Raw genomic sequence first — 118,882 nt, forward strand, 5'->3', positions numbered from 1 at the left:
CTTGTCTGGGCTTTAAATGCAATGTAAAAATCTCAAATTCCAACCTTACAATTGCAGAATTTCCTCATGTGTGACTTTTCTGTTCCAGAGGGGCAGCAGGGTTTGGAGAGGCTCATGGAGAGCAGGTTGTGGTTTTCCTGGATTTTACCAGGATCAAATTATCTCCTGTTCCCTCTGTGCTGTTTTGAGGTGTTTTTTTGGGTTTTTTTTTTTTTTTGTCTGCTTTGTTTTTGTTTCCTCTCAACCAGCTTGAGAAAGAATGTGGGTTAGAAACAAAAGATGTCGAGGATTTAATTTAGCCAGACAAAAAATACTCTTTTCAAATGTTAAAACAGGCTGAAAGAGAGGTCTGAGGGCTGGTTTGAAAGGACAGGACTTTGTTCCCAGTGCTGTTCCCAGCAGTGATGGGAGACACTCGGATCCTGAGCTGATGGATCTGCCTCCTGACACTCCTGGCCTGCTAACCTGCTTTATTCTTTAGTTAATATATACATTTATATTCTATAATTCACTGGCCAGCTTGCAGTTACCTGGAGAAGAGCTTAAAAATTGAAACCAAAAATATGTGGGAATTTTTAACAGCAGTAGAGGAGTGCTATTTATTACTCGGGATCTTTGGAATTACTGAGATCGGGGGTGAATAATTCATAATCATTTTAACCCAAGCAAGAATTCCATTAAATATGAACAAGAGGAGGCTGGACACGTGGTAAAGGATTTCTCTTTCTCTTTTGACTGCAACCAATCCCTTTGGATCTGGTCACTGAAGACACCTGGCAATGAAATGGGTGTGTGAAAGAGGAGGAAACCAGATATTATGTTACTTAAAAGTCATTCATCATGTCACAGGAAGGCAGGAATCTGAACTGCTGCAATAAATAATCGCTGAAGGTGATCTCTGCACACAAAGGAGCTGTGACAGGGAGCCACTGCCAGCTGCTGAAATGTCCCTCTGACAGCAGGCCAGGAGCTGGGGCTGTGCTGGAGTGAAGGCCAGGGAGAACAGGACCAGGGAAATGATTTCCTGGGAGCCATCCCATGAGCTGCCCATAGAAATGAGCAGGTTGTGGTTTTCATGGATTTTACCAGGATCAAATCCAGGATCAAATGATCTCCTGTTCCCTCTGTATTGTTTTGGGGTGTTGGTTTTTTTTTTTTTTTTTTTTTTTTTTCTTTTCCTTGGTTTCTGTTTCCTCTCCACCAGCTTGAAAAAGAATGTGGGTTAGAAACAAAAGATTTTTCTGGAGGAAAGGAGGATTCTGGGTTCCAGTCTCAAGCCTGAGTTGCAAGGAGTGTTTGAAGAGCTCCATGTGTCCATCACAACACCCTGGCTCCAGCTACAAAGCTGTCATTTTGCGTTTGTCAGCAAAGAACAACATTTCTGTCTCTCTTTTAATTCCTTTTAATTTGGTTTTTCTGTGCTTTCTTCATGGAAAGGGTGGCCAGGCACTGGAAGGGGCTGCCCAGGGAGGTTTGGAGCCCCCATCTCTGGAGGTGTCCAAGGCAGGACTGGATGTGGCACCCAGTGCTCTGGGCTGGGGACAAGGTCAGGATTAGGTTGGACTCAATCTTGGATGTCTTTCCCAATTCTGCAATTCCCACTCCGTGCAAAGCAATTCCCTGAGTAATCCCCTTTCCACTGATGGTAGAAAGATCTCGTTGGGATTTTATTTTAGCTGGTGGCAACTTCCAGCTGTAATTGTGTGAGAGAGAACAGAGCTGTTCTGGTGGACAGGGTAACACCTTCTTGGCATGTCCAAGAGTCCAGGTGGACAAGGGATGTCCATGGCACATCCAGGAGTCCAGGCCAGCTCACTGAAAAGATCCTCCTTGTCCCTGTAACCAGACAGGGACTTTGGGATTTTCTGTCAGCAAAAGAAGGGATTGGGAGGGATAAAATGGATCTACCTGGAGAGTCTGAGTGACCACGAGCACCCTTTTGTTTTCCATTTCTTGTAACTCTAAGTGACACCCTCAGCTCTGCTCCAGCACATCCCTAAATGAATTAATGAGTTTTCCTCAGTGTGTCTGCCCCAAAGTCAGTAACACACATTTATATGCTTTTCATCTCTCTATTACATCACCTCATATTATATTAATTTCCCTATTTTCCTCTCCCTTTCCTGGAAGGTGCCCAAGATCTAAATTGAGTGGCTTGGCAGGGTTAACATTTATTTCCCAGAAGTTCATCCCTGGGATTTTTACCCTACAGCTTTGGTGCTGCTCAGTCCTGTAAGTGCTCCCATGCCCTCTGTTCCGAGTTCAAACACCCACAGCAACGTGTCCCCACGCCTCAGAGGCACCAGGGAATGAACGGGATAAATCCTGAGTGAATTTAATGAATATTTTCCCTGTTGAAGCAGTTGGAGGAATGGCTCAGAGCTCGGGGTGTAGATTTTCAGCAGCTGATGCTGAGTGAGGCTGGCGAGGTGCAGGTGGAGCAGCCTCTCCCCAGATCTGGTTACACCACGTCAGGACCCCGGGGAGGAAAAAGGCAGAATTCAATATCTGCATGTGAGAGTGGGGCCCTCACCCTCCACAAGAGTTTTATTCCAATTCCTTCGGGGTAATCTGTCCCCACCCTGAGCCCTGTCCCAGTGAGGTGGAGAGATCCCAAAGGCTGCAGCAGTGCAGGGAAGCTGCTAAAATTGCCTCTGTGAGTTGGAATCACATGAAAGATTCATGTGGAGTCTTAGCACCTGCTCCTCCTTTGTGGGATATCTGCACTGTTAATTTTTAAGCACGTCTTAGCCTGGGGAAGGGAGATCCTATAACCAAGGGGATATACATTATTAACCTTAAAGCTCCCAGCTCGAGGCAGCTCCTGCAGCCTCAGCCACGCTGGGTTCTGAAGGAGCAGCTGAGCACCCACCACCTGCTCCGTGGTGGCATCAAACTGGGATGGCTCCAGCTCAACACACCCAAAGGATGCCCTGCCCAATTTGGGTAGTTTGTAATTAACACAGAACGCTCACCCCGACCCCTCAAGGATCCCAGGTGCAACCTAATCTCGAGGAAGATACAGTTTCTAGTTCTTATCTTGGAAAAGTGGCCACTAAGTGGATGCAAGTGCCATAGGCCCAAGGCCCTGGTCCCAGTAAATAATTAAAGGCGCTCAATTGGGGTGAGGACGTCGTCCCTGCCCGGCTGCCCAGAGTTCTGAGGGACCTCACCCAGGTTCAAAGCCCCTGGTGAATGGTTTCCCTGGAATAATTGGTAACAGCAGCCGGGATGGACACCCAGGTAACTTAAATTATCGTGGCTCTAGGGGGAGATGCATTAACAGAGAGATTTGTTCCATGGGGCATTTCCTGCAGGGGGTCGGAACTGGAGGGTTTTTAAGGTCCCTTCCAAGCCAATCACTCTGGGATTTTAAGATTTCTATTATCTGTATTACTGTTTACTTGAGTGGTGCATTTCTATGGGTTAAATGATGGGATAATGATCTGAAAATTATACTTTTATAAAGCGCAAAACTGGTGCAATTCAGTCACAAATATCAGGACTCTTTTCCCAAACTTCCTGGTGCAGAAATACAGATTGAGTTTATCCTGGACAATGTGGGGTAAGAGCAATTTTTCTCCTCGATTCCTGTGTGCTCCTAAAGGCTCCCTTTCCTTCTCTGCTGGCTAATGGCATTTTTGGACTTCAACACAGAAATATCTCGGAAGCTGGGACTGGGATGACATCTCACTTGCATGGTAATGAAATCTTGACAGAGGAGATGACAGATGGAACTCCAGGATCAATCCAACAGGGTTTTTTTTCCAAGAAGATACTAAAATGGGAAGGTTTACAACAAATTATAATTAAGGTGCAGGTTTCTTGGTGTCTGCTGATGAGTTTCTCTCATCATGGATTTTAGGAAAACTTCCAGGGGAAATTCAGCAGTACTGCACCACTAACACGGGTGCAGCCTGGTTTCTTAAACAATCCAATTTAATTTTTCTAAATGCTCCCGAGGTTCTGGAGCTGGGCTCTTTGCACAGAGATCACAATTTTGGGGTGGTGCTCTGCAATCTGCATCAAATCCCATCACAAAACCTGGGCATGTTTTGCAGGACAAACATCCAGGTAACCTCGCCACTCTCTGTCCAGAGCTGCCTCCTAAAGAACTGGATGAGGCTGGAATTCCTGTGGTCTCCTCAGCAAACGTTCCACCTGCTGCAAAATAACCTGGTTAATCCTTGGTTTATTTATTGAGCATCCCTGTGGTGAGACCTGCTCAGAGGCAAGAGGCTCCCTGGGCATCTCCTGTCCTCCTGCTCCCCTGGAACAGCGTGGTCAGAGCTGGGGAGGGACACGGAGCCCAGGCTCAGCCCGGGAAGATCAGTCCTGCGGCAGCGCTGGGAGCTCCGAGTGTGCTGGAAAAGCTTCCCAGGGAGCTGCTCCCTGGGCTGGAGAGAGCAAGGAGGAGGGAGGCCCTGCAGCTGGGGGGGCTGGAGGGAAGCAAGGAGTGACTCTGAGGCACTGGGAGAGGAGCTGCAGCCAAGGTGGTCAGCTGGGAGCAGGAGCCAGGTGCCTCAGGGCAGATGGCAGAGCTGGATGCAGAGGCCAAGGAGAAGGAAGGAAATTATTCCCAGAGAGAAGGTGGCAGAGGCAGAGTGTGACAGGCTGAGGCAGAGAGAGAAATACAGTGACCGAAGGCAAGGGAGGATTTAATTTTTAATTAGCCACAATGAATTCCTTCCACATCTGAAGTCTGGTGAGAACACGGAGTGAAAGGTGGGTCTGCTTTGGTGGGTCCCATCAGAGAGGGAGGCAAAGGGGTCTCTCAGGGAGCTGAATTCCCGGGGGCTGAGCTCAGAGCTGCTGGGGGTGTCTGGCTGTGGGACAATCCTGGGGAATCCCTGGAGTTTTCCTTGTTGCAGCAGGGATGGGATCTTTACTCTGCCTGTGGTGCTCCTCTGTGCACGGTCTGGCCGAGTCAGAGGTGGTGCATCCCCCTGCTCAATGATCCAAAATTCAGCAGCAGAAGGGTCCATCCACTGGGATAAGGACTTGCCACTGAGGCTTGGAGCTGATAGAGGAACGAGGGAATTTCTTTTCACTCCTGGTTGCAGGAGGCTCAAAAACAATTCCCCTCCAGGAAAGCTTGGGTTTGGAGGGGCCTTTTCCCCCCTCAGATGGGACTCCCTGTCTGGCTGTTTACTGTATTAATGGCATGAGGCAGAATTCCAGCAAACAGGATGAGCACGTTCATTACTGGGATAATTTGGGATAATTACTGGGATAATTGTTCTGCTGTGGATCCGGGATGTGGGCACAGCACTGGCTGCAGGATCTGCCTTCTCCTTTCTCCCCACTTCCCTGCTTTCCTCCCACATCCTCTCATTGCTCCTCATCCAGCAGCAGGGAAATTCTCAGTCTGACTGCCAGGGTAATTTCCATTCCCTGTAAATAGTCCTCAGTGAGGAATTCTTCCAGGGAAGTCTCATAAAGGTGACACATCCCTTTCCTTCAAGGTGCTCCTGTGTTATTTTTAATAGGTAAAACATTTCCATCTAAATCACTGCAGTTATTTCTACTTCCTCAGATAACATTTAGCTGTAAGTATATATAAAAAAAGATAAATAATTCACAAAGAATTATGAAACTCTTTAAAAAAACTTGTTAATTTTAGGTACATTCAAATTCCAAGACGAGGAATAGCAACACTTTCTGATTCAAACATGCACCTAAATCCAATAAAATGTGGCTATTTTGACCCATTTTAACAGGTTTTCCCTGTTTCAGAGGATTACCTTTCCCTCTGTCAGGCATCCAGAAGCCATTCAGGAATCAGCTGAGTCCCCTCTGCCTCCACCTGCTCTGCCCTGCCCTTGATCCCACATGGGATGAGTAATTTTGTGCTTCAGAAGGTGTAGAGGGGACTAATTTTTCCTCTTTCCTTCTTGGCTTGCCTTAAGCTGCCTTTTTGTAGCAATGTGGAAAAGTGGGGTAAGTTCAGAGCTCTTCCTCAGGTTTTATGCTAATGAGCACTTTAAACTGGGAATTTCTGGATAGTGGCAAGCTGGGACCTGACTGGGAGCAGTGGTTGTCGTCCTTCTCCAAGGAACAGAGGCAGAAGAAGTTTTGGGGTGTTTTGGAGAGAATGTGGGGCCAGAGGAGGGAGGGAAGGAGCTGACTTTCACCTATATGAAAAAAAGGGAATTTTTTCTGATCAGTGGAGAAAGGGGCTGGCAACACCAGAGCCTGGGAACCTGTGACTGCCTGAGGAATCCTGATGCTTCCTTAACCCCAAACCCAGAGGAGCTGCCCTTAGGTGACCCTGATGGGTGGGTCCTGCCACACTTGGAATGCTGGAGTTGGTTCTTTTTTTAGAACCAACCTGGATGCTCTCAGAGGGGGTCACTGTGGCTCTTCATTTCCCTCCTCTGTCCCTGTGGCTGTAACAAGCCAAGAGCAGAGTGCTCCTTTTCCCTTCCCTTGATGATCCATCCTTGATGGATGATGATCCAACAACCAGGCACTTCCTATTCTCAAAAATAGTTCTGGTGCACTGCAAGTTACCTTGAGGGGTAGGAAAGGGGTGTATTTGAAGAGAAGAGAAATAATTTCCTTTACAGACACTCCTGTATTGAGACACTTTGCTGGTTGGAGCTGCAGGTCTGGTCTGGTGCCCCTCTCCTAGGTGGGGACCAGGGGCTCTAGTGTGGCTTCAGGTGGCATCCTTTAAATCCTGACTCCTGGATTTAAAAGCTTGTACCAAAGTGCTTTGTGTGCCAGGGGTCCAGGGAAAGGCAGATGAAGTTGTTTGCTGGAGGAGTTTAGAGGAGGTTTTTGCTCTTTATTCCCATCGTGGCTGCGTCTCCAGGCTCAGCTGAAATCCTGCCCTGCCAGTCAATCCTCAGCCAGACCATGAGCCCTTCCAGCCTCTTTGCTGCCCCTCTGGCTCCTCCCACCCAAAAACTGCAGCCCTGGCACTGCTGTGCCCTCAACCCTGACAGAGCAGAGCCAAAGCAAGGCCTGTCCTAAATCACAGAGAGCTTTGGGTGACCTTGGCTGCAGTTCCTGAATCAGACCTTGTGTTGCAGCCTCTGCAGGTCTGTGGTGTGTAGATGTTGTGGAAGCAACCCCTGACTTATAGGGGGCTCTTATGGAGTGATAAAAACTGGCTTTTGCTGTGGGAACTGGGGTTGTAATCTTGGTTTGGACTGGGATTTGTTGTGCCAGGTGTCATTTGTCTCATCTGCTCTCAGTTCTGATGCTGGCTCACACAGGCAGCTCCTTTCTGCTGCCTGGTGCCCAAAGGGTTTGGTCTTTAGGGGGTGTTGGAACACTCCTATGGGAGATGTGATCCCAGTCCCTGTTTTATCAGTGGCCTTCTTGCTGTGTCCATAAATGTGATTTTGGGGCCGTTTTCCTCTGGTTCTCTGTTCTGTCTTCAAGGTTTGCAAACACCCTGGAGGTGTGCTCAACTTGGAATACATGAATTTCCTGTGGTTAAATACTCCTCTCCCTGTACCTTAGGGCTGTCAGGTACTCCAGGACCATTCTTCTTTTTCCTAGAAATTGAATCAATCTGCCTTGCTGTATTCCCAGGATTTTTAACTCTGAATTTTAGTTTTTCAGCTGGAAATCCTGTGCTCTGTCTGCTGGGGAATGCTCTGGAGCATAAGGAGGTTAGCTATGGAGTTTATCAGTAACTGATGTTTTCTAATAAACCATCATGTTCTGCAATTAATAAGGATTCAGGATTCATTAAGGAGCTGTCTCTGGTCAGTAAATCCAAGCAGGAAGAGAACTCTGAAATTCAGATCTAAAAGCCAGCAACTGAGAGAATGAGCACTTCAATGTCTGTGCTCTGGCCTGACGGGATCTGAGCTGGGTTTTACCTGGTCCTAAATTTCCCAAGGGAGGTGGAATTGCTGCTGCTTTCCTCCTTCACCCAGCACGTCTGGGGTGCAGAGATCAGCACGGAGTTTTGGGCAGCATCTCTGTGCGTGTGAAACAAGCTGAGACAGCAAAAGTGCCCTCCCTATGAGGGAAAAAAAACCTCTAAAGAAATGTTTTATGCCCTAAGTCAGGTGCCTGAACGCTTGGCTGCCTGCTGTAACCTGGGAGCACTGACACAAACTGGGAATTCTGAAACATTTGCCCAACCTGGGCTGGGCTTGCTGGCACCCACCCAAAACGCGAGCTGCTGGCATTAACCTGACAGGCCATTGTTTTATTGAAGCTGACGTGGTGAATGGGGCTCTTTCTGCCCATATTCTTTACCTGTCTCGTTGTGTTAAAGTGGGGAGCGCCGGGGGCAGGTGGGCCCAGGCCCAGGCCCCGCTCGCAGGCCTCGGAGCGCCCGGCGCGGCCGACGGGGACCCCGTGGCACAAGAAAGAGTTGCTAAGAACAAATCTCTATTGTTCCCCGTCATCTTTAAATGAGTGTCAAAGTAGGCAGGGGGGCTTTGACCGTTAACCGCACAATTTAGCCGGCCCCTTGTGTCCGGCAGCCCCCTCCGCCTTGGAGCTCCTGGGATGAGAAAAGGCGGCCTCAGCCCCTTCTAAATGGGCCAACTCTTCTCCTTTGTGTGCAGACTGCCCAGTGTGAAATCCGCAGTGACGTTAAATGTTTTCTAATGAATAATTACTGAAAGGAAATGGAGGAATATATGTGTCATGGATTGTAGCGCGTTAAAATGTTTTCTTTTGGGCACAAAAATGTTGTCCTTCAGCAGCGCCGCGATTGTTTCAGGGAGCCTTTTGTGGGGGTTTGGATTCTCAATGGATTATCTGTGAGTGCTCGCTTTTCCAATAGGAATCAAAAGGGTCCTTTGGCAAACTAATGTTTTTCAAAATGGCAGCCATGAAGCCCATTTAGTATTTAAAGTTTGGGGTTTAAAGAAATGTTTGAACTCGGGAGATTTTCTCACTTTTTTTCTTTCTTTTGATTTATGAAAGTGAAGTGGTTCACCTCGACCTCTCCTCTATTGAGAAAGACAGACAGTCACCCTTTAACAAGTCTATAGCAGACCATGCCCTGGAGACAGACAAGAGGCCTTAAGAACTCTTGGCGTTTCCCTGGGCTGTTGATTAACCTTAAAACCCTCTTATTCTGTATTCTTTTGAAAAGAAATTAGGTTACAATGTGTAAATTTTTCCACAGTATAATTGTATTTATGAATTCTCCTGCCTGAGGAACGTGTACAGTAGTGCCAGACAGTCCAAGTGCCTCCCTGCACACACAAAATATCCCTTTTCCATGGCTGCTGCATTCCCAAGCATGGTCCATGTCCAGCATTCCAGTTCTGTTAGAAATTTAAATGAGGTTTCCAGAGATCTGTGAAAAATCTCAGTGAAATATCTAAAAATCATCTTGTTTTGTTGGCTTTGCAGTGATGGGACAAACGTAACTTGGTCCTATGGTGGAATCTGCTCTGCTTTAATCCCTTTTTTATGGGCTTCTCATTTATCTGAAAACTAAGCCGAGCAGATGAATTCTCAGGAGCCACACCGAGGTTTCCTCAGGAGGGGGAAAGTATCCCCACTGCCCTGGGCTGGCTGTTCTACCTGGGTGGGGATGTGTCACCCCAAGTCCTGCTGCCAAGATGTGACACTCTGAATTTCCTTTGGGGCCAATTGGATGAGTCCTGACTGCTCCTGGAGCAGACACGGGGCATCCCTACGGAGCGCTGGAGTCCTGACCTCGAGGTCACGGCCGGAGGAAGATCCAGGATTGCCGGGACGTGGCCGTGCTCCCCCGCTGACCCTGCCAAGTGCCTCTGGCAGAACATCTTCCTTTTCCATTCTCCGTGGTCACGGCCCCCTGGGCCAATTCCTCCAGAGAGCCGAGGGTGGAGCAGAGCTGAGGGGCTCCTTGTTGTGATCCCTGCAGCCCAGGGCTCTTAATGAGCGAATTCCTGGAGCACACGAGGGGAGCAGGATGGGTCAGGGAGCTGCTGCCTCTCTCAGGAAAGGAGTATTTCCAAAACAGAGCTCCCACGTTCCTGAGGGAATGTGTGTTAACAGTGCTGCTCCAAGCTCAGCTGTGCTGGGCAAGCCTGGCACTCTCTGTTTTGAATCTCGTGTCTATTTTGAATCTCATGTCTATTTTTTATCTCGTGTCTCCTTTGAACCAGATGACTCCAGGGATGTTCACTTACTGCACTTTCCCGTGGCACCACTTTTAAATGCTTTTATCTCAGGGCTGTAACTGCAGAGAACAGGCAAAAATGAAAAGTTTGGTGGTGTCAGAGAAATTTCCAGGACGCTGGAGCTGTGTCAGTGGGGCTTAGGTTGGATATCAGGGAAGGGTTCTTCCCCCAGAGGGTGCTGGGCATTGACCAGGTTGCCCAGGGAATGGGCACAGCCCTGAGGCTGCCAGAGCTCCAGGAGTGTTTGGACAGCGCTGCCAGGGATGCACAGCCTGGGATTGTTGGGATCTGTGCAGGGCCAGGAGTGGATGATGATCCCTGTGCTCTCTTCCAGCTCAGGATATTCCATAATTCTGTGATGTCGAGTGGAGACAAAGCTGAACAAACAGACCAAACCGGGCCTTACGATTTCTGTGCCCAGCCTTAGAAAAGGCTTGAAGTGTTGAAGGGGATGAAAACTGCCCGTTGCATATATAAAAAAAAAAAAAAAAAAAAAATCGATGGAAACTGCGACTTAAACTGGGTTTTGCAGTGACCTCTAGCGGGAGCCAAGCCGGGAGCTGTGGGAAGGGGCTGAGGAGTGATGGGATGTATTTTCTGCCCGGATTTGCCCAAATTGCCCATCAGGAAGGCCAGAGCCCATCGGGTCATCCCCAGAGTGAGCCGTGGGTGTTTTGGTGAGAGGCAGAACCTCCTGGAGCTGCTGCCGGCAGCTCCCGGGGCTCGGGTGCTGACAGCTCTTGGATAATTCATTAAAGAGGGAGGATGGCGCATCCCTGCCCCAGGAGGGAGCAGCACACAGCCCGACACACGATCCTGGGTGTCCGTGGGACTCAATTCCAGCCCCGGGAACTCCGTGGAAGCAGCACGGGCTGGACAAGGAGGTGAGGGGAGGGTGGAGGTAAAGCAGGACTCAGGTGTGACATAAAACCACCTCGGGATTTGCAGGGTGGTGGAAGGGAAATCCAACAGCTGGTTTGGGGTCTGGAGGATCCTTGAGGAGATTTTCTGCTGTTGTGGGTGGCACTGGTGGCCCCAATAAAGCTGAGTTTGTTGGGTTGAACCTTTTGGTGCAGTTCCCTGTGTGGGTGGGAGCTACGAGGCTTTCAAAGGTCCACGGGGTGAGCTGGTGCCCACCTGAGGCTCTCACCTGCATGGTTTGGGGTTTTTCAGTGCTTCCAAAATAGCTGTGGCCTCATAAGTGATCCTCCTCCCCCCTGCACCCTCATCTGTTCTGTTCTATGACATTAAACCAAAGAAACATCAATGGGGCATCAATTGAAAAATTAAATTTTGATCCTCCACTGAAGATAACTAATAATATTGCAAAGTTTCTTTGTGTTTTTTTTAAGTTGTTTTCTTGACAGATCTTGCTTCAAACTGGCACAAACTTTGCCAAAAAAACTGGCCTGTTCTGTCTGACTCTTTCTCAGGAGCTGCAGAGTTCAGGAATTTGTGCTGTGATCCCACAGAGTTCCTTGCAGTTTCCCTGTTGACAGACAAATCCCTGTGGGAAAAGCAAAACCCTTCATTGTAGTGAGGGAGAGGTTTTCTGATAAAGCTCGTGTCTTTAGGAGAGAAAGAAATCTCCTGGCCCCTGAGTGATGAGGGAAGGGAAATAATCCTTTAAAAGAGCAGTGTCTTGGCTGGGGTCACGTGCACTGATGAGTCCTGGGGCATCTCTTATTCAGGGAAGCAACAAAACTTGCAGTGCCTTCCAGAAATGGGTGGGGACAGGGCACTAAAGGGTGTTGGGGTCATAAAATTTTCAGCACCAGCAAGATACCGACAAAATCTGGGCAGAAAACAGCCCAGAAAAGAGCTGAGGAGTTTTGTCTGGTGGGGAGCAGTGTCATTTACTCATTAACATACACGTGAGAGAAGTGGGTTAAGGAAACCTGAGCAGGCAGATGCTGAGGGGGAGTCAAGCTAATCCCTTCCTGCTTCCCAGCTGGGAGAGAAAGGAAAAGTGGGTTTTCCTGAGAGCTCTGTCAGAAGCAAAATAATAAAAATAAAACTAATAAGAAGGTGGTATTATTATTATTATTATAATTATTATTATTATTATTATTATTATTATTTCTCTCTCCCCCCTCCATGTTCCTCCCTGAACTGGCAGTGGGGCCTGTCCAGGTGTTGGTTTGAGAAGCAAAAATCATCCTTTATTTTGTCTTCCAAACTAATGGAACCTGAGCTAAGGACAGGCACAACAAATGGATGAGAGTGGTCGCGTGCAGGGGAGGGGGGGAAAAAAGATATTAATAGTAAAAGGAAAAACTAGGGAACTTTCAGAGAGAAAAGAGAAGTGATCACAATCAGGTCATGCCCAGGCTAAGGAAAAATGAGGAATTCTGTATCCTGAGGCTTGGGACAGTCAGCAAAGCAAAAAAAGCCATTCCTTGTGTGTGAAGTGAGTGCAGGTCTGATTTATTTTTTTTTTTTATTTAAATATCCTGCTTTCAGGAGATCTTTCTCTCTGGAGTGTTGTGGTCCTGCTGCTGCTGGGCATAAATCTCAAAACTCAGCCCACACTTAAAGAGACAAACGCAAAGAACAGGCTGGACTAAAATGAGAATAACCCTAAAATTCCTGTTTAAGAACTGATTTTTTTCTGAGTTTGCCACAGTCATTAAGGATATTGTGTGGTTGGGTCCCTTGCTCTTCATTTTATGCACCCCTGCTCCCAAATCCACTGAACTCCAATGTCCCCCAGTGCCTGCAGGCTCATCCCAAAATCCTCCCTCCAGAGTCAGGGCTTGCCAGAACTCAGCAGGAACATTCAATTTTGTGCCTATTTCCAATCTGCAAAGCTTCTGCTTTGGAAAAATCAAAATTAAAATTAAAAAAAAAAAAAAAAAAAAAATGGGGGGCAGAACCCGACGTGGCCCTACACAAACAGAGCATCGCCGTCCTTTTAGTGCTTGGTGAAAACCTTACACACAACCACAACGTCCCCTTGAGCAGTGGAGCAGCAAAATGGGACAAGCCAATGTCCCCAAGGGCAGGCGGAGAGCAGCAAAGGTGCTGGGCTGGTGAGCACAGCCTGGAGCTGCTCTGGCTGCTCAGCAGTTCCTCCCCTGATTGTCCAAGCCTGGAACCCTCCAAGGGAGCTCACTCCAAGGCAATTTTCTCCAAGGTAAGCTGCTCCATCTGTACTGAATTCATTTCTGTCCATTTTATGCCTTAGGATAGGAATTTGTCTCTGAACTAGGTAATCCTGGTGTCTGTAAAAACACCTGAAAACCCAACTTTAGCACAGAATTACCACAAAATACGTGTGATGTAGACAAATCCATATGAATTGTGTAGACAAGACTGTTTTTTTTTAATTTGCTAGCGTGAAATTAGCAGCTTGGTTGAAGTAAATAAAAAGCACAGTTTCTTTTTATAGCCTGGGAATCGAGCTTGACCCTCAGCAGTGAGAATTTCTCAGATAAAGTCAATTTCTGCCATAAAGAATCAGAACTGGAGGATGCAAGAGGATTTGGTTGTGTCAGGGACAGCCTTTTTTGCCCCTCTCAGCCTTTGGAGAGGGATGGGGGATGCTGGGCAGGGTTTAACTGTCCCCAGGTCCTCTCTGATCAGTTTTATCAGCAGTGGCCGTGCCTCTCGCTGGCGTGTGGGGACATCTGCTGCCAGCACTGAAAGCTGACTTGGAGCTGCTGCTGGGAAGCACTGGGAATAACATTCTCGTGCAGAATGGTGCTGTGGGATTAATCTTTTTTGCCTACAAGTCAAACCCCTTGCAGCCTTTTCCAGGGATTCTCCATTTTCATGCCTAGATCTGTACAAAGTTTTTTTCTGGTGCCTTCCACAGTTTATTCCAACTTTGTGCCTGGAAAATTCTGGCTAGACTGAGTTATTGAGTGTTCAGATCCTGACTACATCTCCAGGGCTGGGTTTGTCTCAGTTTTTATGGAAACTGGGATCTTCCTTCCTGCTCACAGCAGCGAGTCTGGGACGTCTGGACTGGGAAGAGCTTGGATGGAATTGCCATCCTTGGACAAGCTGGAATAGTGATCTCTTGGAATTACCTGTGCAAGGCTGATGTTTGGGCCCTCTCTGCCCCCTCCTGCCCCTGCACCCCACAACCTTTGTGTTGCAGAAGGAAGAGGTGGACGAGAACGGCGACGCCAACATGGAAGGGGCTCTGATAGCCCGGGACAAGGTCGGGGTGCAGGACTTTGTCCTTCTGGATTCCCACACCAGCGAGGCTGCTTTCCTCAACAACCTTCGGAAGCGCTACCAGGAGAACCTCATCTATGTAAGTGTCCCTGAGGTGGCCTTGTGGCTGCTGAAATGTCCCTGAGGTGGCCTTGCTGGTCAGGTCCAGGAGGAAGAGCTGAGTATCCTCTGTGTATCTAACAAGGTGTTGGTAGTGCCCAGCAGAGCGATCACCCAGGAGTAATTTACCTACTTGAACTCATGAAAATAAATCTCAGCTGGCTCTGAGTTGCCTTGTAAAACTTTAAAGGATGTGCAGTAAATAGGAAGGGAATGGAAAAGGGAACACTGTGATTGAAGGAAGGCAGGACAAGGTTTGTCTGGGAAGGGCTGAGGATTTTATTTTGTGTTGTGTTAACTTTAGTAGGAAAAGGGTCCTGGAAGCCCCAAGGGATCCCAAATCCTTGCATTTAAATTGTCAGGCTCTGAGCTTGCTCTCATGGTTCAGCTTTGCTCGTAACAAAGGGATTTTGGAAGAAGTCTGGTATGAGTTTGGGAAGAGTTCTGCTTGGTTGGTCTGATTCTCTTATAACAAGCTCTGTACCAGCTTTGGCATTTGTTTGTGGATAATGTCCTGAGGTACTTGGCTCTTCCTTTGGGATTTTGGGGTGGAGCAGGTGTCCCTTGGCTCCTCCTTTGGGATTTTGGGGTGGAGCAGGTGTCCCTTGGCTCCTCCTTTGGGATTTTGGGGTGGAGCAGGTGTCCCACCGGGCTCTCTCTCCCTGCAGACCTACATTGGTTCTCTCCTCGTGTCTGTGAACCCCTACCAGGAGCTGGACATTTACACAGTGTCTCAGATGCAGCTTTATCGGGGCGTGAACTTCTTCGAGCTGCCCCCACACCTGTGAGTGTTCCCATGGCATCTCTGTGGGTATTCCTAATCTGGGATTTCCCTGAAATGCTGTACTGCCACCACGGGGGGTGTCCACAGTCACTAGGCCTGGTTTTTACTGTCAGGCCTTGAGTCAGGCTCAGGTTTTGAGCCCAACTTTTGCAGTGGGTGTCCCTGCCTAGAATGAGATGATCCCTTCCAACCCATTTTGGGATTCTATGACCCTGTCCAACACTTGTAAAATTAAACCAAGAGTAAAAACTCTTGGAAACCTTTGCTGTTCCTCCTCCCGTGCCATTCCTGATGGATCTTTCCCCTCCAAATGCCTCCTGTGCCTGCCCCAGCTATGCCATAGCTGACAACGCCTACAGGGTGATGTGCAATGAGTACAACAACCACTTCATCCTCATCTCTGGCGAGAGTGGGGCTGGCAAGACAGAGGCATCCAAGAAGATCCTGCAGTACTATGCAGTCACCTGTCCCACCACGGAGCAGCTCCAGACTGTCCGGGACCGGCTCCTGCTCTCCAACCCCGTCCTCGAGGTGAGAAACCAAAGGAAGGCCCAAAATGCACAGGGGTTGGAGTTGGTGGCCTCACTGCTCGAGGATTCCCTGCAAATCTGCAGCCCTGAGCAAGAATGGCCAATATTGGCACAGCCTCTGAAAGAGTATTTGGTATTTAGTATCATTTAACGTTCAAAAATTTAAATCTGGGGGTTTGATTTGAGGATGGCTGGAAGAAATACAAGAAAATACAAGAAAACTGCACCGTTCAGCAGTTCCTTGGGGCCTCAGTTATAGGTTAGATAAGAAAAACCAGTAATTGGTTTAGCTGAATTCCACTTTAAAGCTATGGAAATGCATTAGTTTGTATTTCTGTAATCCCACTAAATCCAATGGGACTTGGCTGAAGCAGCAAGTCTTGGTTACTTGGTCCCAGTGAGGTGAGAAGTGACTTTACCCCTCTGCTTACCCTCAGGCTTTTGGGAATGCAAAAACCCTGCGCAACGACAACTCCAGCAGATTTGGGAAGTACATGGATATCCAGTTTGATTTTAAGGTGAGAACAAACTCAGTGGAGCGCTGGGAAAAGGAGCTGTGTCTGAGAAACCTCCTGGGTGCTGAGCAGGCAGCCCAGGATTTATTCATTCTTACCCTGCACATTTCTGACCCTGCTTGTGCAGACCTTGCATTTTGCAGGTGAGGTCACTGGTTATCCATCCTGGAAACTTCCAGCCTTGCTGGCAATCCTGGCAAGTGCTCCACGGAAAGCTGATAGAGAGTTTTAAAGCTCAGGTTACTTTTACAGGACAGCAAATCCTTGTACTGTTGCTGGACACTCTTAAACAAAAGGTGGCAGATAAATGAGAGCAGAATTTGACTTTTCCTGAGCCTGTTCCTCATTCCTGGGAGTAAAGAAACAATCACAGGGGATTATTTATATTTATTTATTTTAGTTATTTAGATAATTTATATTATGTTTTTATTTATATGTTATATTTTTATATTTTTATTTATAGATTATATTTATTTATATTATTTATAGAATGTATTATTTATATTTATATTTTTGGTGTTGATCTGCTTTGCTCTGCCAGGGTGCTCCAGTGGGAGGGCACATCCTCAGCTACCTGATTGAGAAATCCCGAGTTGTCCACCAAAACCATGGAGAGAGGAATTTCCATATTTTCTACCAGCTGCTGGAGGGGGGAGACAAGGATCTGCTCTGCTGGCTCGGGCTGGAGCGCAACCCCCAGAAATACACGTACCTCATCCAGGTCAGTGGGAGCTGGAGCTGCTCTGTGGCTCCATCAGGAACTGTAGGGATGGAAAATGCAGCTTGGGCAGAAGGTATTCTTACCCTAAAAATAAAGGATGGCTGGAAGATCAAGCTCTGCACAGCTTCAGCCAATTTATGGTGATGCTCTCCACACTCAAGGGTTTGATTTATTTGCGGTTTCCAGTATAAACTGAGAGATTTGATCAAAGGAGCTGTGCTCAGGATTAATAACAGTGAAAAAACTCACTGAGACAACTAGAAATTAAAGCAGTGTGCCCAGAAGTATCTGTGTTTGCTGCCAATAAAAGTTCTTTACCAATTAATTGTATGAATTCATCTTTCTTTTGCTGCTTAGGGTCGATGTGCCAAAGTGTTTTCTATCAATGACAAGAATGACTGGAAAATAGTCCGGAAAGCTTTTTCCATCATTGACTTCACTGAAAAAGATATCGAGGTACTGCTTGTTAAAAGGGACTGAGCAAAGGGATTTCAGAGAGGGGGGCACTGCTCTTTTCCTGAAGTGATGGAACAGGACACACTTTGGGTGGTCAGGACCTGAAGGGGCTGACAAGAAACATGGAGAGGGACATTGGACAAGGGCCTGGAGTGACAGGACAAAGGGGAATGGCTTCCCACTGCCACAGACTAGGTTTGGATTCGATATTGGGAAGAAATTGGGTCCCTGGCAGAGGTTGCCCAGAGAAGCTGTGGCTGCCCCGTCCCTGGAATTGTCCATGGATGGATGGGGCTTGGAGCAACCTGGGATAGTAGAAGGTGTCCCTGCCCTGGCAGGGGTGGAACTAAATGATCTCTAAGTTCCTTTCCACCCCAGACCACTCTGGGATTCATGATTCTTGGGATTGAGGGAGCGGGTGGTGAAGCGCACGATGCCAGGGGTGGTACTGGATCCTCTGCTTCACCTCCTTCAGCCCGGCCAAAATTCTGTTAATTAATGGCAGGAAAGATCAGCAGCACCCCACAGGGCTGTGAGAAGCCATGTTCTAATGGAATATCTCCCATTATCAGCATCTCTTTGGAATCGTTGCCAGTGTCCTGCACCTTGGGAACATCCAGTTTGAGGAGGACAGCAATGGCCACGCCATCATCCGCGACGGCTCCCAGATCAAGTGGATTTCCAAGGTGCCTCAGAAATCCCAGTGCTAGGAGGAAAACCTGAACCTTGCTGGGGTTTTCTTATTGGTACAAAATATTTACTCCCAAAAGCACAAGGGCAACTCTAAATATGCCCAGCTCTTGTTGTAAATCACCTTGAGTTTTCTCCCTGAAATTTCCTTATTTCCTGTGGCTTCAAGATGGGGGTGGCTGGGGTTTGTGCCCTGCTGATCACACAGTGCTGCTTGTTTAAGCAGGGACCCGTGGCTGTGCTCTGAGTGCAGATATTTCTCTCCCTGCAGCTCCTGGGTGCTCACCTGTCCATCCTGCAGGAAGCTCTCACCCACAGGAAGATCGAAGCCAGATCCGAGGAGGTACCAGGGAGTTCTCTGTAGCCCCAGATTAATCTGGGAGACCCCCAGCTTGGGGGGTGGGTGAGGAGCCAGTTCTGAGTGTAAACCAGATCCCTCTTACTGTCCCTCTCCTCCACATCCCCTTCTTCCAGCCTGAGACAAAATATAAATATAAAACTAAACTAAAATATATTGGAGTTTTATTGCTGAACAAGGCAGGAGCTGTTCAAAAGCTGGAACAGGGAATTGTATTTGAGCCAAACAATTTCCCCTTGCCCAGTCCACGGTGCTTCCTGGGAAACTGGGCTGCACAAACAGAGAAAAACACTGGTAAAAACCACTCTTTGAACATTCTATATTTTTATTTTCATAATATAGAAGCAAAATGAGGTCAGAATATTTTCCCGCTTCGTCTAAATTAATACTCACCAAAACGTAGTGCCCCAAACCTGCTGGCAGGTGGGGATACACCAGGCTGAAGGAACACTGGTGGAAAATAAAGCTGTAGGGAAAATCAGGGAGTTCCAGAGTGGTTTGGCTTGGAAAGGACCTTAAAGATGATCCCATTCTAACGCCCTGCAGGAACAGCTGCAGTTCAGGGGTGGCTGTGCTGTGCTGTAGGACAATGTGGCTGCTTCTCCAGGCCACAGATGTGACCTGGCTGTGCAGAAGTTTGCTCTGATCCCCCGTGGTGTTCATCCTCTCTGGGATATCTTTATTTCCAGGTGCTCAGCCCACTGAATGTGGACCTGGCGTTCTACGCCCGGGACGCCGTGGCAAAGGCAATTTATGGAAGGACTTTCACTTGGCTGGTCAACAAAATCAATGGCTCTCTTGCCAACAAGGTTGGTTTCTTGTCTGGGGTCCTGAATGCTCCTAAAATGTTGAGCAGTTTCTCCAGAAAGGCCCCACAACCCTCATCACCAAATATCTGGGATGTTGGATAATTGCTGCTGGGACATCCCCCTACCCTGAGCTGGAAAACCCCTTAGCTGCTCCCTGTTAAACAGTTTTAGCAGTTCATTACCTGCCTTAAAGTGGCTTCTCCACTGAGATTTCTCTGAAAGAGAAAGTTTGAAATTCAGGTGAGAGCAGCCACCTGCAGGGAAGGAGCAATGGCAGAGCAGGGGTGTTTTTGACAGGACTCGACTCAGAAAACAGTTATTGGCCTGCTGGATATTTATGGCTTTGAAGTGCTGGACACAAACAGGTACGGGCTGTTCCTGGGATTTGGGGTGACCTGGGGCTACAGGACATTCCTGCATGAATTTTTGACTGTGCCCTCAGCCCAGCAGGGTAAGGTACAGGGCACTAGAACCTGGGTGCAGGGGTTTGCTGGACCCCAGGAAAAGCTTTGCCTTGGGCTGTGGTGTAACAGTGTGGGAACAAGAGTTGGGCGTTTTTGTGTGGGAATGGGGGGTTTGGTCCGTGTAAAAATGGGAAATTTGATCCCTGTGGAAATGGGGGTTTGGTCTCTGTATGGGAATGGGTGGTTTAGTCCGTGGGGGAAGAAGCAAAACTGCCCCTGGAACACATCAAACCTGCTGCTCATTTAACCTCCCTGAAGTTTTGAGCAGTTCTGCATTAATTACTGCAATGAGAAGCTGCAGCAGCTGCTGATTGAGATGACCCTGAAGGCAGAGCAGGAGGAATATGAACTGGAAGGCATTGAGGTAAATGATATTTCCCCCTCCTTTTCCCTTTGAACTGCCATTACACTGAATGCTTTTGATCACGAAAGTCATCCTGCTTTTTTAGATTGTTATTGTTCCCATGGGAAGTGTAGGATTTGCAGGGGTCTCTTTCTGTAGCCCTTTTGAAGTGCAATTTAGCCCAGATTTAATTGACATCATTTAAGGAAGAAGTAGGACCTTCCCCAAAACTCAGATGCTCAGCAGTGACAATGTCCCTTGAGAATAAGGGATTCCATTAGTGTAAAACATGGGAAGATGGAGAGGATTTATGTAGAGAACAAGAGGATGATGTGGGCTGCTGGAAGGAGGAGAACTCTGGAGTAGGATCATGGATCACTGTGCTGTCACCTTTTCCCTCAGTGGATCCTAATTCACACCACTCATTGCACTGGGATCTGAGACTGTATCTTATTTAAGTTCCAAAGAACTTTAAAAATTGCAAAGAAAAGGCCTTCATCTAAAACTGTTCTTCCTTTTTCCCTTTTCCAGTGGGAACCAATCCCGTATTTTAACAACAAAATAATCTGTGACTTGGTTGAGCAGAAGCACAAAGGAATAATCTCCATCCTGGTAAGAACAGAGTTTGTGCTAAATTAAAATGCAGGCTGGTGCCTTTGCTCTAATGGTTCTTAATCACATTTTCCCCTCTAATTATGGGATGGGTCTGTGTTACCCAGAACATAAACACAGATTCCTGTAGCAAACACCCAGAGGATGAGAGGCTTTGGGGGGACTTAAAGGTGGGGGATGTTCTGCTTCCCCTGCAACGGAGCTTTGGGTTTGTGGGACAAAGTTGTCCTAAATGTTGTTGAGGAGGGAATGTGAGCTCAGAGCAGCTCTGATCCAGTGCCTGCTGTTCCAGGATGAGGAGTGTTTACGGCCTGGGGAAGCGACTGATTTGAGCTTCTTGGAAAAGCTGGAAGAGAAAGTAGGAGATCATGCCCACTTCGTGACGTATGCATTTACCCTCTGTATCCTATCCCAGACCCTTCCCATCCCATATCCATGCCAGGGCTGGGGAGGGAACAATCTCTGCCTTGTCCCCAAGGGAATCCAAGAGCCCACCCAGTGTCTGATGTGGGAAATCTCCACTGGTGGATCCAGGGTGCTGGGAGGTGTGAGCAGGGCTCTGTCTCTTCACTGCTCTGATGCTGAGCTTTGAGTCTGTCATTCCACACCAAAGTTAGGGGCTCCTGGGCATTTGGCCCAGGATTTTAGCCCAGGAAGTTTAAATAGCTTTGGCCATAGATGGCTTTGGTCCCCAGGGACTCCAGGGAAAGCTGAAAATGTTGTGACAAGGAGCCAAATGCCTGAGACTGGGGGGGGATATGTAAATATTTACACCCATCTTGTTCTGTGTGAGCTTGGAGTACGAAGAGGAGAGAAAATGCTCGTGCTCCTCTCCCCCAGATGAGTGACATTTTGGTTCATACTCCATTTGGAGGGGGTTTGGATCCCATTTTGGTGGCAGCTGAGCGCGTTGGCGCCGGGGCTGTGCTGGCACTTCCCTGCAGAAGCTGCTGAAGGGCTGTGACAAGTCATCAATTGAGAGTCACAGTGCTGAGCTGTCACTGTTCCTGCAGCTCTGAACTCCACCACAGCCAAGTGGAAAATTTGTAGCCAACTTCCTTGTCACCACAATGTGCCGTAATGCTGTTCTGCCTGATTAAAAGCTTTAAATAGAAGTGCTGGAGCTACTTCCACGGGATCTGCTCTTGGAAGGAGCTTTGATACACGAACGTGCTGTTGTGACACTCAGCTCTGCTGTTTGTGACTGCTTACAAAGCTGAAACTTCAACTGTGAAGTTGCTCTTTTTTTTTTTTTTCTTGTTTGGTTCTTTTTTTTTTTTCCCCTCCAGGAATCCTTGCTTTCTAAAATGTTCCTGCTATTCTCAAACACTTGGATTCCTCCTTTGTATTTGGGTTCTTGCTCTAGGGCAAAATGTCTGAAATCTTTTCCCCCCTGGGTTCACTTCAGGGTTGAGGGAGCTGGTGGTTTTTTCCCCCCACATAAGCAGTAGAAATGTATTTAAATTGTTGTTATGGGAGGAAATCTTAATATTTCTGGAACGGGTGATCACTGCCAAATGGCAATGAGTAGATCCCAGCTATCCTGAGGAGTTTGTGGGAGCTGCCAGCAGGGAGAGATGATGTTTTGCTCAAGGGCCATAACTCCGCAGTCAGAGCCCCATCAATAGGATCAAACACCACATTTCCAGCTGTCCCCCAGCCGTGGCTGTCCCCAAGCTGAGGGAATCTCTTTGCTGCTCTTTCTCCTGGTGTTTTGTTGGGTTTTCCCCCGGCAGGCGCAAGCTGGCGGATCAGAAGACACGGAAATCCATCGACTGGGTGGATTTCCGCCTCCTCCACTACGCAGGAGAGGTCACCTACTGTGCTGTGGGTGAGTGAGAGCAGCCAGGCTGGAGCTCCTGAGCTCCTGAACTGCTGTGGGTGATGGTGACCTGAAGGGAAGAGGAATTATAAAATACCTGCCCTCTGCAGGCAGACCTGGAAGTCTTAAATGTGGCTGCAGTGAGAATTTTGAGGATGTGAATGTTCTGGTTTTCTTTTTTATTTCCTTTTAATTCAATTTTTCTTTTCAGGGTTTCTGGAGAAGAATAATGATCTGCTGTACAGAAACCTGAAGGAGGTAAGCACAAAAAAAGGGATGCTGTTCTTTTACATCACCTGCTTGGTGCAGAAGATTTATTTACTCTCTGTAGCAAACAAAAACATCCTTTTCTCTTTAGCACTGATCTTTAGGCATCTCTGTGCACGTTCTCAGGGCTGTGCTGCTCCCAGGAGGAGTAGAAGGGCTGCTCAATAGGACAGCTTTTATCTCCTCCTGATTTAGGTGCTGTGCAACTCCAAGAACAGCATCATCAGGGATTGTTTCCTCCTGTCAGAGCTGGACAACAGGAGGAGACCAGAGACTGTGAGTTCTGTCTTTAGTCTTAATTCTGAATATCAACTCAGCTCCCCAGGCCTTGGTTTAATCACTGATCCCTTCCTCAGTCCTCATGGTCATAAATTAAAACACAACATAAGCTAAACCACAACAAGTTCTGCCTCAGCCTGAGGAAGAGCTTTCCATGGAGGGTGGCAGAGCCCTGGGACAGCTGCACAGGGAGGGTCTGGAGTCATTCCAAACCCCCCTGGACACATTCCTGTGTCACCTGCTTTGAGTGACCCTGCCTTGGTAGGAGGCTGGACTGGGTGATCTCCAGAGGTCCCTTCCCACCCTATAAATTGTGGGATTCTGGGACTCCTGCACTTGGTGGATGTTTTTTGCTGCCATCCACCCCTGAGAGCCCCCTGGCAGAGGAACAGTGGTGCTGCTGAGACAGCAGCCAGCAAAGTGACATCCCATAGCACATCCCCCAAGGAGCAGGGGGCTCTGAAGGGCTGCCTGGTGTGTCCAGCTGCATGGCCAGGGCTCAAATGCTCCAGCTCAGCTCTGCCACAACTCCAAAGCTCCAAAAACTCCAGGCTACCAATGCACCATCAGCTTCTGCTTCCAGGCTTAAGCTGGATGCAGGGAGTCGATTTCCCTTCCTGCAGGGAAGAGTTCCAGAGCTCAGGAGGTCCTTTTGATGCTGTCTTAGGTTGCAACCCAGTTCAAGAACAGTCTGACGAGTCTGATTGAGATCCTGATGTCCAAGGAGCCCTCATACATCCGCTGCATCAAACCCAATGAGAACAAGGAGCCCGGTGAGGCTGGGGCTGAAGGCTCTGCTGAGTGCAAGGAATGGACAGAGGGATTTCTTTGGAGCAGGGTGCAGTGTGTGTATGTTGTGGATATGTGTTTGTGTTTAAACAGCCTGGTTAAGCTGGCAGCAAATTTGTCCCCGTGGGTAATTGGGGATTTGTTTCCTTCCTGATGTCCCCCAACACATGGGCACGTGGGTGAGCTTCCCCAGACAGAGCTGACCTGTGGAGGTGTGCTCTTGCTGCAGGGAAGTTTGATGATTTCCTGATCCGACACCAGGTGAAGTACCTGGGGCTGATGGAGCACCTGCGGGTGAGACGGGCCGGCTTCGCGTACCGGCGCAAGTACGAGCTCTTCCTGCAAAGGTGAGGGAGCTGCCTCCCCTCTGGCCAGGTAATCCTGCCCCCTGAGGGCTGCAGAGCAAGCAAAACTCCAACCCCAGTAGTGAGAGTTATCAGCAGAACCCCTTGTGCTTCAGAAATATCCTTTGCCTGTGTCCTGTCTGCATCAATTTGATCTGCGTTGGCATCTTCTGCCTTGAGTAAAGCAGAGGGAATTTCAGGGGTAGTTTCAGGAAGGGGCTCCTCAAATTTCAGGTCATTTGCATTGATGTGCTGCTGATGTTTCAGGTACAAATCTCTCTGTCCAGCTACCTGGCCACACTGGCATGGGCCAGCAGCAGAGGGTGTGGAGAGACTCATCAAACACATTGGTTACAAGCCTGAGGAGTACAAATTAGGAAGGTAAATTCCTTGCTCTGGCTGCTCAGTGTTTGCTGTCCTGGGTCCTCTGTCCTGTCTGTGACAGGAGCAAGGAGAGAGATAAAACCCCCAGATGCACAAATTTCCTCATTATTTTTACCTGTTTCCATGGGAGCTTGAATCCAGCCTCATTTCTTCCAGCTGTGGGTTAGAGCTCCAGCTTCTCCTGCTTCCCTGGGCAGCCCAAGGCAGCTCAGGCTTGGGTGGCATTACAGCTGTCTGGGGGGCTCTGAGCCTGCTCAGGGCAGCTGGAAGGATGGCTCACCATGGATAACTTGCTCCTGGTCTCTTTTTCAGAACCAAAATATTCATCCGTTTCCCAAAGACCCTGTTTGCCACGGAAGATGCCTTTGAGTACAGAAAGCACCTGCTGAGTAAGGTTCCAGTTCCCTTGGTCTGGGGCCTTCCTGGCTCTGGCTTGGGTGGGGCTTGGAGCAACCTGGGATGGTGGAAGGTGTCCCAACCCATGTCAGGGGGTGGAATGGGATGGGCTTTAAGGTCTCTCCCAACCCTGGTCTGCATAGCTCTCAGAATCCATGGAAAACTCAGTGAAGTTGCTCCAGGCTGGGGGGAAATCCCTGCTTGAGTCGTGGTTACGTGACTTCTTTGGAGCTCCTCAGTCCTATGAGTACCTCCCTGTCCATGCCCTGATGCACCAAGAGCCTTTCCCTTGGGATTGGGATCTCTTCTGTCTCATCCCAGGGGTGCCTGTTCCTTGGAAAGCGTAACTGAAGGGCGTGCTGCCTACGGGAGCTGCTTCTGGTCCCGTTGGCGTTGTGGCCCCTCTGTCCCCTGTGCCATGGAGGGCAGGAACTCGGCTCCTCACCACCCTGACCCTGCAGGTGCCAGTGATGTCTCTGCCTTCTTTCCAGTTTCAAGACTCCAGGCCAAATATAAAGGATTCCTCGGGAAAAGAGCGTACGAGAAGAAGAGGAAAGCAGGTATGGGCTCTGCAGTGGGGGGTTCTCTTGGGGCTGGGCTTTCCACAGGGGCTGGAGCCTTGGGAGGTCCCAAATCTGTGGTGCCGTGGGCAGAACTTGGTGCTGTTGGGATCAGAGGAGGTGGCAGGTGCACCCAGAGCATTCCCAGAGCTTTTCCAGAGGTTCCTTTAGTTCTGCTTGGACCCTCACACCACGAGCTGCTCTTGGCCTCAGCTGTGGGAGCAGCTGTGAGCAGCAGCAGCAGCAGCGCCTTCTGTCACACACTGGGGACATTCTGGGGTACCTGGGGGTTGATCCTCAGCTGCTGGGAGAAAAAAACCCTCTTATCACAGCAGGCTGATGTAAAGTGCAGGCTCAGAGCAGCTTTCTGGGCTGTGGGCAGGGACAGCAGGAGGCAGAGCAGGGACAAGGCCTGGCCTTGATGCTGAGCCCCACAGCACGGGTGGAACTTGATCCACCACGGAGAAGAAAACGTTCCAAACTCGCTGTTCCCACCAGCTAGTTTTTTAGAGCTGCAAAACAACCAGTTTTAACTTCTGCTGGGTGAATGTGAAGGCCAAGGCCCAGCTCTGATTCCCTCTTGCAGCAATCAAGCTGGAGGCCTGCTGGAGAGGAGCCCTGGCACGGAGGGCGGCCAAGAAGAGGACGTGGGCAGTGCAGACCATCAGGAAGTAACTGTCCCAACCATATTGCCCAACCACAGCATCCCAGAATGGGTTGGGTTGGAAGGGATCTTCAAGCCCATCCAGTCCCACCCCCTGCCAAGGGGACACCTTCCACTAGCCCAGGCTGCTCCAAGCCCTGTCCAACCTGGCCTTGGACACTTCCAGGGATCCAGGGGCAACCACAGCTTCTCTGGGAACCTGTGCCAGGGCCTCACCATCATCACAGGGAAAAATTTCCTCATCATTTTTTTCATGCCCCTCCATTCTCTTCATCCTCCCTCTCCACTGCCCTAAACCCAGCTCCTGAGCTGATTCCTTCTGAACTCCAAAGCGTTGTGGTTTGGCCAACAGAACTTGGTAAACACCAAGTTTGATATTTAGAATATTTTAAAGCTTGAGATTTCCATGGCTGACCCTCAGTGTTAACACCAGTGATCCTTAGGCTGTTGTGTTCATCTGTCCCTCCCCTCATTTCCATGGATTTCTGGAGGTCATGGGATATTTTCTGTAGGTTCATAAACGGCTTCATCAATCGGAAGAAACCCCTTTGCCCGGAGAACAGGGACTTTGTGAGGCTTTCACAGTACCACTACCTGATGAAGCTCCGAGACCACCTCCCAAAAAATGTCTTGGACAAGAGCTGGCTCCAGCCTCCCTCCATCCTGGAAGAGGTGAGGGGTTCTAGAGGCTTTGGGAGAGGTGGAAGTGGGCCCTGTTTGGTGGCCATGTGTGTGCACATTCCAGGTGGGAGAAAATGATCTGCTGCTGGCTCATCCTCTGTTCAGAGCCTTTGGAAAACCCCAAGATCTGCTGTGTTTGAGTGGGAATGGGAGGAATAGCACAGTGGTTGGTCTTTCCAGGAGAAATGAGGAAGCTCCCTGTTGGTTTAAGCAATAAAAAGGGAAAATGCACTGACAGAAGAGTGAACTCACAAGCCCTAACAAAGACATAATTAATCCCACGGGGTTCTAGGCTCGTGGCACAGGCAAGAGCTGTTTGTACAACTTCCCTACTTTATTTTTTCCTGGGTTTTTTAATGCAGACATCTGAGATGCTCCAGAAAATCTGCACGAGGAACCTGGTGAGGAAATACTGCCGAGGGCTCACTGCTGAGAGGAAAGTGCAGGTAAGCAACCCCTGGAATGCAAATGTGGGAGTTCAAACAGGTGTGATCCCTAAGGATCACCTGGGACACAGGCAGCACCTTCTGATCCTGCTGCTCCAATCAGTTCCTCAGGGATAAAAGCAAACTTCTCATCACAGGAGAGCAAACTCCCGGAGCCAGGGATTTCCTCCAGTGTCCCTCATAATGGAGAGAGCAGACAGATGGAGCTTAATTTATGGCATGAAATCTGCTCTCCATATAATTGGAAAAGATCCATAAATACCAAAAATCTGTAGGATTTTCCCTGCTGCCCCTTCATTTGGGGTGACATGGGAATAACCCAAAGCTGCCAGAAGAAAAGCAGCACAATTCCAAGATTCCATGAGTCGGGTGGGCAGTGTGTGAGCAGAAGGATGCTGTGGGGTAGCAGTGTTTGCATTGTCCCTGCTGATGTTCCCAGTGGTGGAATTCTGAGGGTAAAGGCTGTTCCTTCTCCCATCAGCTGCAGCAGAAGGTGGTGACCAGCGCTGTGTTCAGTGGGAAAAAGGAGGGGTACCTGGAGAGCCTCAGCCAGCCCTTCCTGGAGACCCGCCTGAGTGAGTTCAGCAAACCCCTGGAGCCACGTGCTCCTGGCTCTGTAAATTCCTGCCTGACCAAACAGACTCTTTTCCAAGAGAAATTCCCTCCTGGCAGAGGCAGCATCACCTGCCATTGGAGTTCCTCCCTGTCACATTGAGTGATGTGACATCACTGCTGGATTGTTCTCAAACTGGGGGTACTGGGATCCCTCTGGGACAGAAAGCCCTAAACCTGAGCAGAATTCCCTGGGGGCTGGGATGGACCAGGGTCTGAACCAACAGCAGACTCAAGAACAGGCAGAAACTCCCAGTGTGAATTTACTTGTCAGGCAGGAAAAGTCACCAAAATGGGGTTGGGAGCAGCTGGAGGTGACCACCCTCGGTTTGGAAGGGAGCATTCCAAGGGGGAAAAGCCAGTTGGGATGAAGACAGCTAAAGCAGCTCTCTGGAGTTTGCTGGGGGGTGAGGAGTGTCTGTCTGGGGCTGTGGCTCTGGCACCCACACCCAGTTTCTCTTTCTGGTTTGCTCCTCAGAAGAGAATGACCTAAACCCCAAAGTGCTGCAGCTCATCCGTGGGGAGAACATCAAGGTAAGGGAAAGACAGAACTCTTGGAATTCCCTTCACTGGAGTCCTGGAGCTGGTTGCTCACACAGGGACCAATGAAGAGTAGCAGAGCCCCCATTTCCTTGCTTTTAAATTTGAGATAGGTCTCAAAATACACCTAATTAAAATTTATTTAATGAAAAAGAACATTCCTAGCCCTGTCCAGGGCAGGAGCAGAGCTGGAGTGTCCCTGCACTTCCCATGGTTATGGCATAGAGGGCACAGGGACCCCATCATTCCCAGGGTTCTGCCTCCTGAATTTCCCAGTGTAGGGAATCGAGATCCTTGTGAGCTGGGACCTGCAGCTCCACGGGCAGAACTGCTCCTCTCTGAGCTGCTTCCAGTCAGGAAAATCCAAAGCCCTGGAGCAGGAGCTTGCAGTAGTGGAAATGCTGATTCCAACTCGTTGTTTTCAGTATGTGACCCCCGTGATAAAATATGACAGGAACGGGTTCAAGGCGCGGGAGCGGCTCCTGGTGCTGACCCAGAGCTCGGCCTACGTGGTGGAGATGGCCAAGATCAAACAGAAAATCGAGTATTCCACACTGAAAGGTACCAGTGGGAGTCACTGTCCAAGGCTGGATGGTCCAGGAGCAACCTGGACCACTGGGACAGGTGGAATGGGATGATCCTAAACGTTCCTTCCAACCCAAACCGTTCCATGATGATTCTATGAGTTGTTGTGGGGTTTCCTGTCCTGCCAGGCATCCCTTAGGAAGGATGACATTCTGAGACTTTGTCTTGCAAAGATATTTGAATGATCTGTCCCTCTTTTCCTGGAGGTTGGGCAAAGCCTTGAAGGATGATTTTATGAGCAAAAGTTCCTTGAAATGTTTAAATGCAGGCAGACATCACTTTCTACTGACATAGAAGGGAGAAAAAATAACCCAAACCTTTCCTTCTCTGGTTTATGGACATATTTTAATCCTGGCACTGTTGGAACTACACTTCAGGGGTAGAATGGATCATTCCCCCTCTTCTGTTCCCAAAACCAAGGCACCAGGGAAAAGTTTGAGGCAAACAGCTCATGCAGGGGTTTAAATCACCACTGCTGGAATTCTGCTATGGACAATGGGTGACATAAAGGGACCTTCAGAAGATATTTTGAAAATTCAGATTAATCAAAGTAGGGGCTTTGTATGTTTTGCTCTAAGAATGGGAATATTCTTCAGTCTTAGGAAGGATAGAGCCCTCCTTCAGAAATGTGATTTCCCCTGTAACCACATGGGGCTGGAGTTGCTTCTCCTGGGGGAAGGAGCTGAGGGTGGTGTGGAGCTGGGTTTGGAAGGTTTTCCCTCTAATTTTGGGGTTCTTTTGAAGGGATCTCCACCAGTAACCTGAGCGATGGGATCGTGGTCATTCATGTTCCCGAGGACAACAAGCAGAAGGTAGGAAATTGGGATGGTGGTTAAAGTGAGGTCATGGGCCTGATGCTTCCAATTCCATCCTATAAACTCCTGGGAGGACACAATTCCTGACGTTTATTCAGTGTCTAATCAGCCAGGCCTTTACATCCTTGCTGTCTCAACATGAAAACTTTCACGTGGAATCCCAACCTGCCAGGGAGTGGTGGAGAATGAGAAGATTCCCCCTGAGCCTCCTTTTCTCCAGGCTGAGCTCCCTCAGCCCCTCCTGCTCTGGCTGATTCTCCACACCCTTCCCATTTCCATCCCCTTCTCTGGACATGCTTCTGCCTTTTTTTAGACCAAATAAATCCTAAATAATCCCTGGAGAGGGTGTTTAAATTGGTCACTTCTGTTTGGTAGTCACTGCTCTGGCATCCCAAAGGAGTTTCTCTGCACCATCACGTGCTGGGGTGATGCCAGGCGACTTTATCCCTCTTTTTTTGTTTCCAGGGAGATGTGATACTGCAGTGTGAGCACATCTTTGAGACAGTGACCAAGCTCTGCATATTGGCCAACAAGCAAAGCCTCGTTAAAGTGGTGAAGGGAAGGTAAGGAAGGCAGGAAGGTGGATGGGTAGCACTGGACAGGCTCAATTTTATGGGAAAACCTTTTAGGCCTGGACTAGGTCAAGACTGTTAACATCATCCCAGCCGACAGTGCCCAAAGCTGGACAGGTCTGGTGCAGCAGCATCTCTGTTTTTGTGACTTCCAGAGGCACAGGGAGATGAAATGGGATGCACTGAGAGAAAATTTATTAAAAAATCATTCCAACCTTTTTCCCAGGCTAATGAGTCCTTGTACTTTGCTAGGAATGCTGCTGTGCTCTGACAGCTGCCCATGCCCCACCTGCCTAAACCCAACTTATTTCTAGGTGATTGTACTTTAAACCCACTTTTTATTTTCAGTTTTTCTGATGTGACCTGGGCATGAGGTCAGGTGGTACCACAGGGGATCCCATTAGCTTCAGGAAAGCCAGCTGGGAAGCTGTGGGTCACCTCAGGACAAATGCTCCTCTCCCAGAAGGATTGAGGAGGCCCAAAATGTGATTCCTCCCAGTCCCAGCCCCGAGCTCCTGGCAGGTGGATGCAGTCCGTGTCTCCAACCTCTCTGGGAATTGGAGCTGGCAGGTGAAACCTGCACTTCTGCTCCAGCTTTTCAGCCTGGCCTTTGCGTTTCAGCTCTAATTAGATTTGGTGTGCTCAGTGCTTTTCTCCAGGTCAGATCTGCTTAGCTTCCAGTGCTTCATTGCACCAGGAACACTCAAAAGCCCAGGCTGGGCAGCTTTGCTCCATTCATCAACCCCTTGGGCTCGCTGGGATAATGCAATTGTTTAGGAAATTCACCTAAGCTGGAGGCTCTGATCTGCTGCTCTAACGAGATTTGCCCAGGGAACAGAAATAAAGGGGGTTTAGAGCAAAGCCTCTTGTGGGGAGAGCTCTCCAGGGGCATTCTGTGCTTCCAGCCTCCGGTTCCGCGTCGGCTCCGGGAAGGAGGGGACCATGGTGTTCAGCGTGGGGCCAGAGCCTCAGGTCTTCAAGGACAAAACTGGGCAGCTCACAGTGGTAAGGCCTCAGCTGAGCCCAGGGAGGCACCTGGTGCTTCCTCCTTTGGATCTCCACCTGCAGAGAGCACAGCCCCCCCTTCCTGGGAGCCCAGGAGGGACTGGGACCCCTCCCAAAGCAGGAGGTGACCACCCCGTCAGTGTCACCTGCACGAGGTGATCCACGACAGTGCTGGGAGCTGCAGCTCCAGGGATTGTGCAGGAATTGGCCCAGGGATGGGGGAGCAAGGCTGGTTACTGGTGTGGGCACTTAGAGAATTGAGTCTGACCCAAACTCAATGTGCACCAGCAAAATCAGCCCTCAGGGGATGTTTTCTAACTCTTGCTGCCTCCCTCAACCAAGTTATGCCTGAAATGGGTTGGGGCATGGAGGGAAGGCATTTCTTGTCACCCAAGCAGGTCTTCTGAGGAGCTGAAGCTCCAAGGAAGAATTCCAAGTGGAATTCTCCATCCTGCAGACAAGATGGAGGGAATTTTCTCTATGTACCAACGGGCAAACAGAAACTCCACCGCCACCTCTCTTCCAGGCATCTTGAGGATTCCTGCTTTAATGGCTCCTTCCTCTTCTCCTCCCAGGTGTCAACCCCAAGAAAGTCTTGATGAGAACCAGCCCCTGTTCCCGTGGCTGGGAACAGAAAGGAGCCTGCAGGATGAGACCAGCCCTCACATCTCCCCTGGAATCTCTGATGCCACAGGGCTGCTGTGATTTGAGAGTTTGTTTGCATCTTTTAGGCTCATTTTTTTATAGCTTAAAATTATTCAACTATAGATAAATAAAATCCCTGATGTTGCTGTAACGTTCCTGGAAGGAGATGCTTGTTACGTGGTCATAGGGACATTTATGCCCAAACTTCCAAGGTAAAGCCTCCATCTCTGAGAGGTCAGGAAGGATTAGGACAGAAGTCAAAAGGCTTCTCTAGCTGTACTTTGAGTCACTACTCAGGAGCACTGCAAGAAGTGCAGAGCAGTGTTAAGTGGTCTAAAACCAACTTTTGTCAAGGCAGACTGACAGAAAGAATCCCAACAGCTGGGGCCTCTCCCACAGGCAGGGCTGGGAGGTCAAACTGACATTAATTAGGATGGAGATCTGATATTTCATCCCAAAAGTTCCTCCAGCCACACAGCCCATGAGGCCATCGAGCTCCAAGCGAGTAATAAAGTGACACGCATGTAAATATGAAATATCTTCTAATTTATTGTGTTATATTAAAAAAAAACAAAACAAAACAAAAGTACATATTGCAAACATCAACCATACACTGAAATCCAGCTGAAGCTTGTTCTGTGCAGACGTCTGGACAGGTGGGAATGATTGTACAGAACAGGAATTTGCTGTTGTCCATGAAACAATTCCATTAAGACTGAAAGGTTCTACCTATGCTTTGCTCTAAGGTAGGATGGGAGCTTGGAGCCTTGCCCAGGTGCTGCTCAGGGGATCCAAACCTGCCTTGGGGAAGTGCAGGAGCAGCTGCTTTGGTGCTACAGGGAGAGAGGTGGGAAAGGGGCACCAGGGCTGGTCCCTGTCCCCTCCTTGTGCAGCCCCACCCATGTCAGGAGCTGGGAGGGGACAAAATCCCTTCCCCAGGGGGACTTTGCTCAGCTCCCCTGGGCTGTGCTGTCACTGCTGGTGCTGGAGGATGGAAGCAGCCAGCTCTGCTCTCCCTGGCCCTGGGAGGCAGGGAAGGATAATCTGAAGAGCTGCTTGTGCCCAGGACTCCTGCCCTGAGCCCCAGCTGCACCTGAGAGCTCAGAGTAAAACCACTTAGAGTAACGAGGCTCAGGGCTGAGAGCATTTGTGCAAGGGCATGACCAGGGTGTGCCCAGAGCAAGGACAGGGGCAGCAGGTAAAGGACAGGCCCCAGGACAGCACAGCTTGGCTGCACCACTCCAGCTCCCCGAGGGTGAGCTCAGGAGTGAGTTAAGGCAGAGTCTGCCCACAAATGCAGTAACAAAACTGAAATTGAAACTTTTAACTCTCCTGGAGTGACTTTGCTAAACCAACAGCTCTACAAAGCGCTGTACAAAGATTAAAAACAGCCCTTCCCTGGTTTTTAAGAACTTAGTTTGCATAACCTGAAAGGGAAAAGCCTGAAGCCAGTTAAGGATCTATTTACAGAGAAGTTAATCACGTAGCTGTGACCTGTCAGGTGCTTAGTACTGCTGTCACCTCCTGGGGCTGAAGCTGCTCTGCCCCACAGGACTGGATTTGGTCTGGGGTCTGCAGGTCAGCACAGCCGGGGATGAGCTGCCCCGAGCCTGCTGGAGAGCAGCTCCCAGCTGGAGTGAGCAGGGCTTGCTGCAGGACTGGTGCTGGTCCCTGCTCACCCTCTGCTGAGACACAGCCTCCACCCCCAAGGGCAGCAGGGCTGCTCCAGATGCTGAGATGGCCAGAACCAGCCCAGCAATCACCAGTAAGTGTCAAAGTACACAGTGCTGGAGAAACAGCAATCCAGGATTTCCCTGCCTCCCCCTCAGCTCATCCCAGCCCTGAGGGGAGAGGCACTGGCTCCTTCCCCCTCTGCACTGCTCCAGCCCTAGAGGGTGCTGCAAACAGGTTTAAGTAAAACTCAAACTGGAAGCCCTGAGGTGTCAGGACAGAGCTGAAGCTGCTGAACCCCAAGGAGACTGTGGAGCTCTCAGTGAACAATCAGGAGCTGCAGGAGAAAGAGGAGAGGAGACAGGTACAACACCCCCACCTGCCACAGCCAGCAGCTGCCTGCAATGTGGAGAAGTCTTTGGTTACTAGAAAAACGGCCTCAGATTAAATTGGAAATCTTTGAGCTTTAATTGATGATCCAAAACTGTACAGCCACTTCCTGGTGTGTTTCAGCCTCTACCAAGGAGCTCTGTGGAACAGAAAAAGGGGGCTGGTGCTGCTGCAGCACCTTTGGTTTTTACACTGTTCCCATGTCCTTAGCAGCCCTGAGCCAGGAGCAGGGATCCTTGGAGCAGGAACACAGAGCTGCTGCTCCAGAGGAGCGTGGCTGTTAAAGCCAGGGCTAAATATTCCAGAGAAAGGGTCAAAAGAAACTCAAGCCCAGGGCAGAGTGCTCTGGTGTCACCCACGGGTGCTGCCGCAGTGCCAATTTAACACTTCCTACCTCAGGTTTCTCTGCCTCCCAGGACTGGTGACCTGAACTGTCACAGCTGTGGCTCTGCTGCCAGCCCTATGGAATGACACCCCACCTCCCACCACCGCTGTCACTTGACTCCACAACAGGCAACAGGAGACAAGGAGGTAGATAAAATATTCATTGACAAGGGAAAAGCACTCGTAGAAAACCACAGTGCAGTGGCCTTCTCCAGGCTCTGCCCTTCCACACACAGCTGCCATGGCTGGGAGGATTTGGAACAGCCTCAGGATGAAGTCAAACAGGGAATATCTGCCTCTGGGTCACTGCCTGCTTCTGTTTCCCCTCACTCAGAGCAAGGCAACACTTCTGGATCAGCTCCAGAAGGGAACCAGGGCTGCTGCCCCCCACCAGCACCGTCCAACATGGGGGGATTGAACCTGCTGTGACTCCTGGTACCCAGGAGCTGCTGGAAACCAACCCCCCAGCTGAGATCCAGGCTCAGGCAGAAGCTCTAAGCACTGACTAGTACCAACACCACTCCTAGGGAAAGCAACCATGGACAATTTGCTCCGGATTCTCCTCCTTTGGGAGGAATTTTAACCTTGAACTGTAGGGATAAAACAGGGATGGGTGTCCCCAGCTCATTGCTGCAGAAGCTCCACTGAACCCTTGGAGGAGCAGATCCTGAGAGCTCTGGGGAACCTGAGGGTGCAGCCCCTGCTCCCTCCCACTACTCTGAGGAATCCCTCTGCCCCCAGAACTCCAGGAATCTCATCAGCCTGTGCCATTTGTTCTTTGGGGAGTCACCCAAGGCACTCCCAAGCTCTCTCCCAGGAGCCATGGAGCTGTGCAGCAGCCCTGGGTCCAGGTCCCTGCCTTCCCCCCCAGCCCAGGAGGGTCAGGGAGTGCCTGGAGGGAAGGAGGGTGGCTGGCTGACCTTTTGTTTGTTGTTTTGGTTTTAAAGTGCAGGATCATTACCAAAGCCACAGGAAGCCAGTCCTCCTCCTCTCCAGCACAAAACAGCAACAACAAGAGTGCTAAAAATTCTGGGCATTTCTCCAGCTGCTCAACAGGCCCTTCCAGGCTGCCCAGTAACCTCATTGATCCTCGCCCTATAACTACCGCATTTAAATACCCCAAATAACCTAGAGTTTGTTACAAATCCCAATTTACAGACTGTGCTGGACAGGAGTTGCACTGCCTGGTCCTGCTGCAGGGCAGCCCCTTGCCCAGAGCTGTGGGGGTCCCCAGGCTCACTGGTGCAGGTGGGCCCTGTCATCCGGGCGCTTGATGTGGATCCTCCGCACGCGCTCGATGCGCTCCCGCTCCTCGTCCTCCTCCAGGTGGTGGGAGCGCCCTGCAGCCCCTCCTGTGGCTTCCAGGAGGGCATTGTCCGGGCCCCTCCCATCCTGGGATTCGTACAGAAGAATGTTCAGGGTCTCCTCGTAAATTCGGGCTTCTGGGAACTCCACCTGGCAGGCAGGGAAGAGAAGGTCACTCACTGCAGGCACCTCGGTTTGGATTCCTGACACCCGGTGTTACAATTCCTTAACTGCACCCCAGCCACAGAAATTCTTTCAGGCACAGTCCTTTCTACTCCATTTTTTTTTGCTTTCAGCTTTTGAGTCCAACAACAAGTTGGGTTTTTACCAGAACTGGGTAGATCTCTCCTGGGAAAGGGAAGAATCCAGGGAAGGTGTGCCATTGCTGGATCCCTCCTTACATGGGGGTGTACAGCCAGGGAATGGTTTGGGTTGGGAGGCACCTTGAAGATAATTTAGTTCCATCCCTAGGTCATCTACTTGCAACTCCCAAACCCAAATGTAGTTAAATGCACAAGTTTGTCTGAAGATAGAGCTGGACTGAACATTATGGATACCACGATACATTATGGAATACCCCAGGGCTTTATGGAATATCCCAACTGCTCAGTGCAGGCAGCTCCTGCTGTACCCCCAGGATGAGCTCCAGCTGCTGCCCCACTCTCAATGCACTGATTATCCTCCAGAGGTGCTGAACAATGACAAAGTGCTAGCCTGCTCAGTTGTCAGGGTGCCAGGCTGGAGCATTCCCAGTTTTCCTGTACCTTGGTCTGCTTCTTCTCGGTGGCATAAACGATGGAGGTGCAGCAGACCTCGGCGATCTTGCGGCCCTGCCCGTAGAAGGACCAGCAGCAGATCTCATCCCCAATGACATCCTTGATGAAGAGCACCCTCCCGTTGAACCTCAGGGACAGCTTGTCAAAGAGCTCAATGTTCTTCAGCATGTTGTCATCGGAGTTGCTGTGGGAATGGAGGCAGCAGCAGGAATTTACAGAGCACATGGAAAGAGTGGGAGCAGTGAGCACTGACAGCCCTGAGATCCCAGATTGCTGTGTCACAGAATCCCAGGATGGTTTGGGTTGGAGGGACCTTAAAGCCCACCCAGTGCCACCCTGTGACATGGGCAGGGACACCTTCCACTAGCCCAGGTTGCTCCAAGCCCCATCCAACCTGGCCGTGGACACTTCCAGGGATGGGGCACACCACAGAAATTAATTCTTATTATTTCACTACTGTGGCAAGCACATTTCTCTCTGTACACCTCAATAAAAAATCCTGAGAGAGAGAGAAATGTGCTTGCCACATACTACTACAGGCAGGAAAACCTGAAGCAGCAGCAATACAACAGCAACAGCCCTGTCAACAACTGTCCAAGGCCATTTCACCCAGGTGCAAAATCCTATCAGCCAAATCAAACCATTCCTGAGCTCAGCACCCTGGATGGGCACTGTTACGTCATGAAACTTATGAGGGAATAAGGGAAAGAGGACAAGGCCCCCAGTTTGATGATTTCACCACTCACTGAGCTCCCTGTGTTCAACTACCACATTGCAGTCCATGGGAATGCAGACAGCACTTGGCCAGGAGCCTCTGCCAGCTGCACCTAAGGATTAGAGGAACTCCTCTGGCACAGAAATAGCACAGGCTCAGCCTTCCATGGATGGCAGCAGACTCCCTTCTGACTCCAGTTTGAAATTAATTGGGAAAAAATGGAGAGCCTGCCAACACCAATCTGTCATCGGGTCTTGGGGAAGAAAAAGGAAACATTTATAGTGGATTTTAGTCTATGAAAAACTTCCAACCATTCCAGCTGAAGTCACTTACCTGGTGTAGGAATATTTGTTGTTGCTTCTGTTATAGAGCAGCTTCACTGCTGGCTGTAAGAAACAAAGCACAGATGAGTTCCAGGGAGCACAGCCAGAGCTGGAACCTCAGCTCAGCCCAAGGCCCCACAGAGAAGCTGCAATGACAAATTCCCAGTGGGATTTCAGTGTTGTTACTGCTTTGCTGCAAACCTGTGATGCACAGGTTGGCAATGGGACTGCAATCCCTCCTGATCCCTTCTGGGACTGGATCCTCATCTATTCTTATCTTCCCTCTGTCTTATCAGGACCCCCTGCTATGTGCAGGGACACCTTCTACTATCCCAGGTTGTTCCAAGCCCTGTCCAGCCAGGCCTTGGACACTTCCAGGGATCCAGGGGCAGCCACAGCTTCTCTGGGCAACCTGAGCCAGGGCCTCACCACCCTCATAGGGAAGAATTTTTTCCTAATATCCCATCTAACCCTACCCTTCAGCTAAAGGCATCACCCTTATCCTGTCATTCCATCCCTTGTGCAGCACTCCAGTTCTCTTGGAGCCCCTTTAGGCACTGGAAGGAGCTCTGGGGTCTCCCCAAAGCCTTCTCCTCTCCAGGCTGGGCACCCCCAGCTCTCCCCATGGCACGTTCCAGTCTCTCTCACCTTGTTGGAGGTTGCAATCAGCTTCTGCTCCTCCTTGGAGGAGGTGATCACCGGGACTTTGCAGAAGGGCTCGTACGCGTCCTTGTTCTGTGGGAGCAAGAACCAAACAGCAGCTGAGTGACAAGAGATCCCAGGGCACACCCACACTTCCTGGGAATGATCTCTGCTGAGGGATCAGTGTCCAGTCTGTCCCTGTGGTGGTTTCTGGGCTGTGGCTGGCCAGGCACCATTCTTCTGGGAGCACCTGAGGTGTCTATTCCTGCTCTCCACCACTGAATGTCCTGTGCCCAGTTAAACAGCAGGATCTGGAATGGGGCTTCTCTCAGACAGGAAATCAGTGTCAGTGGCATCCAACCCAAGATGGGAACCTCAGAGCATAATAAATAACACAACAGGACTCCCAGCAGCTCTGGGAAGAAGCTGGTTTTCCTAGATGTAACCAGACTCCAGCAGATGGCAACACGAACGATTCCCATTTCCATCCAAGCCTCCAAAATCAACACATGGAGACCAGGAGAAAATCCTGCTCTGCCCAGATGCTGCTGCCCACCCCCAGCTGCCCCCTGAGCCCCGTGCCCACCTGCAGGGCTGCCTGGCATTCATCCACCAGCCCCTGCACCAGGTAGTACTTGGCCTCAGCCAGCAGCTCCTCGATCTCCCGGCGGCTCTCCGGGAGGGGCACGGCCCCGTCCCGCAGGTAGTTCAGGATTGTCCCAAAGTGCTTCCCACAGCGGTCGATCAGGATCCAGCCTGGGGACACAGGAAGGCCACAGTGAGGACAAGCTGAGATCAATGTGGCAAAAAGCTTTGGCAGAGCAAACTGGTGAAGGACATGATGGAACTGGGAGTGTGAGGATGGAACGGGGAATGTGAGCAGAGAGTGCGGCACAGCTGGAGCGTAGGACCGTGGTGGGAGGAGAATCCTGGAATGGTTTGGGTTGGAAGGGAACTTAAAGCCCATCCAGTCCCACCCCTGCCATGGGCAGGGACACCTCCCACTATCCCAAGTTGCTCCAAACCCCTGCCCACCTGGCCTTGGGCATTTCCAGGGATGGGGCAGCCACAGCCTCTCTGGGCACCCTGTGCCAGGGCCTCAGCACTCTCACATGGAATAATTTCTTCTCAATATCCCATCTAACCCTGCCTCTGACAGTGGGAAGCCATTCCCTCTTGTCTTGTCTCTCCATGTCTTTGTCCAGAGTTCCTCTTCCAGCTCTCCTTTAGGCACTGCAAAGTGCTCCAAGGTCTCCCTGGAGCCTTCTCTCCTCCAGGGAAGAAAAGAGCTACAAACCAAAGCTGTGGGTGCAGGATCCACATTTCAACTCTGGCTGCTGGGATCAGGCTGGAGCCTGGAAAAGTCAGGCAGTGCCGAGGCTGGAGTTTCCCTGAGTGAACAGATGGCCACTCTCACAGGCTGAGGCTCAGGAATGCAGCGAGGAAACGCTTGTGGGGAAGGAGTCATATTTTGGACAAATAAGGAAAGTAGGTTAAAGCAGCCCCTGTGTGCTCTGCATGAATGGAATTACGAGGAAAAGTCTGAACATTTGGTTCAATCTGGAAAGGGAACGTGGCCCTTTCTGAGGGAAAAGGAGACACTCTGCAGCAGCTCACTCCTGCTGTCCACAGACAACACAAAGTGTGCTCCAAGTGTGATTTTACAGGCTGGAACAACAAACTAGAGAAAGAAATGATGGAACTAAGGACTGATCCAGACTAATGGCTAATCCAACTAGAGTAGAAAAAAGCCCATTTGGCAGTGCAGAGTATGGAAAGCAAGAAATCCCATTTTAGTGGGAGATTTAGTGGAAGGTGTGTCTGCCCATGGTAGGGGTGGAACAAGGTGAGCTTTAAAGTCCTTTCCGACCCAAACCATTCTGGGATTCTGTGATAAAGAGGAAGCACAAGCCATGGTAATAAGCCAGGACATCCATATTCCACAAATGCAGCTACTTCCCAAGCTCACTGGAGCACACAGGAAGGTAAAGGGCCAGCTGAGAGCAGAATTACCATCCCCAAACTCCTCTGTGATTCCTCGTAGGATGCAAAAATCTGCTGCAACTTCATGTTTACAGATGGTGAAACTGAAGCAGAGTTGCTCATTTTCATGTGGAGATGAGAAAACACTTCCAGTAGCGTTGCAAAATCAGAGTGACCACTAGAAGAGCTTTAAAAACCCTTCTGCTTCCCCCAAACAGCCCAAAGGAGATGAGTCACAGGGAAGTGACTCTGGTGCCACTCGGCCACAGCAGAGCCAACAAGTGGGCTGAAGTCTTTTAGAGTTATTTTTTAATTGCAGTGTTCCAAAAACATCCTGTGATCCATTTAGGAACATGGACATGGAATCCATGGGCTGTATGGAATCATGGAATGGTTTGGGATGGAAGGGAACTTAAAATTTATCCAGTTCCAACCCCCTGCCATGGGCAGAGCCACCTTCCACTATCCCAGGTTGCTCCAAGCCCTGTCCAACCTGGCCTTGGACACTTCCAGGGATGGGGCAGCCACAGCTTCTCTGGGAATTCCATCCCAGCCTCTCACCACACTCACAGGGTGGATTTCTTCCCAATATCCCATCTATTCCTGCCCTCTGGCAATTTGAAGCCATCCCCACTTGTCCTGTCACTCCAGGCCCTTGCAAATAGTCCTTTCCCATCTTTTTGTCAGCTCCTTCAGGCCCTGGAAGCCACACTTAGGCCACTCCAGAGCCTTCCCTTCTCCAGGCTGAACAATCCCAGACTTTCCTCCCAGCAGAGCTGCTCCATCCCTCTGATCATCCTGGTGTCTCCTCTGGACTCTCTCCTGTGCTGGGCCCCAGGGCTGGGGCAGCTCTGCAGGTGGGGTCTCACCTGGGCAGAGGGGCAGAGCCCCCCTCTCCTCACTGCCTTTGTCCGTGGACACATCACACCTTCAGAAATTCATCTTTGTCTTACAGGAATTCTCAGGGCCAGGATCCAAACACTCCAGCTAAAACCAGGTATTTTCCAACCAAGCCCTGGCAGGTGAAACAGGAGCCTGACACTGGACACTGCCTGAGGCTCCACTCTCTTATCAGCAGCTGGACCAGGAGCAGCTTCCCCATCAACAGCAGCAGGGAGTCAGGGAGAAAAAGAGAACTGGAAACAGGTGGATGCACCTGGAAAACTCATATCCTTCTCCCTGCCCATTACCATCCAAAGAAAATATTCCAAATATGCTGATTTGCTACAGTTCATCAACAATTTCTAAGCTGAAAACAATCATCTGCCACCCACAGCCAGAGAAGCCCAGACTTTTCTCCTCCAGCCTGAGAAGCAGCAGGTTGGAATTGCTCAGCTGGGAGGAGGAGCTGGGATCTGAATCCCAGACACAGAGCAGGACCCCATGTGCCAAATTCCAGACTGGTTAAACCCAACTCCTTCCAGTTGCTCCCCAAGCAGGGCTTCTTTTCCTAAGAAACACCTCGTTTGGTGCCAGGTTTTGGGTGTGACCAATTAGGAGGATTTTGAAGAATTCCAGATAAAAAGTGTTTCCTTTAGCAGCCCCAGTGCTATTGTCCCAGTTTCCAGGCAAGGGGAGATAAAGCAAGAACTGCTGCAATGGGAGTGTCTGTGTTACAACATACAGGAAGTATCAAATTCCTCTTAAAACACAAACTGGTTCCATGGAACAATCCCACACACACACTGTGGGAGTCACAGCAAAACAAACTTGGGGTTTTAGTGGGAGAAAGTCCAGTTATCCTCAGATTTGGGGTGCAAACAGCACCTGCACTTCCAGAGCCTCTGAGCCCTGGCAATGGGATATCCCAACCCTCCTGTACCTGCCCAGCACACTGGGATCACGCCAGGGTGAGTTTCCAAAATGAATTTGGAATTTCCAATCCATTTCCAACCACGGGAAATCTGGAATTATCAAATTCAGTGAAGCAGCTTCAGGGAGGGATAGGAAGATCCACCCCAAGTTTAGCAAAGGGAGAGGGCTCACAACATTTCCACTCCTCCAGTGTTCCCAGTCAAGGTGTTGATCCCCATTTGACAGGGGTTTTCCCAAATCTGATCCAGTGTTGATTCCCATTTGACTTTTTTTTTCCAAATTTGACCCACAGACTGACTTTTTTTAATGCAACCTCCATGGTCTGTATCCAGGATAAGTATCCCAGAGACCCTTTGATCCAGAGCCCCAAATCACAGCATCCACATTCCTGCTTTATCCTGGCCTGGGATTACACCTGGAACAACACAGCTTTGTTTTCCCCAGCTTAAATATAAAGACTTCTGGCTAAACCAGGAATATTCAGCTAATCAGGCTGTATTTTTACATTTTTTCCTTCAAGTTCACTTCCTTTTATCTCAGGAAAGCTTATCATAAACCTCCAAACAGACTATTTTAAAGCAGTCAAAACTCAGTCCAACCCTGTACTGTATTTTCTCTATTTTCAGCAAATTCAAACGAATTTTTCAAATAATAATTAACTAATCCCAAGGGAGGTTTGAACCTCCAGGCTCAGCTTTGCAGAGGCTGTTGTTAAAGACAAAGGTCTTTAAATATTGTTATGGGTAAAACATCAGAGTGAAAATAAAGCTGAGCTTCCAATTAAACTCTGGCATACCCACGATGTGGGAATATGGAGAAAAAATTCCAAATTTTCTGAAAATTTTGCAACTGGTTCTATTTTAGGGAAATCAGCTGTCAACAGTCCCACAAGATAATTGTTTCATTTAAAAAAAAAATCAGCTTTTAACTAATTTATACCTATGTTCAGAGCATGTTTTATATTTTATTTATAAGCAAGGAGACAAGAAGAGGGAATGGCATTCTGAGCTTCCAAGAAGACACACAAGTCCCAGCTCAGGGATTCCTAATCACTATCCACACCTTTTTCCATAGGCTTCAGAGCTTTAGTGTCAGTATTCTGAAAGGAAAAGATGCTCCAGGTGTCACCTGGGCCTGACAGGACTTCTTAGTGTCCTTCTGTTCAGGCAACCACTCAGGTCATCCTTGTCTTTTGTTCCACATTTTTCCCAGCTGTATAATCATGGAATTGTGGAAAAACAGCATGGTTTGGGTTGGGAGGGATCTTGAGGATTATTTATTCCACTCCTTGCCATGGGCAGGGACACCTCCCACTATCCCAAGCCCCATCCAACCTGGCCTTGGACACTTCCAGGGATCCAGGGGCAGTCACAGCTTCTCTGGGCACCCTGTGCCAGGGCCTCAGCACCCTCACAGGGAAAGATTCCTTCCCAATATCTAATCCAAACCTGTTCTCTGGTCCTGCCACTCCTGGGCTTTATAAATATTCTCCCTCAGTGCTTCCTGTGGCTCCTTCAGGCACTGGAAGGCCACAATCAGCTCACCCCAAACCTGCCTTTTGTCCAGGCTGAACAATCCCAACCCTCCTTTGCAGGAGAGATCCTCCATCCTTCCAACCCTACAAACAGAAGTTCCTCTGACCTCCCCACGTCCCCTGTGACTTTCCCTGCCCAGGAAGGACGCGGAGGGTGCCGGGAACGTCCCGATCCTCACCTTCACTGTCCGTGAGCACTTCCATGCGCCCGCTGAACATGGCCTTGAGCATGGTGTCCTGCTTGGTCAGGGTCTGCATGGTGGTGTAGTACAGGGCCCCCCCCACGTTCAGCTTCACGTACTTGGAGCTGGGGCTGCTCCCCTTGAAGGACGTCGTGCGCGTCGCGGCCGCCGGCACTGCTGAGCTCACCACGCTCTCTCCCGACATCTCTTCCTGCAAGGAAGGGGGTGCCCAGCTCAAGGAAGGAGCTCCCATTTCAAGAGTGCAATTCCCAGCTTAAGGGAGCAGCTCCCAACTCAAGGGAGCAGCTTCCACTTCAAGAGTGCAGCTCCCAGCTCAAACGAGCAGCTCCCAGCTCAAGGAAGCAGTTCTCAGCTCAAGGAAGGACTTTCCAGCTCAAGGGAGCAGCTCCCAGCTCAAGGGAGGACTTTCCAGCTCAAGGAAGCAGCTCCCAGTTCAAGGAAGGACTTTCCAGTTCAAGGAAGCAGCTCCCAGCTCAAAGGAGCAATTCCCACCCTGGCAGTGTGACACCCCTGCTCCCACCGGGTGTTCCACACCTCGGCTCCTCCCGCGGCTCTCTGTGTGAAGTTCTCAAGTGTTTTCAATGTTTCACTCTCAGGAACTGAAGGACATTGGTGTTTTTTTTTTCCCGGGGAAAAAGCCCCTGGGAATGCTGAGCCGGGTTTTGCACTGCAAAGCCAAGCTTTCCCACAACAACTGCTTTCATTTCTTACACAACTCCACAGCTTAAAGCTCTTACTCCATCAATAATCTGGGATGGAATTGGGCAATTCCCAGCAGACACAAGTGGAGCAGATGATTCCTGTGAGTCCAAATGCAGAAATCAACAGATTCCCAAGTGCTAAGATGCAGAATATCCACAGGTTTTCAAGGCTTTTTCCCTTGGAGCACACATGAGCTTTTCCTGCTCTTCCCTGCCCTCCCACACTGCTCAGAGCACCAAAATCCAGCCGGACACAGCAGCCTCCAGCCACATTCCTGACACCGAGCTCACACTGGCACAGGCACACGGAGGCTCAGCACCGCAAATGCCCCCAGAGCCACTAAATCCTTAATCGCTCGGAGCCTCCGTGGTTGTTTTCCCTCAGGATGGGACAGGGTGGGATTATTAACCCCCTCCATCCCTGCTCCTCCAGCTCCCAGGGCTCCGGCATGAGCCGAACCGAAGGATTTTTGCTTCACCGCCATGAAACTCCCAAAGGAGCCGGAGTTGTGTGGCGCAGGAGAGGGAGCAGGAGGGGCAGGGATGGCCTAGAGATGATCCCATCGTCTCCGGGATGCACAGGCAGCAACCTCAGCTCACGCTGCAGCTCCCTCCGGCACCGGAACACCCCAGCTCGGGCAGCAATGGGCTCCAGAGGGGATCGATCCCACCACCACCCCAAATCGCAGCCCTGCCCTCCCCAAACCACGGGCCACCATAAACCGGACCGTGACCACCGCGACCCCCGGGGGTCAGACTCCCCCCGGGACCCCTCTCTCCAGCCTCGGGGCTGGACCAGCCCGCCCCTGGGGACCGCCGCCCCTCAGCACCCGCACCGCTCTCGGGGGCCGGAGCCCCAAATCCTCAGCCCGACCCCTCCCCAGGCCAGCGGCCCCCGCACGCACCCCGGGCAGGACCGCTCCCCGCAATGCCCGGCTCCTCCGCCTCTCTCAGTCCCCCTCCCACGGCCCAAAGCCCCCCTGAGCCCCCCGACCCAGAGCCCCTCAGCCCCCGCCGAGGGCCGGAGCCCCATCAGCTTCCCCTGCCCCGCTGAGGCCCGGAGCCCCGCAGCCCCTCACACCCCCCCCCTCCCCGTTCCCCCATCAGCTCCTCACCCCTCCAGCCCCTCGTCCCCCGCGAGGACCAGAACCCGAACCCGCGGCCCCGAGCCGCCCTTTCCCCCTCACCATGAACGGACCGAGCCCCTCGGACCGAGCGAGCGGGAGCGCCGGGCGGGGAACTTCCGCCCCTCGCCTCGCTTCCGGCGCCGCCCGGGTGCGCCCCCGAACCCGTCCGATGGCCCGCCGGGCCCCCGCTGCCGCGCCGCGCTGCCGCCTCACGGCCTTGCCCCTGCCCGGTTTGGCCCGGCTCGGCCCGACCTCCCCGGTATCGCCGGGAAGCAGGGCGGGCTCTTCTCCCTGCGCCGAGCCGGTGAGCGGGCCGGCGGAACGGCAGCGGCGGGGCGGGTTGGCGGCCGGACGGGGAGCGCGGACACGGGTGCGAGGAGGGGGCTGCGGCCGCGGCCTGGGCGGGGGAACCGGGAGGCACCGGGGGGTTCCGGGGCCGCTCGGCCCGGCCCGCCCGGCCCGGTGTCCGCCGCGACCGGGGTGAGCGCCTGGGGGCTGCGGGGCGGCCGCCGGCAGCGGCGGGGCCCGGCGGGGTGAGCGGCGCGGTGGGAGCCTGGGCCCGCGGAGGCTGGGGTGGAAGCGGGGCTCTGCGGGAGGGATGCGGCGGCTGTCGGAGGGGCTCGGGGGGCTCCGTGGCTGCTTTGCTCCTGCCGCGGGCGGCTCCTGGGAGCCGCAGCCCAGCTGGAGGGCTGTGGGTGGCACCTGCTCGGGGGTGGCACCTGCTCCGGTCCCCGGCGCCCCGGGTGGCTTTGTCCTTCCGTGCTGTCACACACGGAGCTGTCCCTGCCCCCCAGCTGCCTGTGCTGGTGAGCGCCGCCGAGCCGCGGTGCTGCTTCTCCTCCCACTTACCGTTTTCCTTGCGGGTGCAGCGAGAGGTAAATCGGCTCCAAAGGCCTCGGAGCTGCGGAGGGAAAGTCTAAGTCCCCAGATGAGCCGCAGGGAATGTGCTTGTCCATGCAGGAGCTGCCCGAAGCCTCTGGATGGGGATCATGTGCGTGTGTAAATGAGCATCACACGCTTCCCTTGAAGAAGTGACCCCTCAGGTGAGTTCTTTGTTGCTATTTATAAAGATCTGGCCGGCCCTGGGTGTTTTATCTGGTGAGTGGCAGTAAATCAGTGTCCCTTGTGCCCTTTGCCTCCTGTCCCTGGCCCGGAGTTCTTATCTGTTACCAAGGAAAGAGCAAAGGCTGGAAGAGGGGAGGTGGAGCACAGTGTCAAAACCACTGATTTGTTTATTTTTCCACTTAAAATCTCCCAGCCTGCAGCAGGCTGTGGGCTGTGCTGGAAGGATTCCCTGCCAGTGTTTCTGTGTCCCTGCAGCAGCCCCGTGACAGTCACTGTTTTGTTTTTTTTTTTTTATCCCACTTTTCCCTCTGCTGTCGGATCCTCTCCTCCCCTGCAGGGAGCCAAGAACTGCCCTTCTCTGAGTGTTTTTTCCACTCTGCTCTGGTTTTCCAGGCGTTTGCTGTGAGGATCCTTTGCTCCCTGAGGGGCTCCAGCCATGTTCAGTGCCAGCCAATCCTCCAGGGCCCAGTTCCTGGACAAGGCCCGGCAGGCGCGGGAGGAGCGGCGGGAGCTGAAGGAGAGGGAGAGAGCTGCAGTGCAGCTCCAGGCTCTGGTCAGGAGGTTTCTGTGTCGCTGCCGCCTGCAGAGGGAGATCAGGTGTGTGGGATTCGTGGCATCATGCAATGGGCTGGCTTGGAAGGGGCTTTAAAGCTCATCTCATTCCAAACCCCTCGCCACTTTTCGCTAGCCCAGGTAGCTCCAACCTGGCCTTGGGGAATTCCAGGGGTGAGGCAGCCACAGCTTCTTCCATCCTCACAGGGAAGGATTTCTTCCCAATATCCCATCTAACCCTGTCATGTGTCAGTTTGAGTCCTTTCCCCTTTTTCCTGTCACTTTGTAAAAAGTCTCTCTCCATCTTCCTTGTGGGGCCCTTCAGGGAAGGAATTCTTTGCTCTGTGGTTGCTTTTTAACTCCTCGTTTTTCCCTCTTTGCTAGGAGAGAGGTGGAGGATTTCTTTGGGACAAATGAATGTGGCTCAAGTAAAAGAAGTGCCCTGTCTGTGTTCAGGATTGCCAGGAAGCTGCTGTTTGTGTTCAATCCCAAGGAGGACAAGGAGGTGAGGACACTGCCCTGACATCCTGACGTGCTTTTGGGGACAGGTTAAATATGTTTCATTCTTTACTCAGTGATCTTGGATGTTCTTGCAACATATTTTGCCTTCACCAAGGTTCTCTCTGGCTCCTGGCCCTTCCTGAAGGGATCTCCTGTAGGATTGAGGCAGGAGAAACCTTGAATTTTTCACCAGTGGTTCTGTATTTGGGACATCCTTTAATGGATGCTCTTCCTGGTGACTGTGCCAGCTGCAGGAGCTGAGCAGTGCCTGGGGATTTTGGCCCACCCCAGTTCCCCAGGCAGGTACATTGGGACAGCTCCCAGAGATCTGTGCTGGCACAGGGAAGGCTGTTTGTACCCCAGCAGCTTTTCTCACCGTGCCCTGAACTTGTGGGTTCAGAGTGAAGCCCTGAAATGATCTCGGGAAGCTGTGAGGGCTGACTGGGAGATGGAAAGCTGTGTTCCAATGGCAGCAGCAGCAGTGAGGGATTTTTTTAATCTCTATCCCATGGAAATCTGTGCTCAAATGCAGTTTTCTGTAGGTACAGCACCCAAAAAAAGCCCTGTGTTCCCAAGGAGGGAATTCTGCACAGCAGCAGGATGTGTGTGCTCCCAGGGAAGGAGCCATCAGAATTCCTGTAGGGAATGTGCTGGAACATTTGCTGATTTGAGAAAGAGAGACCTTCTTCCCTCTGCTGAGCTGTTCTTGTGCTTTTCCAGAGCAGCCCTTCCTGTAGTTAGAACTAATCCCACCTTTGGATTTTCCCAGAGGTTTGAAAAGCTGTGCCGTTGTATCCTGAACAGCATGGATGTGGAGAGCGAGCCCAAGGTCAGCAGGGGGGTTTGGTTTGGAGTGGGGAGGGCTTGGTGGTAATTTTTAACTCTCTGTGTGGGGATTTACTTTGCTAATATGTAACTTTTAGCTTTCAGAAACCCTTGAGCACTGTGGAAATTCCACTGTGGGAAGTCCTTTAGTATTCCTGGGATATTTTTACCCTGTGCAGCCGAGGAGTTAAAGGACACTTGGTTTCTGGGGTGGGTGATGTGAGAATTTGGGGAGAGGAGCATCTTGGTCCCACTGCTGGGTTCAGTTCCCAAACTCTGCCCAGCAGAAGCACAAACCCTGGTCCCTCTGTGCATCCCCCCTTGCTCAGGTGTGGTACGTGTCACTGGCACTCTCCAAGGACCTCACCCTCCTGTGGATCAAACAGATCAAAGACATCCTGTGGTTTTGCTGTGAATTCCTCAAGCAGCTCAAGGTAAGGACTATCCTTGTGTTTTCTCTCCCTGCATTTGGCAGGTGGCACGAGGCTCAGTGGAGTTGTTAACTCTGCTGTTTGTTATCCCAGCCTGACATCCTGCAGGACTCCAGACTGGTGAACTTGCACCTCACAATGCTGGTCACCTTCACAGACACTTCTACCTGGAAGATCCTCCGGGGAAAAGGTTGGTGCATCCAAATCTTTAAGCCACTGATTTGGGACTTGGTGTTAAAATTTACTGAATGCTCTGGCACAAGTTCCAGAGAAGTTCCACATCTCTGGAAGTGTCCAAGGCCAGGTTGGAGAGGGTTTGGAGCAACCTGGGATAGTGGGAGGTGTCCCTGCCCTTGGCAGGGGTTTGGGATGGGATGATCCTTAACATTCCTTCCAACCCAAACCATTCTGGGATTCTGTTTCTGCACCTTGGTTATCACAAAGATTCATTCTGCTCCTGTGTTTGCCCAAAACAAGGATTCCCTTGGGATTAGACTCTTCCCCTTGGGATTAGGCTGTTTCCCTTAGGACACCAACAGTTGTTACAGCATTTTTATAATATTGCAGAAACCCCCACACAAGAAGTGTTCAGAGGATAAGGGAATGTGCTCTTAACTCTGGGGTTTTGTAGGAATTAGGTGTAGAAAAGGCAGACAAGTAGTGGGAGGAAATGAGACTCTTAAAGCCTAAACAATACAGTGTGAAATGCTGCCAGAATGATGGGTTTGTGTAGAAGGACAAGGACTTTGTGCCAGGAGGGCTTGGGCAGTGACAAACCTTTGTGTGGGGGAGTCAGAGTGGGGCTGTGGTGCTGTGGGAGTGACATGAGTGCTTTAACCCAAAGGTGAGACCCTGAGACCTGCCATGAACCACATCTGTGCCAACATCATGGGCCACCTGAACCAGAAGGGCTTCTACTCCGTGCTGCAGGTCAGTCTGAGCTGCCACAGTCCCAGCTTCACCCAAACCAGCCCCAGCCCTGCCTCTGCCCCTCTCCTGAGGAGCTCTTTGGGGCTGTGCTGGGGTCTCAGGGATGAGCTGCTGGTGATTTGTACATGATTATATTTTTCTCAGGCAAAGCAAAAATCTCTCAAGTTTCTCAAGTAAAGCACAGTGTCCCCACCTGAGACCCAATCCATCCTTCCCTTTCTGTTACTGCTGCTGAACCTAAATCCTGCTTAATCACCCCATCATGAGATGAACAAGGACAAGTCCTACATAATTTTGCCAAACTTTGCAGCTGCCACATTGTATTGGTTGGGTTTGTTTGCTGCTCTGCTGGGAAAAGGAACAGATATAATGAATCTTTTAAATAAGAATTGCATTACCAAACTCTAAGCCTTGCCTGTTAATTTTTAAAGTCTGTGAGCACAGGTTCTAGGGAAATAAGTCCTGCAGAGTGTCTGATTTCATTGCAGTGTCTCTCTTCTGCCATTATTAACCTGAAGCCCTTCTAGTTCTGCCAAATAACTTGTAAGAACTGGATTTTAGGCTGCTCTGATGTTCTTTTTCTCTGCATTAAATTCACTTAATGACTTTAAGGACTAATAATATTTTGTTTTTCTGAGTACAGCAGGGTTTTTATATTTTGATTTCTTTTTTTCATTCCAGATTTTGCTAACTAATGGCTTGGCAAGATCCAGACCTTCCCTGTCCAAAGGTTCCTTAACTGCCATCTTCTCCCTTGCCTTGCGGTGAGCCAGCTGGAGCTGCCTGGGGGGGTTTTGCAGCCAAACTTGGGATTTTTTTGTGGGTTTTTTTTTTTTTTCTTAAGACTTCTCATTCTTTCAGTGGTTTTGTGCCACTGAGAATATCACTCTGAGGAAAGAAGCTGCTTTAGGCAAATGGCTCACTTTGCTGTCACCCTTTTTCAGATTGGAGTGGCTTTAAGTTAGGAACTGGTGTGAGCCTAAACTTGAGGGTGCAGTTCAGTTCAGGGTGAGCTTGCTCTGACAACAGAAGTGTGAGTGAATGATCTTTTCCCTGGGATGCTTCAAAGCCAGGTTGGAAAGGGCTTGGAGCAACCTGGGATAGTGGAAGGTGTCCCTGCCCATGGCAGGGGTGTGGGATGGGCTGAGCTTTAAGTTCCCTTCCAACCCAGCCCATTCCCTGTGTCTGTGGTTCTTGCTGAGGGAATTCCCAGGATCCAGATCTGGATGGCTCAGTTGGAGGCTGTGTTGCTTTCCCAGGTTGGGTTGAGCTCTGAAGTGTCTCCCTCTCTCTCTCTCTGTAGCCCTGTGGTTGCTGCACAGTTCTCAGACAATCTGCTGAGGTCCTTCCTGATCCATGTCATGTCTGTGCCTGCTATAATGACTCACCTTGCTACTCTCACCCCTGAGGTAAGTGGGTGATCTCAGAGGACTGATTATCACACCAGGCCACTTGTTACTCCATTTTATCAGCTCTTGGAACAGAGCTTTGGCATTTCTCTTTTGCCAGTTTCAGTTCTCTGTTGTGAAAGCCTTGCAAATGCTCTGGATTTCTAATGCAGAAGTTATTAACACCAGTGGGATGATGGGCTGAACTGCCCTAAAATACCTAAATGAATAAATAATAAAGGCATTTTTGACCCACAGCTTGAATTTTTCATGTCCTTGCTCTTCCTTTTCCACAACCACAGACAGACCCAAAGCCAAAATCACCCTTTTGGGTGGCAAAGGCACTGTGGGGGTGACAAGTGTCCTGCCCACCAATCTAATTCAATCTGCTTGGTGCAGACAAGCAGGTTTTGTGCCAAATGGACAAATCCTGTGTTCTTGCAGACAGATCATTGCAAAGGTCTGATTCCATCTCCAGCATGACCTGTTCACCTGCCAGGGGTTTTATTTCCCAGCCCAGCTCCGTGTCAAACACTGTGGGGCAGCAGCCTCAACTTGCTGCTTTATTTGGGAAGAAAAGCCAGTGCCAAGTGCTGCTGGCAGATCAGGAGTGGGAATGTGCTGTTTCCCAGCCTCACTGGCCCTTCCATGCTGTCTCCCAGCGCCTGGCAGTGATGGAATCCCACGATCTCTTCCGGAAATTCATCCTGTTCCTGAGCTGGGAGTCCCAGTGCCGGGATGTCTGCGTGTGCCTGGAGGGCAGTCACACTCTCTGCTTGCTGGGTGAGCACCTCCACCTCTTTTATTGGATTTGAAAAAGAGTCTTGATTCAGATCTTCTTTTTCCATGGGGCAGAGCTGCTTCCAACTCATCGTTTTTAATTGTTATTTTGATAATTTTCTCTAAAATATAACTGAAGGGTATTTTGGGATGTTACAGACAAGGTTTAAGACCTTTACAAAGGGAAGAAGGGCTCTTGTATCCATGTCATGCATCATCTCTGCCAGCTTTTCACCTGCACTCTGAGCAAGTCTTGGAGTGTGGCAGACTTGGATCTCCCTCCCCTAAATGCTGCTGCACATTTAAATTCACATTTCTGCAAAAGGAACAAGATTACCAGTTGGGACTCTGGCATAACCGTGGTTTGTAGCTTCTAGTAGTTTGTAGAAGGTGTTGGTGGGAAGGTGGCCAAAGGGACATGTCACCTCAGGGGTTGATGTGTGCTGGAAATGGCTTCCTGCAGGGTGGCCTTTGAGATCACTGCTGACACAAATCCTCTCCTGGGACTGGGAAAGGATTCACTTCACCTGTAACCCCTGTCCCACAGCATCTGTTCCTCTTTAAGCCTTGCTGTGCTGCTCCTTCCTCCAGGCAATCTGGTGTTCCTGGGCTCCCTGAATGACCAAGTGCTGGAGGAGGAGACAGCTCATTTTGTGGGGGTGCTCATCCACATGCTCTCCTACTGCCAGAAGTACGTGTCCCAGAAGAAATCCAACCTCACCCACTGGCACCCTGTTCTGGGCTGGTTCTCACAGACTGTGGATTATGGGTGAGTGGGAAGGACCTCACTAGGAGAGATGATGAAGGCTCTCCTTTTATTTTTTAATTTTTTTTATGTGTTGCAAAGTGTTTTATGTTTTGAGATAAACAGTGAGAATAATTTCTCAGATATTCCAGGTTCTAGCTGCACAATAAACTGTGGCAGTCCTGCACAGACTATTCCGTGGGCGGGTGCATATTCCAGTTTGGATTATGAGCTAAATGGATCAGTGTCACTGCCTGGTCTTTTATTCCAAGCTGCCTTCTAACCTGTCCCCCTGCTCTGTCTTCCAGGCTGAACGAGTCCATGCCCCTGCTGACCAAGCAGCTGCAGCACCTCTGGGGGGTCCACATGATCCGGATCCTCTTCAATGATGTGCTCAGCAAGAAACTGCTGGAAAATCAGGAGATAGCTCAGCTGCCAGCACAGCCAATCTCCCCTCAGAACAGCCTTCCTATGAAAAGTCAGTTCTGGAGGATTTTGTTTTTTTTTTTTTTTTGTCTATGTGTGTGTGTTTATGTGGATCTCCCTCCCAAACTCACAGGGCTTTGACTTTTCCACTTCTGCCAAAAGCTTTGAATAATTACTTGCAGTAGCTGCTGCTGCTTAGGTGGGGATGTGATGCCTCCTATTTGTAATTCCTCCTTGGAATGCTTCTGTGACCTGGGGCAAGTCTCTTTCTTTGGTGCTAGAAAAATATTTGCTTAATTTAGCAGTTTCTTTTCATCGTTTTCTCAAGTAGCTGAAGTGCTTTTGGCAAAACCTAAGACTTCCAAGGGAAGATGAGAGCTCAGCTTCCCATGTGGAAAGCAAGGTGAAGCTGGATCCTGCACCTGTGAGGTGTGGTGGTCCTGCAGAAAAGGATTTGGGATAAGATAACTGCAAATCTGATATTTTCTAGCTGTTGCCCATAACACTGGATCCTGTGGTCATTATTTGCTGCAGTCAGGACCATCATGAGTGGTTTGGGTTGGAAGTGCATTTACAGCTCATTCTTTTCACCTTGTCCTGTAGAGCATGTATAGAACTGTGGGATGGTTTGAGTTGGAAGGGATTTGGGGCCGTGGGCAGGGACACCTCCCACTGTCCCAGGCTGCTCCATGCCCTGTCCAGCCTGGTCTTGGACACTTCAGGGATCCAGGGGCAGCCACAGCTTCTCTGAACACCCTCTTCCTGGGCCTCCCCACCCTCACAGGGAAGGATTCCTTCCCAAAATCCCATCTAAGCCTGCCCTCTGGCATTCCTCCTGTGTTTCTGCCCCCAGACCTGTTCAAGAGAGCTTTCCAGAAGTCAGCCTCAGTCCGGAACATCCTGAAGCCAGTGGGAGGGAAGCGCGTGGACTCTGCCGAGGTGCAGAAGGTTTGCAGCATCTGTGTCCTGTACCAAACCACCCTGACCACCCTCACCCAGATCCGCCTGCAGATCCTCACAGGTCAGGCCACCTCCCTGCTGCTCAGATCCTTTCCAGTGGAGAGAGAAAAAAAAAAGATTTTCTTATTTCTGTTGATTTGTTGGGAGTTTTTTCACTGCCAGCAGGTTATTGACTGGCTGGGGAAGGCTTGTTCCATCCTGAATCATCCATGGGATCAATAACATTCAGCACCACTTGATCAAGCACAAACTCTCAAGAATACAAATTAAAGCAAGTTTCCCTCTCATGAAATCTTGCTTACTCCCTCTCAGTCTTCAGCCTGAGTCAGGGTTTTTGGGGAGCCTGGCAATATTAATCTTGCTGTGGTGGAAACACTGAATGCTTTCATACTTGAGAACAAGTTGCCTGTCTTGGGAAGGGGTAGAGGAGATCAGCACTGTTTTGGTCTTGCGGGCAGAGCAGGGAGTGAGTCTAGAGCTTTGGGTACTTTGTGGTGACCATGGGTGCAGCCCTGTTGTGTTCTCATCCCTAAGGTGGATGTGGGATCACAGAAATTCATTATTTTCTAAAGTTGCCAAAGAATTACAGGGAAGAGGTTCAAGATGTGCTAACAAAACCTCATTAAAAGTTCAGGGATATTTTTTTTGTGCTTTCCTGGTGATTGTCCATCTCGTGTTAATGCAGACAGGCCTGGGAGCCAAATGGGATGCTCATGTTCCTCTTCTGCTTTGCAAAAGGCTCTTTCAGCTTCAAGTCTCACCTCTCTGAGCTTTCACAAGCAGCAGAATGAGCTTTACCGGGTGCACTTTATGTTTTCATAGGTCTCACTTACCTGGATGATCTGCTGCCCAAATTGTGGGCTTTCATCTGTGAGCTGGGACCACAGGGGGGGTTAAAACTCTTTTTGGAGTGTTTGAACAATGACACAGAGGAATCCAAGAGGCTGCTGGCCATGTTGATGCTCTTCTGTGACTGCTCCCGTCACCTCATCACGTAGGTAGCTCATGGATGGGAATTCCTGGATTTGTGACATGCAGCTGTTGTGTTCCTTCAGGTTCTAGAGAAACACTTAAGGTTTTATGTCTTTTCATGAAGATAAGTAGGCAGGGTAAAGCAGCAAGCTTTTGGGATTGAGTCCTGAGAAATAAAAAGCTTCAAAAGGACTTTTCTCCCTCAGCCGTGTGCTGCTTGCAGCTGGTGAGAAAACTGAGCAGGAGGGGGAAAAGAAACAACACAAAAGATGGGAAAGGGGGTGGAAAATTGCCCTTGCTGCTCATCAGAGACAATTCTCTCCTCTTGAATGAGGCAAAAAAATTCTTTGGAATGGAAAAGGTCCTTTTAAGCCTGAAACACTGACTTTGCTTGTACCTCAGCCTCTCATACTATCTTCTGTCAGGATCTGCTATCAGTCAAAATCCATAAATAAGGTTTGGTTGTTTATGACTTTTAGATCCTCATGGGTGTCAGTTGTCATAGAAATAAGAGCTGCTGCTAAAGGATAATGTACCTTTATGAAAATTTCAACAGGGAATTAAATTTACACTTGTGCATTTGCATTTGTTTGCTCTGACAGGATTCTGGATGACATCGAGGTCTACGAAGAGCAAATTTCATTCAAACTGGAAGAGCTGGTGACCATCTCCTCTTTCCTGAATTCCTTCGTGTTTAAGATGATCTGGGATGGAATTGTAGGTGAGTGCTTTTAGTAGATTGAGTTGATGTTACTGTTAGAACCACAAATGGCATTAATTTTGGAATTTGAAGCTTCTGCTAATTATTCCTTGGCACAAAAAGCACTTCAATGTGGGAATATGTCCCAGTCTTTTGATGTCCAGATGCCACGATCATACTTTGTGCCAAATCCAGAGCACTTCCCTATTTCCAGTAAGGATTTGTGTAACAGACATGATGGGCATGTTAGTTTTTGGCAGAGATGAGGTTTAGCAAGGCTGGGCCAGGTGTTGGACAAGAGCAGGGCAGTGCTGTGACCAGGCAAAGCAGCTTGCTTGGGTCTCTGTAGAATCTGCTGTGGATCTCTTTGCTGGTATAATTTGGGTACAGCTCAGCTCTCTGCTAATTAGCTGAGGTAGTCCAGTTCTGATGTGAAATGAGATGGCTTTGATTAGCTCTGTTTAAAGAAGAGACCATCTCTCTTCCCAGAGGTACAAATTCCTTCCCTCCGGAGGCCGTGCAGGTCAGGAAAACACCCCAGTGCTGTTACTGTGGGGAGGATAATCAAGGTGTGGCTCCTGCTGGTGCCAAGGGTGCCTGGACTTTGCTGCCTTGTTCCTTTTGTGCAGAGAATGCCCGAGGGGAGACCCTGGAGCTGTTCCATTCTGTCCATGGCTGGCTCATGGTGCTGTACGAGCGGGATTGTCGGCGGCGCTTCGCTCCCGAGGATCACTGGCTGCGCAAGTGAGTGGCCGGGGGCAGGGGTCCTGGACAGCTCCAGGCTTGTCCCACTGCTCCACATCCTCTGGGAGGCCTGATTTGGGATTCCTTATTGACATTCTGCCTGTGGGATCGAGGTGGGAACTGCTGCCTGCGGTTGCAGTTAAGGACACCCTTCGTGTTGTGCTTTTCTCATGTTGTGGTGGGAGGTTTAGGTGGTGCTTTGAAAACTGACTCAGCACCCAAGAGTTTGGGTGTCCCTGGTCTCTTTTACCTTCCTAGTGTGTACACTGAGCACTTCAGTCATCTTTGGAATCACTGCCTGTTCCCTCTCTCTCCCACACCTGGGTATTTCTCAGGGATCTCTGAATCTCTGCCTTTCTTTTGTCAAGGGACCTCAAACCCAGCGTGCTCTTCCAGGAGCTGGACAAGGACAAGAAACGAGCCCAGCTGCTCCTGCAGTACATCCCACATGTCATTCCCCACAAGAACGTGAGTGGGATGGGGGTAGAGGGTGGAAGCTGGGAATCAATGGCCTGGGTGTCCATTGGGGTGGGAGAGGCACGTGTCTGGAACATTTTGTGACATGGAGCTTCTTTTGAAATGCCAGCCAAATAAAAGTCTTCTGCTTCATCCTCACCTTCCCCAATAGATTTCCTCTAAATGTCTTGATTTCTGTCACTGAGAGAGGATTGATCTGTGTCCTCACCCCTTCCTAGTGCATTTCCTTCAAATGTCTTGATCTCTGTGTTGAGTTAGAACTGATCTGTGTGTGCAGCTGCACACGCAGGGTGACAGTGGCACCACTGGGTATAGCTGGCATCAGGACAACCAGCAGCACTTCTGTGTGTCAGGAGCCTCCCAAATCCCTGCTGCCCTGCAGGATGAGGATCCTCATGGATTGTCCATTTGTTTTCTTTTTGCAGAGGGTGCTGCTTTTCCGGAACATGGTCACGAAGGAGAAGGAGAAGCTGGGGCTGGTGGAGACGAGCTCGGCGTCCCCTCACGTCACCCACATCACCATCCGCCGCTCCCGCATGCTGGAGGTGAGGGACACGAGCCAGCCCACAGGGCAGCAACCTGGCCTGACAAAAACAGGGCAGGGGGGTGTGTTTTACCTTCTCTGTGGCTGCTGAGGGACACACTCCCAGAACTGACATTCCAGGAGAATGCTGGATCCTCATTCAGCTCAGGCTGCTGCAAACCTGGAATTTTGACTTGGAAAATGCTGGTTTTTTGAGCTCAAGACTCAATGACAAATGGAGATTTCTGTGGTGGGCCTGTGTCCTGTCTCTGCTGCATCTCTGGGTGGGTGTTTGATGTGTCTCTCTCTGGGATTGTCCTCTGGATTTTCTGCTCTGTGTAGGATGGATATGAGCAGCTCAGGCAGCTTTCCCAGAACGCCATGAAGGGAGTGATCAGGGTGAAGTTTGTCAATGACCTGGGGGTCGATGAGGCTGGTATTGATCAGGATGGGGTCTTCAAAGAGTTCCTGGAAGAGATCATTAAAAAGGTGTTTGACCCTGCGCTGAACCTGTTCAAGGTAGGACACGGGTGCCACCTGAGGTGACCTGGTGCAGGCAAAGCCATTCTGGCTCACTGGGCTCTTATCTCTTTGTGCAGACCACCAGTGGTGATGAGAGGCTGTATCCATCCCCAACATCCTACATCCATGAGAACTACCTGCAGCTCTTCGAGTTTGTGGGGAAGATGCTTGGGAAGGCTGTGTATGAGGTAAGCCAGAAGCACCAGGTTGGGATCTTGTCAGTGATGGTGACTTTGAGGGCACCTGTCCTGCTTGGGGGGGGGTTGTTACTGAAGAGTGGAATTTTGAAAAATGGCTTGGATAAAGATCCTCTTAGTGGAACAGGCTGGAATTTCTTCAGGCATGTATTAAAAATAATCATGGAGGTAAAACCTTGTCATGCCTTGATTGTTCCTCGTGGTGCTGGGACACCAGCCTGGTTTTTTGGTGTTCCACCTTACAAACATCTATTTGTGGATACCTCAAAGGGACATAAGGCAAAAAGGAGGATGAAATGGTAGAATGATTTGGGTTGATTGAACTTTCTAGTCCAATCCCCTTCCCATGTGCAGGGACACCTTCCACCATCCCAGGTTGCTCCAAGCCCTGTCCAGCCTGGCCTTGGACACTTCCAGGGATCCAGGGACAGCCACAGCTTCTCTGGGCAACCTCTGCCAGGGCCTCACTTCCCTCACAAGGAAGGATTTTTCCATGTATCTCACTAAGTTTCCCCTCTTTCAGTTCAAACCATGTAATGCAGTTCTTTTAAAGAACACGTGGAGTTCCCCAGGTGCCTTTATGCACCTGCCTTACTAATTGATGGGTTTTAAGAGGATGTGAGATTTGTAGCTGATTTTGGTGCCTTGCAAAGTGCTCTTTGCACTTGTTCCACATCACAAGATCTGCCTTGCAGGTAGCCAAAGATGCCACAACCACAAGTGTGTGGCAGGACCTCACCTGTGCATTCTTCTTGTCCACAGGGAATAGTTGTGGATGTACCATTTGCTTCCTTCTTTTTGAGTCAGCTCCTTGGGCACCACCACAGTGTCTTCTACAGCTCCGTGGATGAACTGCCCTCCTTGGACTCAGAGTTCTATAAAAATCTCACTTCAATTAAGGTTGGAGCAATAATTTTTCTGTCATTCACCTCCCTGATTGCTGCCTGTTGTTAGAAACTGGGAGTGACTGGTGGTTCTGTTGCTGAACCCTGACCTTTTTTTTCCCATTTTTTCCTTCTTCCCTGTTGTTCTCCAGCGTTACGATGGTGATATCAGTGACCTGGGCTTGACACTGTCCTATGATGAAGATGTGATGGGTCAGGTAGGTTTTTATTCAGTGATTTGTTGGACCTTACCTCTGCTTTGTCCTCTCAGCTTGTCTGAACTCAGCCTTGGGATTCAGTATTTACCTGTGGGCAGAGAACAGCTTTTTCCACAAGAAGAGGTTCCCCTCTGACCCTTAATTTTTCTACTTCCAGGCTTGAAAAGTGTTTAATGCTTCCCCTGCATAACTGGTGTTGCCCTCTTAAGAGAAGAGTCTGTGAATAGGGAGAAATTCCTTTTCTTCCCACATAGATGTTTCTGTCAGGGAAACTCCCAAGTGTGTCAGGAGGTCTCTTGGCCTAAAGAATGAAAAGCTGTTTGGCACTCCCTTAGGAAGACTTGGTTGCACTTGAGCCCTGTGAAGCTGTGTGTGCAGAACTGGAAAATCAGGAGAGATAAGATAAAAATGCTTTTTGCTGGCAGTGTTGTGCTGCAGATTCCATGGGGAGCCATGGAGGACACCTGCTGCTGCCTCAGGATTGCTGAGGTTTCAGCTTGGAGGTCTTCCATGTGAAAAATGAAGGTAGGAGCAGGATATGGAGCCCAGCAATGAGACACTGAAGGCTGTGGTTCACTGAGGTTAAAAATAACCCAGGCACTCCTGTTTCCCCAGTGCTTTGGTCGTGCTGAAGGAGCCAGGTGGGGTCACCCTGACTGAACTCTGTGTCCCTGTAGCCACAGCCATGTCACAGCTGAGCTCATTCCCTGTGCTGGGCTTCAGTCTGACCTTGGAATTCACCTGGAGCTGAGGCACAGAGGCCTCTGTAAAGTGGGAATGAGGTTGTGCTGCCTCAGCTTGGGCAAAGAGGAGTGGTGACTCTGCAGGCAGCTCCTGGAGGGTCCTGCACTGGCCCTGAGCTGGAGGAGATCACTGGGAGATCCCCCCTGGCTCTCTGCCTTCCTGCCTGGAGTGCCCAGCTGGAGGGACAGAGCTCCAGGAGCTCCTGCATGAGACCTGTGCCTCAGCCAGCTTTGGGTTGTGCTGTCAGGCTGAGCTCTCCGAGCTTGCTCAGCCTCTGGATTCTGGGATTGTGACAGTCCCCCAGGGCTCTTGGAATTGATTTGTGTGTGGTTCAGCAGTGATGGATCAGACTGCAGAGGAAGCTTCCTTGGAGAAGGGCTGGCTCCACTGGTGGGAGAGCTGCAGTTCCTACTGTTCAATTACTCTGTTAATAGTTAAGTGAAACTGGTTCGAGGCAGAAGCAGGATTATTACTTAAATTTTAAATCCTGCTGTTTTATTGTAAAAATAAATGTTTTATGGGGAGGTAACAGCTTAGCATGGCATTTCCTTCCATTGTGGTTCCAGGCAGTAATTAGCAATCCAATCATTTCTTCCCTCAGCTGGTTTGCCATGAACTTGTTCCTGGAGGGAAGACCATTCCCGTTACCAATGAAAATAAGTAAGTACAGCAATTAGATTTTTAAGGTCACCACTGCACAATACTTTATTCTGGTTCCTTGGGCTTGCATCTGGAATGAATTGAGATAGATTGGAGGAGAAGGAGCACATAAATATCTTAATAGAATTTGCTGGTTACAGTTCATCGGCAGAAATTGTATTAAATTTGATTTGCAAAATAAAAATTGACAATTTACTTCTTGAAACAGCACTTCTGAGGTCAAAGGCACCCAGTCAGGGAGATTTTGCAGGATTTAATGATGGTGATGGATACAGACAGATGGATTCAAAGCAATTCAGGCACACAGTCGTGAACACAGAGGGCACAGATGCTCAAAGACACCTTGGAGCAGACAGATCTCCTCAGAATGATAACATGTGGCAGTTGTATAAAGCACCGTGTTCCGAGCAGACAGTGCTGAATTCAAATGTACTCGACAGTCGTTCTTTAGAGCCAGGAAATCAGAGGAGACACCGAGCCCCGGGGCTGTTTTCACAGATAACCGGCTTTTAGATCGTTATCAGAAATGTCAACTCCGGAGCCTGCAAACCAACCCCACCTTTTTGTTCCTTTTTTTTTTTATTTCCTTCTCTATCCCCTTCAGTGCTCATAAAAGCAGAATGAAATATCTATTAAGCAAATGTGTGTTTGAACTGGTGATCTGGGGGTTGTTATCTTTTTCCTGACAAATGGAAGCTGGATCCCACCTGGATCTGTGCTTTGCAGCCTGATGTTTCCAGGCTTTTCTCTTCTCCAGCTCTGGCCAGGGAGTTTGCATTTGAAAGGATCTTCCTCTGGCTTGTCACAAGTCAGCTCAGGGGAAAAACATTGAAAGTCCTGGATGCTGCTCTAGTAATTCACAGCAGAAATTTGATGCTTTTGCACCCAAAATTGGGAGTTGGAAGGGAGCAGAAGTGTTGGGAATGACAGCAGTCTGAAACAGCTCTGCCTGGGGATGCTGGGGTGACCTTGCCAAAAACCCAGGCAGTGGAATTGTGGTGGGGTCTGTGTGGGAGCTGCTGAAGAAGAATGAGCAAGTTCAGGTGTTTTGCCTGGAGGTGAGAAGAGGAAGAGCCTCTCTCTAACAAAAAGTTCACCTTTCCCACATCCTGCAGGAAGGTGGGAATCTGCTTCATGGTTTTGGTGTGGTGTTTCTCCAGCCATGGGGCGGCAGAGCCCAGTGAGCCGTTGGTCAGACCTAGAGGAGTCTGCCTGGAGAGCTGAGCTGTTCAAAGGAGGTGGAGCTGTGTCCAGCCAAGGTTGATCAAGGAGTTATTAAAGCCAATTAGTCCCTGAGCTGGGCAGGAGCTCTGAGAAATGAGCAGGGGGGAATGGGGCAGAAAAACATCTTCATCTGCTTAAATAACAAGCAGGGCCTGGAGGGGGAAGTATAACCCTGTCCAGGCTGTCCCAGTCCTTCTGGAGCTGGAGAAACACATCAGGCACAGTTCAGTGGTGGGTGCTGGGTACCCCTGGCAGCTCCATGTCCCCCGTGGCACCTGCCTGTCCCACAGGATCAGCTACATCCACCTGATGGCACATTTCCGGATGCACACCCAGATCAAGAGCCAGACCGCCGCTCTCATCGGCGGCTTCAGGTCCATCATCAAGCCCGAGTGGATCCGCATGTTCTCCGCGCCCGAGCTGCAGCGCCTCATCTCCGGGGACAACGCCGAGATCGACCTCGAGGACCTGAAGTAAGTGACAGCTGGGGCTGCTGGGCATCCCTCATCTGGCCCGGGAGCTGAGCTTTTCCTTTGCACAGCTCCTGGGAGGTGGCAGGACAGTGACTTGGCCACAACTTCTGCTGCTCCTACTTGGAACGTGAGGAGCAGATAGGAAGAGAGCTTTGGAATGTGTTCCTTAAGGCTAATTTGGGATGGGTCCTTTCTTCCATTGGTTCTGGGAGCAGAACTCCTGCCTGCTTTTCCCTTTCCTCTGATCAAGTGCCCAGGAAGTACTGGGGGCTCAGTGTCAGCAGTGACCCCTGACCTGTGGCAGGTGTTGGACAGGGCTTGGAGCAGCCTGGGCTACTGGAATTTGTCCCTGCCTGTGGGGGGGGATGGAAAAAGATGAGCTTTAAGGTCCCTTCCAACCCAAACAATCCCACCTGAGTGATCCTTCCAGCCTCCTGTTGCAGTGGCAGGCCTGTCAGAGCCTTCCTCTCCCCAGGAAACACACGGTGTACTACGGGGGTTTCCATGGCAGTCACCGTGTCATCATCTGGCTCTGGGACATCCTGGCCAACGATTTCAGCCCTGAGGAGAGAGCCATGTTCCTCAAGGTGAGTGAGGAGCCATCCCTGCCCAGCTGGGATCTGGGGTGGTGGGGCCAGGGCTGTTCACTGGTTACCTGGGTGCTCTCTGAAGGGGCACCAGAATTCCTGACACCTGGAAGTGCCCAGCAGAGCTCTGTGGGTGCTGTGGTGTCACCATGAATGGCCCTGCAGAGGTGGCACTCTCCAAAGGCTGTCAGACACACACTGGGGGGTGCTCAGTGCCAGTCCCAGCAGTGCTGGGACTGTGTCTCTGTGTGGCTGTTCTGTTCCCATCATCACCATGTGGCACTTCTCAGTTTGTCACCAGCTGCTCCAGGCCTCCACTTCTGGGCTTTGCCTACCTCAAGCCTCCTTTCTCCATCCGCTGCGTGGAAGTGTCTGATGACCAGGTAGGCATCCTGCTCTCAGGGCTTGGCAATTCCCTGCCCAGCTTCCTCCCCTCCATCTGACCTGGAAACCCTTAACTTGGGAACATGAGGTGTTAGGATTAGATATCAGGAAGAAATTCTTCCCTGTGAGGCTGGTGAGGCCCTGGCACAGGGTGCCCAGGGAAGCTGTGGCTGCCCCATCCCTGGAAGGTCCCAAGCCAGGCTGGATGGGACTTGGAGCAACCTGGGATAGTGGGAGGTGTCCCTGCCCATGGCAGGGGGTTGGAACAGGATGAGCTTTAAGGTCCCTACCAACCCAAACCCTTCTAGGATTCTGTACCTAAGAACAGCCCTACCCCAATGGGATGCTCATGGCTGCACACACCCACAGCAGCTCCAGACTCTTCCTGCCTGGATTCCCTGTGTTCCTCCAGGGTTGTGTTACCTCCCTGTGTCCCACCTGTCTCCCTGCACACCCTGCCCATGTCAGGCATTGAGTTACAAGCAGAGCTCCTTGGAGAGTGGTGGGAAGCTGAGCTTTGGGCTTCAGCTCACTGTTCCCTGTGCCGGGTTTTGTGTTGGCACCTCTGCCCCGTGCCTCTGTGCCAGGAGCACAGAGGGAGGTGACAGCTCTGTGCCCTTGCAGGACACGGGGGACACCCTGGGCAGTGTTTTGCGCGGCTTCTTCACCATCCGCAAGAAGGAGCCGGGCGGGCGCCTCCCGACCTCCTCCACGTGTTTCAACCTCCTCAAGCTCCCCAACTACAGCAAGAAGAGCATCCTGCGGGAGAAGCTGCGCTACGCCATCAGCATGAACACCGGCTTCGAGCTGTCCTAGGCACGGCCTGGACTCGGGATGGGGCTTGGAGCTGCTGCTGGAAGGGGGAGCCCTTCCCACGTGGAGCCCGGAGCAGCTCCGCGGGAGCCGACCGCTCGCTCGAGGCCTGGAGAGGCAGCTGGTGGTGGAGGTTCACAGGGATCCAGGGAAGAGCTGCTGGGCTCAGGGCTGGTTTTTCTTAGGCTGGAGGAGGGGATGGGCCTGACCTTAAGCCCTTCACTTGACACCCACGGAAATCATCCTTAGAAGCAAACCCCGGGGGAGCATGGAAGGAACGCTCCAAGTGCCACTCAGATTAGTGACAGTGAGACCCCCAGCAGGCTGGGCAGCTGCTGCCATGGCAGTGCTGCTCTTTCCTTCCCCAGGAGCTGGGCTGGCTGGAAGTGAGTCTGGGAAGCTGCACAAAGGCAGAGGCATGGCGGAGCCCACAAGGAGGTGTCAGCCTTGGAAGTGCCTGGATGGGCAGTGCTCTCTCAGGACAGGAGGATTCCAGGTGTCCCTGCTCCTGCAGGGTCCTGGGTGTTTCTTGGAGAAGGAATCACAGGGAAGCAGCAGCTTCAGCAGGAGCAGATGGACCCTGTGGCTCTTGGGAAGGCTTTGGAATGCCAGAGGTTAAGGGCTGGAGCAGCAGGAGTGGGCTCAGCCAGCTGTGCCTCTGCCAGGCTCCTGCCAGACCCAGGCCTTGGGACAGAAAGAGTCATGTCTCAATTTCTCAGGAGCACTGAAGGTTTAATTTTCCTTGGTTTCCAGAGGACAGGAGCTGGCACACACTCGGGCTCCCCAGCACAGTGCTCAGGTGGGGCAGGTTCCTCACTGGAACCAGGAGAATGTACCAAATCCTCTGGAAACCTCCACTGGCAAAATCCCTCTGGGATGGAGGTTTCCCTTTGCTTGCAGGCCCTTTCTTAGAGAGTTGTTTGGACCCAGGGCAGGCTCTCTGTGTAGGAGCCACATTTGCTTTGTTGCCAAACTCTTTATTTCTCTCACTTTGTCTCTTTCTGGCCTTATTTCTGTCAGTTGGTGTTTGCCTGGAGCAGGCAGCTTTTGCAGGGGGTGACTTGGGCAGGTGTGGATCCTTCCTGCCATTTCTGAGACACCCATAAAGTGTCTCTGCAGCTTCCTATCTTTGAGCTGCTGCGAGCCCTGCCCTGGCCCAGGCTGGAGAGAGGAGAGACTGGGCTGCTCCTGGGCTGTCCTGGCCCTGCTGGGATTCTGGCACAGAGCAGAGCCATGGCATTGCCCTCTTGGGGACAGGGTTAAAAGCCAGTCACCTTCTCCCCTTCACCTCACTGGTGAAACAAGCTCCTGCACAGGCTGCTGGCTTCTGCCCAGGGTTTTCTCTCCCTCCTTCCCTCCCTGTGGCACTGAGGATCCTCATTCCCCTCCCTGGCCGTATCCCACCTCTCCTGCTGTCCTGCCTGGTCCGTCCCATGGGATTCCTGTGCCCAGGTGAGCTCAGCAGAGCACAGGTCTCCACACCCTGGGCTCTGGAAGAGCCCCCTTAACCACAAAATTTCACAGTATTTCCAAGGGGTTGGAAAACCCTCAGCACCGAGCAGCGAGATGGCCTTGGCTTCATCCTCCTCCTGTCGTGCTTCAGATGGATTTCAGAGAAATAACCCTTTTTTTAGAACCAATGCCTGGAAATGCATCTGGAAAGCAGTGTCAGGATCCTTCTTCTCTGTCAAATCAGTGAGATTAAGCAGGAGTGATGGGAAGTGTTGGTGCAGACAGGAATGTCTGCATCCAGAGGGTTCAGGACACTGGGCTGTGAGTCACAGAAATTAAAGATGATAGTAAATTTCTTTTCTTTTTGTTTTAATACATAGAACATTTTGGCATTAACCAGTTGGTGACTGTGTAGTTGGGAGGTTTAGGCACTGCCTTGGACCTCTCAGAGTTTAAGTATCTCCCAAAATCTCCTTTTCCTAGAAGTGCAGTGTGTCTGACTAGAGCACAATGAGCATTCAGTGAAATGAGTTGTTGAACACTGAGATCAAATCCTTGCTCCCCTTTTCCCTTTGTTTCTCAGGAGTACAATTCTTAGGAAAAAATCTTACTGCAGACTTAGCTTGGTCCCTCCAAACCTGGAGATGTTGCACTACAGACACTGCTCCCGTGCTGGAGCTGGTGTGGAAAATGTGATAAATGTCTGGGAAATTCCCAGTGGCTGCAGGGAAGGATTCCTGTGTCCCAGGGAGGCCGTGTCAGTCCCTGCCTGCTCTGTGAATTCTGCCCAGGGATGGTTTTGCCACGGGAGATTCACGAGGATCTTTTCTATCCAAGAGTTGCTGCCGTGGAGACCTTGGTTCCATCCCTGTGTGTCCGACCTGCAGAGAAAATAAAGCTGGGATGAGTTCAGATGGTTGGGTGTCTCCTGGTCCTTTCCTAGGGCAGGGAATGTGCTGGTGAGATACTCCTGGCAGGGCAGAGCAGGGCACTGGGGCCCTGGCACCTCTCAGAGAGCACCTGCCTTTATTCCAAGGGTGAGGAGGCCCTGGCACAGGGTGCCCAGAGCAGCTGTGGCTGCCCCTGGATCCCTGGAAGTGTCCAAGGCCAGGCTGGACAGAGCTTGGAAGCAACCTGGGATAGAGGAAGGTGTCCCTGCCCATGGCAGGGGTGGAATGAGATGAGCTTTGAGGTTCCTTCCAACCTAAACCAGTGTGGGATTCTGTGAGTCTGCCAGGCTGCTCCCATGGGAATTCCTGTTGCCAGGCTGGTTCCTGGTGCCCCTGAGAGCTGGGTGCTCCAGATGGGGGGATGCAAGGCCTGCTGAGCCCAAAGGGACCTGGCAGCATTGTTTGAAGCAGGATTTGCTCATGTTAGAACATGCTTGCAGAAGCTCTGCCTGGTCCTGCAGAGTGCTGGGACTTTGGTCCTTCCCGAGGGTGTTGGTGCTCCTCGGATGCAGGGGCAGGTGCTGGGATCAGCAGTGCTCAGGGCACATCTGGGAATGGTGACTGGAACCACTGGTGGAGAGGGAAACAGGCTGGAAATCCAAGTGGGATCCCCCAGTGCAGGAGTGGGGGCAGCCCCGAGGAGCAGCTGCTGGAGCTGACATGGGCTTTGATGTTAATAACAATATTATAGTATTGTGTGTTTCTGCCTGGGCCTGATGCTGGAAGCTCCTTGGAGGAGTGAGAGCTGTGCCTGCTGCTCCAGCTTCCCTCTGACTCCAGCTTTGGAGCCCTTCACTGCCCCTCCATCCCTGCCTGGAGCCCTCCTGCCCCACTGGCCATTCCCAGCGCTCTCTGGCTCTGCCGGGAGTGGGAGCACGGTGGGAGCGAGGGAGAGGCTCCCAGTCAGTGTGCAAGTGCCATTGTTTTGACACAGAGGCATCTGGCACTGTCAGGAGCGGCAGAAAGCAAGCCCAGAGCAGCTGCTGCCAAGGCAGAGCTGGCAGCAGCCAGGCCTGCACAGCCCCTGCTTCCCTGGCATCGGCCGGGATCTGGGCACGCATCGCTCAGGGCCACCGAGGTGAGATGTGGGACCATAAAACTGAGCACTGTGGGGTGAGGAGCTGGGGGGGAATCCCTGGAGGATGGGAGAGATCCCTGGAGGATGGGAGAGATCCCTGGAGCCTTGTGCTCACTCAGAGCTGGCACAGAGCAGAGCTGGGTGTCCCAACACAGGATGTTCAGGAGCAAACAGCAGCTCCTGCTGCCCCTCTCCTGCTCCTACAGGCTGTCCCAAACCCCTGGCTCACACCCAGGCTGGTATTCCCTCTGTTTGATCCCTTTGTTCTGCACCTGTGCCCCATGCCAGATTCCAGGTTAGGATGGAGAGGAGGCTGTGCTCTGCTTTCCTGATGTCTCTGCAGCTCACTTTTGTGTTTGCTCCCATTTACCAAGAGGTGCAGCAGCTCCTGCAGCAGGTGCTGGACTGGTCACACCACGTGGCACTTGGCACTGTCACCAGCTGGGTAAGTGGCACTGAACTGGTGCTCACAAGCTGCTTTTGTGGCTGTTTCTGAGGTCAAGTTCTTCAATCCTGACCCTCTACAGTTTCCCTGGGGTGGTTTGAGCCCTCCCTGTGTTGCTCTGCCTCTCTGTGCCTGCCCTGCCAGGGTGGGGAGGGGGCACTGGGGTGAGGTGGGCACTGGGGTGGGCACTTTGGGCCAGGCTGCAGCACAGGGCGAGCTGAGGGTCCCAGACAGCCCCTTCCTCCACAGACAGGCTCAACCTGCTCCTGTCAGGCACAGGGCTGATGGTTCCTACCCTGGGCTGCTCCAGGGAGGGGAGGGTTTTTCCTTGCCCATTTCCAGGCTGAGAGGGGATTTCAGGAGCTTGTGAGCCCACAGGACTTGCCCTGCTGAGGCAAGTGATCCTCTCTGCTCCTGCAACTCCAGTGGAGCTGTTGGTTCCCCACTGCCAGGGCTGTGCACCCCAAAACTCACCGGGCTGGGGCTGCAGCACATCCTGTCAAGGTTGGGGCTCTCATCCCTCTCCTCCCTTCTGAGCCCTGGCCCAGGAAATGCTGCCTTGTGTAAATTTACATCTGACTTGGCACAATGGATGTTTGTGTCATCGCTGGCGGAGCAGCAGCCGTTCTGCTGCTCCCACATCGTAGTGGTAATCGAGGTGCTTGAGTTATAGCCCAACTTATTCCATTTTACAGCTCCTACAGCGTTAACAGATGTACAGGCATCTGATCCAATCATGCAGCAAGAGATTTTGGGGCCAGTTCTTCTCGTTTTGACAGTGTGGAAGCTGGGAGCAGCCATACATTTTACAAACAAGAATAAACGACCCTTAGCAACATATGGCTGTGCTGGCAGCTCCGGAGCAATCCCAGATCAGGCACCCTGCGAGGCAGGAATGTTGCTGGGCGCTGGAGCTGGGCAGCCTGGACAAAGCATCTGCCTTCCCCCGTGATATTAATGAGGTGCAGGCACTGGAATCCCTATGCTGTATGGCTGGGAGGGCTGGGAAGAGACAAAGAGCTTGGAAAAACAACTGCCAGCCCAGAGCAAGGGAGGTTTATTTGGATTTAGAGGCTGGGTTTTGTTTTGGTCACTGCTGCTGCTGCCTGGCTGACCTTGTGGTCCAGTGCCTCTGCTCCAGCCTGGAGAGGAGGGTGCACCAGAGCCTGAGGAATCACAGAATCCCAGGATCATCCAGGTTGGAAAAGCCCTCCAAGACCATCGAGTCCAACCTGTGCCTGATCCCCACCTTGTCACCAGCCCAGAGCACTGAGTAAAACATGGAACACGTTCCTTGGACACCTCCAGGGATGGGGACCCCAAACCTTACTGGGCAGCCCCTTCCAGTCCCTGACCACCCTTTCAATGAGGAAATTCCTCCTGCTGTCCAACCTGACCCTCCCCTGGCACAGTTTGATGCAGTTTCCTCTCCTCCTGTCCCTGTTCCCTGGGAGCAGAGCCTGACCCCCCCCACCCCAGGCTGTCCCCTCCTGCCAGGGAGTTGTACAGAGCCAGAAGGTCCCCCTGAGCCTCCTTTTCCCCAGGTGAGCCCCCCCAGCTCCAGAGCCCATGGCTGTCCTGTGACCTTGGGGACAACTCTCAGAACAGAATGTTCTGGCCCTGGCCCAGCCCTGCTGAGCTGCAGCCTTGTCTCAACTCCCTCCTAAAATCAAGCCCTGCTTAGTGACACGTGAGGGTCACCCCAGCACCTCCCTCTGCCTCAGCCCTCCAGAAACAACTGCTGTGGGTAGAGAGGGAGGGGGCAGCTGGGAGCACCCCAGTAAATTTCATCTCTCCATCATGTTAAGTGTAGTAGCTTGATTTATTTCTCCTTGCAATCCAAACAATGCCAGCTTTGGTCCCAAAACAGTAGTGAGATTTCTTCCCCCCAGCTGGAAAAAAAAAAGGAAAATACTATAAATCCCTCCCCAAGCTGATTTATGGAGCATTCATGAAGAATTTATATTGCAAAGGATTTTATTAAATTAAACTTGAAAAGCCTCTTGATTCCTGAGGTTCAGTCTCAGAGCCAGAGCTCTCGTAAAACAGGATGGAGCAGGCAGAGGGAATGGCTGAGGTGACACTGCAGCTGATGGGACCATCCAAATCCACAGCATTTGTCACCAGGATGTGTTCCAGGCTGAGGCTTGGAAAATTACTCCATGAAAAATGTGCATTAACAAGAGGCATGAAATATCTGCCTCAAACCCAGGTGAGTGATGAGACACGGGATCTGTTAGTGCTGGGCACTCCTCACTCATTCCTGGGCAATTCTCACTGGCCAAAAAGGGACACAGAGCCAGAGATTCTTTGGAAAACAAGTTTAAGGTTAGTTCTACTCAAATAATTGTACAGGAGAAGGGGCAGGATGGATTTAAAAGCTGCCCCACTAAAAGCAGGACAAGCCCCAGATGGGAATCATCACCTCGCAGCCCACAGCATTCCCAGGGGGAAAAAATTACACCAGCAGGCTTCACATGGGCTCTTCCCAGTTGTATTTCCAAGCTGGAAGCAGCTTGGACATGAGTGCAAAGCTGGAACTGTGTGTGATGTGGGTGTCAGCTCTCTCCAGCCTGCTCTGCTGAGGGCTCTGTGGAGCAACGTTCCAGGGTCAGCAGAGACAGCCTGGGAGGAACCCTCGGGGTGCTGCCCCTCTCACCCAGCTCCAGCAGGGCCCTGCTCCTCACCCCAACCCCTTTTCCTGCAGCCTCAGTGCCCTGGGTGCTCCCAAACCCTGGGCTTTGCTCCTCCAGCTGTTCCTGCAGCTGGAAGGGCAGCTGGTCCCACCATTCCAAGGGACAGCTCCACATGGAGACAACCCCAGCACACAGACCCAGGGATTTGGCCTTTCCTGCTTCACCCCCTCCATCCTGTGAGCCCCGTTCCTGGCAGAGGATGCACTGGATTGTCAGCACAGAGACATTCCTCACATGCACAACGAGAGCCAGACAGAGCCAAGGAATTCTTGGTGCATTCCTGTAAATCTGTACAGCTCAGCTCCAGCCAGAGCTGATGGATTGGAAGGGACTTGGAGCAGCAAAGCACACAGGGCTCAGTGTTAAAATGTGACAGTTTGTGGTCCTTTGGTACAAGGAAATTCACATTTATTATTTCAGAGCTGTGGACACAATTCCCAAACGCCTCCAGCTGCTGCTCCATACGAGCACTGTGACTTCAAAGGAGGAGCTGATTGTTTTCCCTTCATCATCCCTCAGAGTCCTGTCAGAGCCTTCCCACAGCACCTGCTGCTGCCCAGGGAAATGAAGGCATCTCCAAAATGTTATGGAATTCTCCTGCCTCAACTCCCACCTGGGAGAAGCAGTGACTCCAGATCTATCCACAAATGGGATGTGTGGGCCAGGCCCAGGGAACAGAACAGGGTTTGGGTCCCTTCCAACTCAGGATATTCTGTGATTCTGTTCCTCTCAGGATTTATCAACAAGGTCCTGGTTATTTCACATGGAAATCCTTGGCAGCTCCCATTTCCAGTCCAGGCTTGTTCTTTCTCCCTCCCTTGATGGACAAAAACAGTCAACTGGATTTAGTTTTCCATGATCAAGGAAAAAACATTCCAGCTCCCAACTAGGGCTCAGGTTTTATGTAGATTTTCTCTTCCTTCCCTTCCTTCATTGCAGCATAACGTGCCAGGACAAAGAGATAATCACTGAGCCTGGAAAGCAAGGGAAAAGCAAGAAAACCAGTGATTTTATTCCAGAAGAGAAGCTTGTTGAGAAGCAAAACCCCCCAGTTTTATTCCCAGAACTAAGGGAATGCTTCAGTAGGACAGGGCAATGGTTTGGGATTTTATTTTTTTACCTGTTTAAATACTTGGCCACGTTTGGATCTGCTTCCCCTGCTTGGACTAAAGGGACCACACTGGGAAAAGCAAAGGGAAATGCTGGTGTTTAATTTTCCACCTCTGAGTGCACAAAAGCTGGAGCCTCTTCCCACCCCTCTCCTGGGGTCCCCAATTTGAGTCCTGCAGAAGTGAAGGATCTTTGTTTCCCAGAGGGATCTGGGAGGGGTAAATGATGCCAGAAATGTTTGGGTCTGTCTTGAAAGCCCCCTGCTCTGCTTCTCCCAGGATACTCATCCGTGGGAATCACTGAACAGACATTTACAAGGGCCTGGAGTGACAGGACAGAGGGAATGGATTCCCACTGCCACAGGGCAGGGTTAAATGGGATATTGGGAAGAAATTCTTCCCTGTGAGGGTAGTGAGGCCCTGGCATAGGGTGCCCAGAGAAGCTGTGGATACCTCATCCCTGGAAGTGTCCAAGGCCAGGCTGGATGAGGCTGCAAATCCCAAAAAGTTTAGGCTGGATGACCCAGCTAAGGGGAAGAAAGAAGAAGAAAGAAGAGAACCTGGCTTTGTGCCTCCTGCACTCCTGGAATTGGACTAAACACACAAAAGCTTGGCTTGAGCCCCACGCCCAGCCCAGCCCTGGTTTGCTGTCTCTGGGGTGTCCCCATCCCCTTTCCTCAGGGTGATCCCAGCACAGCACTCACCACCTCTCAGCCCTGCGGCACACGGCTCGGGAGAAGTGGAGAGCAGCACTGCTCCTGCCTCCAGACTGGAACAGCAAGGGAACACCACTCAGTGTCTGCACCAGCAGGGACAGCCCCCCCTCCCCTCCCACACACATGGAACTGATCCCTGTGCCTTGGCCAGGCAAGGGAGGGACATCCCAGTGCAGCAGGGTGGGCCAATGTAACTCCCAGCTCCTTGTCTCTGCTTTTCTCTTGGAGTTTGCCTATGGAAATAGCAGCCTCCCAGGCTGTTTTCCCACGGTAAGCAGTGGAGCAGGGCTACCCCAAGGAAGTGAGGGGCACAGGCAGCACCTACGGGCAGGATGAAGGCTCTGAGGGGAGGGAGCTGCTCTGAGTAACTGTCAATCCACTGCTCCAGCTCCAGGACAGGCCTCTCGCTGAACGACGTCCGTTCTACAGAGGGGAAAGAAGAATCGGCTGAAAAAAAAGTGACTCAGACAACAAGCTGAACTCTTACAGCAAAAAATGTGGTGATCCCTGACTCAGGGAAGAAATGCTGATGCCTGGCTCCAGATCAGAAGGCTGAAGGATAGCTTTAGTAAAACTATACTATATTACTATTTAAAGAGATACTATACTGTTCTACATACTTACTTATTATTTACCTAACTAACTCACAAACTCGTGACTCTCTGCTGAGAGCCCGAGCCACAGCTGGATCATTGAACCCAACCTTCACCAGAATCCAACCCAGCAACCACTTCAGGTAAACAATCTCCACACCACATTCCACATGAGGAAAACCAAGGAGCAGAGATAAAGATTGTTTTCTCTGCTTCTCTCTGTGCTTCTCCTGAGACAGAATTATGTCTCTCTGTCCAGGGGATGTGAATGTCACATACTCTGATTTTGCTTTCCTGGATCAGCAAGTCCTAAGAAACCAAATCCATCCCTCAGCATCCCACCACCCACGCCAGGCTGTGCCCAAGCCCTGCCACCCCAGGAAAGGCAGCACTTACTCCGGTGAGCCTCCCTGGCCGAGGAGAGCGGCGTGGCGAGGTTGGAGCCCACATCCTGCAGCATGCACTGCACCTGGACAAAAATCACAGCTGCTGTCGCTCCCAGCCGTGGCTTTTTGCATTGCTGTGCTCAGCAGAGCTGATCAGCCAAACTCACAGGCTGCCCAGGCAGGGCCTGTGTCACTGCTGTGCCCTCGTGGCTGGTTTGTGTCCCAGTTTCAAACCTGGAGCTCTGTTACAACAAAACTCACGTTCACAATGTGGATCTGACTTAGGATAAACCTAGAGATGTATCTGTCTGCCCATAACTAATAATTTGATCTACCAGCTTCCTTCTTGGTTAAAGAAATTTGCCTCTTAGAGAGCAATCAAGGCAGTCTTAAAGATTTATAGATTGAAATACTAAATGTATTGAATTCCTGTGTGTCAGTGGGAGCACGTGGCTAAAATTAAGGAGTCCATGTTTTAATAGCACTGGATGAAGATTATCCTTAATACTCACTTTATGAAGTTGATCAACAAACGTGTGGCCCTTTTCACTGCTGAACTCACCAGCCAGCCTTGGTTAGAGTGAAAAAAAAACAAAGCAGTTAGCTGGGAATGAAGAAATCATAACAAACAAGCTTTTCCATGTGATTTGGATGCTTCCAGCCGGTCCTTACCCGATGGCCGAGCTCAGCTCGTCCGTGGCTCCGAGGGCCTCGAAGATCCGGTCGCCCTTCGGCCGCCGCTCCCCGGTGAAGGTGCTGGAGAATCCTTTGGGAAAGGCGGGAGGCGCTCAGGGCTCGGCTGGGGCGCTCTGCCCGCGGCCCCCGGGGCCCCCCGGGCTCTACCTGAGTCTCCCGTCCTCGTGTAGATCCTCGGGGCCCGCTCGGGAGCGGCGCGCTCGGGGCTGTGGAGGCACAAACCGTGAGGGGACACCGGGGGGGCGGGGGAACACTGCGAGGGGAAGACACACCGTGAGGGGAAAAACCACACCGTGAGGGACGGAACGACGCCGAGAGAGGGTCCCGGCCCTCCCACGCTCACCTGCCCGCCCCGCTCCGCCACCGCCGCCCCGGCGGCCCCCGCAGCCCCCGTCCCGCCGCCGCCGCCGCCCGCCGCCACATCCCTCCCGGCCGCCGTCGCCGCCGTCCCGCCCTCAGCCCACGCTGTCACCCCAGCGCCGCGCCACCCCGCAACGCCCCTTTCCCATTGGCCGCCCGCAAGTCCCGCCCTCGCAGGGAGCCCGGCTATTGGCTGAGCGCAGGGAGGCGGGGCAGGGCGCGGCCCCGATTGGTGGGCGCGGCTGTCAGTCGGCGCGGGCCGTGAGGCAGCGGCGATGTGGGCGCGGGAGCTGGCGGTGTCGGCGCCGGGGAAGGTGATCCTGCACGGGGAGCACGCCGTGGTGCTGGGCAAGGTGAGGGCACGGCGGGCAAAGCGAGGGCTGCCCGGCTCGGTAAGGGCTGTCCGGCCCCGCTGACCGCCGTTCTCCGCCCGCAGGTGGCCCTGGCCGTGGCGCTGGACCTGCGGACGTTTCTCCGCCTGCGGCCCGGCGCTGAGGGCCGGCTGAGCGTCTCCCTGCCCGGCGTCGGCGTCCGGAGGAGCTGGGACACCCCCGGCCTCCGGGCCCTGCGGGGGCGGATCGCAGGCAAGGGCCGGGGGAAGGAGGCGCTGCCCCGGGGCAGTGAGGGGCTCTCGGTACCGTTCGGTGACCGTGCTGGGACCCCCGCCATGAGGTGACCTTGCAGAACCCCCGTGGGGTGACTCTGCAGGGACCCCCGTGGGGTGATTTGTTCCCCCTGCAGTGTTTCGGGGCCTCGCTGTCTCTGACCCCGCTCACTGACCTGTTCCTGCACCTCTCAGTTACTTACATTCCCCTTGTGACCCCGCTGATGCTCAGGTGTCCGTGCGTGGCCCTGTCCCCTCCTGGTTTGGGTTCCAGGGACTTGTTCTGGTGCTGTTGTGGCTCGGCCAATGCTGTGACACAGGCAGGAGCCAGCCTGGGCCTGTTTGCCTGTCTGTCTGTCCCACACCAGCCCTCATGGGAATTTCTGCAGCACCTTGTACTGCCTGGAGCCCCAGGATATGCCGGTTCCAAAATCCACATAGTTAAGGAAGAGTTTGTGACTTGCCATATTTTCCATAGTGAATATGGATGGATGCACTGGGAGGTGTAGGCAGGGAATCAGTTGGAAGTGTGGAAACCCTGGGATTTCAGAGTGCCTGGTGGAGATTTTGCTTTTATTTTATCACAGATCCTCAGGTAGAACCTGAAATTGGCCCCAGCTGATTCTGGCTGCTGTAACAGAATGTTTTGTTGTAAATACTGCTCTCAGTGTAACAATTCCCTGGTTTTTAAGTGTTTAAACTCTCCCCTGCTTGCTTCCATAGCTGATGTTGATGAGTCCAAGTCCCCCAGTGTAGAACAGCTGGATGCACTGAGGGAGTTTGCTGGAATTGCTGCTGAGGCCTCAGCTCCAGAAAGTCTTGCTACTCTTGCCTTCCTGTATATGTGCCTGGCTATTTCTGCTAAGTATGGGTAAGGCTCTGCTCCTGCCCCAGAATTTTGGTGGTGGGTGGGTGCTTCAGGCAGGTGAGCTGGGAGTCTCTGCTCTCACTTAGTTCTGAGGGCTGAAACCAGAGCAGTTCATGCCACAGTCACAACACACACACCCCTCCCTCCAGCAGGCAGCTCCTGTCATCCTGGCTTAGGCTGGAAAAACAGAAATAAACTGTGAATTTGTTGTCTGAACTGAGTCTGATCTTTTTATGGGCTGAATCTGCTTAAAACTCTGAGAACTTGGGGCTGTTCCAGTTCCCAGCCTTGCCCAGCACTGTCAATGATCTCAGTGTGACTGGATGGGTGCTCAGGGCAGTGTCAGAAACCAAAGCAGAGCCCAAATTCCATATTCTCATCCAAGAAATCCAAGATAAGGAACTGGGATGTGCAGCTGGGTTGTGGTTTCCCTGCACTCTCAGGGTGGCACTGGGGCTGTCACTCAGCAGCCCTGAAAAGCTTCTGGGCTTGATTTTGGAGTCTGTAACACAAGCCAGGTGTGTTCAGTGGAGCAAAGGGACGTGGATATGTCCATGTTCCATCTTCCCCACCAGCCTCTTGCTCCAGTGGGATGTGGCTGTGCAATTACACTTTATTCAAAAATGTGTTTACAATCCTGTTTGCAACAACCTCTGAAGGGGCTCTTTATGGTGCTGCTCAGGTATTTAGTTACCAAGTGCCCCTGCTAGCAGCCTGACAAGCTGTGCCAATCATGGATCCAGCTCAGGAGGGCTTTATTCCAGCACAGTGGCTTGGCCAAGGCTGCTCCATTCAGGAATGAGCCCTCCTGAAGCCCCAGTGTGTCAGATGCATGTGCTGATGCTCCAGTTCTCAACCAGCTTTCCCTGTGATCAGTCCTAAGTGGCCTCTTTTGCCTTTTTAATGTTGGCTGGAGGTGGAATTCAGGGTGCTTGTGTCAGTCCCTGTGTGTCTGTTTTTCCAGGGATGTTCCCAGCGTGGATATCGTGGTGTGGTCGGAGCTGCCCACGGGAGCAGGGCTGGGATCCAGTGCTGCCTATGCTGTGTGCCTGGCTGCAGCCCTGCTCATGGTGTGTGGAGCCATCTCCTGCCCACTGCAGGAGGGAGAATCCACAGCCAGGTAAGGAACTCCAGCCTGGGATTCATGGCTCTGCTCCCTGTGCCCCACCTTTCCTTTTTCCTGCACGAATTCTGGCACTGCCACCTCTGCTGGTCTCTCTTGGCTGTCACCACAAGTGACACCCTGAGCCCATCTCCTGTCCATACCCAGTGTTCCCAGCCCTGTCCCAGGCTTTTTAAAACTCCCCCTGTTTCCCTTGTTTAGGGTCAGATAAACATACCTAAAAAGGGGGGGAAAGGCTTTATTTTTTCAACCAAATAAAACACACTGAAATTTTTCAAACTCAGTTTCCTCTGACTCTGAGCATCTTCCAGGTTTTGCTTTGAGTCCTCGAGGATCCTTTCTGGGTTTTTTTTTTTTTTTTTTTTTTTGCATTTCCCATGAATTCTTTTCTGCATGTGCTACATTTCCTCCTGATCTCCTGCCTGTCTTTCCCTTTTATCAGTACCTGATGAAAGAGAGTTTCTTTCCTTCTGCCCTTGGAGCTCCCCTTTGGAAGCCTGGAGTGCTGTGCCCCTGTGAGAGGGAGCTCTGTTTGAAGCTGTTAAAAATCAAAGCTGGAGGGGCAGAACCTCTATTGTGTGGGATTTTGTGTGGGGCTGAGAGTGAGACAGCAAGGGGGGGGTGGTTCTGTGTTCTGCTTCTGAACCAGAATTTGCAGCCTGACCCAGAAACAGGTTCTTGTTGGGAGCACTTTGTCCCCTGTGCTTGTGCAAATCTCCCAAATTGGGAAATAAAAGGGCAGCTCTGAGTGGTGCAGCGAGGATGTCTTCATTCCCTGCTCACCCTCTGTGGCTTCAGCATGGATCCAGCATAATTCCTGCCTTCCAGCTGGCATGCAGAGAGCTGGGGGTGTCAGACTTCAGAAGGGTTTTGCTTTTTTTTTTTTTTTGCAAGAAAAGAACAGCAGGATAGAAAGGCTCCTGTGTCGGGAGGAATCGCAGGCTCTCAAAGAGGATTAAAAACAAGTGGTTTACTCCTGTTCCTGAGGCTGCTGGTGTGAGCTGTTTGCTGAGTGCTCCCAGATTAAATCCTGGCAGGTGGAATGCAATGTGTGTGGACATGGATAAGGACATTCAGCCAAGGCCCAGGGAAGCAGGAGTGAAGGGGAATGGTTTCTGAATGGCAGGTTGCTCTTGGAATTTCTGCTTGCCTTGCAAGATGCTGCGAGGCTTTCCCAAAATGTGGATTTGTGCCGCTGCCTCAGCATGGAATACCTGTTGAATGGACTTGTGGTGTGCAGGGAGGGTCAGAGGTGTGTTTTTGTGCTCAGACTGAGAGCAGGCTTAGATGGGATACTGGGAATTCCTCCCTGTGAGAGTGGTGAGGCTCTGGCACAGGCTGCCCAGAGAAACTGGGGCTGCCCCATCCCTGGAAGTGTCCAAGGCCAGGTTGGACGTGGCTTGGAGCAACCTGGGATAGTGGAAGATGTCCCTGCCCAACCAGGGCCCCACCACCCTCACAGGGAAGAATTTTTCCCTAGTATCCAATCTAAATCTGTTGATCTCTGTCAACTTAAAGCCATTCCCCATTGTCCTGTCATTCCAGGCCCTTGTAAAGAGCCTCTCTCCATCTTTCTTGTAGTCCCTTCAGGCGCTGGAATTAGGTGGCCCCAAAGCTTCTCCTCTCCAGGCTGAACAATCCCAACTCCCTCAGCCTTTCCAGTGTGTGGTAACACACCCTGTTTGGTGAGGTGGGGATGAGTCTGGACTTGAATTCCATTAAATCTGATCTACAACAGGCCAGGGCTGGGATCTTGCCCCTGAACCCTCCCCATCCACTGGTTTGGAGTGGTTTGTGTTGGAGTTACTTCCTTGCCTTCCAGGTGGACAGAAGAAGAACTGACACTGATTAACAGCTGGGCCTTCCAAGGGGAGCGGGTGATCCATGGCAATCCATCGGGTGTGGACAATGCTGTTGGCACCTGGGGTAGGTGTGTTTGCTGCTTCTTGGGCAGAAACTCCCAAATTCAGCTCCCTGTTTTGGCCTGAGTACAGGGAATCCTTCCCCTGACTCAGTTTGCCCCATCTGTGAGCTGGGCCTGGAGCCAGCTGGAATGTTGGGAACGGGCTGCAGGAACACCAGAGCTCTGTCCTCCCAGGCAGGTGCCACGGGGCAGAGACCTCACTGCAAATAACTGATATTTAAACATTCTGCAGTGAACAAAGCAACCTAATCCTGTCCCAGGGATAATGCAGGGGAAAATGCAGTTGGACAGCTGTCATTTAGTTTCAATTAGCAGAGACTTCCCAGTGTTTTGAAAGTGTCCTTGGAGACTGTTAATAATCTTTCTAATGAGACCTAATCACAGTGCCTCTGTGAGGGTAGGAGCCAAGTGAGACATTCCTTCTGGACAATGAAATTCCGTGCTGCAGGATGGCTGCTGACACCAGTGCACACGTTCAGTCCATGGAATCCCATGTGCTTGGCTCTGCCACAGGGAATCACTGCTGGATTCTGTTTTCTCAGGAGAGGTTTCACGCTGGCCAAACTCTTTACCTTTTCAAAAATTATTTGATGTGATCCTGGAGGAGAGGAGAGCAAAGGGAAAGGCCTTGGGTTGAGCACATCCAGCCAGACCCTCTCATTAAGGCAGCAGGGTGAGGCAGGGCCGTGCTGCTGGAGAACATGGTTCATTTAGCTGGTGTTTCTTGCAATTACTGTCACAGGCTCTGGGTGAGGTTCTGAAGATGAAAGACCTTCTGTGTTATCTCTTAGCTCTCTCTGTACTGAGACAATACATGTATTCTACTTTAGGTGGAGCCCTGAGATACCAAGCAGGAAAAATCACACCATTAAAGAGGTAATATTGGAGTTTAAAAATAACCCTCACACACGGTGGGTGGAACATGTCAGAGAGGCTCTGGGTGGGTGTTGGAGGGTATGAGGATGATGGGAGATGGCTGGAGTGTGGGAAGGGTTCTGCAGCCCCATTTTGGGTGTGGGCAGCCTCAGTTGTTGGGGTGGATGGGTACAATAAAACATTTGGTCATTATCTGACATTAGATGAACACAGCACAAAGGATCAATATTAATTTCATGGCATTATGGGCAGCAGGAATGGATCTGCTCCTGGCAGCAAATGACATTGTGGGGAGGGGGAACTTTGTGCTTACCTGGTGGTGGGAAAACCCATTGGCAGAGAGAAATCTGGGTCCTGTGTGTTCCCTCTGCCTCCTGCCAGAGAAGTATAATCTGACTCCATTAAAATCTTTCACAGTGCATGAAATTGCTCTATTAGCAGTTAATGGCCACTACTGGCTACTCTTGTAGAGAGTATTTCAAAGGAAAAAATTTGCTTGAAAAACATGGATTTTAGTAAATACATTACAGTCCTATTTATAGCTCTGGTACAGTTGTTCCTTGTATGCAGGAGGAACAAGCCTGAACCCAGCCAGCACTGAAACACCTGCTGAAGTCCTGTAAAATGAATGGGACTCCTTATCCTGCTCAAAGAGGCCTTTTGAGGCAGAATAAGCTGTAGCCTTGGGGAGTGTGAAGGAAAGAGGCCAGGAGATGTTCCCTGCCCGTGGCAGAGAGTTGGAATGAGATGAGCTTTAAGGTCCCTTCCCATCCAAAGCGCTCTGGGATTCTCTGTCTCCTGTTGCTTTCAGGGTGCCCACACTGAGGATCTTGCTGACCAACACAAAAGTCCCTCGGAGCACCAAGATCCTGGTGGCTGGTGTAAAGGAGAAGATCCTGAAGGTGCAGGTGGTTGTGGGATGGAGATGTGGGGGATAACCTCTGTGAGGAAACCCTCATGCAGGGACTCCCCTCATGTGGGACTGCAGGTCCCACAGGGATCTTTTGGGACATCTCTCCTGTAGCCACTATATTCCTATCTCCCAACTGCTTGGGAATGGGGTTTCAGCTCATCTCCTCCCTTCCTCCAGTTTAACAGGAGTTAAAATCACCAATTTGCAATCATGAAAAGAGCAGTTCCTTCCTCTGGCCTGTTTCCTTCTCTTCCTCCCTTTTCTGCAGCCAGGAGCAGGTTACCGTTGCCCTGCTCTGGGAATGAGTGAGGAATTGCCCAGCTCAAAGAGACTGGGACCAGTTTCCTCCCAGTGGCATTGGAAGAGAAGCAAGCAGGCACCTGACATCCCTCCTTCCCCCTTTCCAGTTCCCTGCCATAATGAACCCAGTGCTGGACTCCATTGATGCCATTTCTCAGGAGTGCCAAAGTGTTCTGGAAGCGATGCCTGCAAATCCATCACCAGAGCATTACCCTGTGCTGGAGGTAAGGGGCTTGCTCACCAGTATTTTTAGCCACTGTTACTGTTGAACATCAAAATGTCATTTAAAGAACATTAGATCTGAGGAAAAAAAAATGATAGCAGGAAATGTTCAGCTTCAAGTGAAACCGTGGTCCCGGTGTGCTGCTTTTAATGCCCTTCCTGGAGCCTGGAGACAGAAGCTGCTGCTGGTGCCTCTTCCCAGCTGTGTGCAGGGAGGGAGGGGCAGGCCTGGGGCTCTGGGGACCTGTGGCTCTGGAGGGTTTGTTTCTCTTGCATTGAGTGCCACGGCTCTGGCAGTCGCTGCCTGTGAAGCAACTGCTCTGTCACTGCCAGGGCTGGAGCGAGGAGAGCCCAGAGCCACTGGTTTGTGATGGACTGACTGGTTCCCAGCCAGCTCCTGGTGCTCCACGCTCATCCTGGCTCCGGAGAGCCACAGACAGAGCTGTGCCCAGAGCTGACCTGACATTGATGCACGAGGTGCACACAAAGATCTGTTTGTCTTGGCTTTGCTCAAAGAGCAGAGGCTGGGGAGGGGGGAGGAACAGGCTTCCGAGTGGAAGAAGTGCTGAGAGTGCTGTAATGCTGCTCCACAGCACCGTGGGGGAGGGATGTGTGGCCGTGTCCCAGCTGAGGCAAACCTGGCCTGGCCCTGGGAGCCAGCTTGGACACTCAGGAACCATTTGGTACCAGTCCTTGTTGGCATCTGGATGCTTCCCCTTGGCTCTCATGAGGACCTCTGCTTGTCCTTGCTCTTGCTCTGGGTTGCTCCCATGGGATTCATAGCACAGTCCTGCTCCCTTGGCACCAGGGGGTGGTGGGATTCTGGACCCCCCAGGGTGGGCTGAGCTGCCATCAGCTGAGGGAGGTCTGCAGTCTGTTCACAGCACAGCTTCACACAGCTCCTCATCTTCATTCCACATCCTCAGGCTGTCAGAAGTGTCAGGGGACAGGGAAGAGAGGGGATAATTTGAGTTGTGCTTTGAGATCCTCACATGGAAAATGCCAAAGCATCCTTGTGTCCCACACCCGGGAAGCAGCACTGCAGTGAGCAGGTTCCTGTCTTGAATCTTGTTGTTTTGTCTTGTGCTTGAAGAGCCCACAGAGGCCCAGCTGATTAGATGCAGCACATAGATACATAAATACATCTTTTGGGCTGTTTCTGAAATGTGCAGCTCTGGCCAGCGCTGTATTTGAACCATGGAACTAGTCTAGTGTGTCATAAGCTGTCATTGGATTCCTGGCAGATTTTGGATCAGGAGATGACAGGTGTCTTGGATCATCACAGGCAGTGCTGTGCCCTCACTCAGGCATATAAAGAGCCTCTGGATGGACGTGTGTCCTCCCCAGCCTGGAGTGGGTGGTGGCTGAGCTCTGCCTGCCACCCACTCCTTGCTCTTCCCACAGTTCCTTAAACACTGGGCAGAAATGCTCTGGAGAGGGGTGAGGAATTCTTTCTGCAGTGTCCCCTCCTGTGTGGTGTTGGCAGGATTCCTGGGGGGAGCTGAGGGAGGGGGATGTGGCTGACACCTGCCCTGCTGCTCCCTGTGCACAGAGCCCCTCCTGGCTCACTGGGAACTGCAGGCAGGGAAGAGCTCAGTGCTGCTTGCTGGGGGAGGGAGCACAGGGCTGGGAGGGTCCTGTGGTGCTCAGGGAGCCGGTGTCTGCTCCTGGCCCTGCTCCAGACTTGCTCCAAGCACAGGCCAAGCCCTTCCCTCTGCTCCTGAATTCCTCACCTGCCCTGCTGGGAAGGGAGAAGCTGTAACTTCCACTTCTGTGTGGTGTTGTCCATCCCTTGGGCTGTTGGGACCTTGCTGCTGGGGCAGCTTTCTCCAGGAGTAGCAGGTCTGGCTGGCTGGGAGGCATGGCAGGGATGTTCCTACAGCTCTGCCAGGAGGGTGGGCTGTGCTGCTCCCAGAGGGAAGGACCCTCTCAACCCCACTCGAGCTGGGTGCCAGATTCCCAACGTGGTGCTGCCGAGAGGCTCCTTGGCTCCCAGCCCGGGCCCTGCCCATGAGGAGGGAGAAGTGCAGCACAGAGCAAACAAAGGGACGTCCCTGTGTGTCACCTCTCCAGTGATGCCTCAGCCGTGTCCCTGGATTTGGCTTTGCTGGATGGATTGCAGAGCAGGGCAGGGTGACAGCCAGGAATGAGAGCTGCTGGCTCGGTGCCCTTCCCACGGCCGGCGAGGGGCCTTGCACAGCCTCCTGCTCAGCACTCGAGTGACAGGGCAGAGGAGAAGCAGTCAGGAGGCATTGGAGAGCTCTGGAAAAAATTCCTGATGGCAGCTTGCAGTGATCAGGATTTTCTTGAAAGGTGCAGGAGCTGCTGTACTCCTGTCACTGTGCAAGTTTTGATGGGGTCAGGGTCACATGAGCAGCTCAGAGCTCAGACTCTGGCCTGACCTTGCTCCTTGGTGCTGGTGGCCAAATTTCTGCAGAAATGAGGTGGTTGTGAAGGGGTGGCTTGGAAGGCAGAGCTGCCACTGCTGTAAAGAGCCTCTGTCTCCTTGTGTGCTCATCTTCTCTCTTTGTGGTTGCTTTTAGGAATTCTTTGACATAAACCAGCACCACTTAAATGTGCTTGGAGTGGGCCACCCCTCCCTGGACAGGCTGTGCCAGGTGACAGCGTCCCACAGCCTGCACAGCAAACTGACCGGGGCTGGTGGGGGTGGCTGTGGCATCACCCTGCTGCCACCAGGTCAGTACAGCCCCTTGGGCATCTCCCTCTTCCTCACAGCTCTGGGGAGGGGGGCAGGTCTGGGAGCAGAGGAATCACTGCCAGCCCTGGTCTGCCTCTGGAGGGATGGGTGGGATGTGTCCCAGCACTGCCTGGCACTGTGGGTTGCAGTGTGTGATCCAGGGCTGATTCAGAGTGTTCATTTATGTGTGTCAGCCCCTGAGGGTGCTGGCCCTGTGCCAGGGGCTGTGTTTGGAGGAGCCATGGCCCTTTCCCTCTCCCTGCAGTGGTTGAACTGACTCTCTGGCTGCTCTTGCCTTGCTCTTGGCAGACACCTCCCCGCTGGCCGTGGAAGCAGCCAAGCAAGACTTGTGTGCCTGTGGATTTGAATGCTGGGAGACCAAGATTGGGGCCCCGGGGGTGACCCTGCACTCCTGCTCCTCTCTGAGTGCCCAAGTGCTGCACGCGCTCGCCCAGAGCTGAGCTGCTGCCTCTGGCAGGCCTGAGCTCTTGGCACCACGTCCTCGGAGCTTTGTGTGCCCAGATGCCTGGAAACTTCTTTCCCCTCTCCTGTGTGGCTGAGGGCCTCCAGACGTGGGCATGGAGCCAGTTTGGGGCATGGTGTCACTGGGATTTGGGGCTGCAATGGGGACCTGGGAGCACCCACCCAGTGGTGTTTGACCAAGGCTCTCGAAAATCCTGGTTTGAATTTCCTTCCTCAACTGCTGTGCTGATCCCAAGGGGCAGGAGAAGAGGGGCTTGGCTGGATTCCAGGGTGGATAACGACACTTTGCTGCTTCAGATGCATGTGGTGTCTCTTCCCTCATCCCTGCTGTCCTGTGGGAGCTGGCAAGGTGGATGTGCACGGTGCTTTGATGTTTTTGGGTGAAGAGCATCTTTGGCAGCTCAGGGCTTGATGCTCATGTCTCTGTTTCTTCTGGACTACATTCCTAGTGAAGAGCAAACCTTTAATAGAGCTCTTCCCTGCTATTAATTAAGTGTTGGGTAATTAAGATGCAAGATAAATTGCAATTTTAGTGAAATTACGGATTTTCACTCCTTTCCATAATCTCTGCCTGGGCTGATAAGCGGAGTCCTGTAGTCAGGCTCTGGTTTTTATTCACGTGTTCAAGGTCTGATTCAAACAGCACCTTCATGGAGGGCAGCTCCAGGCCAAGGGCAGGCTTAAAATTCCTCCTTGTAAAAGCTTTTCTCTCACACTTCAGTCTTGAATCAGCATGGCCCTGACCCTGCCTGGTGTTTGGTTTACTTTGGTGTAATTAAGTAGGGGAAAGAAACCCAAACCACGTCCTCAAAAGCTCACCATAAGTTGCAGTTGACAAACTCTAAAACCTAAATGCATTTAGACTTATTACAGAAATGTAAATGCATTTTTTACTCCTGAAATTTTAATGAGCTGTGCCACAGAACGAAGGGGAAGTGGCTGAGGCCAGAATCTCTGGGAGTCATAAGCTGACTCTGAGGGACTGTGATCTCTGCTGTACCTGCCAAGGGGGTTTTATCATCACTCTGTTTGTCTGAGGTGGGTTTTTAAGTGGGTTTTTAAGTGTAGCTGTGTTCAAGAATCGCTTCACTCAAAGCTGAGTAATGAATTGGCAGAGGTGGGGAATTTGCCTTCCCCTTCCAGCCCAGGGATAAAAAAAATCAAGTGTGAGAAGCTGAGATGTTCTAGCTCTAAACTCCCAGCATCATGGTGACCAGCTTTAGTTCCCTGATCCCATGTAAAACTGTCTCTGGTTTTAATAAATCCATGGGTTTTTTATGTGCAAAGTGTTCTTTGATAATTATTCTGGATACAAAAGGAAAAAAGCACCTTACACTGCTTCAGGAAAGCAGGTCTCAGATGCTGCCTTTCTACATGTCTAATTACAATTCCAATTTGCATCTGAGAGCTGCTTTACACTAATCACAAGTCAGAAAGGCTGATAAATAATTTACCATTTTCTAATACAGTGTAATCAATGTGAGGATCTGGGAGCGTGTTGACTTTAACCACTTACATGTGTCGACTTTGTGATGTTGGCACAAAGAGATGCCAGATCCAGCACAGGGAACTTTCCTTCAAAACAGCATGTCTGGGGCTGAGCCTTGTTGGCTCTGAAGGCTGGGGACTAGAACTGAGGGAAAATTCACAGAATCCCAGGATCATTCAGCTTGGGAAAGCTTTCTAAGGTCATCACGTCCAACCTATGACCAATCCCCACTTTCCCACCCAACCCAGAGCACTGAGTGTCACATCCAGGCGTTCCTTGGACACCTACAGGGATGGGGACTCCAAACATCCCTGGGCAGCCCCTGCCAAGGCCTGACCACGCTTTCCATGAGGAAATTCCTCCTGATGTCCAGCCTGAGTGCTCATCGTGCTCTGCTCTGTGGCAGAGTGGAAGTGGTGACATTCCGGGGCAGGGAGGGTGGTGGCAGTGTCGTGGCAGGAGGGTGACCCGTACTGGGGTCTGTGGGAGGGGTCCAGGGTGACACAGGCACTGCTGGGATCTGCCTTCCCTGTGCCACAGGGACCAGATCTGCCGAAGTCAGCAGCTGGAGCCAGTCCCAGTCTGGAGTGAGCACAGATTTCACATCCATCTGTGAGCAGGGGAGTGCCCATTCCGTCCTTTCCAAACTCCTCCTTCACCAGCTCCATCAAACGCTCCGCAGGGGCATTGCTACACCGGGGATAGCCCGAGGGGTGGCTGGAATGTTCCTGACCCCACCTTCCACACGGGAATCACCCCTGCACTCACACCGAGTTCACCGTGACTCCTGAGCCCTGGGGCACACGGAAACCATCCCTGCCCCTCCTCGGCCCGGGGCAGCAGGAGCAGCTGCTGCCGTGGGACTGCTGCCCCACGGGACACGGAGCGGGGCAGAAGGAGGCACAGCTCTGTCTCTCTTGTGTTTTGCTGCTTTGGAAGCAAAACTGAAGCCTGTGGAGCGTGTTCTCCCCAGGGATCAGCCCCTCCTCTCCCAGGCACCCCGCGGGACGGATGTGCAGCAGGGCAGCGATTGCTGCTGAAGGATTAGCCTGGTAATTTGGCTAATTTTTCTTGAGCTTCATTTTTCACATTACGAGCTCTGTAGCAAGACTAACGAGCCTGGCTTTGCCTCTAATAGCCAGCACAGGGACGGGGAGCGGAGGCTGTGCTCCAGCCTGAAGGAGGGATTGAGGAATTGCAGAGCGTGGGGGTGCTGTGAGAGCTGGGGGGCCACCGGTGTTTAGTGACAACAAAAAGAGAAACACTTTGAATAAAAATACCTTTTAAATCTTCCTTGTCCTTCACAGCCAGTGCCCGGGGCAGCATCGCTGCCGGGGTGTCTCCCCCCATCCCTGGGGAATGTCCCGGTGCCCCGGAGGGCTCCTGGCCTCCCTCGGCACATCCTCCCCTGAGCCGGACCCCGGCGCTCCCCGCCCGGCCCTGGCAGGCACAGATGGTATTATTGTTTGTTTGCACTCGGTGTCAGCAGTGCCTTCTTTCTGCTCCGCTGAGTAGATGCTGAGGAGGCAGTGACATTATTGGAGATCGCGGAGAGAGCAGGAACAGGGTCAGCGAGAGAGAGGAAATGTCAGCGCGCAGTCCCGCGGGGCTGGGGGGCCGCTCACACCCCCGGGGCTCCCGCTGCTCCAGGGGTCCCTCCTGGGGACAGGAGGTGACACTGGGACCCCCTGCTGGGCCAGTGCCATGTCCTCGGACACACTTGGAGGGTTTGGGAGGTGTGCGGGTCCCCCGGGGCGAGTAGGGACATCCCCCGAGCCATTTTAAGGGCGATTTCTGCATCTGGCACCTCCCTTGTCTCCTCTGCTTCCCATCCCCAGGGATTCTGGGGCTCCCCCATTCCCTGGGCTCATGGGGAGCCCGTCCCCCCTGTCCCCCCCCATCCCTCTCCCCTCCCAGTGCGCTGAAGGTTTTGAAAGTTAAGTATTACCGTCTGCTTTGTTGTTGCCTAACTACGACAGACAAATTGAGAACTAGTTGTCAAAATGTCAGTGCACAACAAATCAACATTCAAAATGAGTCTCAGCGCTATGTGGTGTATAATTAAAAAAAAATCCTTTTTAGAAATTTCAGCAAGCGTTGGCTCTGCTTTATATTTGTCTGTGTGATTAATAAAGGCAGCTAATTTTCAGACTTTAAAAACAGCTAGAAAATAGCTCCTAATTACATATTAGGTTCCAAGCGGCCCCCGCTGAGCGAGGCTGGTATTGGTGGGCCAGAGAATTTGGCAGGGGCTTAATTACATTCTGAGCATCATCTAATTTTAGTTAAATGTAATGTAATCAGCAGCAGATGTCTGAAATAAAATATGAATTATGAATATGATGAAATTTCATTCTTGAATAAAAAAGTAATTTGCTATTTAGTTCATTAAAGTCGCAGAGGTTTATTAGGGAGCAGGTACACGGTGTGGCTGGGTTCTATTAAAATGATATTTCAGAGGGAGAAGGAAATTGCATTAAAGGTGCTAAAATATTCTGCCAGGATGCTGTGCCGGGTGGGAATGAACGTTTACAAAAATAACGGAGCCCTGGGGCAGTGCCAGCCCCTCGGCTCCGGAGCTTCCATTTACGCAAGGTGACGTCCTGGGGGGACCCGGGGTGGGCTCTGCACCCCTCTGGGTGTCCTGAGGGCAGCTGGGCTCTCCTTGCTGGTGGGCTCTGTTATTTCACAGAATCCCAGGATCATTCAGCTTGGGAAAGACCTCCAAGAGCGTGGAGTCCAAGCTGTGCCCGATCCCCACTTTGTCACCAGCCCAGAGCATTGAGTGCCACATCCAGGCCACTTCCCCGGGGATGGGGACTCCAAACCTCGCTGGGCAGCCCCTGCTAAGGCCTGACCACCTTTTCCATGAGGAAATTCCTCCTGATGTCCTCCTGACCCTCCCCTGGCACAGCTTGAGGCCACGGGGACGAGGCATCCCGGCACACATTGAGCTGGGATCCGTGTGCCTTATTCCAGCTTGTCCAGGAAAATGAAGCCTCAATTCTCCCATCAGCTCCAGGACTGTGGTGGAACCTCCTGGGACAGCGTCTCCTGGACATTCTCCCTGCAACATCCTCTGCAGTTTCAGCTCTGAAGTTGAAATTGCTTTTCTCTATCCCTCAGTGGCCTGAGCTGACAGATAAGCATCTCCTGGCGAGGGGGAAGGATGGTGTGTTCATTATTTCCTTGTATTACAGATCCTGTCATTTTAATCCCTCCTGGATGCCGGGCATCACCTTCAAACCCTGCCCACTTCCAGGGTGCTCTCCAAGAAAACTCCATGGCCGATTCATCCTGCATGGCAGGAAATCCCAGGGCACAGCCAGGCAGCTCCGGTGATGCTCTGGCTCGGTCCCGGTGCTGGCGCCGTGGCACAGCCAGGCTGCTGCTCACCGGCGTGGGTTCACCGTCCTCCCTCTTCTATTCATCAAGGGCATGACAGCTAAAATTCATTTGAAGATGAAGAAAGTGCCGGCTAATCCTTTCTGGGAGACAGTGATAGACTGGCGGCTCGGGAAGAATTGCACAGCAGTAATGAAATTAGGCTAAAACTGCTGGCGGATAGCAGATAATTGCCCTTGTCTGTCACGAGGAATAACATCTCCCAAATCCAACACAATGATTGTTAAAGTTGCAGGAATTTATTTTATTTATTTTATGGGCTCGGGGTTGGCTTTCCGAAGGTCTTTCCCAGGAAAATAAAGGAGGGGGAGCTGCACGCTCGCCTCCCGCCTTCCCCCGGGTGCTTCCGCTGCCACAGCAGCTCGTTAGCCCTGACGAAGCAGCATCACCACGATGACAAGGACACCCCGCTGGGGCCACTCCGGGGAGCAGGAGCTGAACCGGCCGGCACAAGCTGCTTGGAGGAGCTGCTGGAAGTGCCAGTCCATCCCCAGCTCCCACTGACCTTCTGGTGCTTTCCAGGAGGAATCCATCCGCCGACACCGGGTGCCCGCCTGGTGCTGGGGCGGGTCCCGGTGCCACGGTGGCCACACAAGTCCCGGTCCCGTGTCCAGGCTGACCAGCAGCCATTTGTTGTGTAATTGATGGGGCGGTGGCGGCCCAGCGCGGGTGAGTGACTGCGCCGGCCGGCGACGGCGATGTTTTATCCGCCGGGGCTGGCACGGGTAATTTACTGTGCTCGGCAATAACATATTTCACTTCCCGTCTCCCAGATGAAGATTACTTGTGTTTGAAAGTGCCTGAACACACACTCAATTCTGCTTAAACGCTCGCAGCCAGCCGAGCGCGGCTCGGCCCCGCGCCGGGGTGGCACAGGGATGAGGATGGGGACAAGGATGGGGACAAGGATGGGGACAGGCTGGAGCACGGCCCGTGCTCCCTCTGGAGCCACTCGCAGCGCTGGGGAAAACCCCCCGCAGCGCCCGGCGCAGCGGCTGGAAATATTCCATCCACCTTCCCTGACATTTCGTCTGGCCGGGCGAGGAGCTCCGTGGCATTTCCGAGAGGGGCTGGGGAAAGGTCAGGGGGTGGAAAAGGTTGGCAGGGTCGGTGCTCCAGCCTCATCCCGAGGCTGCTCCTGACCCCCCTGGACAATTGCAGCACAGGCACCGCATGGGCAGGATATCCCTCCCAGTGCTGGGATATCCCTTCCAGTGCTGGGAATGCCATGTGCTGTTTTGGGATGCCTGAGCCACCTGAGAGATGAGTCAGCACCAGCAAGGAGGGTTCTTGTGTGCACCCCCAAAAACTCCCTGTGAGAGGCAGGTGTGAGGGAGGGCAGGAGCTGGGGCTGCAGGGGTGAGGGGCTCAGAGCCATGGGGATGTGGCAGGGCCGTGCTGCCAGGGCTGGATCCCACCCAGCTCCTTCTCTTGCCAACAGCTCTGGGTGAGATCTGGGCAGAGCCGAGCTGGGGGTGTGGAAGCCCAAGGCTGACCCTGCTGACCCCCTGCGACCCCCGGGTGAGGTGCTGGCCCCAGTGCTGCCACTCCTCCTGCCGGTGCTGGCACATCCCCAGCGTTCCCCACACGGCGCTGCCATCAGTTAATGGATGCTGATGTGTCACCCAGCCCATTTGTCTTCATTTGGTGCCAGCCGGCGGCTGCGGGGATGCGCCAGGGCTGGGCACAACGCCCTGGAGCCGCAGCCTGGCCTGGCAGCAGGATGGGGGACTGGCATGGCCAGCACGACCAAAAGTGGATGTTGATGTCCGTTCCCATTCCCAGCGGGACTCCCTGGTCGCTTTGCAGGCAGGGACTGCCAGCCTGAGACCCCGGCAGGGCTGGGGACACCTTCCTTGTTTGTGGCACGACCTCTGTGTGCCACCGTGCCTGCTGAGCCGGTGTCCCAGGGGAGGTGGGCATGGATTTGGGGGCACAGCGAGGCAGGGACCAGATGAGCTGGCCCAGAGGTCCCTCCAGCTCCCCACAGCCACCATCATCCTCCCTCAGTGGGGGATGGCACTGTCACCACCGTGTCCCGCCGGATTCCGGGATGGAACCTCTCCGCTGGAGCTGGGTAATTTCTGATTAAGGATTACTGTACCATCAGCTTTGGTTTGATTGCAGATGTTTTTAATTATATCGTATAAGATCGTATTATGTAATTGCATTTATCTGATTGAAGCCTTAATTGTAGGATTTCATAATGGTTTGACTGGGTAAATACACCGTCGTGTCTGTTGTCCCCCACCGAAAATTAGGTGCTTCATGTCTTTATTGCATTATCCTGGAGAGGAGCTTAAATTGGGAAGGAAGGAATTAGGAGAGAGAGAAGAAAGGAAAGGCGAGTTTGCCATAGGATCATGGAATCCTGGAATGGTTTGGGTTGGAAGGGACCTTGAGGATCATCTCCTTCCAACCCCGTGCCATGGACAGGGACACCTTCCACTAGAGCAGGTTCCTCTCCCATGGACAAGATGTCTTTTTTCTCTTCCCAATCCCAGAGATCGTGGTCCCCTTCCCACCTGGGCTCTGGAAGCACCAGCAACCACCAGAGCTCATCCCAAACATCCCCTCCAGCCGAGTGTCCCGGGGGCAGCCACTCTCCCAAAAGCAGGTGAGGGAGGGCAAAAATTCCTATTTCCATTAATGACTGTACACAGCGAAATAATTGGAAATCTCCCCACCTTAATTCCCTAAAAAAAGCATTAATGAGCTGCTGGCAAGGGGGGGTCTGAGCTGCACCTCCCACCCTCGGTGGGGGGGGGTCTCTGCGTCTCCCCCTGGCAATTAAAGGGAGGTTTGGGGTTTTGTGGGAGCTTTTTTCCCGGCTGTAATCCACAACATGTGGTTCACACGGAGCCTCCTGGCTAATGGGTTTAGGATTACGGGAATATGCACAAATCCAGCGGCTCGCTGTCACTCCGCTCGGCACGCTAAGGTGATTTCATTAGGATTTAGGTTTAGAGAAAAGTCTCTCTGTCTCTCTGCCCCCGCCCCCTTCTCTCCCCTTAATATTATTTTTATTCAATTACATCAGCAATTCATGAAACTTCAAAGCCGTTTCATCGGCGCAACCCGAACGCTTCTGGATTGCGCTTGAAAGGGGGGAAGAGGAGGAAAACATAAGCTGCTGCTTTAATGGAATTACTGAAAGGGGCTTTTTAATTAAAAACAAAGGTTGGGCTGAGGTCTATCCATAATTCAGTGCCGCTGGATGTAATATCTGCCGGTGGTTTAATTTTAATAAATGTATGTATTATTAACGGTGGGATCTATATTTTCCAAGCCCAAGGAAGGCCCAGCTGTTCCCGCAGGAATGGCTTTCGGTGCCATGGGGGGCATGAGGGGACACTTGGTGGCCACGGGGCAGAGGATGGGGACAGGGATGCTCCTGGTAACCCCCCTGGTGCCACAGGAGCTGTCACAGCCCTAAGTTAATTATCAGCAGCACCTGCGTGGGTTATTCAGACAACTCCAACCCCTCTTTTTGATGATTTACTCTTAATTAGCCTTTATTAATGAGATGTGACCTCATCCAGCGAGCTGGTTCCTCGCTGCCATCTGCCTGTCCCGCCCTGGGGTGGCACAGTGCTGTCCCCAAGGCCAGGAGCTGCCAGGCGGTGGCTGGGGGGACAATGACACGCTGTGATCCAGGTGCCACGAGGGATCCTCATCCCTGCGCTGCTCCAGCGGGATGGCACCCACCCCCCACCCCCTGCCAGCCGCCGCGTGCTAATAAAAACAAATTAACTTGTAGCAGCGTTAATATTCCCGCATCCATCCATCCCGGCCTCATTACCAGGGCGATCCCAGGAGCCGGGGGTTTGGGCAGATTGTAATGAGGAGCATGCGGTAGTAAAAGTCCTTCTAATAGGATTTATTTACTGTAATTGTGATTCGAGGCACAGTGCCATCCCCGGCCCCGCCGGCCGGAAGGAGGGGGCGTGGAGCTGAGGCTGGAGCACGGATCAGGCTGGAGCAGCAGAGGAGCCGGAGCTCCCTGAAGGGTCTGGAGGGCCCCGCTGGACCTGGGGCATGGAGCAGGGGCTGTCCTGGCATAGCTGCCCCTGTCCCTTGCTCCAGCAGATGTTTCCTGGAGTATGGACAGCACATCCCGCTTCCCAAGCATCCCAGCAGGAGCTGCCGGACAGGTTGTGACTCCTGGTGCTGCCAGGGATGGGGTCATCCATTCCAGGGTTTCCCACCGGAGCTGGGATCCAGGGGCTGCTTCCATGGCACATCTCCATCCTCTTGAGCAGAGGCAGCTCGGAGGTTTGGGAGGCGAGGCTGCTCCATGGGATGCTCGGGCAGTGCCAGGGTCACCACTGGTGCCCTGGTTTGGCTTCTCCACACAGGCAGCACTGGCACCCACATCCCCCTCTCCCGATGCCAGCATCTGCAGCAGCTCCACTCCCGCTCCAGCCTCATCCCGGACGCTTGGAACGCCTCCTCTTGGGGTCCCCAAACCTGCTGGGAGTCCCCAGAGAAGGGAGCAGAGCCGGGAGAGCTTTTTTTCTCGCTCACACTTCATTATTGTTGCTAAGGAAACCTCTTCCCAGGATCTCGCCTGGAACATGTCTGCCTCGGCGGGGCCACACATCCATCTCTCCCAAAGTGCCCTGAGAGCCGGAGCCGGCGCAGACAAAGGCGGGGATGGAGGCGGAGGCTGCTCCGGGACCACCGCTGCGGCTTTGAACAGCCCGGCCCAAGTGGGATGCGCCGCACGGAAAAGTTGTCAGGGATCATACAAGGCAAAAAAAAAAAAAAAAAAAAAAAAAAAAAAAAAAAATCCGAATGGAATTTGCTCCGTAGGCAGCAGGGTCAGGAGTTTGCAGCCATGCTCTGAGGGCTGGCACAGCGGCACGGTGAGCAGGGACACCGGGATGGATCGTCCCACTGCCGTTTCAGCCCATCATTAATTTCGGTTCCTATTTTCTGGAGGGGTCTGGTGCCCCCGGCCCTGTGTCCCCCCCAACCTCCCGTTCCCAGATAATGCTTCCCACTGTAGCGAGACGAGTTCCCATCGTTCGGAATGAGCGATTCCCGCATTGATTTGCAGCTTCCTTTTGATGCAGCAAGAATTTATTCTTCGGGAAAGCGCTTTCTGTAGCCATCAGGGATTATTGATGGTGTTGAACTCGCTCGCTGCCCTCTGGATTGCAGCCGGCCCCGGAGCGCTGCGGTGCCCACGGGATGGCGGGAGGAACAGGGATGTGCCACTTTTGGGGGGATGCAGCCGGGGTCTCCCTGTGTATGAACTGCTGGGAATTGGGAAAAATATTAACAGGGCAGGGATGGCCCCAACAGCAGCGTGGTGGGCGCAGCACTGATCAACCCTGGTGCTGCTGTGGCACCAGAGTGAGCTCATGGCACGCGTGGCTCCATCCCCTGTCACCGGCCGTGCCACGAGCTCGTTGTGTGTCCCACAGAGCTCTGCAAGGCCCCCACGGGGTGGGAGCGGCATCTGAGCACGACTTCCAGGTGGGACACACCTGGAATGCCCTGCATGGCACTGCCAGTCCCTTTCTCCGGGTGCTGGTGGCTCCTGCAGCCCCCCAGGGATGCTCCCAGGGCCTTGGCAGTGCCTGGCCCTAGCAGGGTCCCCTCTCCCTCCAGGACAGGATGGTCCCAGCAGAGCACAACTGCCCACAGCAGCGTGCCAGCCCAGTGCCCTGCATCCTCCAGAACCCCACACCACAGAGGTGCCTTTTGTCCCGCCCTTGCCAAGCCACTACCTCCACTTCTCCTCTTTCCCCCCTACATTCCTCATTAAAGAGAACACCACAGATTTCCCAGCCTGTCTCCCGGTTTCATATTGAAAAGGCTAAATGATATGCTGACACCTTAATTACACCCCATTGTCACAATGCAGCGTGGCAGTGGTGTGAGTGATATGAGAAGAAAGGGCTGCGGCGTGCGTGGCAGATCCTTTGATTCGCGCTGGCAGCTTGGGAGCGACACAACCGGGGGCTCGCGCCAGCGGCGTCACCCCCGCGCGCGCCACCGCCGGCGGCACCGGCGGCACCCCCGCCGCAGGACAGGACGGCTGCTCCGGGGGACACGGTGCTGCCGCCGGCACGGGAACATCCAAGCCTGAGCGACGTGGTCGAGCCAAGACGCCGTGGGTGGCCCCGGTCGTCCCGGCCCGTCCCCGCTCTGTCCCCACCGAGGGCACGGGAGGCCACGGCTGCCGGCAGCGCCGAGGTTCCCTCCTTGGCAGAGACCCCAGCCAGGCAGAAATGTGCCAATTAAGCACCGGCTGCTGATTAGCGGGGGCTGGGGGATTCGCCGTGCCGGGGGGAGCGTCGTCCTTCGCTACGCTCCGTGTTTGGGAAATCAGCGTCACCCCAGCGATGGCAGCGCTGGCTCCCGGCCATCCCCGCGGCGCCGCGCCTGGAGCCGGCGCCCTCCATCCATCGCCGAGGGGCTGGCAGGCGGTGACAGTGACGGCAGTGGCGGTGGCACTCTGTGCCCAGCTAGAAATAGTGCCCTTCTCCTGTTGATTTCCCTCCAGTCCCTGATGGCACTGCTGTCACACGGTTGGTGGCTCCACGGCCCCTCGCGGGCTTGGCTTTGCCCTGGTGGGTGTTGAGGTCCCCAAGGCTGGGTCGGGGTGCAGATGGAGCCTGGCTGTGCCTTCTCGGGGTGTGGGGCACCTCCAGCTCTGCAGGAGCCTGGAGGAGCAGCTCCCTGCCATGGTGGTCTGGCTGTACCCAATGGGAGGGTGCAGGTGACACCCCTGTCCCCCGGCTGCCCCCACTGTCCCCTTTCCCTGCCATGGCAGGGGGGGTGAGCTTTGCTCCCTGTGCTACCTTCCCACAGTCAGGGCTGTTCCTCCTCCTCCTCACACCTCTGCTCTGAAGGTGGCAGCCGCAGTGGCATGTGGGCAGCGCTGGTGGCACATGGCCTGTCCCCTCTGTCCTGTCCTGCATCCGATGAGGCTGGGAGGGAGGAGAGGGAAGAGCCAGGCAGTGTTTTCCATGAACAAAAAAAGTTGCCTTTTAAAAGGACACGATGTGGGAACGGACATCAAACAGGCAGAGAGGCACTTCCCCACACGCATCCAGCAAATGCTTTTGTTTTGGAAAAGCCATCCCAGGGCAGTGCGGGCAGGAGCGAGTTCCAACAACTGGAAAAGCCTTTGTAGGATCCACAGCAGAGCTGCTCACACGGCTGGGCAGCAGCAGCAGGAATCGGGGCACTGCTGGGCTGGCGGCTCTCCCAGGGGACCCTGTGTCCCCACTCCCTGTCCCCACTCCCTGTCCGTGCTCCCTCTCACTGTTCTATGTCCCCATTCCACGTCCCAGCTCTATGTCCTTGTCCTGTGTCCCAGCTCCATGTCCCAGCCCTGTGTCCCAGCTGCATGTTCCTGCCCTGCGTCCCTGTCCCTTGTCCCCTCCCGTGTCCCTGCCCCGTGTCCCAGCCCTGCAGGCGTTGGTGACTCGAGCCGGTTACTGCAGAGCAAAGGAGAGATTCGTGTCCCAGCTCCATGTGCCCTCCTGGTCAAAGCCGTGCCGTGCCAGGCCGTGCCGGGGGCACACAGACCTTCCCAGGGCAGAGGGTGCAGGCTGGGAGAGCCTCAGGTGGGGCCAGACCCGAGCCGGCACCGCTGGGAAGGATCCAGGAGCCAATTTACATGCAAATGTCCTTATTAATCAAGGACAAGAGGAGGAATGAGCAGAAACCCCCCAGCACAAGGGCAGAGGCTTTTTCACCGGATGCTTTTCAAAGTTGCTAATGAGGCATCAGCAGCTCTTTTCAGAGCCAGATTATTTGCTGTCTGGATTCTCCAGCGATCCCGTCTCCTCCGCTCCCAGCATTACCCAGCCTGTCCCCAGCCTGTCCTGGAACACCGGGAACGGGAGGAAAACGGGAGCGGGGATGTGGCGGCCCCGGTTGCAGTGGAAGGATGAAGCCCCGGCTCTGCAGCGCCCGGGCCGAGCCGTGAGCACCTGAACGTGCTGGCTGGGCCCTGCCCCGGGGTCACTGTCCCCACACAGCGTCCCCAGCTGCCCTCCCGTGTCCCCATCGCCCCTGAGACATCCCCGCATCTCCTCCTGTTGCCGGGAGGGCCTGGAAACCCTCCAGGCACAGCCGGTCCATCTGGGCGATGTCCTTGTGTCCCCGGCGTGGGACAGGGACCCTGTGGGGGACATGGGGCTCAGCCGCCTCCGTTCCCGGCCCAGCCACCCCATTCCCGGGCCCTTCCCGCTCCGCGGTGTTTATTCCTGCGCGGGGCTTTGTCTGCTGCCCTTAATCTGATTTCGTGCAGTTCAGGCGTAGGAGCCTTGGGAGAGGAGGGGGAGAGCGAGCCGGGGGGCCCGAGGGGGGTCTCAGAGGCCCCGCTGCAGCGCCCGGGGGGGGGGGGGGGGGAAACCTCAGCGGGTGCTTTGGGGGGGATCCCCGGGGCCGTTCTTCCAATCTGGCGGAGTTTCCTGGTTTCCACCCTGAGATGGAGGGGTTGCAGAAGGACTGGGAAACTGGAACACCAACTGGGGTTGCAAGGCACCCACCCCACCCCCAACCCTCCCTGTGGTCCCACTGAGGGACCCCAACCACCACATCCCCGGGGGGTGACACTGTCCCTGTCCCTGCTCCCAGCCCTGGAGGGGGATCTGCCAGCTGTGGAGGCAGGAAGGATGTTGGCACCTGGCACGGGGGCTGAATCTGAGGGGCTGGGGACACTCGGGGCACCTGAGGCGCTCACCTGGCACTTGCAGGGCAGCAGGGATGGCTCTGTCCTCCCTGAGGGTCCCATCCCTGCCCCTCGTGCCAGCCTCGCCCTCAGGTGCTGGAGAGAATCCAGGAGCCAGGACTTCATGGATAAAACACTGGGATCGCTCCATGCCCATTCTGCTTTCCTTGCCCAGATCTGCTGCGAGGCAGAGCCACCATTAAAAACCACTAATAGGACACAAAAGTCATCAAAATAAAATAGACTTGTTGGGGTGACTCCCCCTGCACAAACAAACGCTGCCTGATTCAATTAACGGGGCAGTTAAGCAGATAATATTGTTAAGCAAAGCAAAACAGCCTTTTGATGTGTTAATCATCCTCGTGCCTGGAAAAAGTCACCGAAAGCAAAGAAATCTGGGCCCCCATTTGAGGGGAGGCAGCGACACAGGGATGGCAGGAGCAGGGTCGGGACGCCGGGGTAGGATGGGGATGGAGCAGGGAGGGAGTGGAGGGGGACCCGTGTGCCATCACCCACCTTTGCATGTCATCCACGTCCCTGATTTTATTTCGATTTCATTTAACTGAGGCAATTTCTGAGCAGCTCTGAGTCTGTGGCTGCCGGCGCCGGCTGCGTCGTTTCTCTGGAATTTTATACAATTTCCCAGTGGGAAAGAACCAATATTGGAGATCTCGGGCAAAACCTGCCTCTGGTTTCCTCCAGAGGAATAAAATGAAGTGGGGGGTATGCAGAGCAGAATCTGGAGCATCAAGGGGATATTTCAGCCTCGGTGGGTCCTTTGGGTGAACGCTGGAGCTCGCAGCTCCCCGGAGCATTCCCTCCTATTCCTCCTCAGTCCTAGGGGAAATCTCAGCCTAGAGAATGGAGGAGGCAGCGAGGCAGGGGGGATGCGCGGAATCTGGGATTGTTCCTCTCCCGGGAATGCTGCAGGGCTCACCCCACAGCAGCCCCCAGAGGAGCCCTGAGCACCCTTTTTAGCGCCAGCAGAAATGTGATTTATCTCCCCCCACATTCGCCCCCAGCACCCCGCGGGAAGAGCTGGCAGCACCCGCAGTCCCCAGAGCCCCCGTGGGGACAGGCCCGGTGTCCCCAGAGCCGACCCCGGGGACAAGGGGTGCCGGCGGGGCCTGGGGCAGTGCCATAAATCACGGTGACACCTCCTCGGGCAGGACGGGGGCGATGACAGCGACCTTTCGCCCCTCCTCAGGGCGGAGCTGATGGTGGCATCCACGGCAGTCCCTTTGCTGGTGGCACCCTGGGGCCAAGACCCTCGCGGTGCTGGTGCTGGCAGTGGATTTTCCCCCTGGAAGTGATGGGGAAGCTCTGGAGCATCGCCCTGCCCTGGGGCTGGAATGGGGATGGGATGAGGGGGGACAGGACCCTGGCATCGCTCGCCCCTGCTCGCCCCACCATCCGAGGTGGATGCCAGGTGCTGGGCTGGGAAAATTGCTCTTAAAGCCAACAGAAAGTTTATTCAAATCATTCCCACTGCAAATTGCCTCTTGGATACGAACTTGTAAGGGCTCTGCAGCAATTCGCTGATTCCACAGGAGCCAAAGGCACGGGTTAACAGGATCAAAGGGACCCCATGGGAATCAGAAATCGCTCCAAGGAGGCCGGGTGGGTGCTGCTCAGCGCCAGCCACCTTCCCATCACCCTCCCAGCAGCAGGAATTGAATAATTGATGCAATTCGAATAACACTGGGATTTGTAACCCTGCTGAAACTTGCAGACAAGGAGGTTGTAATCAAACGCTGATGGCAAACACTTGTTTCTGTGCAGGTGGGGACGGTGCTGCAGGGATGGGGATGGTGCCCATCACCCCATCACGGCTCCGGGGCTGGATTTTGGGAAGCAAACTGCTCCCACCACAGCACCGGGGCTCCTGCCCTGCATTGAGCTGCATTTGCTGAATGACTTCTCCAGGAATCACATTGAGCTCGACAATAAATCCTTCCCTGGCTGTCCAGCCAGAGCCCCCCGCTCCTGCCCCATCCTCAGGGTCCCCTGAAGCTGCTTTTGGGGAGTGGGTGATGGAGGGGCAGCATTCCTTTTGGAAAAGCCAAGGGAGGAGTTTTTCCCAGTGACATAAATGAGCCCTCACACCCCTCTGCGCCCTCTTGGCTTCATCTCCAGGATCTCGGGCTGACAATGTGGGGCTGGAGCCGTCCCAGCTCCACGGGGGAACACCGGAGCTGCTCCCCCTCCCGGCTCCGTTTAATCCCCGCGATAAAAAGCGGCACAAAAGACTTCGTGAAGTTCCCGGAGCCGCGTGTGCCGAGCAGCCTCCAGGCACTGTTTGTGAAGAGAGGTTATTAAATTGATTTTTTTTCCCTTTACATGCTCAATGAACATTAAAATTAAAGTTCTGCTCAGTCCCCCCCCCCCCCGGGGCGAGGAGCGGCCGCGGCGGAGCAGAGGTGAGGTGTGCCCACGTGCCAGGCAGCTCTGCCAGGCTGGAAGGATGATCCTGGCACCACCGAGGGGTGTGGGATGGGGGTGGAGAGGAGGCATTGCGGCCCTGAGTGCTCCCAGGACCAGCAAAGGCAAGGAAATGCCGGGAGCAGGGAGCCAGCCCGGGATTGAGGAGCAGCTACACCCCTGAGGGCTGTCACACAGGGGTGGCAGTGCCAGGTTTGGGGGTGACCCGTGGCTGGAGCCTGCTGGCACAGTGGGGAGGGGGTCACAGGTGCCGTGGGAGGGCCAGGGTGGGTGGTTGGACCGTGGCCCCACTGCTGGCCCTGCCACTGGGGCACATCTGGGGCTGGGGCACATCTGGAAGCAGCTCAGGGCAGGTTTTGCAGCATCAGGAGCTCAGGGCCCATCTGGGCGCTGCTCAGGGCACATCTGGCACTGGGGCACATCTGGAAGCAGCTCAGGGCAGGTTTTGCAGTGTCAGGAGGGGGGTGAGGGGTGTCTGCAGGAGGTGACGGTCCCCTGTCCTGCTGAGGTCCTGGTGCTTGGGCTGGGGGGGCTCGGAGGAGGCTCCCCATGGCCACCCCTCCCTGCTGCTCAGCCCCATCACTCCCCCTCCCACCCCAGCCCCAAGGACTGGAATCATTGCCTAATTTAGAAAAATGACAGGGAGACGGTTTTCCACTGACACAGTCACTACTGAAAATTTACTTCAAGGTTCATTGTTGGCAATGTCAAAAGTGATGAAAACCAATAAAAAGAACCAGCACAGCATGAATGTCTGGGTGACAGCACGCGGGGGGGGGGCCGCCCCAACCCCCTCGCCGCAGCCTGAGCCTGTACAGATAAAAGGTAATTGAAATGTTAGTTCCATTAATATTTCAGCGTGCCCCATATCTGACAGCCGTGCTCCTCACACGCTCCCGGCCCCGCCTCTTTAGCTGCTGGGGGTGGAGGTTTCCCACAGCCCCGGCCCGGCGTGGGCGTCGGACAGGGCTGGGTGGCACCGAGGGTGCCCCTGGGTGGCACCTGTGTCCCAGCACGGGATGCTCACGGTGCAGTCCTGGTCCTGCAAGAGCTTGGAGTCACCCTGGCACCGATGGCAGGGTCGGGTGGGAGGTGAAGGTTTCTCACAGACCCAGCCCGGTGTGGGCACTGGGCAGCGCTGGGTGACACTGCCTCATGTCCCCTCGGAGCTGGGGATATTTGGATATCCCAACAGGACATGAGGTCTTTGCACCTGCCCCAGCCCCGGCTGCTGTGACAGCCTGGAGTCTCACATCGCCCCGGGCACAGAGGGTGTCCCCGAGTGGCACTGGATGTCCCCGAGTGGCACTGGAGTGGTGTCCCTGCAGCACGTGATGCTCCTGATGCAGTCCCAGTCCTGCGGGAGCTTGTGGTCACTTCAGCAGGTCACAGATGGCAGAGGCACTTTTGGCCACCACTGGCACCTCTCACACCGTGCAGGGCACAGCTCTCACGGGCACAGCTCTCACGGGCACAGCTCTCACATCTCACACGGGCACAGCTCTCATGGGCACATCTCACACGGGCACAGCTCTCACATCTCACACGGGCACAGCTCTCATGGGCACATCTCACACGGGCACAGCTCTCACATCTCACAGGGGCACAGCTCTCACGGGCACATCTCACATCTCACATCTCTCACGGGCACATCTCACACGGGCACAGCTCTCACGGGCACAGCTCTCACATCTCACATCTCTCACGGGTACAGCTCTCACGGGCACTTCTCACACGGGCACAGCTCACACGGGCACAGCTCACAGCTCTCACGGGCACATTTCACATCTCACATCTCTCACGGTGCTCGGCACATCTCACACGGCGCAGCCCCCCCCTCCTCCGACAGCGCGTTTCATCTCTCCCCGCGCCCGCCTCGCCGCATCCTCATCTATATCAAAGCATCAGGCAAATTAAATTGTTTGCAAAGCACCGTCTGCGCGTCTGTTTTATTCCTGCTTTGGGAGAACACGACGCCGCCGCCGCGGCTGTGCCATTTTGTTGAGTTTTCCCTGTAATTCCTGTTCAAAGCGGCGCCGCGGCCCCGCGCTCCCGCCGCCGCCGGCATCAAAGCCCCACCGGGAGCGCGGGGGGGGCCTGGATTGGGGAATGGGTGCGGGGCTGAGCGCTTCTCCTTGGGTTTGAAGGCCGGGGATGAGGAGGATGGGGAGGATTCCCGAGCAACGCGTCCCCTCCGGGTGAAGCACCGAGTGTCCCCTGGGTGTCAGGGAGGAGGATGCTCCTGGCGATCTGGGAAGTGCCAGCCAGCCCTGGCTTGGGCACGCACTGGCCCAATGCACCCGCGGAGCCAGAGAAGTTGGGATATCCCAACAGGATCCCTCGGGATGAGCCCCGGCTGCTGTCACAGCCCAGGGTCGCTCTCACGTCGCCCCGGCCGCCAAAGCAAACAAACAAACCCGACTCTCGCCACCAAATTGTTTCCCATAAATCCTCCGCTTCCCGCTGCGCTCCGGAAAAAAGCTCTTTTTCTTCTCCATTGACTGGTGGTGGCTGGAAACCACGCCGTGTCCCAGTGCTCGGGATGTTTGTCCCTGGCTCCACGGGAGCTGCAGCAGCAGGGAGAGGGCAGACACCAAGTCACCTTTTATTGAGGCTGAGCCCTTCCAGGCTGTTCCCTGCTGGGTTTTCACTCTTTTTTTCACTTTTATGGCAAAGAATTTAATTTCACTTGACTTTTTTTAATGGGGTGGCAAATCCAGCGTGCACCCAAGGTGCCCCTGGGGTGATGGGGAATGCCTGGATCCAGGCCTTGCCATGGGCACCTCCCTGCTGGGGGCTGGGGGATTATTCGTGTTGGCAAAAAAGCAGATTAAAAGCCCAGAGAGCAATTCTTTGCCGCTGAATTGCAAACGTGCTGTGTGCAGCAGGAGCTGCCGCAGTTGTCTTGGTCCTGAGCCACGGTAATTGTATTCTATGAAATATTTATTCATTTTCATTTCAATTTCATTTCCAACATGTATTTCCTATAAAATGATGTGGGGGGAAAGGGAAAAAAAAAAGGAGAAAAAAAAAAAAAAAAGGAAAAAGAAAAATCCGCCCTGGATGCATTTATCATCATCACATGTTCCTTGCCAGAGCTCCCTAAAGGGGCACCGCCAGGCAGGACCACACAGGCTGCCAGGGCTGGTTTTTCTAAAAACTTTAAATGCCATTTTTCATTCTGCTGGAAGCCCATGGGAGCTCTGGAGGTGCTGGACATCCCGGAGCCCAGCTCCTGGGAATTGCATGGCATCGAATGGGGCACAGCTGTGCACAGGAACAGGCACCTGTGGGTGATGAAATGCCCCTGGGCAGAGTAAAATACCCCTACACACCCTAAAATGCACCTATAGCACACCGAAATATCCCTGTGCACACCAAAAGTGTCCTGTGCTCTCTAAAATACCTGTTTGTATCCTAAAATACACCTATACCCACCAAAATACTCCTGTGCAGAGTAAAGTACTCCTATACACACCAAAATATTCCTATGCACCCCAAAAGATCCCTATGCCCCCTAAAATACACCTACACCCTCCAAAATATTCCTGTACACCCTGAAATACTCCCGTGCACCCCAAAATATCCTTATACGCATTAAAATATCCCCGTGCAGAGTAAAATACTCTTGTACACCCTAAAAAGATCCCTTTAGACACCAAAATATTCATGTCCACCCTAAAATCCCTCCCTGCAGACTCCCGGCTTGGTGCTGGTTTATACACCCCAAAATACCCCTATACTCCCCAAAATAACCCTGTACACCCCAAAATATCCCTTTAGACATCAAAATACTCATGTCCACCTTACAATCCTCCCCCTGCAGCCCCCGGGCTCGGTGCCAGGCAGGTGCCCGCGGGCATTTCGGTCACCTGCCGGTGCCACGCCTGTCCGCCCCCATCCAACCTCCTCCTCCACCCATTCCCAGCTCTTCCCGGGTGATTATTCCCAAGCTTCTGGCAGTCCCCGCCTGATAAACAGTTGATTACTTCTCCTCCCAGCCCCGTGCCCGATTTGCATACAATAAATATCGCCCTCGGAGAGCCGAGCCCGGCTCATGCCTTATTTATGAGGGATAAACCCGGGATCGAGTTTGCATAATCAACACGTATTTAATTTGCGAGCTCTTCCACGCGGGTTCGGGCTCTAATCAGGCTCCGCGCGCCGCTGACAATCAGGGTGGAAATATCTTCATTAAGGGCTGGCAGGTTCCGGAGCCGACAGGAAAGCGCCAGACCTGGAATGCCAGACCTGGAATGCCAGACCTGGAATGCCACGGCTCCCCTTCTCCCCCACTCCCAGGAATTTCCCTTTGCTGCCTCTACATCAGATTTTTTACTCTAATTTGGTGACTCTCCTTCCTCCCGCATGCTAATATATGCAAAAAACCACCGGGGCTCCTATTAAAATGCCATGAAAATCTAATGAAATTAATGTTGGCAACAAATATTACCTAATGGAAGAGCCTCTGGGAAAAAGGAAAAAAAAAAAAAAAAAAAAAAAAACCACCGAGTCCAAATATATATTTGCACATATTTAAAGGCCTCTGTCAAGTAGTTTAGCTCCACAGTTTGGATGTTATTAAAAAGGAGGGGGAGGCAGCCTGGTGTTTTCCGAGCCCAACACAAGTGCAAGGACTTCCATGAATTATATTTTTAATTTCAGAGGAAAGCGGAGCTGGCGTGGCTGGGATGCTCTGGGTGCTGGGTGCTCAGCCAAGGACAGGGGTGGCAAATGGGGTGGAAGGGGAGGTGAGCAGGGCACGCTGCATCCCATCGTGTCCAGGGAGAATCCTATCCTGCCTTGTGAGCATTCCATGTGTCATGTGGGAGAATCATACCCAGAGAAGCTCATCCAGGGGCATCCCACCCACCGGCTGTCCCATCCCACCTGTTGTGCATCCCATTCAATGAGCATCCCATTCAATGAGCACCCAGTCCCACGGATATCCCACCTGTTGTGCATCCCACCCACTGAGCATCACAAACATCAAGTTTTGCATCTGGGCTGTGTCATACCCGCCAAGGACCACAGCCAGGCACCATCCACTCCAGGGAACATCCCACCTGGAGAGCTCCCCATCCATCCATCCATCCATCCATCCATCCATCCATCCATCCATCCATCCATCCATTCCATCCATCCATCCATCCATCCATCCATCCATCCATCCATCCATCCACCCATTCATCCATCCATCCATCCATCCATCCATCCATCCATCCATCCATTCTCCATCCATCCATCCATCCATCCATCCATCCATCCATCCATCCATCCACCCATTCATCCATCCATCCATCCATCCATCCATCCATTCCCCATCCATCCATCCATCCATCCATCCATCCATCCATCCATCCATCCATCATCGCACCCAGTGACCTCCAGCTCCAGCAGGGATTGCAGGGACCAGCAAGGCTTCCTGATTCCTTCCAATTATCCCTGTTTATTAATTTGGGTGTTCACACTCCAAAGCCACCCAGCAGTGACAGCTCATTATGAGCTTCTCTCTCACAGAGGCTACTCCTCCTGGGCAATTACAGCACCTCCAATTAATGCCTCTTTAAAGGAGCCCTGGCAGCTTCTAAATTTAAGATTTGTTGAAAAAACCCCAAGACTTGAGGGCCAATATTCCCATTAATTATGTTACATTTGCAGGTTTTTTTGCCAATTTACAGCAGACATGGTGTGTTTTCCCTCCTGGCTCTGCAGAAGTGGTTTGAAAGTCTCCGTAAAGACACGTCCTGGCCCAAAGTTTGGGGACAAGCTTGGAGCAACCTGGTCTAGTGCAAGGTGTCCCAGCCCATGGCAGGGGGTGGAACTGGGTGAGCTTTAAGGTCCCTTCCCAGGCAAACCAGTCTGGGATTCCATGATTCCTCCACTGATGGCTGGAAAACACCAGCATGGCTGACGGATGTGGTGTTGGGAGCTGGATGATGCCCACTCCTTTTCCCCATCACCGTGGTCCCACCTGTGGGACTCAGGACATCACCAACAGGACAGGGGAAATGCCTTGAAATCCTGGGAAACTGAAAACCAGGCAAGTGCACTTGGACCACCCTGTCCCTGTGGAAAAGAAACAACACAGGTGGCAGCTCCCAAAGGCAAACGACGTGGGAGGGGTTGATTCCAACCTGGGAGCACACAGGTTTTGTATTGGAAAATAATCCAGGAAAAAAATCTTGAAAGGTCAAACCAACTCAGGGTATTTGCTTGGAAATGTGAATATTTGGGACTTCACTTTTTTTTTTTATTATTATTTCAAGTTAAACCTTTGCAAAAGCCTCCCCGCAGTTATAGTCATATATATAAATATGAAGCTCTATTTTTATACTTCTATCAAAATGAAGCTCACTTTCAACCATCAGCATATCCAAGAAAAAAAAAAAAAAAAAAAAAAAAACCAGCAGCAGAATTCCACTTGGGAAGCACCTGGATGAAAAGCTTTGAGCCACCTGCCCTTGGAGCCCCCAGACCTCCCTGGGGTGAGGGGCTCACTCTTGATTTTAAAGCCCAATCCCCCCTGCTTTGCCCATCTCTCTTCCCGAGTCCAAAATAGCTCCGGCGGTATCCGCTTGGCTCTTCCAGAAAGGATTGTTCAATATTTCTCTGCGAGCTGTGGGATGTCTGCTGCTAGTGAGCACATTAAACAGGGGTATAAATTCGTAATGAGAGCCCTGAAATGAATGGCTCTTATCATTTATGGATGGAATAATTAAAGATACTGTACTTGGAGGTTTTACATGGGCCTGTAAATTGTCAGCCGTGAAAGCAGAGGATCAGGAGAGTTGGAACAAGCTCAGGCTGGGCAGTGGAGGTGGCATTTTGGTGCAGTCAGGGCTCAGGGACCCTGGAGGATGCCACCGATGCTCTGGGGACATCCCCATCCCTGCTTGTGCTCCTCCCTTCCCAGCTCCCAGAGAGAGGCAGCCCTGGCTGTCAGAATTTGAGGATTTAAGGTTTTTTGTGACTTTCCTGCCCTTGGAAATCTCTGGCTGGCAGAACCAGCCCTGGGGCTCCCACCTGCTGCTCCACCCCAGCGCCCAGGGCTGGCAGGGCCGTGGGGGATGCTCTGCTCCAGCATCCAGGGCTTTGGGATGGGATTCCCTGGCAGTTCCATGCCCAGCCCATGGGATAGCCCATGGGGTGGTGGGTGCAGGGGGGCACCAGCCCACCCAAGCCCCCAGGGTGCCCCACAGGGCAGAACCACCTCTGCCAGCACCTCGTCCTATTTTAACTCCGATCATCTAAAATACTGTAACTATGGCAACAGCTGCAGGTGAGACTCATTACAGTTAATCCTCTAATTACTAACTACCTCTTCAATCAGTTGTAATTACTTTGGGGACACAGTTAACCTCTCATTAGAAACGCATGGCCACGTTTTACCAAAAGCACAAACAGTGACATGCCTGGTAATTTAGCACCGCGGCACTCAAGGCCACTCTCCGGCTTTTATGCCGGCACAATCTCATCCCTGTCATTAACCAGGAATGGTTGTCATGACAATTAATCATTCAATCCCTCATCAGCAACTTTTGCCAAATGTCACCCTGCTCTTGATCAAATGAGAAGGGAAAATTAAATGAATCAATTCAGCACCTTGGCATTTGTAACTATTTTTTTTTGGGGCGTGGGGTGTAAGTTGGCGGAGGCCCAGCAGCCACATGCCACACTCTGCCCACGTGTGGGGGGTCTGGGAGCCTGGCCTGGGGCAGGAGCAGCTCTAGAGCTGGGGGGTCACTCTGCATCCCTCAGGGCTCATTGACCTGGTAGTCCAACCCTGTGGCCATCGAGGCACTGCCAGCTCCTACCACGGCCACCCAGGTGTGCTGTCCCCAGCAGTGCAGGGTGATGGCTCGGCCAGCCTGGTGACCTCCAGAGCCGAGCAGAGCATCCCTTCCTCCGCCTCCCTTCCTCTGGCGTGCCCCAATTTTTACAAACAATCCTCTCTCTGATCATTTTCCTTTTAAACCTGCAATTAGCTGGAGTCATTTGCTGCATGCAAATCCCAGCCCTTAATTACCAGCACTAACCTTGAGTTCCCAGCAGGCTCAGCCTCATGGTCCTGCCAGACCCTCCTGCAGCCCCCAGCCTGACTTTGGGGTTTACACGGGGCTGCTGTGGCTTTGTTCCCACAAAAAAAAGGTGTTGGGATCTCAGCGCTGACAGCTCTGCACCTTCCCCTGGGCCCTGGGAGAGGCTGTGGAGCCTGTGGTGCCGTACAAGACTCCCACATACCCATGGCACTGCTCGGGGCTTTGTTTGCAATTTTGGGAGGCTGGGAAGGCAAGGGGTGCTCACCCAGCTGCAGGGACCCCAGGGAGGTGGATTTAGGATGGCTGTGGATTTGGGATAGCTGTGGATTTGGGATGGCTGTACATGAGCAGACCATATTTTGGGGCAGAGGTTCGTCAGCCCTGGGGGCTGCCAGAAGGTTGCCCCTGGCACCCCAGGGCACCCTGAGGCCACATCTCATCCCAGAGAGGAGTTGACCCCCATGGAGAGCACAGCTTTGGGGGGGATGCAGCCACAATCCACGTGCCCTGTGACGGGAGGGAAGCCTGGGGAAAGGGAAGTTTCACTGCCACTCGATTATAGGAGATTGTAAAATCGCATTAGGGAGGTTGGCATTTCAAGGCTGATGCGTTTGGACAGGGTGTCTCTCCCCGGCTCGCAGGGATCGATTATCCATCAGAGGGACGGCGGGCTGGAGCTGGCACTGCACACAACTCCCAGCTCCCAGCTCCCAGCTCCCGTCGGCATCCACAGCCGGGCAGCCCAGACACCCCCAGCTGGGGAGGGCCAGGGGAACCCCCAGGGCACCTGGATCCAGTGTCCCCCTGAGCAGGGCAGGGACAGGGTCCCCGAGAAGGTGGATGTCCCTGTGCTGGAGGGTGGGATCCGGCAGTGAACAGCCCAGCCCACACTGTTTTATTTGACAGCCCGGGTTGTGAATTCCTGTGCTGTTTGCTCACACGTTGTGACTCCTTTCCTGCTCACAGTCCCACCTGGGTGATCCATTTGATGCCAAAAACCTCTGGCACTGGTACTCACTTCCCTCAGTGCCTCCACTGCCATGCCAGGACCAGGCCCCCGCTTGTTCCCCAAGCCAGGCGAGGATGGGTGACACTGTTCAGTGTCATCTCCCTGGGATCATGTGGGAAGCGTCATTTTGCCTTGGGCTCAGTTCTTTCTGCTCCATGTCCCACCACAGCCAGGATCTGGCGCCACTGGGGTGTGGGTGGGGATGTGGGGCTCCAGGGAAGGGGATGGTTGTTATTTTGGGGTGTCCTCCAAGGCCCAAATCCCCCTGGTGCCAGGGAAACACCGGACGCCTCCAGCACAGCTCCAGGGACCATCGGCTGTGCCGGGTGCTGGCATCACCCTTCCCTCCCCGGCTGTCCCGGCTACCCGTGAGCTCTTGATTAATTCCCTGAAACCTGCAGTGCGCAAATGAGTAATAATCCCAGCAGTGCTAATTGGTGAGCTGTGTCCTGACAAATTGATTTGCGCTGTGTTAACATCGCACGCCCGGCCAGCCCCGCGCCCACCGCGCCGGGGTCACTCCGGCCTGCCGGGATCGGATCCCGGAGCCACGGCAAGGATGGCTCCTTCCTCCCCGGCTCCTGCCTGCCCTGGGGTGGGCAAAGATTGGGGGTGAAGCTAGAGCAGCACCCAAAGCCCCCTGACTTTCATCCTGTTTGGTCTCAGGGGGTCTGTCCTCTGGACAGCGGGAGTTTCCAGAAGCTGGGCAGGAACGCGGGGCAGGAGCGGGGCAGGAGCTGGGAAGGAGCCCGGGGCAGGAATGAGGCAGGAGCTGAGCTGGAGCCCAGCAAGAGCCCGGGGCTGCACCGCTGCCTCTCGCTCTTGTCAATTCTTTATGGCGCTGCATCTTTAATAGCTTTACAGAGCCCATTTAATGTGCTCCCAGACATGAAGTGCTGTCTAATCAGCACATTTAGGAGAATTGCCCACATCCTGGTCTCGCTGCCATAAAACAGTGCCCACAGAAGCATCTGTAATTAATGTTTTTTTTCACTCGCTCTCTCTCTCTCCCACTGAATCAATTTATAAAGCGTGGACTTCCTCTGCGCTGGAGCTTTTAGGCTGTTTTACTCCGGCAGCCGAGGTGACTCGGCAGCGCTCGTCAATTAAGCAGCTGTGTATAATGGATGCTTCAGAGTAAAAAAACACAGCCTGATTCCCAGAAATGATCAATGCGCATTTTTCTCACAAAAAAACCCAGGCTCACACGTCCCCACTGGGCTCCGCTCAACCTCCCGGGGCTCAGCGGAGCCACTGAAAGGGAAAGAGGGGGTTGGAAAAGAGCCGCTCTTTGCGCCTGCTTTTGGAATGGGAAATTAAAAATGGGATGAGAATTAAGGACAGAGATAATTAGTGTCACCCGCTGGGCAGGACCTGCCTGTTGTCACTCAGAGTGGGGAAAGTCACTGTGCTGGGGGAACATGTCAGTTTGGCCACAGAGGGTGGAAGGGAGCGTTTTGGGACCCCCAGGGGGTTCTGTGAGGTGTCACAGCCCCCAGCCCCAGCCAGGGAAAGTTTACAGGTTTTATTGCCGGAGGTGGCTCCTAATTGGGAAGAAGGAAATAAAACGGGAGTGAAAGTGGGGCTGGGCAGAGAGGGGCCAGTCACCCCCCTGTGTCCCATTTTGGGAGACTTCAAAGCCTCCCGGCGCACAAAGGCGCTGCCTTTGCTCTTTGGCCATGCGGATCAAAGCCCGCGGCAGGAGGGCACCGGCAGCACACGGAAAGCTCAGCCATGCGCGGGGCCCCCCGGCCCCAGAGCCCGCAGATGCCCGGCACCATCCAGAGCTGCCACCTCCTCCCTGTTCCCATGGGATCCCCACTGCCGTGGGATGCAGCAGGAGCCAAGGCCTCCAGCACCCCGTCACGGCCGTCAGCCCAATGTGGGTGTCCCCATGTGTCCCCAGGGGTGGCACAGGGACCACCGCGGTGCTCAGCACCATCCACGGGGACTCAGGGCTGGGAAGCCACCCCGGGGTGACGAGGTGGGGTCAGGAGTGTCCCCCCCACACAAGGGCAGCCCCAGGCTTTGGCAGCTCTGCTGGCACCCAGCTGGACAACGGCCATCCCACGGGAACCTGCTCCAAAATGGAAAACTTATCATGGTGGTTAACTGGTTTTAAGCAAAGCCTAATTGGGATTGTACACCTGGGCACCGTGCTAGTTTCTGAGCCGTAACTGGCCTCAAAATTGGGAGAGGGGGTGCCGTGACTGGGCTGTGAGAGGAGGGATGCTGGGAGTGGGATGTTGGGAGCACATTCCTGGGGACATGGTGCTGCGAGCTGGGTGCTGGGAGCTGACTTCCAGAAGATGGATATGGGGAGCAGGGTTCTGGGAGTGGGATCTGGGAGCAGGATGCCACAGGAGGTGGGGTGGTCCTGCCAATCCACTGGGCTTGGCAGCTCTCATGCGGGAGCCCTGCCAGGCTCCCGTTATCCTGAAACAACAAGGCTCTTGCCCAAGAGTGCTGTGCCTTTTCCAGGAGGGATTTTGGGGCTGGCTCCATGCAGAGCCTGGCTCAGGGGCACACAGAGCCTGATTTGCACGGTCCTGGTGTCACACAAAGGCAGAGCCGTGCTGATGGTGACGGATGTGCTGGCTCGGTCACCGAGACCCGGCTGCCTCATCCCCAGCCCCAAGCTGAGGATGGTGAGGATGATGAGGATGGTCCCATGGAACAATCACAGCCCAAGCAGGGCTGGGGATGCCCAATGCTGCCAGCTGGGCTTCCAGGGAAAGCCAGGGATCTGCAGAGGCAGAACTTTTTGAAAAAACGTGAGAAAATCCTGATTTGAATTGATCATCTGCTGTGGAGGCAATGGGCTTGGGCACACCCTGCTGAGGACACGGGCAGGTCCCAGTGCCAGGTGACAGGGACAGGGATGGCGTGGATGGATGGCAGAGCTGTCAAGATGTCCCATTTCTCCTTCTCTGGAACACACCATGTGGGAATGGAGTTTCTTGTGCTCTCTCTGTCTCCATTAACCTTCCCTGGGTGCTGTGAGTCATCAGGAAAGGACCCCCAGATCCCGAGGAGCCAAAAGGGGCAGAGGGTGCAGGAGGAGCTGAGCCTGGTGCTGTCCTGGCCACAGTGCCACAGCCAGGCTGGCCAGGGGACAGGCAGAGGTGTGGGCAGGGGACTCAGTGATGCCTTCCCAGAGGTCATGGCTCAGCTGTAGCACCTCATGGAACCTGGATGGGCTTGCCTGCAGCAATGTGCCAAAAATTAATATGCAGGTGGAAGGATCCTTCCCCCTGGAGCGGGCTGAGGGAGGGGAACACAAACCCGGCGGCTGCCACGGGAGACGACGCTCTTATCAGAGCAGAGACACCGACAACCCAGCTCTATACATTTTTAATAAATCATTTGAAATTCCTGACTGTCAGGAGGATTGAATCGGGTGCTTCCCTGGCTGAAAGGCTGAGGGGCTGTGCCAGCCCTCCTGGCAGCCCTGATGGGGGGCACAGGGGTTCTGGTCCCACCATGTGGCACTGCTTGGAGCCGCTGGGCGTTGCTTGGTGCCCTGAGCACTGCTCTGTCCCACTGTGGATGGTTCAGGGATCATTCACCTTTCCTTCTCCCACCACAGTCAGTGCCTTCATGGTGCTGGGGCTGCTGACAGCCCAGCAGAGCTGGGAGCAGCACAGGGGAGAGGGGGAACCTGCTGAAACAAGCAAATTGCAACGATTCCCCTTTTCCAAATGTCAGCAGATTTGGAGGGGAAAGAAGCAAATAAGTTAAAGGTGGAGATCTCCTGGGAATCTCCAGCTTGCTCTGCCTTCTATCCCTTAGCTCAGCTTCCTGGGGCTGCCCCCCTTGGCAGGGACCACCCTGTGATCCAGGGTGGCAGCACATCCCAGCACTGCTCCATAAATGCAGTTAAACACCACAGTCAAGAATCTTGGGGCAGAAGGAAACTGGTTGGAGAGCAATGGGAGGAAAATAAAATATCTGGGGGAGCGGGGTAGGGGAGGGAACACCATGTGCAAGGAATGGGGCAGGAACAAGCCCAGCAGCACCATCAGGCCTGGCCCTGATCGTGTCCTCTTCCAGGAAATGGTCACTCACAGAGCCAAAAGGCTTTTTCAAGGAGCTGGTGAATGCTTTGAGGCCCTGGCACCCTGGGGACCAGCAGGGAGGAGGTGATGGCCACAGGACAACACCCAGCTGTGCCCACTGAGCCCTCCCTGGGAGTGGCACTTTTGCTGTGCCCACAGAGGGTCCCCTCTGCAGCTGGAGCCTGGGGACCTCCCTGAAACCTCTTGGCCTTGCCTCCACCCAGTGATGGTTTTGAGCACTCCAGCACAAAGAGGCTGTGGGATGGCCCAGTGCCGGATGTGAAACATCCCCAGTGAGATAAAACCAAATCACCTGTCAGTCAGCACCTTATCTCAGGTGGCATCGGAGCCTCAGGACTAACAGGGATAGAAAATGCTCCACAGGCTGGAATTGGCTCCTTCTTATGCTCCCGCTCCCCTCCCCCCCCACTCACAAGGGCTTTCACCCAAGATTTTGGTGAAATAGGTTGAATTTTTCACAAAATACCATCAGGAGGGAAGAAAAAGGCAGAGGATCTGCTCGGGCAGTGACGGTGGAGAGTGAGGACACAGTGACCTCAGGATGCTCCCGGTCAGTGCCGGGATGCAGAGCTGGCACAGGGCCATGCTGGGGCAGGGCTGGGGCTGCTGTTCATCACTCCAGCCCCAGGAGCACGTAGATATTTCTGTGGTGTCCCCTCGGTGCTTTTACAGGATGGGAAAGGTGAGGGGGGCTCTTGCAGGAAGCTGGACTCTGCTCCTTGTGTTGGAGCTGGGAAGACCCTGAGGGGAGTCACAGGAACGATGATCCATCATGTGCCAGTGACCCGGACTGGGATATTTTTAAGCCGGGAATAAAAATAGACTCAGGCTGGCAGCAAGCACTCGCTCCCGGCATCACTGTCAAGGAGGTTGGGGGCTGGGAGGGAGCCCCTCTCCCCACACCCTGATCCCCCCACCATGGATGGTCCATCCTGGCTCGCTCTCGGGGTGGCTTTTGTGCCACCACCTGCCACCTGGGGACTGTCACCCTGCCCAGGCCACCCCCTGGCCCTGCAGATGCCAGGGTAGTGTTGTGGGGCTGCGAGTGCCCCCAGAAAATGCTGCCTGATGCACTGGGAGAGGACGCAGGCACCGCTGGCCCCGGGACCCGGCTGGAATGGGGATTTGTTTCAGCTGAATAACTTGCTGAATCTATAAATAAACCAGGGGGAAGCAAGCGCAGAGCACGGGAGCTCCTACCTTGCTGACCCTGCAGCATCCCAGGCAGCTGCCCCCAAATGCTGCCCAGCTCCACCCCTGTGCCCACCCACAGCAGTGGCACCTGGGGGGAACAGCAGGGAGGATGCTGCTGGACACGGCTCCTTGCCCAAACAGGAGCTTTCTGAGCCTGGATCAGCCACCTGCCCTCCGTGCCCTCCGTGCTCCCTGGATCCAGCTGTCCCAGTCTGGCCCCAGCACTCGGGGAGTTTCTGGCCCCGAGGACCCCAGCAAGGAGCTGTAAGGGACCAGTTTTTCTTTGTGGGCAAATTCTGCTCTCACTCTGGTGAGATTTGGGATCCAGGAATGCGCCCACACGCAGGGCACAGGGCACAGGGCGAGGGGCAGCAGATCCTCTGTGTCACAGCAGCAGCTTGGAGAGATCCCCCCACTCCTGCCTTCCTTCCTCCTCCTCCTCCTCCTCCTCCTCCTCCTTTTCACGCCTGGCTGCCCCTGGCTGTCTCACTCCACTCTCCATTTGCTTTCCCAACAGATGTTGGTGTCTCTCCTCTAACAAGCATTTTAACGCCGGAATCTCTCTCTCCCCTCTGACTGGGAAGCAAAAAGCTTGACATCTCCCATCAGCATCAAAGTCCCTCACCCCAACACCCTGTGCCCCACCAGTGCTCCGTGTCCTCAGTGTGGTGCTACCAGGGCAGTGTTTGTGTCCCCCATGTGTCCTGTCCTTGCCTGGAGCCACCTCTCAGACCCCCATCCCCTGGAGTGCTGCATTTGGAAACAGCTGGGAGCTGGGGGAAACCTCCAAGGATCTGGTGGGAATGGGAAGCAGGGTTGTGAGCCAAAACCAGCCACGGGAAGGACCCACTGGAGTGACGACAGCACCAGTGGCACCGATAAAGCTCAGCGGGGTGGGTGGGCATCCCTGCGTCCCTTGCTGTGCCCTGGTGACATTAAATGCAGGCAGGGGCTGGCAGGGAGCTGAAGGTGCCATTTCCCCCTCCGTGTCCTTCATCATCCCTTTGTGTCCCTGCTGCCAGCACGGGAGGGCTGCGTGCGGGGCAGGAGCCAGCGATCCCAAATATCGACAGCGGCCCCGATCAATGCTATCTCCTCTTTCCATGCCTATGAGCTCATTGATTTTTTTTTTTTTGTTGTTGTTACCTCTGTGTTTATGTAATGTCTGAACTTTGCACAACTGAACCGTTTAATGTGCAGAAAAGAGCCCTGTTGCCATGAAAACGGACCTGCAAATGACAGCACGGATGCGGAGATATCCCTGTTTTATTGGGCCATACGGAATGGATTTTAACCTTGATAAGTCAATAACTTTTCGTACAAAAAGAACGAGAGCAGATACAGCTTTCAGAACCTTGAATGCATTTAAAAGCAGAGAGTAATGGCCCGGTTTTAATCCCCTGGAAATCTTTCTCGTTCCGAGGGCCAGGCATTGCCAGGGCAGAGTGACATTTTGGGCAAAGAATTACAGCATGCATTTGTCAGGATGAGAGATGGAGACACTCCGTGCTCCAAATTGCCAGTGCCGGTCAAAAATAATGATATTAAATTGAAGGGATATTGTTATCTGAAAGAGCACAGAATCAATGAATGGTTGGAATTGGGAGGGACATTAAAGCTCATCCTGTTCCACCCCTGGCCATGGGCAGGGACACCTTCCACTATTCCAGGTTGCTCCAAGCCCTGTCCAACCTGTCCCTGGACACTTCCAGGGATGGGGCAGCCACAGCTTCTCTGGGCAGCCTCTGCCAGAGCCTCGCCTCCCTCACAGGGAAGAATTTCTTCCTCACATTTAATCTAAACCTACTCTCTGGCAGTGTGAGGCCATTCCCATTGTCCTGTCACTACAATCCCATGTTATTCCTGTTTTGGGAGCATAGAAAACTTCGGGTGGGCTCCCCAGTGCCTCAGGGGAGGGACTCAGCCTCCGCCACCCCAGACGTGCTGATGCATTATTTATTTGTGCTAAAGCAGAAGGACTTTTAAAAATCTCTCTCCTCCAGCTTCCTCCCTGCAATTCAATCCCTCTGGAAGTGGCAGCAGAGCCAGTCTCACTTTGCAGAGCTCATTCATTAGCAGATTAAGGCTCTCCTTGTGTTCCCAACATCGCTGGGGGAAATTTATGTTCCGGCAAAGTATTCACACGGGTTCCCTGAATCACAAAAGAAAAAAAAAAAAAAAAAGGAGAAAAAGGATGGAAATGGGGAGGTCAAAACTGCTTAATAGTATCTCCTTCAAGGCAGTGCCAAAACACCCACCTTTTGAAGTTTGCTACTCCAGGACGGATCTCTTCCTTGGCAAAGACGCCGTCACCCTTTCAAGTCCTTGTGAGTGACTTCAGGTGGCTAAAACATTTTCTGAGAAGAATGAAGGCTCCTTTTTATATCTTCCCTCCCCCCCGAATAAAGAGCAATCTTTCTTCCTGCCTTCCTAATAGCTTTGATTAAATTATCTCTGAAAAATCTAAGTGCTGTTCGCAAATCTGTAATGGTTTTATTCTTATCGCCGGCCTCTATTGCAACACGGGGAAGCAGATAAATAAGCTGCAGAGAAGGTATAAAACTGCACCAGAACCTGCCAGAGAGATGAGCTAAAAATGTTTGAACTGAAACAAATGAGCAGTATGAATAGCCCTGTTCTGAGAGGGAATTTATTCAATATAATGTATTTTCACAGGGAGGATAATACATGTTATAATTGCACAGAGGAGTCGCTCTCCTGAAAGCAGATCTAGCTATTATTTTAATTTCCCAACCTTCAGCATTTGCTGGATCAGGAGTAGTGACTGGAGCAGCTTCACTTTTTTGAGAAAATGGGCCCTGGGTGTCTGCTCTCCCCTTGCCACCCCTGATTATGGGTGCCTGGAAAGCTGCTGGTGCTTCCCTCGGTGGAGGAGGTGGAGAGGCCCCAAGAATAAGCCAGATCCACTCAAAACCCCTCAAAACCCAGTAAAAAGCCAGATCTCCCCAAACGTGGCCAAACCTCTGTGCTGCGAGGAAGGAGCCGGGGAGGAGGGATGGAGGGAGGTGGATGAGCCCTGGAGGCTCACACGGAGCTGCTGAGGGGGTGCCCGGGAGCTGCCCATGCCCATGGGGGACCATTACGGACAAGAGTGAACGCGCTGCCCCCTCCCCGCAGACCCTCGCACACGTGAAGCGGCACAAAGAACCTGTTGCAAGGATTTTGGGGACGCAGTAACGGATTCCAGGACTTGGGCTAACGGGGGGGGGCAGCCTCGCACGGACCTCACCGTGCGCAGGGTTCGGGGGTGTCTGTGGCCATGGCCACTGGGGTCCCCAGGTGAGCTCCAAGCCTGGCTCTCATCCCCCGTTAGCTCCGCACTTGTCACCTCGCTGCCCCCATGCGGGGTCCCCCAGATTCCCGCTCCCCCCTGCGGCAAACCCCCTCACGCCAGCGGGACCACAACTCCCATGACGCCTCACGGCGCCCCCTCAGCCCCGCGGCGCGGCGGCGGCGCGCGGGGCACGCCGGGAAGCGCAGTCCCGCCGTTCGGATTTTCCCGCTCCAGGACCGGACCGGAGCGGGGCCCGCACGTCCGGCGGGGACGCTCCGCCCTCTTTCTTTCTCCCCCCCGCCACTCCCCGCAGGACGCGGCGCCGTGGCCATGGCGACGCTCCGGGGGCGGGCCCGAGCCGCGTGCGGCCGCCGGGC

General features: G+C 52.8%; 5 protein-coding genes across 15 annotated transcripts; 3 read left to right on the forward strand and 2 right to left on the reverse strand.

Moving 5' to 3' along the window:
• Positions 1-13,068: 13,068 nt before the first annotated feature.
• Positions 13,069-32,196, forward strand: MYO1H (myosin IH). The gene is made up of 32 exons (XM_053959438.1): positions 13,069-13,230; positions 14,200-14,358; positions 15,047-15,162; positions 15,495-15,693; positions 16,130-16,210; positions 16,749-16,928; positions 17,286-17,384; positions 17,957-18,070; positions 18,346-18,417; positions 19,122-19,241; positions 19,539-19,606; positions 19,964-20,069; positions 20,580-20,660; positions 20,953-21,044; positions 22,397-22,491; positions 22,694-22,740; positions 22,945-23,025; positions 23,696-23,801; positions 24,047-24,164; positions 24,429-24,542; positions 24,858-24,934; positions 25,433-25,501; positions 26,088-26,172; positions 26,678-26,837; positions 27,209-27,292; positions 27,774-27,867; positions 28,383-28,438; positions 28,870-29,005; positions 29,774-29,841; positions 30,310-30,407; positions 31,322-31,421; positions 31,997-32,196. Exons 1-32 carry the CDS (start codon positions 13,084-13,086, stop codon positions 32,018-32,020), a joined length of 3,246 nt encoding a protein of 1,081 aa, XP_053815413.1. The 5' UTR covers positions 13,069-13,083; the 3' UTR covers positions 32,021-32,196.
• Positions 32,197-32,591: 395 nt separating this feature from the next.
• Positions 32,592-46,565, reverse strand: KCTD10 (potassium channel tetramerization domain containing 10). Of its 3 annotated transcripts, none has more exons than XM_053959198.1 (8): positions 46,485-46,565; positions 43,784-43,997; positions 38,859-39,028; positions 38,279-38,365; positions 37,641-37,693; positions 36,581-36,776; positions 35,752-35,966; positions 32,592-34,266 (listed from the first exon to the last, which is right to left on the reverse strand). In XM_053959198.1, the coding sequence occupies exons 2-8, from the start codon at positions 43,989-43,991 to the stop codon at positions 34,254-34,256; spliced, it is 942 nt and encodes a 313-aa protein (XP_053815173.1). In that variant the 5' UTR covers positions 43,992-43,997; positions 46,485-46,565; the 3' UTR covers positions 32,592-34,253. The 3 variants fall into 3 exon arrangements, with proteins under 3 accessions (XP_053815173.1, XP_053815174.1, XP_053815172.1); XM_053959199.1 differs by lacking the exon at positions 46,485-46,565 and adding an exon at positions 45,707-45,802; XM_053959197.1 differs by lacking the exon at positions 46,485-46,565 and adding an exon at positions 45,696-45,793.
• UBE3B (ubiquitin protein ligase E3B) lies at positions 45,844-66,724 on the forward strand. Of its 3 annotated transcripts, none has more exons than XM_053959193.1 (28): positions 45,844-45,939; positions 46,596-46,678; positions 47,094-47,297; positions 47,637-47,757; positions 48,523-48,582; positions 48,908-49,012; positions 49,103-49,199; positions 49,854-49,939; positions 50,621-50,703; positions 51,243-51,348; positions 51,990-52,110; positions 52,699-52,876; positions 53,161-53,330; positions 54,132-54,299; positions 55,061-55,232; positions 55,813-55,931; positions 56,540-56,654; positions 57,023-57,122; positions 57,557-57,676; positions 57,997-58,173; positions 58,254-58,364; positions 59,136-59,273; positions 59,410-59,475; positions 60,821-60,879; positions 62,394-62,576; positions 63,052-63,163; positions 63,454-63,546; positions 64,172-66,724. In XM_053959193.1, exons 3-28 carry the CDS (start codon positions 47,137-47,139, stop codon positions 64,361-64,363), a joined length of 3,213 nt encoding a protein of 1,070 aa, XP_053815168.1. In that variant the 5' UTR covers positions 45,844-45,939; positions 46,596-46,678; positions 47,094-47,136; the 3' UTR covers positions 64,364-66,724. The 3 variants fall into 3 exon arrangements, with proteins under 3 accessions (XP_053815168.1, XP_053815167.1, XP_053815171.1); XM_053959192.1 differs by lacking the exon at positions 45,844-45,939 and adding an exon at positions 46,001-46,115; XM_053959196.1 differs by lacking the exons at positions 45,844-45,939; positions 62,394-62,576; positions 63,052-63,163; positions 63,454-63,546; positions 64,172-66,724 and adding an exon at positions 61,088-61,509 and having other exon boundaries at positions 46,547-46,678.
• Positions 66,725-70,088: 3,364 nt separating this feature from the next.
• Positions 70,089-74,904, reverse strand: MMAB (metabolism of cobalamin associated B). 5 transcript variants are annotated; one of them, XM_053959889.1, is made up of 10 exons: positions 74,825-74,904; positions 74,629-74,687; positions 74,458-74,551; positions 74,298-74,355; positions 73,953-74,027; positions 73,796-73,868; positions 73,132-73,229; positions 72,795-72,859; positions 72,102-72,161; positions 70,089-71,955 (listed from the first exon to the last, which is right to left on the reverse strand). In XM_053959889.1, exons 1-10 carry the CDS (start codon positions 74,902-74,904, stop codon positions 71,868-71,870), a joined length of 750 nt encoding a protein of 249 aa, XP_053815864.1. In that variant the 3' UTR covers positions 70,089-71,867. The 5 variants fall into 5 exon arrangements, with proteins under 5 accessions (XP_053815864.1, XP_053815865.1, XP_053815867.1 ...); XM_053959891.1 differs by lacking the exon at positions 70,089-71,955 and adding an exon at positions 72,544-72,617; XM_053959890.1 differs by lacking the exon at positions 73,953-74,027.
• A 185-nt stretch (positions 74,905-75,089) lies between these two features.
• On the forward strand, positions 75,090-90,037 carry MVK (mevalonate kinase). 3 transcript variants are annotated; one of them, XM_053959683.1, is made up of 10 exons: positions 75,090-75,194; positions 75,278-75,425; positions 76,169-76,316; positions 77,278-77,433; positions 79,259-79,362; positions 80,191-80,236; positions 81,048-81,138; positions 81,557-81,673; positions 84,215-84,368; positions 84,679-88,723. In XM_053959683.1, the coding sequence occupies exons 1-10, from the start codon at positions 75,117-75,119 to the stop codon at positions 84,828-84,830; spliced, it is 1,194 nt and encodes a 397-aa protein (XP_053815658.1). In that variant the 5' UTR covers positions 75,090-75,116; the 3' UTR covers positions 84,831-88,723. The 3 variants fall into 3 exon arrangements, with proteins under 3 accessions (XP_053815658.1, XP_053815656.1, XP_053815657.1); XM_053959681.1 differs by lacking the exon at positions 84,679-88,723 and adding an exon at positions 89,542-90,037 and having other exon boundaries at positions 75,103-75,194; XM_053959682.1 differs by having other exon boundaries at positions 75,103-75,194; positions 84,635-88,723.
• Positions 90,038-118,882: the final 28,845 nt, after the last annotated feature.

The sequence above is a fragment of the Vidua chalybeata genome, chromosome 18 (genome assembly GCF_026979565.1).
Source record: "Vidua chalybeata isolate OUT-0048 chromosome 18, bVidCha1 merged haplotype, whole genome shotgun sequence".
Taxonomy (NCBI): domain Eukaryota; kingdom Metazoa; phylum Chordata; class Aves; order Passeriformes; family Viduidae; genus Vidua; species Vidua chalybeata.

What these genes read in the sequence shown, in the direction of transcription:
- MYO1H (XM_053959438.1), top strand. Translation starts at nt 13,084, where the DNA reads ATGTCCCCAAGGGCAGGCGGAGAGCAGCAAAGGTGCTGGGCTGGTGAG. An exon ending in TCGAAGCCAGATCCGAGGAG is followed by an intron (nt 18,418 to 19,121) that starts GTACCAGGGAGT and finishes CTTTATTTCCAG; the next exon opens with GTGCTCAGCCCACTGAATGT. An exon ending in ATGGCTCTCTTGCCAACAAG is followed by an intron (nt 19,242 to 19,538) that starts GTTGGTTTCTTG and finishes TGTTTTTGACAG; the next exon opens with GACTCGACTCAGAAAACAGT.
- KCTD10 (XM_053959197.1), bottom strand. An exon ending in AATGCCAGGCAGCCCTGCAG is followed by an intron (nt 38,366 to 38,858) that starts GTGGGCACGGGG and finishes TTGCTCCCACAG; the next exon opens with AACAAGGACGCGTACGAGCC. An exon ending in CCGAGAAGAAGCAGACCAAG is followed by an intron (nt 35,967 to 36,580) that starts GTACAGGAAAAC and finishes CCTGCCTGCCAG; the next exon opens with GTGGAGTTCCCAGAAGCCCG.
- UBE3B (XM_053959193.1), top strand. Translation starts at nt 47,137, where the DNA reads ATGTTCAGTGCCAGCCAATCCTCCAGGGCCCAGTTCCTGGACAAGGCC. An exon ending in CGCCTGCAGAGGGAGATCAG is followed by an intron (nt 47,298 to 47,636) that starts GTGTGTGGGATT and finishes CCTCTTTGCTAG; the next exon opens with GAGAGAGGTGGAGGATTTCT. An exon ending in TGGAAGTGTCTGATGACCAG is followed by an intron (nt 63,547 to 64,171) that starts GTAGGCATCCTG and finishes GTGCCCTTGCAG; the next exon opens with GACACGGGGGACACCCTGGG.
- MMAB (XM_053959889.1), bottom strand. Translation starts at nt 74,904, where the DNA reads ATGTGGCGGCGGGCGGCGGCGGCGGCGGGACGGGGGCTGCGGGGGCCG. An exon ending in TGCCGCAGGGCTGAGAGGTG is followed by an intron (nt 72,162 to 72,794) that starts GTGAGTGCTGTG and finishes TGCTTTTCCCAG; the next exon opens with TGTGGTCCCTTTAGTCCAAG. An exon ending in GTGGCCAAGTATTTAAACAG is followed by an intron (nt 71,956 to 72,101) that starts GTAAAAAAATAA and finishes CTTGCTTTCCAG; the next exon opens with GCTCAGTGATTATCTCTTTG.
- MVK (XM_053959681.1), top strand. Translation starts at nt 75,117, where the DNA reads ATGTGGGCGCGGGAGCTGGCGGTGTCGGCGCCGGGGAAGGTGATCCTG. An exon ending in CAATGCTGTTGGCACCTGGG is followed by an intron (nt 79,363 to 80,190) that starts GTAGGTGTGTTT and finishes ATTCTACTTTAG; the next exon opens with GTGGAGCCCTGAGATACCAA. An exon ending in TAAAGGAGAAGATCCTGAAG is followed by an intron (nt 81,139 to 81,556) that starts GTGCAGGTGGTT and finishes CCCCCTTTCCAG; the next exon opens with TTCCCTGCCATAATGAACCC.